At 40.9% G+C, this 144,179-nt stretch overlaps 1 protein-coding gene and 1 long non-coding RNA gene across 4 annotated transcripts; one reads left to right on the top strand and one right to left on the bottom strand.

Moving 5' to 3' along the window:
- Nucleotides 1–51,268: 51,268 nt before the first annotated feature.
- LOC127584583 (uncharacterized) lies at nt 51,269–57,080 on the bottom strand. The gene is made up of 3 exons (XR_007958404.1): nt 56,896–57,080; nt 53,320–53,508; nt 51,269–51,366 (listed from the first exon to the last, which is right to left on the bottom strand). It is a non-coding gene; the product is annotated as an uncharacterized LOC127584583 (long non-coding RNA).
- Nucleotides 57,081–58,582: 1,502 nt separating this feature from the next.
- Nucleotides 58,583–124,921, top strand: LOC127584560 (mast/stem cell growth factor receptor Kit-like). 3 transcript variants are annotated; one of them, XM_052041336.1, is made up of 21 exons: nt 58,583–58,731; nt 76,186–76,425; nt 82,864–83,154; nt 88,471–88,607; nt 93,790–93,952; nt 96,634–96,820; nt 97,735–97,850; nt 99,279–99,393; nt 103,295–103,482; nt 104,108–104,214; nt 104,311–104,437; nt 105,411–105,515; nt 105,599–105,709; nt 108,431–108,584; nt 110,511–110,599; nt 111,478–111,605; nt 111,731–111,853; nt 112,696–112,807; nt 112,890–112,989; nt 115,689–115,794; nt 122,179–124,921. In XM_052041336.1, exons 1-21 carry the CDS (start codon nt 58,686–58,688, stop codon nt 122,335–122,337), a joined length of 2,904 nt encoding a protein of 967 aa, XP_051897296.1. In that variant the 5' UTR covers nt 58,583–58,685; the 3' UTR covers nt 122,338–124,921. The 3 variants fall into 3 exon arrangements, with proteins under 3 accessions (XP_051897296.1, XP_051897311.1, XP_051897303.1); XM_052041351.1 differs by lacking the exon at nt 58,583–58,731 and adding an exon at nt 59,306–59,339; XM_052041343.1 differs by lacking the exon at nt 58,583–58,731 and adding an exon at nt 71,592–71,746.
- Nucleotides 124,922–144,179: the final 19,258 nt, after the last annotated feature.

Here is a 144,179-nt window from a genome sequence, read left to right as displayed (position 1 = left end):
CTGCATTCTTCCTTCAGGCATACAGCAGTTCTTAACGTGACAGCAGATGTTCACACCCTACAAATGCTATGAGCACTTCTGATGCATATAGTAAGTGAACTGGCTCTTACCAATTCATTTACTGTAGAGGTTTTCCGCAGCGAATTTTGCAGTCCATCGGTTGATCTGGATAAAATTATGCCACATCATTCCAGTTCTACATTGGCTGTGGTGCAACTGTTGAAAGTGAAAAATGTAGCTCATCAAGGTGAGATAGGAGTGAGGGATGACAATGCTGGAGATTCAGAATACTTGCCGTTTCATTCTCAGTGTCAGTACCAAACAGTCCCAGATTAAACCTGCCATTACTCACCTGACAATATGCCACAGTCTAAACTTGAGAAAACTTCTTGGCACCAGTTCTACCGCTTCCTGCACCAACTGCATCAGCCTGTGTGAATAGCAATACCAATCATTAGGTGTGGAAATGTTTGTATCCCAAACAGTGTTACAGCTTAACCGATTTCTTGCAAGGGCCTGACACCAGACTACATTAATAATTCATGGCTTTGTGACATATGCCTTGAAAGTATCTTCCATTATTCATGAACATTGGTGAGGTGCTGGCACCTTGTCCTGCAGAGAAGGGTCAACAGTAAGCAGCTGTTTTATGTACTGTGAAAATAGCTTCTTCAGAGAGTTTCTCACATCTTCACTGAAAGCTGATAACACAGCATGTAGCGCCAATGCTATGCATTGAGTCAGATATTTAAACACTTAAACAAATGTTTGAAAGCAATAATCAATTAAAAGATTATGGTGGGGTAAAGTGAATCATCCAGTATGTGCTTAACAGGAAGGCAAATCAAATTTTATGGGAACTGCCATCCAGATAGCTTTTGGCGACATCTGTTGTCAAAACTCATAAGGATTTAAAAATTAAATGTCATAACTTGAACACTTCTGGCAAGCCCTGTGTTTAATTCTGCATCCACACCTTGAAAAGGTGATGCTATGTCCTTTATTTATTTATTTTCCAGCACTTAGGTGTCTCCAGCAAGACCAACATTTGCTGCTGCCCTTGACAAGGTGGTGGTCAGCCGCTTTCTTGAACCGCTGCAGTGTGTGTGGTGAAGCTAATCCTGCAGTGGTGTTGGGCTAGAGTTCTAGGATATAGTCCCAGTGAAGGTGAAGGACTGACTGGCAATAGATTTGCAATTTAAAATGGTGTGTGACTTGGAGGGGAATCTGCAGCAGGTGGTGCACCTGCACCATTATCCTTCTTGCGAGTGGAGGTCATAAGTTTGTCAGGTGCTGTCAGAGTAGCCTGGATGAGTAACTGCAGTGCTATTTATAAATGGTACACATTGCAGCTATGGTGCGTTGGGGATAGAGGGAATGTATGTTTTGGGTGGCATCTCCTTTATTCATTTATTTTTCAGCAGGTGTGGTATGTTAGGGCTGGAGGGAATGTATGTTTGAGGTGGGTGATGCTGGATGCGGTTGAATTTTTTAAGTGTTCTTGGAGCTGTTGTCATCCAGGCAGGTGGAAGGTATTTCATCACACTCCTGCGCTGTGCCTTGTAAATGGTGAAAGGGCTCTGGGGTGTTGGGAGGTGAGCCACTTCTCTGACCTCGTCTTGAAGCCATGGTATTTATATGGTTGGAGCAGTTGAGCTTCTGGTGAGTGAAAACCCCCAGGACGTTGATGGCAGGGTACCCAGCGGTGGTAATGCCATAGAATGTCAAGAGGAGGTAGTTAGACTCGTTCTTGTCGGAGATGGTCATTGACAGGCACTTTTGTGGCATGAATGTTTCTTGTCATTTCTCAGCCCATGCCTGAATATTGCCCAGCTCTTGCTACATGCAGGCATGGGCTCCTTCATTTGCTGAGTAGCAAATAGAATTGAACATTGTGCAATGGTCAGCAAACATACCCACTTCTGACCTTACGTTGGAAGGAAGGTGACTGATAAAGCAGTTCAAGGTGATGGGCCTAGGACTTTGCTCAAATAAACTCCCGCAGTGATGCCCTGGGGCTGGGATGATTGATGTCCAACATCCACACCCAATTTCCTTGTGCAAGGTATAACTCCAATCTTTGGAGTGTTTTCCTTGATTCCCTTTGACTTCACTTTTACTGAAGATCCATGATGTCACACTCAGTTAAACTTTGCCTTGATGATAAGGGTAGCCACTCTCACTTCACTCCTGGTATTCAGCACTTTTGTCCATGTTTGAAGCATGGCTGTGATGAGGTTTGGAGCCGAGTGGTCCAAGCTGGGCATCAGTGAGCTGGTTCTTGTTGATTACATGCTGCATTCTAGCACTGTTGATGATACCTCCCAGTGCTTTGCTGAGGACTGAGAAGAGTTTGACTGGGTGGTAATTAGTCAGATTGGATTTGTCCTGCAGGTTTGTCATTTTGTTGGATTGGATCGTATTGGCTGGAGACTGGCTTCGTTGAGAATGGGCAACTCAGGAGGAAGCCAAGATGGATCATTTATCCAGCACTTCTGTCTGAACTTGCTCCAGCCTTGACTTTGGCTGGGCTCTGTCATCATTATGGATGGGGATGTTCTTGGACATGAGTAAATGTGGCAGAACAACAGAGGTTCGAGATTGTTTAACTCAGTCTACTGTATGCTGCTTTTGATGTTTAACACGCTAGTAGTTCTGTATTGCACTTCAATTTTAGATATGCCTCATACTGCTCATGTCATGCCCCACTGTGAATCCTTATTGAACTAGGGTTTATCCTAGAATCCCAGCTGTTTCAGACTGTGAGCAAAGCTGGAATCCAGACCTTCAGGATTTGCTTCCAGAAAAAAACAGCTCTACTTCCTCCTAAGCTTGGACGGCACACTCAAATGGAGGAACTCTGCTGATTTTTAGGAGCATATTTTCTATGATGAAACCTGTAAGGATTTGTGCTAGGATTGGATACCAAAAGCTGAAATAATCAAAATATTGCAGTGACTAGTTGAGGTTTACAAGGATGTTGCCAGGACGAGGGCCTGAGAGGTTGACCAGGCTAGGACTTTATTCCTTGGAGCGTAGGAGACTGATCATTTAGAAGTGTATAAAGTCAGAAGGGCATAGATAGGGTAAATGCACACAGTCTTTTTTCCAGGGAAAGGGAATCAAAAACTAGAGGGCATAAGTTTGTGAGAGGGGAAAGACTTAAAAGGGACCTGAGGGGCAACTTCTTCATGCAGAGTCTGATTGGGAGGAGCTGGCATGGCTTTGTGCTTGGGAAGTCGTGTTTGACGAATCTTTTAGAGTTCTTTGAAGAGGTAGCCAAAAGGTTAGATGAGGGTAGGGCAGTGGATGTTGTCTATTTGGACTTTAGCAAGGCCTTCAACAAGGGGAGGCTGGGAGGCTGGTCTGGAAGGTTAGGTCTCATGGAATCCAGGGAGAGCTAGTTAGGTGGATTCAAAATTGGCTCAGAAGTAGGAAGCAAAGGGTGGTGGTTGAAGGTTGTTTCTTGGAATGGAGGCCGGTGACTAGTGGTGTGCCGCAGGAGTTGGTTTTGAGGCCCTTGCTATTCATTATTTATATAAACGATTTGAATATGAATGCACAAGGCTTGATCAGTAAACTTGCAGATGACATGAAATTAGGAAGTGTTGTTGATAGTGAAAAAGGTTGTCGTAGATTACAGGGGGATCTTGATCAGTTAGGGAAGTGGGTCGAGGAGTGGCAAATGGATTGCAATACAGATAAGTGTGAGGTGATGCATTTTGGAAAGTCAAACCAGAACAGACTTTGTACTTTGAATGATAGGGTACTAGGGCGTGTAATGGAACAAAGGGACCTTTGTTCACAGTTCATTGAATGCATAGTTCATTGAAAGCGGCATCACAGATAGACAGGGTGGTGAAAAAGACATTTAGCATGCTGGCCTTCATCAGTCAGGGCATTGAGTATAGGAGTTGGGACATTATGTTGCAGTTGTATAAGTAGTTGGTGAGGTTGCACTTGGAGTACTGTGTACTGTTTTGGTCACTCTGTTATAGGAAAGAAGTGGTTAAACTGGAAAAAGTGCAGAAAAGATCACAAGATCACAAGACAAGGGAGCAGAAGCAGGCCATTCGGCCCATCGAGTCTGCTCCAAGGAAAGGGAAATAGAAATGAGAAATGGGGAATGGGGGAAGAAGAAAAGAAAAAAAAACTATTCTAATCCCAATTACCGGCCTTATCCCCATATCCCTTGATATCCTGACTATTTAGTTATCTATCTATCTCCTCCTTGAATACCCCCACTGATCTGGCCTCCACTGCTGTACGTGGCAAGGAGTTCCACAAATTCACCACCCTCTGGCTAAAGAAATTTTTCCTCATCTCTGTTTTGAAACTGTACCCTCTAATTCTAAGATTGTGCCCTCTGGTCCTGGACTCACCCACCAAGGGAAACAGCCTAGCCACATTTACTCTGTCCTTTCCTATCAATATTTTAAATGTCGCTATGAGGTCCCCTCTCATTCTTCTGTACTCCAGTGAGTACAGTCCAAGAGCCGACAAACGCTCCTCATACGTAAGCCCTTTCATTCCTGGAATCATCCTTGTAAATCTCCTCTGAACCCTCTCCAACGTCAACACATCCTTCCTAAGATGTGGGGCCCAAAACTGCGCACAATATTCCAAATGAGGCCTCACTAGTGCCCCGTAGAGCCTCATCAACACTTCCTTACTTTTATACACTATACCTCTCGAAATGAATGCCAACATAGCATTCGCTTTCTTTACCACCGATCCGACCTGGTGGTTAACCTTTAAGGTATCCTGCACAAGTACCCCCAAGTCCCTTTGTACTTCCGTGCTTTGGATTTTCTCTCCTCCTAGATGATAATCTGCCCGCTTATTTCTGCTTCCAAAGTGTACAACTGCACATTTCCCTACATTGAATCTCATCTGCCATTTCCTTGCCCATTCTCCTAAACTGTCTAGGTCCCTCTGCAACCTTCCTATCTCTTCAATACTCCCTACTCCTCCCCCTATCTTGGTGTCATCCGCAAACTTAGCCACGAAACCATTTATTCCATCATCCAAACCGTTAATGTACAAGGTAAAAAGGAACGGCCCCAACACCGACCCCTGCGGAACACCACTAGTAACCGGTAGCCAACCAGAACAAGATACTTTTATTTCAACCCTTTGCTTCCTGCCAACCAGCCAATGCTCCACCCATTCTGTTATCCTACCCGTAATTCCATGACCTCTCATCTTATTAATCAGTCTCTTGTGAGGCACCTTATCAAAGGCCTTTTGAAAGTCTAAATACACAACATCTACTGCCTCTCCCTTATCCACCTTACCTGTGATTTCTTCAAAAAACTCCAATAGGTTGGTCAGGCAGGATCTTCCCTTCACAAAACCATGTTGGCTAGGACCTATCCTGCCCTGTGCCTCTAGGTATTCCGTAACCCCGTCTTTGAGGATAGATTCCAATAACTTTCCCACCACTGACGTCAGACTAATAGGTCTGTAATTTCCTTTATGCTGCCTCCCACCTTTCTTATACAACGGAACTACATTTGCGACCCTCCAGTCCTCCGGAACCATGCCGGAATCTATCAATTTCTGGAAAATTATCGCCAATGCCTCCGCTATCTCTAAAGCCACCTCCTTCAGAACCCGGGGATGCACCTTATCCGGTCCGGGAGACTTATCAGTCTTTAGTCCATTTAGTTTTCCTAGCACCTTCTCCCTAGTAATCTTAACTGAACTCAATTCCATTTCGTGAGACTCCTGACTAACCGGCACATTGCTGATGTCCTCCACGGTGAAGACCGATGCAAAATATTCATTCAATTCCTCTGCCATCTCTCTATCGTCCATTATAATAGCTCCTGCACCTTTATCAATTGGTCCTATATCAACCCGTGTCTCTCTTTTACACCTTATGTATTTAAAAAAAAACTCTTAGCTTCCTTTCGAATGTTATCCGCCAACTTCCTTTCATAATTCATCTTTTCTTTCCTAATGACCTTCTTAGTTTCTCTCTGCAGGTTTTTAAAAGTTTCCCAGTCTTCTGTTTTCCCACTAATTTTTGCTTCTTTGTACGCCGCCCCTTTTGCTTTTATTTTAGCCTTCACCTCTCTCGTTATCCACATTTGTGCCTTTTTTCCATTAAAAACCTTTTTTCTTGGAATATATCTATCTTGCAATTTCCTTATTTCCTGTAGAAATTCCTTCCATTTCTCCTCTGCCGTCCCTCCAGCCAGCTTACTCTTCCAATCAATTAGGGCCAACTCCTCTCTCATACCATTGTAATTTCCTTTGTTCCACTGAAATACTGATACACCAGTTATCAGTTTCTCCTTCTCAAACTTGAAACTGAACTCAATCATATTGTGATCACTGGTTCCCAGTGGTTCCTTTACCTTTAGTTCCCTAATCACCTCTGGTTCATTACACAGCACCCAATCCAAAACAGCCGATCCCCTGGTGGGCTCTTCAACAAGTTGCTCTAGAAAAACGTCCCTTAGACATTCCACAAACTCCCTCTCCTGAGTACTACCGCCATTCTGGATTTCCCAGTCCACCTTCATGTTAAAATCCCCCATAATTATCTTCACATTGTCACTCTGGCATGCTTTTTCTATCTCAAACTGCAACTTATCGTCCACTTGTTGACTGCTATTAGGGGGCCTATATATGACTGCTACATGATTTATGAGGATGTTGCCAGGACTGGAGGGCCTAAGTTATAGTGAGAGGTTGGACAGGCTAAGTCTTTATTCCTTGGAGGGGCAACCTTATAGAAGTGTTTAAAATTATGAGAGGCATAGATAAGGTGGATAGTAACAGTATTTTCCCCAGGGTAGGGGAGTCCAAAACTAGGGACTAGGCATAGATTTAGGGTGAGAGGGGAAAGATTTCAAAGGGACCTGAGGGGCAACTTTTTCACACAGAAGGTGGTGAGCATATGGAATGAGCTGCCAGAGGAAGTGGTTGAGGCAGGTACAATAGTATCACTTAAGAAGTACTTGGACTTCTTATGGATGTGGGTCAAACGCGGGCAAATGGGACTGGCTTAGATGGCATCTCAGTAGGTAATGCTGTATTATTCTATGACTATGATTTAATGACTAATTTTTTTAAAAACGCTGGTCACCATGGCTACATTTAAATTTTCCAACTTTAAAATTTTATTTATGGTAACAGGCCCTACTGGCCTAACAAGCCTGCGCCACCAATTTCACCCATGTTGAACTACTAACCTGTACGTCTTTAGAATGTGGGAGGAAACCCAGATGAATCCCACACAGTCACAGGGAGAACGTACAAACTCCTTACAGACGGCGGCAGGAACTGAACCCCGATCTCTGGTGCTGTGATAGTGTTACGCTAACCGCTACGCTACTGTGAGGCAGAATGATGACAGGGTTATAAAGAACATCAAAACATTCTCAGGTACAGCTGCGATAGTCCATGGGATGATGTTCACTTAGCATTAGACTTGGGATGGGGAGTAAGGATGAAGGAAGTTATAATATGTTGGCTGAGTTTGAATCATTTTTGTGGCTTTTCAAAGTGTTTAAGCCATAACATTTGAATTGTTGATTTTGTTGAGCTGTTCAAACAGGGTACAGAGTCCTAAATCTCAGTAGGGGCAACGTGGAAAAGCTTGGTTTGAAATATGTGGGTGGTTGGTCTGCATCAAATATTTCTGTAATTGATTCATTCATTGAGTTTTTGAAGACATTGCCATGGCACAACACTGCCATCTATAGGCTAGGAAGCCAATTGCTATGGAGAATTTGAACACACCAAGCAACATGTCAAAGAAGAAATGGACTACATTAAATTACCTCTCGAAATTCAAAGCAGGATCAGCATTTACTTATTTGATTTTGCATCATTTTAGGGATTTAGCTACAGTTTAATAGCTTTTCTGAAACATCATAGCTATAAGTAAGTCAAGTTGCATCTGTGGGAGGAGAAACAGTTAATGCTTCAGGTCAAGGACCCTTTGTCAGAAGATCTTTGACCTGAAACATTAGCCCTGTTTCCCTTCCCACAGCTGCTGCCTCACCTGCTGAATATTTCCAGCATTTTCTGTTCCTATTTCAGATTTCCAGCATCTATAGTTTTCTGTTTGATTTTCATTTATTTAAGATAAGTTAAGATAAAATATCTTTATTAGTCACATGTACATCGAAGCACGCAGTGAAATGCATCTTTTGTGTAGTGTTCCGGGGGCAGCCCGCAAGTGTTGCCACACTTCCATAGCATGCCCACAACTTCCATACGTCTTTGGAATGTGGGAGGAAACCAGAGCACCCAGAAGAAACCCACGCAGTCACGGGGAGAATGTACAAAGTCCTTACACACAACAGCCGGAATTGAACCCAGGTCGCTGGTGCTGTAATGGAATTACTCTAACCACTACACTACCATGCCAGTGGGCATTGTTTAGTGGGCATTGCTGTATTTTTCTCAGGATTGAGAAGTACGTTCCATTTGCTAGGATTCACCTGATTATACCTGTTCATTCATTTTGAAAGTCGAATGGGAAAATAGTCTTCACATTTCATCCTACCAGCCTACATGAGATGTCCAACTTTTTTTCTAACCGGGGCTTCCCCCCGGCTGTGGTCGAGAGAGCTCGCACCCATATCTCTGCCATTTCCCACACCTCCGCTCTCACCCCCACCCCTCCCAGACCCAAAAGGGATAGGGTCCCCCTTGTCCACACGTTTCATCCCATCAGCCTACATTCCTATCTTCAGTCCCGAAGAAGCGTCCTGACCTGAAACATTGACCGCCTGCTTTTCTCCGCTGATGCTGCCTGGCCTGCTGAGTTCCTCCAGCATCATTGTGTTTTTCATCTCGATTCCAGCATCTGCAGTCCTTTGTTTCTCTGGGAAAATAGTAGCTAATAAGTTTCTTATTTCACTAGTTATAACTTAGAAACAATTCCAATGATTTTTTGAAGTAATAGTATTTCAGAATTATCAATTTTCCTTAAACAAATAGCAGGAGAAGAGGAAACATAACGTTCAGCATGCTCTGCCATTTAAAACCATAGCTAAAACAATGCCTTCCATGCAACTTCCCACCCAGTTCCTACACCTCTAGTAACCTTAGTCTCCAAAAATCTATTGATCACAGCCCTGGATACACTCACTGTCTAAGCATCCCTAGTCCTCTGAGGTACAGAATTCCACAAGTGTTCAACCCCCTGCATTAAGAAATTATTCTTCATTTCAGTCTTAAATACTGGGTGCTTAACCTGAGGCTGTGTTCCGGAGTTCTAGATTCTCTGTTAAGCATTCTGAGAATTGAAAAGTTCTCACTGAGATCATCCTTTGTTTTGTAAGTCATTCCTCTCTAACGCCTCTTCATAGGAATGGTCGGTCATCCTAGGAAACAGTCTAGTGAATCTATCCTGCATTGACTGCAAGATGGGCATACAGAACATGTCTGCACTCCAAAGGTGGTCTTACTAAAACCTTGTGCAACCTCAGCAATAAAATCATACAGTGCTGGAAACAGTAGATAACTATGGAGAGCAAAGTAGAGTTAATGTTTCAGATGGAAGACCTTGCATCAGATCAAGCTCATCAAGACTTCAAGACCCTTAGCAATAAAGGCCAACACATATTTGCCTTCATTATTGTCTGCTGTATCTGTTTAACTTCTGTGTCTCATAAACCAATATTTACTACTTCTCACTATCCAGAAAGTAATTTGCTTCTGTTTTCCTGACTGAAATGAATAACCTCATAATTTCTCACCTTGCACTCCATCTGCCATCTTCTTTTGCATTTCCTTCGGTGCTGTCTACATCTGATCTCAATGGTTGCTGCTCTTTGCAGAATCTCTGCACCCTTCACATAACTCATATCCCCATTTAGCTTATTTTTCAGCAACCTACCTATTAATCTTTTTTGCTCAAATCCCTCTTCTGAAGATACTGAAAGCCTGTGGGATAATGATTCCGTAACTTGTAGATACCTTATTTTTTAAGGACTTACAATAAACATTGGAAGCCAGATCTACAGTTCTGACAAATGGTCTGAGATATGAACCATTAACTTTGTTTCTCTTTCCACAGTTGCTTCCTGACCTGTTGAGTGTTTCTTGTCAATTTAATGGAATCCAGTCAGCTACTTAGACATAAAGCATCAAAGACAAGTCAATTGTGCCCTTTGCCAGAGTTCCCACACAAAAACACACACACACACACACACACACACACACACACACACACACACACACACACACACACACACACACACAAATAAATATGCATATGAATGCACACATGCACAAACATACAGATACAGACCATATCTGGACAAACTCATACATGGAAACATGCTCACAGGAACATGAGATACAGCATAGAGAAGGGTTATGCACTTTTGTAGGAAGAGTAAAGACATATATTGTTTTCCAAGTGGGGAGAGAATTCATAAATCAGAGGTGCAAAGGAACTTGGGAGCCCTAGTTCAGGATTTCATTTAGGTTAACTTGCAGTTTGAGTTGGTAATAAAGAAGGCAAATGCAATGTTAGCATTCATTTCGAGAGGATTAGAACATAAAAACAAGGATTTACTGCTGAGGCTTTATAAGGTATTGGTCAGACTGCACTTGGAATATTGTGAGCAATTTTGGGCCTCGTATCTAAGGAAAGATGTGCTGACCCTGCAGACGGTCCAGAGAAGGTTCACAAGAATGATCCCAGGAATGAAAGGCTTAAAATATGAGGAGCATTTAGTCTCTGGGCCTCTACTCATTGGAGTTCAAAGGATGAGGGAGGGATCTTATTGAAACCTGCTGGATACTGAAAGGCCTGGATAGAGTGGATGTGGAGAGGATATTTCCATTAGTAGGAGAGAGTAGGATCTGAGGGCACAGTCTCACAATAAAGGCTCGTCCTTTTAAAACTGAGATGAGGAGGAATCTCTTCAGCTGGAGGGTGGTGAATCTGTGAAATGCTACAGAGGGCAGTGGAAGCCAAGTCAATGGGTGTATTTAAGGCAGAGCTTGATAGGTTCTTGATTGGTAAGGGGGTTAAGTGTTACGGGGAGAAGGCGGGAGAATGGGGTTGAAAAAAAATCAGCCATGACTGGATGGCGGAGCAGACTTGAGGTGCTGAATGGCCTAATTCTGCTTTTATAACTTATGGTCTTATGGTCATGCACACATGTACGCAGACTGTAAACACATGAACATTCAAGTACATTCATGCATGTAAACACATGAGCATGCAAGTACATGCACATATCCAGAAATGTGCACAGACACACATGAAAACACAAATATGCACAGCATATATGCACATGCATACATACACACATGCAGAGCATGGAGAAATATGCACATAGACATGAGCTTACACATACACACACATGTACAGAAACACATGCCAACCACAGCAACCACAGAGATCAGAAGCAGGAATTGTGAATGGCTTTCCTTTTCTTGATCCAGAGACAATAAGACTAATTTTAGTTGCTTATTACTGCTGATATGATCAGCTATTTTAGTGTAGACCAGATGTGGAGTTTAGTGCTCTCAGACCTTAGAATAGGGTCAAAACCTAATGCATGCTCAAGAGTTCTGTGGGAATTCCTTTAGGGTTTTAGGATAAATCCTAAAATCCTGCATGGTCAAATTTCTCTTCCAGGAAAAAAAGCAGTGTAGTATAAACAGTACAATTGCAATTGGCAGTAAAAGGAGCAGTGAAAAGAGGAGGCATATCTGTGAAGTGGAAAATGTCTGTGATAGGGTGTTGACCTAAAGAATCCTGATGACACAGAGTCTATTGATGCTTTCTAAGAAGGATGGTACTGATAATCCCAAGGAGAGTACAGGACTTCACAGTTGCCTGGTGAGAGAATTAACTATGTGTGACCCATATAAGTTATAGTGTGTTGACTTGAATTAATCTCGCAGTGACAGAGTTAACATTTCATTAGAATTTAATGTTCTGATAAAAAAAGTTATTGACCTGAAATGCTAATCCAGTTTTCCTCTCCACAGATACTGTTGGACCTGCTGAGTATTTCCAGCATTTTCAGTTTTTATTTTTGATGAAAAGTCATTAATGTGAAGCATTAATTCAGTTTATCTCTTCATAGATGTTCAGTATTTCCAGTATTTTTTTTATTGTTTTCTCAGATCCCCAGCATCTGCAGTATTTTTCATTTGTTGGGAGTTAAACTATTTTCCAAAACTTCACCTGGATGTTGCCTGGAAGGGAACGCTTCTGATGTGAGCAGGGACTGGATAGGCTGGGTTTGTTTTATCTGGAGTAGAGAAGGAGGCTGGGGGAGGAGGGGAAGGGAAGTGGGACCTGACAGAGGTATACAAAATTATGACGAGCACAGATAGGGTAAATGGTAGGAAACTTTTCGCTATAGCAGAAGGGGCAAAGGTTTCAGGCAGGAGGTAAAAAGTTGAGATGGGATCTGAGAAATCGTTTTTTTCAGACAGAGGATGGTTGAAATTTGGACTCACTGCTTGAGTGGATGGTGGAGGCAAGTGCCCCCACAACATTGAAAATGTATCTAGATAAGCACTTGAAATTTCAGTGCAGAAAAGGCTACACATCTGGTAAATGGGAAACACATAGATAGGTACTTGACAGTCATCATGAATGTGGTGGGCTGAAAGGCCACTTTCTGTGCTGTTATGACTCAATCACTAAAAATCTAACATGCTGGAGTAATGGCATATTTGCACAGAAATACTCTGAGATTTGAAAATATTTTTATTGCACAATTTTAGAAGCCATTAACCACCTCTGGAATTCCTTATTGTTGAACTCTTAACAGAAATGTATGTGCACAAAGCACATGCTGCAGTCAGATTGTCTTGTCCCATTTTATGTTTAACTCATAAAGGTATAAATGGCACAAGAGGCAAATTTATAACCAACGCTGCCTGAGAAACCTGCATTGTTACCAGAAGCGGGATTTGAGGGTTGCATTAAGTCACCAGTGTGAATACAGGATGATAGATGCCAGAGAGAACTGGAAAAATCAAGAAGTCAAATAGTCATCCAGCAATGAGTGGTGCCACCCATTACAACAGCTGAAGGTATATAGATCGGTAGATGTCTAATTTCCTCATAAGCTTTAGCTTAAAGTTGTAGAATGCTGGGCTGGTGGTGTCTGAATTAGCCAGGCCACTATAGTATTAGATCTCTTCAGATGGTTAAATGATTTAGAAGTTCAATGGCCTCTGCTTCTCTATTGGAAATCAACTGTAGGGAAATCCTCACAGTTTGAAAGTTAGCTCACTCAGAGAATAGTTAAGTCTTATCTTTTGAAGCTTTGGCTTTGGGGGCCTGGACAGCTCACATCTACTGCAGCCTATTCTACAAAAGGCAGTTGCTTTGGCTGTGCTGTAAACACTAAGGGTGCCTGGCAGCAATATGCCCATGGCCCACAGCAGCACTGTGTACTGCAGATAGAATGCAGAGCACACAGAGGTGACAACTTTAGGACTTTAGGATGAGGCAATACTGATCTGTCTTCTCTCTCAGGCATTGCTAAAAATCCTAGGATCCATTTTTAAGGGATTCAAGGGAGTGATTGCCAGTGTCCTGATAAATATTTATCTCTCATCCAGCATCACATGTCATAGATGACCTGGTTATTTATACGTTGCTCTGTGTTCGATCTTGCTGTGTGAAAATTGACAGACACATTGTCTACATTATATCAAACATTTCAAGAGCATTATGTTGCTTTTAAAGAGCTTTGAAATGTCCTTACATGATGAAAGATACCATATGATCGCAAATTTTTGTGACATGAAATTTGAGATGAGATCAGGTTCTTGAGACAGATGAAAATTTAGCTCTCTAACAGGAACTGCACATATATGCAAGACTTCATGCATTACTATATATGTACTTCTCATATTTCTGTTGAAAAATACAACATATTTCCTTGACACATGGTGCGTGATAGGATTTTCTAGTCTTCTGCAATCTTATCTCTGTGATTCGTTTGAACAACCATGATGCAGAGGAGTGCCTGAATACTGCTTTCAGGATTACCTTGATATGACTCTGGAATGAAGTCTCACATACTGCCAACATCTGACAAAAACTGCAGTGAAGATAAAGCACAGTATTGACTTAATCTACATATTATCAATAACCAGCTGCGATGCATATGCTCACACCCTGCTGACTGTCACTGTTGCCTCTATGTTCCCTGTTACTGAATGTGCCATGTCAGCATGGGCAAGAACCACACAAACAAATTTCTTTTATTCATAATTTTGGATCTGGGCATCATTGGCATGACCAGCGTTTATTGCTCATTGCTAATTGCTCCTGAGAATGTGGTGGTGAGTCACTTTCTTGAACCACTGTTCTTTTGGTGGATGTACTCCAGAGAATGTGTTTCAGGAATTAGGAATGATGAAGAAACAGCAAGAGCAATGTATTTCCAATTCAGGCAGTGGTGTTCCCAGGTGTTTGCTGTCCATGTTCTTCTTGGTGTTAGAGGAAGAGCTACTGGAGTAACCTACGCATTTTGTAGGTGGTACATACTGCAGCCAGAATGAACCATTGATGGAGGGAATGAATGTTTAGGCTGCTGGATGGGGTACCAATCAAGTAGTCCTCCTCATGATTGCCTGGGGACCAGTGACTTGTAAGCCCGGAGAACAGTACCCTGACACTACAGTCTTCTGGACTATGGTGTATCAGATAGTTGGCATTCCAGCCTTGTTCTGCCTGTTTCCAGGATTCAGAGTTTTTTCCAAATTCTTGTAATTTAAGACTTTATTTGTCTCCTCCTAATCACACCACCTGCAGACACATCTTTGTTCCTCACTAGCCTTTAATATTCTGCTTCAGGTGGCTCTAATCCAATCCTCTCATTCATTCTCTCCTGATATTCACATTATCACAGACCTTCCATTTCGCTCTCTCCTCCACTCCTCCCTATCTGAGCATTCCCAGAATATTCTGGGAATGCTCAGCCAATCAGGCAGCATCTGTGGAGAGAGAAACAGATTTAAAATTTTATTTCAGACTTCCTGCGTCTGAGTACTTTGATGTAAGCTTCTAAATAGGAAGAGCAGTCCCAGAGACTAGTCAAAAAATCATCTGACATAGTCATAATCACAGAATCATACTTTACAGACAATGTGCCAGACTCCTCCATCACAGTCTCTGGGTATGTCCTGTCCCATACAAAGATGGACTTGATAAGGGTGGCAGTGCTGTGATATAAAGGCTGTGGAGATTGACCCCAGAGCTCATAAAGCTTCACTGTAACACTTATTATCCTGTCTCAAATGATGAATTAATGCTCTTAAATGTTGAATGACATTTGAAGAAGAACTGAGAGTAGCAAAGGCTCAGAATACATTCTAAATGGGGACTTCAACGTAGCTTGGCAGCTCCACAATTGACTGAGCTGGCTGAGTCTTGAAGGACATAGCTGCCAGATTGGATCCGTTGTTAGTGAACAAACCAACATGAGGGATAAACTGACTTCACCTTGTCCTCGCCTATCGACCTGCTGCATCTATCTGTTCATGACAATGTTGGAATGAGGTACCACTGAACAGTCCTTCTGGAGACAAATCCTGCCTTTGCAAGGAGGACATTGTGCTGTGTGACCCTACAAACATACTCAATGTGATACATTCAGAATGGATCTGGCAGATCAAAAACAGGACATCCATGAAGTGCTACAGACCAGCAGAATGTACTCCACAAAATCTGTAATCTCATAGCCCAGCATGCTCCCAACTGTTGGAATCAATCCAGGGGACCAACTCTGATTGAACTACAAGTGCCCGATAGTTGATCCATCTTGGTTTTCTTCTGAGCTCTCCATCACTACAGAAACCAGTCTTCAGAAAATTAATCTCATAACACATTATATCAATAAGCAACTGAGAGTTATGGATATGAACTCAAAGACTACATGTCCAGAAAATCTCCTGGCTATAGTACTGAAGTTTACACAACAGAACTAGCCCTGGCTCCAGCCAAAATGTTCCATTAGAGCTGCAACTCTGGCATCCACCCAACAACATTGAATATTCCTGTTTTGTTCTGCCCGCAAAATGAATGGCAGATCCAAGCCTAACTAATCACAGCCAGTCAGTTAACTCTCAATCATCAACAAATTATTATCATTGACAGCACTTTAGCCCCCATAACCTGCTCACTAATGCTCAGTTTGATTTTGTCAGGATCACTCAGCTGGAGCTCTCGTCACAGACTTGGTCCAAACATGGACTAACGTGCTGAATTTCAGAAATTTCATTAAGGTAACATTTGACCAAATGTGGCATCAAGGAGACTTGGTAAAAGTAACCAGGTAAGCTCAGTGGTTGTAGGGAATCAGAAGGTTTTTACAATGATCCAGTAGTTTCTTGGTCACCATCACTGATGGTACCTTTTCCTCATTTAAGGAAAATTTACTTAACTGAATTTCAGTTGCTGTCTGCCAAGTTGGGATTTGAACTCCGGCTTATTCGTACAGTAACTTAACCACTACACCAGCACCCCTGTGTTGGAGCAAAACCCCTTCTTTGTATTATAGGTGATATATCTGAAATTGTCTCAAGGCAGTTTGTCTACCTGCAGTCAATGTTGCTTTTCAAGCTGCATCACATGAGGAGCATTTTCAGTCTGCATGTACTTCTGGATTCTGGCCACAAGATGGTGCTACAGTGCAGATTTAAAATTCTTCGAAGGGACTCATTTGACTTTCAGGTTTCTCCCCATAAATGCTGTATATTTCGTTACTAATTAGTAAATTGCCAAATTTTTTTGCATTTGTTTTTATCCTCACGGGGCTTTTTCAGTTGTCCTCTCTTAAAGCCTCCGGCACCCACTTGGATGCATAGGTCATACAGAGTGATCTCCTCCTCCAACACTCCTTCTCACTTGAGTTTAGGCTTTCTTTCGGTTAGCTTGAGATAATCTAAAGAGAGGTTGAGATAACCTTCCAAATTAAGTGGCAATCATAACCGGTAAAACTTCTCGACACACTCTGGAAACATCCCCAAGATTTATCATTGCCCCCTTCCTGTGTCTCACTTACTTGCTGCCACTTGGTGAGTCACAGAGTCATACTGTGCACAAACAGGCTCTTTGGCCCACTGAGTCTGCACCAACCATCAGGCACCCATTTACGCTAGTCCCATTTTATTCTCCCCGCATTCCCATTTACCAGGGTGAAGGACATGGAGGATAGTGAGATCTGTGTGGTGTCCTAATATGCTAGGGCATTTTGAGATAAAAACAGAGGTAGTGTTGGGTCTCTTGGAGAATGTTAAGGTGGATAAGTCCCTAGGGCCTGATGGGATATACCCCAAGTTATTGACAGAGGCAAGAAATGAGACTGCTGGGGACTTGACCAAAATCTTTCACAGGAGAGGTCCTGGAGGACGGGCGAGTAGCTAATGTTGTTCTGTTGCTCAAGAAGGGAAATAGGGATAGTCCTGGAAACTATAGACTGGTGAGTCTCACATCAGTGGTAGGGAAGCTATTAGGGAAGGCTCTTAGGTATAGGATTTATGAGCATTCGGAAAACCATGGCCTAATTAGGGACAGTCAGCATGGCTTTGTGTAAGGGAAGTTATACCTTACTAACTTGATTGAGTTTTTCGAGGAGGTAGAGCTGTGGATGTGCACTACATGGGTTTTAGTAAGGCTTTTGACAAGGTCCCACATGGTAGGCTCATCTCAGAAGATTAAGATGCATGGGATCCATGGTGACTTGGCCACATGGATTCTGAATTGGCTTGCCCATAAAAGACAGAGGGTAGTAGTTGATGGGACTTATTCTGGTTGGAGGTCCATAACGAGTGGTGTTCCGCAGAGATCTGTACTGGGTCCTCTGCTGTTTGTAATATATATAAATGACTTGGATGAAAACATGGATAGATGGGTTAGTAAGCTAGCAGATGATACAAAGATTGGTGATGTTTTAAATAGCATAGAAGATTGTCAAAGGATACAGCAGGATATAGATCAGTTGTAGTTATGGGTGGTGAAATGGCAGGTCGAGTTTAATCTGGCCAGGTGTGAGGTGTTGCACTTTGGGAGATCAAATGTAAAGGGACAGTACACTGTTAATGGCAGGGCCCTTAACAACACTGATGTACAGAGGGATCTTGGGGTCCAAGTCCATAGTTCTCTGAAAGTGGCTGCACAGGTTGATAGGCGGTAAAGAAGGCATATAGCATGCTTGCCTTTATTAGTCGAGACACTGAGTTCAAGAATCAGGAAATTATGTTGCAGCTTTCTAAAACTCTGGTTAGGCCACATCTGGAATATTGCATTCAATTCCGGTTGCCCCATGATAGGAAGGAAGTGGAGGCTTGGAGAGGGTGCGGAAGAAGTTTACCAGGATGCTGCCTGGACTAGAGGGCATGTGCTATAAAGAGAGGTTGGACAAACTTCGGTTGTTTTCTCTGGAGCGGGAGAGGCTGAGGGGAGACCTGAAAGAAGTTTATAAGATTATGAGAGGCTTAGGTAGAGTAGACAGCCCGTATCCTTTTCCCAGGGTTGAAATGTTCAACACTAGAGGGCATGTATTTAAGGTGAGAGAGGATACGTTCAAAGGAGATGTGTGGGACAAGTTTTTCCACAGAAAGAGTGGTGGGTGCCTGGAATGCCCTGCCAGGGTGGTACTGGAGGCAAATACATAGAGGCATTTAAGAGGCTCGTAGACAGGCACATGAATGTGCAGAGAATGGATGGATATGGATATTGTGTAGGCAGAAGGGATTAGTTTAGTTAGGCATTTAATTAGTTTGGCACAACACTGTGGGCTGAGGAGGCTGTTCTTGAGCTGTACTGCTCTATGTTCTATGTACAGGGCCAGTTAATGTATCAGCCTGCATGTCTTTGGTATGTGGGAAGGAACTGGAGCACCTGGGAGAAACTCCCATGGTCACAGGGAGAACATGCAGACTCCAACAAACTACACTGAGGTCAGAACTGAACCTGTCTAACTGCCTTGCTGGAGTTGTGAGACAGAAGCTCTACTCGCTGCACCACTGTGCCATTATATTGGGATAATCAACTCCCTCAACCTCCTGCTGACTCTTTTTCACACTGTTTTACAGACCTCACCGGATAAGTAGAGATTTCCTCCTACTTATTGAAAAGATTGAGGCCATTGCCTCTGGAAATGATCACGGGCCCTGTTTCCTTGCCTTGACTCCATTCCTCCCTCCAACTGCATCCTGAGGCTGAACCAGACCCTGAGCCGACCTGATGTTGTATTTGAAGCTGAGATGAACTTCTGATCACATAACAGATCGTCACCAACCACATATCACCGTCCGTGCACCAGCTTAACTACTGCTGACACCCTTACTTATCTGTTCCTTTCATACTTGACTATTCGTGTTTTCTCCTGGCCAGTCAACCATGTTCCATTCTGCATAAATGAGCTCATCTTCGTGTGATAACATGCATCAAATCCTTTGAACTTTCAGCCCTGTGCTCACTGACCTGCTTAGGCTTCTGGTCTGCTAACATATCAGGTTTAAAATTCCTAGCCTATCTAGTTATCAAATCTCTCCGTTAGTATCTGCTGCTGTCATCTTCTTTAGTCATATAAGCTATCCATATGTCTATGTAGTTCTATGTTGGTTCCTTGATTGTTATTCATCTAAAATTAGTGGTTGTTCTCTTATTTCCCTCCCTAAACTACCCTTTAATGCGTATCACTACTTTAAAGAAAACCCACCTTTTTTCCCCAACATTTTGGACAACTGTCTCAACATTTCTTTAGAGAAATAAAGGACTGCAGATGCTGGAATCCAGATGAAAAACACGATGATGCTGGAGGAACTCAGCAGGTCAGGCAGCATCCGTGGAGAAAAGCAGGTGGTCAACGTTTTGGGTCAAGATCCTTCTTCAGGACTGAAGATAGGAAAAGGGGAAGCCCAATATATAGGAGGGAAAAGCAGAGCAGTGATAGGTGGACAAAAGAGGGGAGGTGGGGTGGGCACAAGGTGGTAATAGGTAGATGCAGGTAAGAGATAGTGATAGGCAGGTATGGGAGAGGAGGGGAGAGCAGATCCACCGGGGGATGGGTGAAAGGTAAGCAGAGAAAGGAAAAAAAGGTTGAAAGAAAGAGCTAGGAAAGGGAAGAAGAGAAGGGGGGGGTGGTGTTGTGGGGAAGTGGGGTGGGGATTACTTAAAGTGGGAGAATTCAATGTTCATGCCATCAGGCTGCAAGGTTCCAAAATGGAAAATGAGGTGCTGTTCCTCCAGTTTGCACTTGGAACTCTCCTGGCAGTGGAGGAGGCTGAGGACTGACATATCAGTGATAGTGTGGGAGGGGGAGTTGAAGTGACTGGCAACTGGTCCCCACAACACCCCCTCCCCCACCACGCTTCTTCTCTTCTTCCCCTTCCTAGCTTTTTTTCAACCTTTTTTTTTATTTCTCTCATTCCCTTTGACGCATTCCCCAACGGATCTGCTCTCCCCTCCTCCCCCTCACCTGCAGGCAGGCAGGTAGTGTTGAGGAAGCAGGGAGCCTGCAGAAGGACTTGGACAGGTTGGGAGAATCAACAAAGAACTGGCAGAAGGAATACAGCGTAGGGAAGTATATGGTCATGCACTTTGGTAGAAGGAATAAAGGCGTAGACTATTTTCTAAACATGGAGTGAATTCAGAAATTGGAGGTGCAAAGGGACTTGGGAGTCCTAGCGCAGGATTCCTTCAAGGTTAACTTACAGGTTGAGTTGGTAGTAAGGAAGGCAAATACAATGTTAGCATTCATTTCAAGAGGACTAGAATATAAAAGCAAGGATGTAATACTGAGGCTTTCTAAGGTTTGGTCAGACCACATTTATTGTGAGCAGTTTTGGGCCCCATATCTGAGGAAGGATGTGCTGGCATTGGAGAGGGTCCAGAGGAGGTTTACGAGAATGACCCCAGGAATGAAAGGGTTAATGTATGAGGAATGTTTGATGGTTCTGGGCCTCTGCTCACTGGAGTTTAGAAGGATGAGAGGGAACTCATTGAAACCTACTGAATATTGAAAGGCCTGAAAAGAATGGACATGAAGAGACGTTTCCAGTAATGGGAGAGTCTAGGACCAGAGGGCACAGCCTCAGAATAGAAGGACGTCCCTTTAGAAGAGAGATGAGGAGGAATTTCTTTTGCCAGTGAGTGGTGAATCTGTGGAATTCACTGCCACAGACAGCTGTGGAGGCCAAGTCACTGGATATATTTAAAGTGGAAGTTGACAGGTTCTTGATTAATAAGGGTGTCAAAGGTTATGGGGAGAAGGCAGGAGAAAGAGGTCGAGAGGGAAAAATAAATCAGCCATGATTGAATAGTGGAGCTGACTCAAAGGGCCGAATAGCCTTATTCTGCTCCTATGTCTTATGGTCTTATGGTCACCCCTCAGCCTCCGGTGCTCTAGAGAAAACAATTCAAGTTTGTCCATCTTCTCCCTACAGCTAATACTCTAATCCACACAGCATCCTGGTAAACCTCTTCTGCACCCTCTCCAAAGCCTTCACTTCCTTCCTGTAATGCAGTGACTTAGAACTGTACACAGTACTCCAAATGTGGCCTAATCAAAGTTGAAATATGACTTACCAATGCTTTATATGCAACACCCGGACCAATAAAGGCATGCATGTCATACTCCTTCTTTACCATCCTATTTACTTGTGTTGCCACTTTCAGGGAGCTATGAACTTGTACCACAAGATCCCTCTGTACATCAATGCTCCTAAGGGTCCTGCCATTTAAGGGCGGCACGGTAGCGTAGCGGTTAGCGTGACGCTATTACAGCGCCAGCGATCGGGGTTCGATTCCTGTCGCTCTCTGTAAGGAGTTTGTACATCCTTCCGTGTCTGCGCGGGTTTCCGCTGGGTGCTCCAGTTTCCTCCCACATTCTAAAGACGTACGGGTAGGTTAATTTGGGGTTTAAAATGGGCAGCGTGGACTCGTTGGGCCGGAAGGGCCTGTTACCACGCTGTAAATGAAATTAATTAAATTATAAAATTATAATTATAATTTACTGTATACTTGCCTCTTACATTTGATCTTCCAAAGTGCAGCACCTCTCTTGTCTGGATTAAACTCCATCTGTGATTTCTCAGCTCATATTTCTAACTGGTCAATATCCTGCTAAATCCTTTGACAATCTTACTCACTATTTACAACTCCACCAATTTTTGTGTCATCTGAAAACTTACGAATCATCCCAACTACATTTGCATCCAAATCATTTATACATATCACAAATAATTGTGGTCCCAGCACTGAACTTTGCAGAACACCACTGGTCACAGACCTCCAGTAAGAATAATGCTATACCACTGCTACCCTCTGTCTTCTATGTCCGAGCTAATTTTGAATCCAATCTATCAAGTCTCCATGGATCCTACTTTCTTTAATCTTCTGGATCAGCCTGCATGAAGCTTTACTGAAGTCCGTGTAGACAACATCTACTGTCCTACCCTCATCAGTCATCTTTGTCACCTTCTCAGAAAGCTCAATCAAGTTTGTAAGGCATGATCTCCCCTGCACAAAGCCATGCTGGCTATCCCTAATAAGTCTATGCTTTTCTAGAAGCGAATAGATCTTATCCCTAAGAATCTTTTCCAATAATTTCCCTACCACTGATGCAAGGCTCACTGGCCTATAATTTCCTGTTTTGTCTCTATGGCTATTCTCCAGTCCTTTTGTACCTTGCCTGTGGCTAAAAAGAAGATGAAGATCACTGTCAGGGCCTCAGAAATCTCCTTTCTTGCTTCTCTCAATAACCTGGGATAGATTCCAAAAGGCCCTGGGGTTATATCCATCTTAATGTTTTCCAAGAGACTCAACATCTCCTCCTTCTTTTTCTCAACCTACCCTAGAATATTAGTATACCCCTCCCTGATCTCACTATCCTCCATGACCTTGTCCTTGGTGAATACCAATGCGAAGTACATGTTTAGTACCTTGCCACTTCTTCTGGCTCCAAACACAAATTCCCTCCTCTGTTGAGTAGTCCTACCCTCTCCCTAGTTACCCTCTTTTTTTAGTGTATGTATAAAATGCCTTGGGATTCTCTTTAATCCAACTCATCCAGGACATTGTTTGGTCCCTTTTTGCTCTCATGATTTCCTGTCCTTAACCTGGGGTTTGATGTCGGGCTGTGTTTTGATCTAAGATTTGATTTTGGGGTGGGTTTTAGACCTTTATCTGGGGTATGATGTCAGGGTGAGTTTTAGTCTTTGATCTGTGGTTAAGTGTCGGGTTGGGTTTTACTCCTTGATCTGGGGTCTGATTCACGAACAGGGGGGATGGGTGAGGTTAGGTGTGTGGGTGATTCAGTCCTGATAATAGAACCTTTTTAATAGGGGACCTGATTGGATGTGTTGTCCAATCGGAAGGAAAAGCTGAGGGGTGGAGAGATGGGAAGCACCTCTGGTCTTTGTTACCCACAGGTAGTACTGGCAAGACACTTACATCGCAAGTCATCTGCTATTGTTTTCCAAGAACTACTGAGCTTTCTAAGGCTTGTGAAGCCCAGCTAGCAAGAGTTAAACCCATAAACTATGCTCAATTTCAGTGCAATATCTATGCTGCCAACACACCTCCTGAAAATGGTTGGATGCTTCCCCTTCTCTCCCACCCCTTTCCAATCAGAAGTGGGCATACTGGGCTCAAGTGTAACATTAAAGTGTTAGCATTTCACCAGATCCCAACCCACTCATCTCTGAGGTTGAAGTCAAAGTCGAGTTTATTGTCATCTGCACAAGTACACGTATGCACAGGTTCAATGAAAACTTACTTACAGCGGCATCATAGTTACAAAGCATCAGATACACCATATACACAAGAAAAACATAACTTAATACAAATTATGCAAATTTATACCAAGAAGAGCACAATTAGAACAAAAAAGAAACAAAGTCCATTGAGGTGCAAAGTGGTCATAGTATTGCTATACTGAGTTAGTGATTAGAGTTGTGCAGGTTGGTTCAAGAACCGAATGGTCGAAGGAAAGTAGCTGTTCTTGAACCTGGTAGTATGGGACTTCAGGCTTCTGTACCTCATGCCAAATGGTAGCTGCGAGAAGATGGCATGGCCCAGATGGTGGGGATCTTTGATGATAGAGGTTGCCTTCTTGAGGCAGCGCCTCCTGTAGATACTACCAGTGATGTGGAGGGATGTGCCCGTGATGTATTGGGCTCAGTCCAGTACTCTCTGCAGCTTCTTACATTCCTGCACATTCAAATTGCCGTATCAGACCATGATGCGACCAGTCAGGATACTTTCAACACACTTCTTCAATTTACAACCACTGGGTTGTCAGAAGGGAACCTTAACATCCTAAACAAGTGGGTCTGGGTCAGGTAGGAAGTTAACATTTTAATAATCTAAAACTGGAACCCAACCAGAATTGGACTATCTGCCCCCACTCCTCCCAATTTTAACAGACGTCATATGGTGTGACAGCCAATCCTCTGGCCAATCACTCTTAGCACAACAACCACTGTAAACCCATTCTCTTACAGAATAATATGTTTCTGGCTGAACAAAAAAATTAGACAATCCGAAGTCATATGCCAAGTTACTGAAACAATAGCTTCCGCCAGTGTGTCTCTGGCTGAAGTCCATCAAAAATATCCCAGTGCGTTAATATAAAAATACATATTACACTGAGACACCTGTAAACTGAAATAATAGATTCTTTGCATCTGTTAGGTTTTACATTTATGAATACAGTACAAACAAGGTATCAAAGAATAAAGCAGTCAACAATATGAAGTCTGGGATTAAATAAAATTTAATCCTTTACAATGTGCAAAAAGCAACAGGGTGGTAATATGCTGCAGTGGAGTAAAGTTAATTGTTTTCAAAAGCTAATTTTTCTATTAGGTTCAGATTTTTGTTAAACTCAGGGGAAATAATCCCTTCAAAATAATCATACCACCAAGGCCTCGAATGTCACTTCTGAGTGGTACTGAAGGAATTAGTACAAGGCCATCTTGTGATTTCACTAACAGTACTGGAAGGGTTACTATAAAAATAGTTTGGTTCTGGTGTGTGGCAGTAGTTTCTTGATGGTATTTTTAAAAAATAATTACCAGAGCAGCCAATGATTTGATTAAAGAAAGCTTTCAATGTTAGCAATTGTACACTTGTACCTGCTGCTCCAGATTCTCTTTTAGCTCTTTGTACAGACCATTTGGTCTTAAAAGTTGATTAGATGATGCTAGAAGGTGGAATCAGTAAAACAAAGACAAGGTAGAGTCCATAGAATAAAGAAACAGGGCATTTGGCCCACCAAGTCCATACGACCATTAACCACCACCCCCCCTCCCCCACCACTTCATTTACATTTATGCCTCATTAATCCCATTTATTCCATTAACTCCCCCAGATCCTACCATCCATCTGCACTAGGGACAACTTACAGTGGCCAATTAACCTACCAACCAGCACATCTTTGGAATGCAGGGGGCAACCTGAAGGAAGGGAGAATGTGTAAACTCTACAGGGAGAATGTGCAAACTTCACACAAATAGGACTGGAGGTCAAGATTGAACCTGGGTTGCTGGAGCTCTGAGGTCTCAGCTCCACCAGCTGCACCGCAGTGCTATCCTCAGATCTTATAAACTGTCTTATATGTGCATCATGCACTGAGGAAATCTTCTTGTCATATTTCCATCTGTACATGAGATTTTCCTGCGTCCTAGATACAGTTTGTTATCTTCTAGATCAACAAGGCCAGCTATTATTCTGGTGAAGTGCCCTGCCAGGTTCCTCTTCCATCCATTTAGTTTGATATGGAAGTCCTGGACACAATGGCTCAGAGAGCAGCCCACTGCCGAAGAATAGACAGCCTTGGTGCTACAAAGTATCATCAGCTGGTAAGGTCTCATTCATTTCTGTTACCTTCCATCATTACTGGAACTTCTTCAATGTGTCTTTCCACAACTAATTTGGCTTGTCCTGCCACTTCCCCAGTGAGAACTGCACATATCCTCCCCAGGTTATGAACGCCCAACTTGTGAACACCCCTGTATATATGAAAAAGCGTTGGGGAGACCAGTGGGATTGATGGGAATGGATTGGCCAGCTGTTGTGGGGCTGTAGGCATCTTCTGCCTGGTAGTGATGAGGCATTTCCGCTTGCCTTCTCTCTCTACCCCTCCTCTCTCCCCCCCTCCCCGAGCCACAACGAGTGGGGTCTGGGTCGAGCCAAGCAGTTCTGGGAGGGCTGAGCGGATTCACTTACTCGCTCACACACTGAGTCAGTGGGGCTGGCTGGTGACGGTCTTCCCATGCCTGCTCGTTCTCCTGTCACTGTTGTTTCTGTTCATTTCTGACATACGGGTTGTGAACAGTTCTCAGGAATGGAACCTGTCATAACCTGGAGGCTGCCTGTATTGGTTCCACTGCCTCTCACAGACTCAGTTGGAATGCCACTTTGTATATACATCATCAGCATTCTCTCTGAAAGACCTTCCCAACCATGATGCAGTCAGCTGGGGCAGTATGATGCAGATAGGTTAGCTCTGTAGATGTTCTGATGGTGAGTTGTGGCTCCTTTGTTCCTGAGGTACTGACGTTTTGTTATTCTCTTTTTCGGATGCCGATCTTGCTGGCAGTGTCAGCATTTACTTCCCTTTCTGAAATGTTCTTGACAAGGCAGTGGTGAGTGACTTTATTGAACTGCTGCAATCCTTTTGAAGGAGGTATACCCACAATACAGTTGCATATGAGGCTCCAGTTCTTAGGGCTGGCAACAATGAAGTAATCACAAGTCAGGAGCCTACATATGGCCTGCTCCCATGCACCCACTGCCCTTTTCCTTGATAGTAAAGGCTGTGGGTTTAGGAGGGGTTCTCAGAGCTGCCAATGCAGTTTGTAGAATGTACATGCAGCAGCCACGGGATAATGACTCTCTGACCTGCTCTTGTAGCAGTATCAGTATGGCTGGTCCAGTTAAGTGCTTGGCTAATGGCAACCAAGCCGGATGCAGCCAGGATGTTGATCGTGGAGTCTCAGTGGTAGTAATACCATTGAGTGAAAAAGGTAGGTGGTTAGAGTCTCTCTTATTGGGGACGGTTATTACCTGGCCTTACTATGGTTTGAATATTACTTATCAAAGTCTGTGGCATGCAGGCATGGACTGGTTCATTTCCTGGGGAGCAGCAAATGGAATTGAATGTCATGCAATCATCAGTGAACCTCCCCATTTTTGACTTTAGGATGGAAGGAAGGTCATTGATGAAATAGCTGAAGTGGTTGACCGAGAACGTGCCCTGCACAAATACTGTAATTAGTCCCTGTAATTAACCATCACTTGCGGATTATCTGAGGGCAACAGACATCATTCAATCATAATCCCAAAAAGGATTCAATAGCTTCTGAAGATAAGAAAATGTGGGTAAATAAAGTTCAAATCCTGTATCCTAGGACTGGGATGATTGACTTGCAGCAACCAGAATCATCTTCCATTTGCAGGTAGCCAGTGCTGTTGGATATTTCTTGATATCATTTGGAGTACAATTGACTTCTCTGCTGCTGGTGATCTGAGGAGGAAGCAGATATGGAGATTCACTTGGTATTTCTGGCTGAACATGGCTGAGACTGCTTCAGCCCCTCCTTAATACTCATTTGCTGGACCTGAGGATGAAGTTGCTCTTGGACTCCCTTCTTTCTGTTAACTGTTTAATTGTCCCCCACCATTCACAACTCCATGATCTGATCTGTTGTTTAGTAGACTATGTAGCTTTTTTTGCTGTTTAGCATGCAAATACTCCTACCTTTCACCATCAGGTTGGTACCTCATTTTGCTCACAGCAGGCCTTCTGTGTTCCTCATCGATCCAGGATTGATCCTCGAGCTTGATATTAGAGAGAGAGGAATATGCTGGGCCACTACTTTACAGATTGTGGTGGTGGACATTTCTGCAGCTACTGAACCATAGTTGCAGCTTTAAACTGCCAGATCCATTCAGACCTTTCCCATTTAGCGTAACTGCAGTGACACAAAATGCACTGGAGGGTGCCCTTGGTGTGAAGGTGGGACTTTGGTCCCACCAGGACTACTTAGCGGTCTCTTCTACCAATGGTGCCATGGACAGCTGCATCTGCAACAAGTTGATTATTTCAGATAAGGGCAAATAGCTCACCCCTCAGATTAGTTCAATCACCAAGTGCCACAGACACCTGCCTAGCAGCTATGTCCTTCAGGACTCAACAAGTTCTGTCATTATTGGTCCTAACAGGCTACTTGATGATTGACACCAAACTCCCCGATCTAGAATACATTTTGTGCCCTTGATACCTTCAGTGTTTCACCTATGGGTTATTTCAACATAGAGGAACAAAGATTCATAAGCTGAGGGAGGATGGTAGATGGTGATCAGGAGGAGGTGTCCTTGACCAAGTTTGATTTGATGTCATCATGAGACCTCATGGAGTGTGGGGAGAATTTTACAACAGTGACTGGACTGGGAAGAAAGTTGCCTTATCCAGATTTAGTGCCCAGGTTGATGTTGGGTGGTCTAATGGGTTTTATCACTTTTTCTGTTTTAGTGTAGTAATTATAATGCCAGTGAGTAGCTTGTTTAGTCAGTTAAGAGTCAAACAATTGCATTGAACCAGGCCCAGTGAGAACATCATACTGTGCCAGTGTCACATTATTCTAAGATAACTAACGGCTAAGTAATGTTAATAAATGTGCTGCTCCATGGGCACAGGGGCTTATCCAGTGAGTGGACATGCTATACTGGCCAGGAAGGTGCTGGGTTTGAACCTTAGTTTGGACTCAGCTATTTTAGGCAGGGTGGTGAAAATCCAGTAAAATTGTAAATGTTGAAAATCTGAAATAAAAACAGAAAATGCCAGAAACAGCGCACTCGGCTTCTCTGACCTACTGAGCTTTTACAGCAATTTCTGTTTTTATTTAAGGTGGGGTGTTGCTGGTGGGGCTGAAACTGCCCTCTGTTCCTCTGTTTTGGGCAAAATGCAGAAAGGTTCCTAGTCAAGATTTAATGATTCTCTTTGGAGATGTGTTAAGCACTGAGTGAGGATAGGATTAGATTAACAATAATAAATCAGCAAGTCAATGTTCACTGTGCAGGTGAATGAATGAATAACCATCATTTGTGGATTATCTGAGGGCAACAGACATCGTTCATCCATAATTCCAAAAAGGATTCAATAGCTTCTGAAGAGAAGAAAATGTGGGTAAATAAAGTTCAAACTCAAGTGGGAACACTTACTGCTTTGGAAAGTATTGTGATAGCTTTACCTCTTTAAAGCTGCAGCCAAAATGACAGGAAATCAAAGAAAAGCGTACTTAGGCTTCAATGAGGCCTACAAACTTGTGATTTCTTCATTGCGTAGACGATAGGTTATTGTGTTACCTTGAATGAGTTTTGTATATAATAACTTCCCTGTGTATTAATAGTATTCGACAATTTATCTTTGTGGACTGATGTTTATGGACAATCCCTTTTGCAAAATATTATCCCTATTCTGCTTAAAGGAGCCAAGTAAGTTGAACATTTGAATTTATTGCATGAAATTCACAATTGGCTTCTGTGTTACTGTGCAGTCAAATGAAAAACAGTTTTTTAAGAAAGTGAAAATTATTTGCATATTTTTCCAGGAAACGGAAATAACAAGAAATATTACCTATTTTAAATCAGATCTTAAAGTTACAGAAGCTTGCTTCATGCTCATCACCATAGACATGAATTATTTTACCATATGTTTTCAGGGCTTGCAGTGCTATTTCTCTGTTTATATTTTTCAGTTAGAGCATTGATGTAATCTATATTTGCATCATGTTACTATGCCTCCCCCTTCGTTTTGCAAGTCAAAATATGACTCTTCATTCAAAAACATCTTATTTGCATACAGGAAAGTAACTCTGATGGTATAAAGCATATGAATTGAATAAAAAATACAGCTACCATGAAAGGCTTGTGAGTTACCTCATGGCCTCCTGTTCAGAATTTCTTTTTCCAGGACTTTAAAACTGTGGAATTCCTCATTTTTTTCCACCTTCCTTTCCTCCTACATCCTTAGGCTTATAAAACCCAAGCACAGAATGAACCAATCATAACATTTTGATATACCTTGGCTTTACTTGTAGGTGTTTAATTTTCTCTGTGCATTAGTGCTAATTTCATATCAAACGGTAGGGCTTTTGCACACTGATTACAATGGGCTTCATGACATTTTTATTTACACATCTCAGTATAGTGCTGAACTAAATGTACTTATGGGCAGAACAGCATCCTGGAATAGGATGCAATAATTTACTGAAAGTACAAGCTTAAAACAGTAGAAATTGATTTAGCATTTAGGAATTAAAGTTATTTGGTAATGCAGATTTTATCATGATTAACCAGTTTCTTGTAGATCTTTGTAAATATTCATGCTGTGACATTTTAAGTGGATGACATGAATTTCCAATCTATTGATTTAGAAACTTGTTTATGTCAGAATGGATAGATCAAATTCACACACAGAATTGGTCCTTAAGCTAACCAAAGCTGGTGAGCCTCCTGGAGTGCTTGCTGGGATTCCCTGGTGGAGCTCACTGGTTTGAATTTTAGGTCATACTGCCATGGCCTAAGGACTTCAGGTAGGTCTTGGCAGAGGAGTTGAGGTGGAGGTAGAGAAAGGGAGCTGGGGAAGAAATGGATGATTAAGAAAGGAGTTGTCATGCAGCATCTGTGATAGAAGATTGTTTTCTTAAAGCAGCATCCTTTGAGTGCAGCATTGTTTACTTGGGAGATAAATGAGTGACTTGATTCTCCCTTTGAAAATATTTTTGTTTGATTTAATTATATTGTAAAATTCTCTTGTAGTTTTAAACTGCAGTGATATTAAGAAGCCTTTAGTCTCCTTGGTAATTGGGTTACCAGCTGGAATTGTTTAAATGAATTAGGTGACTCAAGTACTGTTATAAATCATAGACCCACTTAAAACCACAGTGCAATTATACCACAGGGTCCTCTGAATGCAGCATTTATAGACTGTGACTTTGCTGAGTACGGGGTTTTGGTGAGGTAAGGGCAATAGTGACAGAGTTAAGTACTGATTGAGTTAAAGATGGGCATGGAAGATGATGAAACCTCTGTGATTCATGGCAACTACACCTGCAGTAACTTTTGCTCAGAGTTTATGAGCTGGAGTCTGAGGTTTGGACACCATGATGCATCAGGAAGGAGGAAGTTTGCCTGGATACTTTGTTCCAGGAGGACGGCATGAGTTCTAAAGGCTCTGTAGCCTGTCTGGTGCATTGGGAAAATTAATGGGACTGAAAGATAATAGGACCTGATAACCTACATCCTAGGGCTCTGAAGGAGGTGGTCATGGAGATAATGGGTATACTGTTGCCATCTTCTAAAATTTCACCCAACACAGACATGGCCAGCAGTAGCACATCACAAGAATTAGTAGCTGGTAAGTAAACTATACCTTCGTTGCATCTTCTTCAGAAACCTGTAACACCCTCTCTATAAGGTAAGGGATAAGATTTGTTTATTAGTCACTTCTACATCGAAACGCACAGTGAAGTGCATCTTTTGCAAAGAGTGTTCTGGGCCAGCCTGCAAGTGTCGCCATGCTTCTGGCGCCAACATAGCATGCCCACAACCTCCTAACCCATACATCTTTGGAATGTGGGAGGAAACTGGAGCACTCAGAGGAAACCCATGCAGACACAGGGAGAACGTACAAACTCCTTACAGACAGTGGCTGGAATTGAACCTGGGTCGCTGGCGCTGTGATAGCGTTATGCTAACTGCTACACTACTGTATTTCCCAGCTCCCTTCACATAAATTATGAATGTCACCAAAATAGTCATCCAATGATGGAAGAATGTTCAAGCACAAGACCTCGTGGGAAAATGATAGTTACATGCCTTACGGTCCACCTCATTATCATTCCCATTGGTTCTTTAAACACCCATCAGTCTAAACTGGTTTATTATTGTCACATGTACCTAGGTACAGTGAAAAACTTTGTCATCCATACAGAGCATTTCATCATATCAGTGTGTTGAGGCAGTACAAGAGAAAAACAATAACAGAGTGCAGAATAAAGTGTTTATAGTTACAGAGAAAGTGCTGTGTAGGCAGACAATAAGGTGCAAGACCATAACGAGGTGGATTGTGAGGTCAAGAGTCTATCTTATTGTACCAGGGGACTGTTCAATACAAAATGTCTAGAGAATTATGTATAGTTGGCAAGAAAGTATGAAGATGAAATTTATCACTATTGTTTAGAAGAAGCCATACCTAGTGGAATCGAATGATGACACATTAATCATTAGAAAATGGTGTAACACAACAATGGAGGGGTGGATACAATGATTTTCTCTGAGTCTGTATTAAGAGCACTATCTTTTATTATCTACCTGTAGCAGCTACTACCGCGATGTGAAAGTAAGACACTGGTCAATGAGTTGCAGGACAAAACTGATTTATCTTCCTGCCTTGCGTGGGCCTTTTAAGAGGAACGGTTCCCGCCCACCGAAAACGGAAATGACATATGCGCTATGTCATCAAACTTTTCCTGCACGCGTGTTCTCCCCGTTGTTCAGGGAAGATGAAGGCCCAGCGCCATCTTGGGCCTCACTGCTCTGACAATGCGCGACCCGACCGCCAAGCCGGTTCGCTTGCTTGGATGGTGAGTCACTACAAAACACTCCCCTCCCTCCACTCCAGAACTGGCGATACGGTCCCCAAGGTTCACGGGCTGTGCTAGCCGTTGCTTAGGAGGTCGGCCTCTGCGTCGTGGTGTTGGGACCTCGACCAGTTGTTGTAGATCTAAATGGGCCGGTTTGAGGCGGTCCATTGTGAAGACTTCTTCCTTGCCCCCATGTCCAAAATAAAGGTGGACTCATTATTCCTGATGACCTGGAACAGCCCCTCGTCTGGTCGTTGCAATAGTGCCCGGGGTGTGCCCCTGTGAACGAAAATGAACTTACAGTCCCGTAGTTCCTTGGGCTCACAGGATGGGGCTTGACCATGCCGTGAAGTGGGAATCGGTGCCAAGCTGCCGAGCCTCTTGCGCAGTCTTTCCAGGACTGCCGCAGGTTGTCCCTCTTGCCCCCGAATGGCAGGTATGAACTCCCCTGGGACGACCCGTACACGAGTTCAGCTGATGAAGCATGGAGATCTTCCTTGGGGGCAGTGCGTATGCCGAGCAGGACCCAAGGCAGTTCGTCGACCCAGTTAGGACCTTTCAGGAGGGCCATCAGATGGTGGTGGAAACGTTCTACCAACCTGTTGGATTGAGGGTGGTAGGCTGTGGTGGTGTGCAGCTGCATCCCTAGCATGTTTGCTAACGCAGACCATAGGCTGGAGGTAAACTGGGCGCCCCTGTCTGAAGTGATGTGGGCCGGAACACCAGAACGCGAGATCCAAGTTGTGAGCAGTGCCCGGGCGCAGGAATCAGTTGTGATGTTGGATAGAGGGGTTGCCTCTGGCCACCTCGTGAACCGGTCCACGATGGTAAGGAGGTACCGGGCTCCTCTTGAAACTGGCAGGGGACCAATGAGGTCGACGTAGATGTGGCCGAACCTTCTACGGGTAGGCTTGAACTGCTGTGGTGGGACCTTGGTGTGTCGTTGGATTTTTGATGTCTGGCAGTGTGGACAAGTCCTGGCCCACTCACTGACCTGTTTGTGCAGGCCGTGCCAGATGAACTTGCTGGCTACCAGTCAGACAGTTGATCGGATGGACGGGTGCGCCAACCCGTGTACCGAGTCGAAAACGTGTTTCCACCAGGCCACAGGAACTATTGGGTGGGGCTGACCTGTTGCGACATCACACAGGAGGGTCTGCTGACCTGGACTGACTAAGAAATCTTGGAGCTGCAGGCCTGAGACTGCGGTTCTGTAGCTGGGCAGCTCATTGTCGGCTTGCTGTGCATCAGCCAGGGCAGTGTAGTCTACACCCAGGGACAGGCTGTGGATGGTCGGTCTGGAGAGCGTGTCAGCAATGACATTGTCCTTTCTGGAGACATGTTGGATATCCATTGTGAATTCGGAAATGTAGGACAAATGTTGCTGCTGACGAGCTGACCAGGGGTCGGAGACCTTGGAAAAGATGAAAGACAAAGGCTTATGGTCAGTGAAAGCGGTGAAAGGCCTGCCTTCTAAAAACTACCGGAAATGCCGGACTGCCAGGTACAGTGCTAAAGGTTCCAGATCAAAAGCACTGTATTTCAGTTCGGGTGGTCTAAAGTGCCTGCTGAAAAATGCCAAGGGTTGCCAGCGGCCTTCGATTAGTTGTTCCAGTACCCCACCGACTGCAGTGTTGGATGCGTCCACCGTGAGGGCAGTTGGGACATCTGTCCTAGGGTGTACCAGCATCGCGGCATCTGCCAGGGTGTCCTTGGCCTTAACGAAGGCAGCCGCAGCCTCATCGTTCCAGGCAATGTCCTTGCCCTTACCAGACATCAGCGAGAACAAAGGGCGCATGATACGGGCTGTTGCAGGGATGAAGCGATGGTAAAAGTTGACCATCCCCAGCAGGCCTTTGACTGTGTTGGGACGGGCAAAATGGCAGATAGTGTCTACCTTGGCGGGTAGGGGTGTTGCTTCTTCACTGGTGATTCTGTGGCCGAGGAAATCGATAGAGTTGAGTCCGAATTGGCACTTGGCTGGGTTGATAGTGTGGCTGAAATCACTGCGATGGGAGTACAGTTGGCGGAGGTGGAAAAGGTGTTCATGGCGGTCATGGCTGGCAATTAGTATGTCATCTAAATAAATGAACATGAAGTCCAGGTTGCGGCCTACCGCATCCGTCAGCTGCTGGAAGGTCTGCGCGACGTTCTTAAGGCTGAATGGCATTCGAAGAGGCTGAATGCAGTGATGAGTGCAGTTTTGGGGACATTGTCAGGTGGACCGGGATTTGGCAGTAACCCCGGACGAGGTCCACCTTGGAGAAGATGTGGGCCCTGTGTAGGTTCGCCGCGAAGTCCTGGATGTGAGGGACAGGGTAGCGGTCTGGGGTGATGGCATCATTTAGCCTGTGGTAGTCACCGCAGGGCCTCCACCCGCCGGTGGCTTTGGGGACCATGTGCAGGGGGGAGGCCCAGGGGCTGTCTGACCTGCGAACGATTGCCAGCTCCTCCATGCGGCGGGACTCTTCCTTTGCCAGGCGGAGCTTGTCTGGAGGTAGTCGTCGTGCTCGGGCATGAAGAGGTGGCCCTGTGGTAATGATGTGATGCCGCACCCCGTGTTTGGGAATCGAATTTGTAAACTGAGGTGCCAAAACCGATGGGAACTTGGCTAGGAGCTTGGTGAACTTGTTGCCAGACAGGGAAATGGAGTCCAGGCGCAAGGCTGGTAGGCTGAGTTCTCCCAGGGAGTAGGTTTGGAAAGTTCTGGAGTGCACTAGCCACTTCCCTCGCAGGTCAATTAACAGGCTGTGGGCCCGAAGGAAATCGGCTCCCAGGAGTGGCTGGGCGACGGCAGCAAGGGTAAAGTTCCAGGTAAAATGGCGTCGCCGAATTGTAATTGAACTGTACGGGTATCGAAAGTTCGTATCGTTGTGCCGTTTGTGGCTTTGAGTGCGGGACGTTGTTGCCTGCTACAAGTGTTGCGGCCAGTCGGGGGCAAAACACTGACCTCTGCTCCAGTATCGACGAGGAAACGACGCCCAGACTGCTTTTCCTGAACGAATAGGAGGCTGTGTTGGCGGCCAGCCGCTGTACCCATCAGTGGCAGCTGGCCCTAGCGTTTCCCTGAAACTTGAAGGGTGGGTGGCATCGATGGGCCTCCGCGCCCTACCTCTGATGGTAGAAACACAGCTGGTTGCCAGTGTCATCATTTGTGTTTCTGGGGTGTGGTCGCTCGGTTGCTGGGATTGTTTTAGGTAGGCGTTGGGCTCGCGGGCTGGCGATTTGGCCGACGGACAACCCGCTCTCGCGTTTGGCCTTCCACAGGACATCTGCCCAGGTGGTTATCTCACGTGGGTTGCTGAAATTGGCGTCGGCCAACAGCAGGTGAATGTCATCGGGTTGTTGTTCGAGGAAGGCCTGTTCGAACATCAGGCAGGGCTTGTGTCCCTCAGCCAAGGTCAGCATCTCATTCATCAGGGCCAATGGGGATCTGCCCCCAGGCCGTCGAGATGAAGCGGGCGGCGCGCTCGCGATGGGAGAGGCCGAAGGTCCGAATAAGAAGGTCTTTGAAAGCCGGGTACTTGCCTTCCTCCGGAGGAGACTGGATGAAGTCTCCGACCTGGGCGCCTGTCTCCTAGTCCAGGGAGCTGACCACATGGTAGTACCATGTGGAGTCGGAGGTGATCTGCCAAAGTTGGTATTGTGCTTTGGCCTGGTCGAACCAGACGCAGGGCCGAAGCGTCCAAAAGGTGGGCAGCTTGAGTGCCACTGCGTTGGCTGCTGCATTGTTGTCCACTGTGTGGGTCCAAAATCCGTTTGGACCATCAGGGTCACCAATGTAGCGGCTGCTGCCGCGATGCGAAAGTAAGACACTAGTCGATGAGTTGCAGAACAAAACCGATTTATCGGTTTAACGGAAATGATGTATGCGCTATATCATCAAACTTCTCCCGCGCACGGGTTCTCCCCATCACTCGGGGAAGACGAAGGTCCAGCGCCACCTTGGGCCTCGCTGCTCTGATGATGCGCGACCCGACCGCTGAGCCGGTTCACTTGCTCAGATGGTGCATATTCAACCACAGACAAATGATCTGTGGTTGAATATGCAGAGCACCTTTTGAAGGTCTGCAGAAGACATACCTCTCAGAAATATAGGAAGCAATGAGCAGAAGAAACATAGACTTTGGAAGGACAAAGGCATACTGGAAAATGGGCAAACACAAGGCAAATTAAATTTAATGGAATGAAGCATAATGTGGTACATTTTGCTTAGAAGTGAGGTGTGGGAACAAAGAAACCCGGAAAAGTTGAGAAGACCTTTGAAACCAGCATGTGCAATCCTTGCTTTATTAATGGTGATGAAATTACCTCGGGATATGTGGGGGGAAGGGGTTAGATAGTTTTTTAGGCAAGGTTTAAAGGTCGGCACAACATTGTGGGCCGAAGGGCCTGTATTGTGCTCTATTTTCTATGGTTCTATGAAATAGAAAATAAAAAAAATATAATTTTTATAAAGCCTCACCTAGAATATTGTGTTCAATTTTGGACACTACTATCTAGGAAGGATGTAAAAGGTGATGCGGATGTCCCTAGCAAGGCCAGTGTTTATTGCTAATCTTCAATTACCCCTGAAGTGAATGGGTTGCTAGGGTATTTGAGTGCAGTTAAAAGTCAACCACAGTGGAGATGAGGTTTACTAGAATGGTGGCTTGGAATGAGTAAATTCAAATATGTGAAGAGAATGAAGAACCTATGGTTATTCTCCTTGGAGAAGAGAAGGTGGAGAAGATTTGGTAGACTTGTTCAAAATGATGGACAATTTTAATAGAATAAGTAATGAGAAACAGTGTCTAGGGCAGAACGATCTATTGCATATGTTCACAGACCTATGGGAGTAAGAACAAAGCTAATTTTTGATGCTATGTAGTCTGGAATGCAGTTCCTGAAGGGTAGTGAAGCTAGAGTTACTTTTAAAATAGAATTGCATGAATACTTGAAAGGAAAACAAATTGCATCCTTGCTGCAATTTAAAACTAACTTGTTTTCTCTTTTTCCCAGTTCTGACAAAGGGTCTTCATCCTGAAACTTCATCCTTCTCTGTTTCTCTTTCCACAGATGCTGCCTAGCTTGCTGAGTGTTTCCAGCATTTTCAGTTTTAATTAAATCTGGTAGTAACGTTGCTTTTCTCATGTTAAAAATATACCTACAGCCTAATTTACTTTTCACATATCATGGTATCAAGTTCCTTTACCTGCTAAGTATTCAGGTCATAAATCCAGTGCTTCCAGTATGGGAGGACCATAGAGTGGAGAATTGGCACTGCTCCGTTAAGTAATAAATAAAGTGATACATGATATTGCAGAAGGATTTAATTAACTCCTGTATTGTATTCTCCATCTCAATTATACATTGTGTTATGTTCTGGCGTGGAACAGTTGCATTCGAACTGCACAGCAAATAATGTTGCCCAAAAAACAACACTTACATCGATCTCTGTACATCAGCTACAGTATATCTTCAGATTTGTAATGCTGGGTACTTTGGATAACAAAGAAAACCAGGAAGAGATTATGAAACAAGATGTTCAAAACAATAAGATTGTAAGAAGTGAACAGATAAGTCAACGGCCATGACTTGAACTCTGTCTTCAATTACAGTATGATATATGGAAACAGTCCTATATGAAAATTTTTCCCATCCTCAGTTTCTTCACCAAATATTTCCAGTTCATCACAGCAACACTGATGCTATAACAACCTTATTCTGCTACAGTTCAGTACATGTCCAGTACAACAATGGTCATTACAGTAAGCAGAACTTGAAGAGTGACATGAAATTCTCTGGCTACAAGTTATCACTGAATGCACTCACATAACTGCCTACACTCTGAAAAGGTTTACTATTAACTTCATGATTTGTATTCATTTTTATGTCCCGATCTGGTTCCGACCAGACAATTTTCTGGATTGAGTTAATTATTGCAGCATTAACATATTTAGTTGTGATACTTTTCCACAATTGTTTCTTTGTGAGAGAAAAATTGCTCTTAGTTTCAAATCTTTCTCGAGTAACATTAAACAGGACTTATGATTCTGCTTTACAGTCCAAATCAAATGTAGAAGGTTATGGGTAAAGCTGGAATGAAAAAAAATTAATTTCTCCTGTTTTCCAATACATTAAATTATATTTGTTAGTTCCAACTTTCTACTAGTTAATTGTTGCTTTTGTAGATATTTACTTTCTTTTTCCATGGCTAAAGATAAAATGACTCCAGGAATGAAAGGCCAAAAGAGAAATTAATTTGAAATGCAAAATAGAATTACTTTTGAATACTGGCTTGCTTAACGCTCAATTTGGAATAATGCTGTCATAAATTTGGCAAGTGTATGATTTAAAGATTAATGCACTTAAGTAAGTAGATTTAATGAATTTGTGCACTGGTACTAGTTTGGCACAGAGATCAGTGTACCTGCACGATGCTCCTTTCATTAAAATTACTAAATGGAAGATTGTCCTGTGAATCAGAATCAGATTTATTATCACGAACTTAGATGACGTGGAACTTGTTGTTTTGCAGCAGCAGCCCAGTGCAAAAACATAAAATTACCATAACTTACAAAACCAAACAGTGCACAAAAAAGGAATAACAAGGTAGCGTTCATGGGTTCATGGATCATTCATAAATCTGATAGCGGAGGGGAAAAAGATGTTTCTGAACCATTTGAGTTTAGGTCTTCAGACTCCTGTACCTCCTCCCTGATGGTAATAACGAGAAGAGGGCATGTCCCAGATGGTGAGGGTCTTTAGTGATGGATGCTGCTTACTTGAGGCACCACCTCTTGAAGATGTCCTCAATGGTGGGGAGGGTTGTGCCCATGAATGAGCTGGCTGAGTCTACAACCCTCTTCAGCTTCTTGGGATCCTGTGCATTGCAGCCTCCACACCAGGCTGTGATGCAACCAGTCAGAATGCTCTCCACTGTTCATCTATAGAAATTTGTAGGAGTCTTTGGTGACATACTGAATCTCCTCAAACTCCTAATGAAGTAGAGCCGCTGGCACCCCTCCCTTTCTCTAGACAGGTTTTCAGTAACCGGCCAGGTACACTGTTGGGGCGTGATGCCTTCCGAGGGTTCTTCCTCTTGAAGGATGTTCTGACATTGGCCTTTGAGACAGAGATCACAGGGTCACCAGATGCTGTGGGGATTCTCCCTTTCAAAGCATGCATAAAAGGCATTGAACTCATCAGCGAGTGAAGCATCACTGCCGTTAAACACCTTATAGGAAGGAATGGCATGCAAACCCTGCCACAGCTGTCGTGCATCCGATTATGCCTCTAGCTTCACTTGGACTTGCCTTTTCACTCTCATGATGGCCTTCTGTAGATCGTACCTGGACTTCTTGTAGGATTCTGGATCGTCGGTCTTGAACGCCACAGACTTAGCCCTTAGCAGACGGCGAATCTCCTGGTTCATCCAGGGCTTCTGGTTTGAGAAGACTCAGCGTGTTCTAGAAGGCACACACTTGTCCACGCAGGTCTTGATGAAATCAGTGACGGCCGTGGCATATTCATTCAGATCCAAAGGTGAATCCCTGAATATGGTCCTGTCCATCAATTTAAAGCAGTCCTATAAACGCTCCTCTGCCTCCCTTGACCATACCTTTGTGGTCCGCATCAGTGGTGCTGTGGTCCTCAGTCTCTGCCTATATGCCAGGAGTAGAAGTACAGCCAGGTGATCGGACTTGCCAAAGTGCAGGTGCTGGACGGCACAGTAAGCGCTCTAGATGGTGGTTTAACAGGTGGTCTAGCCTGATCTTTATGCTTTAATTCCTGATATCCCCTTTTCCTTCCCAAAGTTTTTATGGCAATGCTAATGCAAACATTCTATTTGCCATCCAGGATCAGCAACAGACTTGATTTAAACCCCATCCACCACATGAAGCAAACAGTGGCTACAGTTTGTATGATGCGCAAAATTTATTGTAATAACTTTTTGAAGTTTCTTCAACAGCACCTGCTAAATCCCCAACCTCTATCATCAAGGAAGACTAGGCCGGCAAATGAAAGGGAATGCCACTGCTCGCAAACTCTTCTGCAAGTCATGCTGACTTGGAGATTTGTTGCCGATCCTTCATTCCTACTGGGACACATTACTGATGCACAAATCAGCACTGTGGCAGTACCTTTACTACATGGATTGTAACAGTCCAAGACAATGATTCACCTTCTCAAAGGCAATGAGGGAGAAATACTAAATGCTGACCTTACCAATGGTGCCCCCAATCATTGAATGATTTAAAAAGAAATCAAAAGAACACTAGAATGACATATTTGAAGAAGAAGGTATTTATCAAACTTCAGTAGACTAGGAAAGGAAGAAGATCCTTTTACCAGCTGGCAAATAAATTGCATACTAGTGATTGGAATTATTTTGAATGTACTGTATACCATGGATAGGAGAGAAGGTAGAAGTATTCATACCATGGAGATCAATAGGCATGAGAGCCAGGCTGTGCTTACTTTCCATTATATTACTACTTCTATCTTCAGACCTACTCATTACAATAACTTTCTCACACTTCCAATGCTGTTCTTTGACATTTCCTCAGGAGGTGGCCCGATTTAGTCTATGGTGAACACCAGTTAAACCTGTTCTGTGCCATTTAAAGCTGGTGTGCATCTATTTAAAGGGAGGTGCATGTGGTTCAAGTAGATGCTGACATACATCATATGAAGGCAGTGCCTGGGTTCCGTAAGGGTTCCATTCCTGAGAACTGGTTGTAAGCTGATTTCTCCATAAACCAGAAACATACGTTCTCTATACTACCTTCTTTCATTTTATTGAATAATAACACTACCCATAATTAAGCTAATGGAATATATACTGTATCCAGTCATTAATGAATACTATGAAACATTATTACTACTAACTTGAAAAAAGCTTCAAAAATGCATGGGAGGATTTGTGTAAAGTCGTATTTCCATAATGAAATTCACACACTTGGGCAAGGTCAGTGAAAACATTTCAAATGGCAAACCTATCAATTGTGCCATTGGCTATACAACACTGATCACATCCCTTCAATCACTTACTAACAATTTTTATTGAGAATTAATCAGATTTAATCATATATTTCACTGTAACCTCACATGAGGCACAGCCGAAAGTTTCACAGACACATCTCACTGCTTGCACAACCCTGCCAGATATTCATGTGAAAAAGCACATCAGTTAAGGGCACTGCACAACACGCAACAATGTGCTTCCATTACTTTTGTCGGACAAATCCACACACAGCCGGGCTCAACATCAGGTAAGCTGCAGGAAACAATTACTGCTTCAACACTTTTTTTTCATGAAGGAAATGGTGCTTGCCACCACATCAGTGGAGAAGGTATTACTGAGCCTGTGTCAGTGGCAGGGTGGAAACTATAGTTGATGGGATGAATCTCACTGAATCTGCCTGTTGTCTGGATTCACCACTACTGGTGGCTGTGGAATGTCACCTGGATTTGCGAATCAGATATAAGCAGAATTAGAAGTGTGTGTGAATATAATGCTTGATGACCCAAGTATTTGATTTCAGTCTAGTTTTAATATAGTGGGTGAGTCCAATCACAGAAAATGGCTGCATTTGGATTATCCTGAAATAGCAAATGGAAGTCTGTGTACTACTGTGAGAAACTCATACATAACACATGTAAACTCTTTGAGTCTACTTCTATTATTGGGGAAAGGATAAGACCCAGTATAAGGAGGCTGTAACTGAGTGTCCAACAATATATGGTTGAAATGATGGTATTATCTTCATATATATGGCAACCTAGACAGATGATAATGTAAGATAAGAGACATCTTTATTAGTCACATGTACATTGAAACAAAAAGTGAAATGCATCTTTTTTGTATGGAGTGTTCTGGGGACAGCCCGCAAGTGTCGCCACGCTTCCGGCGCCAACATTGTATGCCCACAACTTCCTAACCTGTATGACTGGAATGTGAGAGGAAACCGGAGCACCCGGAGGAAACCCACGCAGACACACGGGGAGAACGTACAAGCTCCTTACAGACAGTGGCCGGATTTGAACCTGGGTCGCTGGCGCTGTAAAGCGTTACCCTAACCGCTACACTTCCGTGCCTGCCCATGTCTGGCTTATGGTCCAAATACAGACAGGGACAGCAATAGTAAGAAGGAGAGACGTTTTTGAAGAACTTGCTTGATAGATGTGCTTCTGGACCAAAAAGGAAGCCTGTATTGCTGGGTTTGGTTCTGTGAAAATAGCCAGGCCAAGCGGAGCAATTTCATGTGGGGAAAACTAAACTTAATACCATATGGTAGGGAATAGCTGTGGAAAAGGGTATAAACCAGTCTAAGGTAAAAATAGGTACTTGGAGAAAGACCAGGTTCAATGGGATGAGAACAGGTCTGGCCTGGGACAATTGGAATCAAAGCTTGGTAGGCAAAACTGTATTTATACAATGTGAGATCTTTAAGACCTGGGTTGTTCCCATTGCTCAATTACAGTTTTGCCTTGACATAAGCACTTTACACCCACCTTTGTCAAAGAAGAACATGCTGCTGGAGTCTCAGCCATTAGTCAACTCTTCAAAAGAGTCATAGTCATAGAGAGATCCAGCATGGAAACAGGCCCTTCAGCTCTCTGAGTCTATGCCGACCACCAGCCACCCATTTACACTAATCCTGCGTTAATTCTATTTTTTATTCTCCCCACATTTTCATCAGCTTGCCCAGATTCTACCACTCAACTACATTCTGGGGCAGTTAACACTGGCTGATTAATGTACCAACCTGTAGACCTATGGGATATGAGAAGAAACCAGAGCACCCAGAGGAAATCCACACAGTCACAGAGAAAATATGCAAACTGCACACAGACAGCACGGAAGACCTGGATCTCTTGCGCTGTGAGGCAGTGGCTCAACTAGCTACATCACTGTACCACTAGCTTGAAATGATAAAGACAAGTTCCAGAGAGACTAGCTGCCCTTAAAGAGGCTAAATAACATAGTTCAGATGGGATGTATCCAAGCTTGCGGGGGGAAGTAAGGAAAGAAATTACAGAGGCTCTGACGGTGGTCTTCCAAACATCTATACACATCAATCAGGAACAGAACTGGTAGTCACTTGAACAAGTGTGGATTCATTAGAAAAAATGCACGGATTTTTGAAGGATAAATTGTGCCTAACTTGATAGAATTTTTTGATGAAGTAACAGAGGATCAATGAAGGAAATGCAGGTGATATGATATATATGGATGTATGAATATGCCACATAACTGCCTGTTATCAAAACTGAAGTCCATGGAAGACAATATATGCCTTTACTGGCAACTATCATGAGCTCTCTATTCTGGTCTATCTTATTCTCTATCCTTTTGGTCATCCAGAAAACTCCAGATTTAATTCTGCTAACCTTCTCACCTTTGGGGGCTCCCTTGGTTCAATTACAGTTCTGCTTGCAGCAGTATGGATAAGTAACAGGAAACAGACTTACATGGGGATAGTGACAAGTTTTCCTTCAGACTTGGAGGTAAAAGTATGGCGGAGTTGCCCAAGGATTTGCACCAGGATATTGCACATTTAAAACACTGTATATATTTATGATTTGAAATTCAGTGCAAAGGGAACAATTTCTAAATGTGCAGACAAACTTGGAGGCCCAGTAAACTATGAAAGGGGTAGAAATAGACCAAGAAGATACAGACAAGTTGGTGGAATGGAAAGATCAGTGACAGATGAAATTTAATGCTGAGTAATGCAAGGTGTTACATTTTGGTAGGAAGAATGAGAAAGGTCATTATAAACTATTAGGCATACTTCTAAAAGATGTACAAGAACAGAGACATTTGGGGGCATTTGTGCATGATTCATTGAAAATCAGAAGGTCGATTGAGTAAGTGGTTCAAGAAGATCACTTGGGGGTCCTAGAATTTATAAGTACAGACATAAAGTACAAGAATAAGGAAATCTTGATAAACCTTCATAAAATACTGGTTTGGCCTAAATTGCACAACTGCAGTATTGTGTCCAGTTCTGGACATACATTTTCTGTTGCACTCTGGGGTACACACAGAAATAAGATTATGATTTTTGACGCTTGGTTTGGTACATCTTCTAGATTTTCAAGCAAATTTTATTTGCATATGAAACAAGCAACCTTTATTTTGAAATAGCTTCGGGGATATTGTTGAAAGAAAACTTTTTTACCTTCTGATGTGAGGAAGGTTAACACCCAAGCATTAATCAGGCTTTCCTCCTTTAGATATAGCTCAATGTACTGCTTTTGCTAAGCAGTCTTATTTTTAAAACCTTAATATAATCAAGGCTAGAAATTGTGGGCAATCACAGAAAATGCTCGACACATTCTTTTTGGACTGTTATTTTAATTAATCCACTTTTAAAAGAACCCTGCTAGGCTGATTGATTCTGATAGCCTTCAGTCCTGTCCTCCCACTGATCTGATCAAAAGCTCTAAGTCCATTGAGTAAATCTGATTTCTCTTCTGAAGTACTACAGTGGTGGTACTAAGGTTAAATAGCTGGTTGCCAGCTTATGTAATTAATGTTGAGGTGCACACCTTCTCTGTAAATAAAAATGATCAGAATGAAAAGGACTGGTGGAAGAGAGATGGAGTACACAAAAATAAAAACAAATTAAATAGAAACACGTGAGGCACCATTCAGGTTTTGCTGCAGAGGATTCAGATGAGGAATTTATAAAGCACCATACAGAGAAAAAAATGGTAGTATTCAATTACCAACTTTCTGCTTCCTTTGAAGCACAAGGAGAAGGCACCAGATATGTGATGGCCACACTGGAAATTTCAGTCATGTAAGCTCAGCTTGCCACATGTAAGTGCAAAGTGCTGAAATCAAGGGGCAGCAAACCAGAGGACTTCAGGATTCTTTCCTACAAAGGACTACCAGGGTTGTTGTGATGCCTTACAGGTGTGTGGCAGTGGGTTGTGAAGCACTGTTCAACTTCCCTCCCAGCAGTCATGTTCCCAGCACTGCCACTCCCCCATGCCCCTTCTTATCTTTTTCCCCTGAACCCATGCAACTTATTCTCTCCCACACATGCCCATTAACTTCCCTTTTTGCTGTTATCCAACAAGAAGGCATAAGTTACTGTGGCTGATTAACCTACCTGTATGCCTTTGGAATCTGGGAAGAAATTGGAACACCTGGAGGAAGTTCATGCTGTTACAGAGAGAATGTGCAGACAGCACATGAGGTCAGGATCAAACTCATGTTCCTGGAGCTGTGAGGCAGCTGCACTAACAAGGGAATACCATTTCTCCTCCATTGCAAAGAAATAGCTTGACTGCAGCCTCTGGGAAGCATTATGTGGAAGCATTTGGCTTAGCAAAGGAAAAGAGAAGACAGGCAGTGAGATTGTGCATGAGGAGGATTAAATGATGATCTTTTTTTTGTTTTCGTTGAAAGTATTCAAACAGTTTGAAGTGTTGAGGTGGGTCTTACCTTCATGGGTGGTGGTCATGCAGATGTTGTAATAGAACATAGAACATAGAACACTACAGCAGAGTACAGGCTCTTCGGCCCACAATGTTGTGCTGACATTTTATCCTGCCCTAAGATCTATCGAACCCTTCCCTCCCACATCGACCCCTATTTTTCTATCATTCATGTGTGATTCATGCTTGTGATTATGCAGGATTTCAATTCAATGACAAGGAAGATGCACTGATGTAATTCCAAGTAAGTGAGCTGTTTGACTTGGAGATGAACCCATGTAATTATCATCTACCCCTTCCAGAACACAGGATGTGCAACAAGAAATCTTAAGGAGCAGGTGCAATGCACTTTGATGATTTTGCCCACTGTAAACACACTGTGCTGGTGTTAGAGGGAGTGAATGCTCAAAGTAGTTGAAGAGAATATCATTCGAGTGAGCTACTTTGTCCTGTACAATGGCAGTCTTCTTCAGCTGGAGCAATAGTTTTCCGGGCAAGTGATTTTGGAGCTGCATTTGGCCAGCGAATGGAAAGTATTGTTTTGGATTCTTGAATATGACTTGTAGATGGTGGAAAGGCTTTGGGAGTCAATAGGAAAATCATTCATGTCAGATACCCAGCTTTTGACCTGCTGTTGTAATTATATGTCTCATCCAGGACTCATGGTGACATCCCCCAGATGTTGGGGGATATGTGATGGTAATTCTGTTGAATATCAAGGGTCTCTTTTTGGAGATGATCATTGTCTGGGACTTGTATGGCACGGAAATTACTTTCTCCTTATCAGCCTTAGCCTGAATGTTGTTGAGGTCTAGCTACATGTGAGCACAGGATACCTCATTCTCTTAAATCTGTTGACGCTATTCAAGTTTGGAAGTCACAGGAGTTGTCATTCAATATAAAGCTTTTGTTAACAAGCCTGATCACAATCTAGATAATCTAAAAGGTTGTTTGGCTTGAGGCTAAATACTATGACTCAAAACAATAAGAAGTGCAAGATGAATGGAATAGGTTGAATAAGGCTTTTTCGTAAGGAGGGCATTGAACCCCACCTATCTAATCTCTAACCACTGCATATAAAAATATACAGTAAGACTCTCTGATTGTTCAGAAATCCTGATGGTTCAGTATCTGGCTCACTGGGTACTGATTCCCAGGAACCAGAACCTCATTTCCCATAGACCTATTAACACACCTGGGCCTCGGTTCCCACACTCCAATTGACACATCAGGTCCACAGTTCCCACACCCACTTTGTCACACTGGGGCCCCCTTCCCCCACACTGTCCTGAAACTCAGCTGATTCTGATTCCATGCTCCCTTGAAACTGACTGGGTTCTGTTTCCTGCACTCCTTTTAAACTTACTAGGTTCACTAGAAAATTTATTACATGACTGTGCAACATTTATAAAAACAGTGTATTAAAAATGTGTTGGAGTGTTCACTGAAATAAAATCCAATAGTCTGGAAAATCTGCCAGTGTAGTACCACCAAAGTCTTAAGAATGCAGGATTACTGGAGTTCTACTGTATATTTGGCATCTGCTGATAATGCATGATGCTTTATAAGAGCTTGATTTGGTATCTGGTAGACAGTTTGATTGCAAGGTGATCGTAAAAGTAGTATAAACAAAATAAAATCATAACGATCACAAAAGCAGAATAAACTCAGCCGTATTTAGACCACTTTGATATAAAGGTAGAAGTCAAGAAGGAAGAATTAAGTGACACAGTTGATAAGCAAATGTAAAGCCGGGGTGGAGATGGTAAACATTTCATGTCAAATTCTTCAGGTCAAGTCATGAAGGAAAACAGAAATCAATGAAAAGGTGCAAAGGGAAAACTCTTTTGGAGAGAAAATCAAAACTTCAGGATGGGCATTCGGGAAGAAAAATGGCAATGAATCAAATAGCCACTTCATCAGGAACATATTGCACAACATATGACATCTTCAAGAGGCGGTGCGGTGCCTCAAGAAGGCGGCATCCATCACTAAGGATCCTCACCACCTGGGACATGCCCTCTTTTCGTTACTACCATCGGGGAGGAGGTACAGGATCCTGAAGACCCACAGTCAATGATTTAGGAACAGCTTCTTCCCCTCCCTACCCCACCACCCCCCCCCCCCCCACCATTCCCAGCATCAGATTTCTGAGTGGTCCATGAACCCATGAACATTACCTCATTATTCCTTTTTTCTGCTCTATTTATTTTTGTATTGTAATTTATAGTAATTTTTATAGCCTTTGCACTGTACTGCTGCTGCAAAACAACAAATTTCACATCATGGTGATAATAAATCTGATTCTGTTTCAGGAATTTGTTGTGAGCACTGATTGAATGAGTCTGATTGCCATGTTATAAGAAAATACAAAACTAAAGTGCTTAGTATATTGGTGAAAGTATTGTTTTGTATTGCATTTTCTCCAAGCTTCAGTGAACATTAACACACACTAACACTAACACACACTAACGCTAACACACATTACACTGACACTAACAATAACGCACTCTAACACTAACACACACTAAGACTAACGCACACTAACTCTAACACCACAACACACTAACACTAACACACAATAACACATGCAAACACTAGCATTCCACGTGAACCCTTACATTAACACACACTAACACTGCCACTATCTCTAAGTAATGAATAGGTGAATGGAAAATGATACAGATTCTCTAAACACTTGTGTTAGTTAAAGTCAAATTATTTACTTTCTGCAGCACGATTTGCTTGGCAACTGAATTTGTATTTACTGGTCTTTTTTTCATGAGGTAACCAAGTACTGTCAGCTGTTTTCCTGGAGCATACACTTGTCCACATTGTTTTAAAAAGTATAAGGCAGCGGGGGTGGACATTTGAATTGCCATTACTAAAACTAAAGGACTAAGCATTAATCTTCAATGTTAATCATTCTTTGGTAAGAAAGCAAATTCTGAGAGATTTTACAAGGAGTATTTGTGCTTTGTCAGATATTAATGCACCTTGAGTAATTTAAGGCTCTGTTTAAAAAAAGGTAAGGAAATTTCCAGAAATTCTGGACAAGTTAGCCCAAGTTACAGGAAGATTGTTGGAATAAACAATTAAAGATATCATTACTGAGTTGATTAGTGAGGGTGGTCCAGACTTGTAATAAATTAGATTGTCTCTAACATATCTACACAAGTAGTTAAAAAGGAAATATTTATGGATGTAGTTTACATTGATTTCTTCAATGTATTCGATATGGGTTTCATATAGGAGACTGTTAGCTAAAATTAAGTTCCATGGAATTTAAGGCTGATCATTGAAGTGTTAAAAAACTAATAGGGGAATGGAAGTTAGAATAAGGAAAATGGCCACTCTACTTGAATTGGAAGAAAATGACTAGTTGGGTCCCACAAGACAGCCAAATAGCCAAATATCTCAAAGATTAATGGCAAAGTACAAATAGGAGCACAAAATTACAAAGAAAAATTGAAAGAGCAATACCAGGGCAAACAGTTTTCCATAAGGAAAATTGCAAGATCAGAGACACAAGAGATTCTGCAGATGCTGGAATCTGGAGCAACACGCACAAAATGCTGGAGGAACTCAGCAAGTCAGACTGCATCTATGGAAGGAAATAAACAGTTGACGTTTCGAGTTGAGACCCTTCATCAGGACTCAGCCATCTTATGTTGAAAGGAAATGTTGAGAGGAGATCTCACATACATAGATCGTAAAAGCCTAGTGGTCAAGTACAAAAAAATAATTAGCAAGTCTAGTGGAACGTTAACTTTTATAATTTGAGGGCTAGAATACAAAGTGAAGTAAGTTTTGTGACAACAATAAAACTCTTTAGATCAACTATGAAAGGATCATTAAAAGGAGTGTAGCACTGATTCACCAGGACTCCAAGGATTAGGTTATGAGAAGGGATTACCCGAACCAGATGTGTTTCCTGAAATGTAGAAGAATAAGAAGTGACTTAAGTGAGGTTGGTAGAGCTTTAGAAAAACTCAAGATGGTATGCCATTCAGGGAAGAGGAATCTAGGATAAAACAAAGAGAGCACATCAGAACTAGGCCACACAGAAAAGAAGCTAGGGAACCGTTTACCCAGATAGTGGTAAATATGTTGAACTCTGTCTCCTTTAAAAAGGGACAGAAAGCTATTTCAATTAATACACTTAACTCTGGCAAGGCTTATAAGTCTTGGCAAATTGCCGAGGTTATATGGGATGCAGAGCTCTAGTGAGTGAATTGGAATAAAGATCAAGTAAGACCTCAATGAAACGGCATGACGATCTAAATTTTCTGAGGATTTGGCTGAATTGCCGTGGCAGACAATTGAGTCCTAGAGTTGTACAGAACCGAAATGGGCCCTTCAGCGCAGTGTGTTCATGCTGACCTTTTTTTTCCAACTAAGCTAATCCCAGTTGCCCACATTAGGAATGTATCCTTAGTCTCCAACCTGTTGTCATGAATATCGATTTCTCTAACTTCCTGTAACCACTCCCCTCTGTCCCTTCCTTTTTTTTCCCCCTTATCCATCCGGCTCCCATCACCCTCTCTTTCCCCTCCCCCACCCTCTCCATCAGCCCATCACCCACACATTCCTCCCCATCTCCTTCACTTTACTCCATGGTCCACTGTCCTCTCCTATCAGATTCCATCTACTTCAGCCCTTTGTCAATTCCACCTATCACCTCCCAGCTTCTTGCATCATTCCCACTCTCTCCCCTCCCTCACCTGCCTATCACCCCCCTCATCTGGATCTACCTGTCAGTTCTTTCTCCATCCTTTCTCCCCCATCTTTTTATACTATTGCTCCAGATTTCTAGCATCTGCAGTCTCTTGTGTCTCCTTCTGTGCCTTGCCTATTTAAGCATCTGTCTAAATGCCTCTCAAACATAGTGATTGTATCTGATTCCACCACCTCCAGTGTGTTCCAGATGTCAACCACTCTTTTAAAAAAGAACTTACCCCTCGAGTCCCCTTTAAAATATTCTCCTCTCACTTTAAACTCAAGTCCTCTTGTCACCAGCACATTCAAACAAGACTTTGAACGGAATCAAGCAGTCTGGCACCAAATTCCTCTACACAAGGATATGTCTAATATAAAAGATTTGCAGTCAACTGCATTGATTTGTGTGAAATAAATCTTACCAGGACTCTCCACCCTGAGGTATCCTGCATCAGACAAAACGACCTTCACTTTACTGCTGGAGACTGCCATTTCCTGTTTCATTCAGGCCTTTGTAGCTGCAAAATGGCCCTTTGGTGCTGCCTTGGCTTTTATTACAAGGCCTTCTACTGGTCTTGGCCTGGCAACCTATTTCAAAGTGAGAAACTTTTATTTAGAAAACACAGACAAAACTTCACTAACTAAGTGCATCATGGACACCAGCCTCCCCTCCTTGGACTCTGTATTTACCTCTCGTTGTCTTGGTGAAGCAGCCAGCATAAACAAAGACCCCACTCACCCGGAACATTCTCTCTTCTCTCCTCTTCCATCGGGGAGAAGATACAGGAGCCTGAGGGCACGTACCACCAGACTTAAGGACAGCTTCTACCCCACTGTGATAAGACTATTGAACGGTTCCCTTATACAATGAGATGGCTATGACCTCATGATCTACCTTGTTGTGACCTTGCACCTTATTGCACTGCACTTTCTCTGTAGCTGTGTCACTTTACTCTGTACTGTTATTGTTCTTACCTGTACTATATCAATGCACTCTGTACTAACTCAATGTAACTGCATTGAGTAATGAATTGACCTGTACAATCGGTATGCAAGACAAGTTTTTCACTGTACCTCAGTACAAGTGACAATAATAAACCAGTACCAATACCAAGTTCACAAACTAATGATATTTACTGGTGGCAGTTGATGTTCCAATCTTCAGAAAATTGTAATATTTTTGAACTTGTGTTACCCAATAAAACTACCCATTAAAAAAAATAGGGATTAACACAGCAATCGCAAAACAGATCTTAAAGGTTAATACGTACATTAAAGCATTAAAGGAGGAATATGTCTTTGGGGGAGAGGATGGAGGGAGAATTTGATTAATTTACGCATGTGGCTGGTGACCCAATTCTTTCAACTTAGCTCTAACCCTTGTAGGATGAAGGGTTTTACTGGGTTTTACTGCTTGATTGTTATAATAAGCTGATATTAAAAAATATTTCAGTAGAAAAAATTAAAATGTGTTGGTTTTGTAGTTAGAATCAATACAATCACCTAAAAATAGAAGTTTCTCTGGGGCTTCTTTTGGACTTACAACAGAAGTAAAGGAGGACCGAGTAGAAGTATCACAGTTCTGGCATGGAAGTACTTGCTGTCACTTTGCATCAGCAGGGGTGGGGTGGACATTCCATATTAAGAAAACAAAAGCAACACACTGAGAATCTGTGCACCAGGAAGCTGGTAGCAAGTGTGGGGTCAATGACCTTTCATCGGATATGGGAGAAGTCAGAGGTAAAGGCAAGATTTAAGATCCAGAGAAAGGGAGGGATGGAGAAGGGAAGAAAAAGGAAGATCTGCAATAGAGTGGAAGATGGGAGAGATTAAATGCAAAGGAAGAAAGTACAAGGCAAAAGGGAATGGTAAAGCAAGAAGTAAAGAATTCAAAGATCTGTCTGGAAAAGGTGAAATTTTGATTCCTGGGATTGTTATGTAAAATTGATGAGCTCAGTGTTAACTTGGGAAGGATGTAATGTGCCTGGTCCAGTGGTTCTGCACCTGAGATCCAAAGGATGCATGCAGTTCAGTTGGCATACTGCTGAGACCCATGTAAGGTCCTATTGAAAATGCTATTTAAATGAATGCTCAGAAAGTAAGTTGCGAGGGTGCAGACATTATAAGATATTGAGAGCTGAAAGTGAGGTGCACTATAGCAAGCAGATTAAGAGCCACTGGTTTAGTTAAAAAATGAAGCATTCTTCCTTGCGTTTACAATGAACTTTATTGGAAGTTTATAGGAGGCTAAGGACAGGGAAATCAGAGTGCAAAACTGGAAAGAGAATGAAGGTACTCAGTGGTCAGGATAATTCATGCTGATCACAAAGCAACAGTCCAACCTGCCTTTGTTCTTCCCAAATGCATTGTAAATATGAAATTGAATGAAGTACAAATACATTGTTGTTCACCTGGACATAATCTTTGGTGTCCTGGCCTGTAGGAAAGGAAGGTGCTGCATTTCCTGGGCTTGCACAGGAAGATGGGTTAAAAAGATCATGACTGTAGGGTAGGTTAGGGGCCACTCATCTTCCACCCTACCTGCCACATTTACCACTTTATCCTTTGCCTTTTCCAGCATGTCTACTGTCAGGCCATCATCATATTAAGCATCGTCCCTCCTTTCTGCTTTCAGCATTGCATAGAGACTGTTTCCTCGTGACATCCTTGTCCAGCAACTGCCTCTTTAGTTCTTCCCTTCCCATCTGGGTGTTGGATCAGCATCCTGGACTAAAAAAATGGAAATACTTACCATCAATTCATATAATAATAATAAAAACATAAAATGAGCAATGTTTGTGAAATGTGGGAAAGATTACAGAATTGAGAAGGGAGGCTAATTTCATAATTGAGATCTCATAAAGGTGTGTGAGAAAGCAAATAAATGCGAAAGGCAAATACAGAATATGACTTTAAACCAAATTATGAAATTATGTGAGGATATAGTTTCAAATTATTAGGCAACAAATTTAAGAAATGTAGCTGTAGGTCTAGCTGAAGCCTTCTAGACATGCACTCCTGACTATGGCTCCTTTGCCTCTCCACCTCCCACTTCTAGAATGTTGATTAAATACTGATCTTCAGTAATGTTCACATCACGTAAGTAAATACATTTTTTTAAGAAGTCCGTATTCTTTGTTCCATTATGATTCTAATCTCACCTTTCCTCCCTTGCTGATCAGCTCAGCACTTGGCTGAACACAATTAACTTCATGACCCAACAAAATCCTGATTTCAAACCGTATTCATACATCCAATTACAACAAAACGCATACAAACTTAATCACCCTTGTGCAGACCCTTGGTGTTTGTCTTCTGCATGTCATTGGTTTCCCACTGCTCCCTCAGTGGTGCAGCAAAGCCAGTGATAAACTGCTTGCTTGCAGTGGAAGAGGCTGACAATGGCCCTGAATGATGACATGGAGCATTGTTGGCCTAGGTGGCCCAGCCTTAGGCTATGAATGTTGTCATAGAAAGCTGCAGTCTGCATGGAGGACAATAGTTGTGGCAAGAACGCTGGTAGTCCTTTGTGTTCCTGCTTATCAGCCTCCAGCAGCTATCTCCACTCTTAAATCTCCCCACCCCCACCTCACTCCATCTGCCTCATTTTTTTCTTTATCCGTCTCCATCTACATACCCACCATCTTTCACCCCTCCTCAGTCCACCAATCACCTCACGTTCCAGCCTCACCACTCCACCTCTCCTCTTTTTACTGGCCATCTCCCCTCTTAGTCCTGATGCAAGGTTTCGACCCAGAATGTCAACAATTCCTTTCCTCCTACAGATGCTGATTGACCCGTTGAGTTCCTTCAGCAGATAGTTTGCTGCTGCAGTCTGCGTGAGTTGGGGGACAGAGAACAGTAAGGCCACTGGTACATTGCTAGTGATGGGTTTCTGAAAATGGTCATAAAACCATAAGACATAGGAGCAGAATTAGGCCATTTGGCCCATTGAGTCTGCTCTGCTGATCATGGCTGATTTATTTTTCTCTGTCAAGCCCTTTCTCCTGCCTTCTCCCCATAACCTTTGACATCCTTATTAATCAAGAACCTATCAACCTTCGCTTTAAATATATCTAATGACTTGGTCTCCACAGCAGTCTGTGGCAATGAATTCCACAGATTCACCACCCTTTGGCAAAAGAAATTCCTCCTCATCTCTCTTCTAAAGGGACGTCCTTCTATTCTTGAGGCTGTGCCCTCTGGTCCTAGACTATCCCATTACTGGAAACATCCTTCCCTCATCCACTCTATCCAGGCCTTTCAATGTTCAGTAGGTTTCATTGAGATTCCCCCCCTCATCCTTCTAATCTCCAGCGAGTACAGGCCCAGAGTCATCAAACGCTCCTCATATATTAACCCTTTCATTCCTGGGATCATTCACATAAACCTCCTCTGGACCCTCTCCAATGCAGCACATCCTTCCTTGGATATGGGGCCCAAAACTGCTCACAATACTCCACATGTGGTCTGACCAGCACCTTACAAAGCCTCAGCATTACATCCTTGCTTTTATATTCTAGTCTTCTCGAAATGAATGCTAACATTGTATTTGCCTTTCTTACAATCGACTCAACCTGCAAGTTAACCTTTAGGGAATCCTGCACTAGGACTCCCAAGCCCCTTTTCACCTCCAATTTCTGAATTTGCTCCCCATTTAGAAAATAGTCTGCACCTTTATTCCTTCTACCAAAGTGCACGACCATACACTTCCCTACGCTGTATTCCATTTGTCACTTCTTTGCCCATTCTCCCAATCTGTCCAAGTCCTTCTGCAGACTCCCTGCTTCCTCAACAATACCTGCCCCTCCACCTATCTTTGTATCATCTGCAAGTTTGGCCACAAAGCCATCAATTCCGTCATCCAGATCATTGACATATAATGTGAAAAGTCGCTGACCCAAAACCAACCCCTGCAGAACACCACTAGTCACTGGCAGCCAACCAGAAAAGGCTCCCTTTTTTCCCAGTCTTTGCCTTCTGCAGTCAGCCAATCTTCTATCCATGCTAGTACCGCTCCTGTAATACCATGGGCTCCTATCTTGTTCAGCAGCCTCATGTGTGGCACCTTGTCAAAGGCCTTCTGAAAATCCAAGTAAACAACATACACTGACTAATCCAAGTAAACAACATCTTGAGAGTCATCTTGAAAGGATAATCCCTTCATACTTCATAAAAGCAATGCTATTCTCCTGGCCAACAATCCAAGTTAATTGCTGAAGGATGAATTGTCATAATGCTGGCAGTAACCACAGCCATGACTTGCAGTACACTGCAGCACTCAGGTTTTCCTTGTGCTGCAACTGGAACTGGGACATTGTCAGGCATTGTGCGTGTCAGGTCAATGTGGTATCGGCTTTGTCATTGTTCTCATGTTTAGCTGCCGTGTCTGGCAAGCTGGGAGTTCCTAGGTATCTGATAGTAGAAGGGCACAAGGAGAGGTGATGAGGGGACTAGGTGGGAACATCATGCACTAACTGTAGCTTAAAAATCTGAAAAGATTGTGGGATGAGGAGGATTTGAGAGGGTTAAGTATGAACATGATCTGTGTTGCTGTGGCCATGGACACCAGAGCCTCTGCAAGAATCATTTCCAGTATTCTCTCCTCAAGGTCAGTAGTGCTGAATGTGTACTTGTCCACCAGTGGTCTGCTGTTATCTGCCATCTCCTACAAAATAGAGGGTGGGGTGTTAGTGAATCAGTTGCAATGTATCTGGGAGATGTATTGAGTCATACAGCACAGAAACAGGCCCTTTGGCCCAACTGGTTCATGCTGACCAAGATGCCCACCCAAGCTCATCCCATTTGCAGGTGTTTGGTCATAACCTTCTGAACCTTTCCTATCCATATTGCATCTGATTCTATATTTCAAAGTTTGTAGAAGCTATGAGATGTGAGCATGAAATTGGGAGTTGTTAAAATCTGCCAGGGTGTGGTGGAGCATATAAATAGGAGATCGAAATCTTGATCAAGGAGATGATCGCTAGGTGAGGATTGGGACTGTTTCACACAATGTAGCTTGTGAAACCAGTGTGCAGTTGATAGGAGCTGGAGTTTGATGAGGTTCTCACTGATCTTGATCAGCCTTGTGAGGGCATTAAACTTTGGCAGCCTTACATTTGTGATCTTCTGGCATTGACTTTAAATCCAAGTTTTTCTCACTGTTGGGTCCCAGTGCACAGAAGACATTAATGCTTCTTCTATTTCACAAAGGATGTTCAGAGCCATTTCTGAATCTATAGGTGTCCACTTGGAGAAGCACTGGGATAGCTTCCCAAATCTGTCTAATGAATTCCACTGGATTTTGCTTAGGAGGTTCATTTATAGGTTCAATCAGCAGCAGCTAACTCCAACCTATAAAAACAAAAAGAAAGTTCAAAATAATACCAATGAAATGTCACCTAGCTGATATATTAACTCTTCTGATGCAGGCCATTGATCTGAAATATTAACTCTGTTTCTCTTTCCACAGTTGTTGGAAATCTAAAATAAAAATAGACAATGAACATTCACCTTAACCTGTTTATTGTCTGTTTTTATTGTAGATTTCCAGCATCTGCAATTTTCATTCTTAGTTTTCACTCTTGTGCAGTTGGCTTCAGTGGGTAGGCACGAAGCCAATAAACAGTGTGGTTAGCGCGGCAGGGATGCTAAACTCAGGAAGATGGAATGAAAATACACATTTTGTGTGCACACGTAGCGATACAATGGGCGCGGGTTCACCGACCATTGCGATCCCAGCAGACGTTTTCCAGACCGAACCTATTCTCCAGCAACACACACACAATACTGGAGGAACTCAGCAGGTCAGGCAGCATCCGTGGAGGGAAGTAAACAGTCGACGTTTAGGTTTCTCCAGTTTCTCCAGTGTTTGGCCACGGTTGGGAACGTTAACACTAGGGCGCGCGCTTTGCATCGTCTCCAATGTTTAAATGACTATTTTTCCAGTGGCCAACATTGGAGATGCAGGTGTGATCACATGGAGCACTAAGTAATTTGATCATGACTTCCCCCGATGTATGCTTCAACGCTAGATCACTATGGATCAACACTGTTGGCGTGTTGACTGCCGGTGTTTATTACATAGCAGATATAATCAAAGGTTAGAACCGGAGGAGTGGGTTGAGAAACACACATGTTCTTTGATTGTTAAATACAAAGGGCAAGTTTTAACTGTTGCGTTTATGCACGTGGAACATTCCCTCTGCATTTTCTTGAAGGGTTGTTGAAAAATTTGTCTTTTTTTCCCCTGTATGGCTACTGCACATCATCACTTCTAAGCATCAATTCCAGCCGTCTTTGACAATATGTAAGGGATACCCATTTCCTTCCCTAATCAAAATAATCGTAGGGCAACTGTCCAAACGTTTTGAAGTGCAATGTCGGCTGCACACCAGACATCCGAATATCCCGATATGACCCGTTGGACAAAATTAAGCTAATAAAAAACAACGTGCCAAAATGTTGGAAATCAGAAGTACAATCAGCAACTTATACAAACATACTGATACGCAAAGTGAAGACTGGTTGAAACTATGTTTCAGCTTTATACAGATGCTGACTGATGCTTTATATTTTCATCGTTTTCCTTTTATTAACATATTCAACAGCGGATGTAATTCACCGATTAGTTTATTTAAAAATCCACCTTCAAAACAAGGCATTTGCTTTGCGAGTGGCGGTTATTCAAATACACCCACAACAACAAAAGCAATAGTATAATGCGAGGGCAAACCAATCTTCGGGAGAAAAGGGGAAACGCGTCAGAGCCGTCATTCTGTAAAACTGGTGGGAAGAGGACGGAGCGGATTAGAGCCGTGTGAGGCTGGGACATGCAAGTTCAGCGCTAAGAGTTTAACTCCGGCAGGTGATTCAATCGAATAAACACTCACTACGCTCCTGCCATCATGCGCTGGGCTCCTGCTCTGCTGCTCACGCTGATTGTTCATCAAGGCAAGGGAACGACCGTTTCTTTACTTTTGGAATATTGGTGTGTCTGTGTGTGGTGTTCCCACTGAAAAGCACGGTTTTGCGTTGGTTGTCAGTGAGAGTGATTTGGTACACTTTAAATGTAGTCGAACTGTAAAAGTTAAATAAAGTAACCAGTGTCCAGAGGAGCAGCCTCCACCTGTGGATCACAGTCCGCTGGGGATTGTTGCTTCAGAGTTTGAAAAGTTAAGAATTAAACATTTGGATGAGATTTGTTATTTACTTTTAGATAACACAGAGCAGTAAGAAACATAGGACTATTTTATTTCAGAAATACCTTCAGTCAGCTCCTGTCCCAGACCATCTCTGATTATTTCTGATTGCCTCACGCTGTATCTCTGTATTTTCATCTCTGCTTCTCACTTGGATTCGTGACACCATTCGCTCTTCGCCGTGGCTTTGTCCTGAATGCGTCTCGTAAGCCTCAGCATTTTGGCCTTTCTTTACAAAAAAGAATGTTGTATATTATTGGAGATCCTCTGCTTCCTTGCATATTTTCTTTTCATGAAACCGCCCATACAAACAGGGCGGGGTGCTCTTCGAATCTAACTCCGGTTAGTCTGGTGCGGCAGGTATGTTATTTCCATCTGAAACGAACTAGCTTTGGAAATGAAGGGAAAGCATCCGAGGTGAAAATAAACGTAGAATGAATGATTTGGAAAACGGATGCGACTAACACGCAGAGGCAGCGGAGTTTATTGCAGTAATAGGTTTTATCCGTTCAAAATTTGCTGTCGTTCGGGATTATAAAGGAGAATTTTGTTCTCAGCGCCGTTCTTGCCGGCTCAGTTGGAAGGTTTTGGGTTAGTGGGTTAACCCTTTGGAAGCACGTGTGTCTGCTTTTAGTTTGAACGGTAAATTCCTTTAGACTATTCATTGAGATTGCAAGCGTTTTATCTTCATGGTCATCAATCGTAGTAGGAGGATGAGATTGCCTTTGAAGATCGCGCCGTCATAATTTATAGGCTGGAGGCGCTAGTTTTGCCTGTACCGACGCCAACGATTTAGGGGAACCTCTAACCACAAGGCTCCGTCATAGCCGAGGTTTCACTGATGCCAGCTCAGGTTTAGGTAAATAACTTTGAATGATATAGAAAATAAAGCACAGATTCCGTCCATTTATTTCCAGCGGTGTTTACAAAATACCGTGGTTGCTGGAAATGCGAAATAAAAACTGAACAAAGAAATACTCAGCAAATCGGGCAGCCTCTGTGGAGAGAGAAACATAATTAGCGTTTCAGGTCAATGACCTTACAGCAGACTTGGCGGTTATCTTCTATTGACTTCTTATGTTTTTAGCTTATTAAGGGACTTAAGGGATATGGTACAGAGAGTGGCACAGTGACACATCAGCCCTGATATTGTTGATCAGCAAAACAAGAATAGGGCCCCAACAGCCCATCCTTGCTCCTAGTTCCAAAGTTCTCATTCTGAGCCATCCCCAATTCTTCAAACTACATCAAAGGATGCTCACCATCTGGGACATGCCACCTTCTCCTTACCTCATCGGGGAGGAGGTACAGGAGCCTGAGGACCCATACTCAATGATTCAGAAACAGCTTCTTCTCCTCCGCCATCAGATTTCTGAATGGTCCATGAACCCATGAGCACTACCTTATTGTTCTGTTTTTCTGCACTATTTATTTATTTGTACTGCTGCCACAAAACAACAAATTTTATGTCATATATGTCAGTGATAATAAATTTGAGACTGATTCTGGTCCCTTTCCACATATTTGTCGAGCTTCACTTTGAATTTGTCTATACAATGCTTTGGTGAGCTATTATTATAGATCGTTACATTGTAAGTGATGGCACTTTCTATTGTGATGGTTCACTTATATTTAATTTATAATCTTTCGATGTTTTCAGCTGAATAGGAATAAGTAGACAAAAATATATTCATGTTAAGAATGTGAGAGACAAAATTAACATCTCAGATTGATGAAACACTTGCAAACTCCCGACTTTAATCTGCCCACCACTGGCAGTGATTCTTTCAGGTGCATTTGTCCTAATGTCTCGAATTCCCTTTCTCGACTTCTATCCCCCTCTCCATCTCTCACCCCTTGTAGGATGCTCCTGAAGGTGTATCTTTCTGACAAATATTTAGTCATCACTCTTGAAATAACATGGCATGGTTGGTACTTGATAATACTTTTGTCAAACAACTTGAAATATTTAATTATAGTAGGTTGATATAAATAGAGGTTGTTATTTTTCAGTTCAAAGAAGCTGTTCTTTTATTCTTCTGTGGTATATGTTGGTGAGACCAGTATTTATTACCCATCCCTATTTGCATTTACTAAGGTGAACTGTCCTCGTGAACTGATTCAGTCCATGTAATCCCATTATGCTATTGGAGTGGTGTTCAAGGAGGTTGACTAAATGATGAATGAAAGAATTATAATATATTTCCAAGTTAATGTGTTGTATGACTTGGACGGAAGTTTACCTTTAGTGGTGGTTCCATGTGCCTGCACATCCTTGTCCTTTTGACCAGTAGAAATAGTGGATTGGGAAGGTCTGTTGAAGAAGTCTGGGTGAATTGTTAGCATGCATTTTATAGACAGCACACACTACTGCCACTGAGGCCCGGTGAAGGAAGGAAAGAATATTTAAGATAGTGGAAAAGAAGTCAGTCAAGTGGATTGTTTTGTACTGGATAGTGTTGAAGTTCTTGAGTGTTATTGAACCTGTAGTTATGCAGAGTTTTCTACTACATGCTGAGCTTATGCTTTTTGGATGGTAGAACAGCTTTGGGGAATTGGAAAGTGAGACACTTGCCACTGACTACCTTCCTCTGGCTGGTCCTTGTTGCAACAGTATTTTCCTGATCAACAAGGACTTCTTCCCACTCTTCCGCCAGGATGTTGCTGATGGGCGATCTGGTGATGGTTGTGACAGTGAGTGCCAAGACAGGTGCTTAGGCTTTCTTATGTTGGAGGTGATAATTGTCTGGTGCTTGTACAGCACAAAGTGTTACATGTCAACCCATGCCTGAATGTTGTTCAGGTGTTGTTCCATGTGTCATGCTCTGAATTGTCACAAATGAAGATGAACACCGTGAAATCCTTACAAAACATCCCTAAACCTAAAATAAAAGCAGAAAATGCTGGGGATACTCAGCAATTCACACATCATCTGTGGAGAGCAAAATAAAATCAGCATTTCAGGTCTTTGACACACCTTTCCCGCATGTGATGGAGAGATTTCCATACATGAACCAGCTGTAGATGGTGTAGGCTAGATTGCTGCCCCGAAAATCTTTCAGAAAGATCTCTTGGGACTGAAACATTCACTCTCCAACCAAACCACCTTTCAAACTATCTATTTTTTAGACTGTGTTACAGTCCATTCAGTACAAACTTTCCTCCGATTCCAACTGAGTTTAGTTTTACTGGCACTTCTTGATGCACTCTAAGGCAAATGCTGCCAGAGATCAAGAATGCTGCCTTGTTGTTAACAATGTTTACTAGCACTTTCTGTTTTCACTCTTGATTTAGAGCAACCACAATAGTTTGTTGTGTTGGATACTGTGGGTAAAAACTTTTCGTCTTTGGACTCCAGTTCAGTGACATCGATGGAATATAAGCCTAGTTTCTGATCTCTGTCGAGAGACGGAAAAATACTTCATGTCACAGAGTTAGTTAAAGGGGAACCTTGTACAGCAGTTCAAAATTATAAAAGTTAAATAGTCACAGATTTTTTTCCACTTGCCAAACAAATGGCAACATATAGACATAAATTTAGGAGTGGAAATGGAAATAGAAGAGTGAATATTTGAAGATATTCTTTCAATGAGAAGTTTTAGAATGTGAAATACTTATCAGAATGACCATTGAAAGAAAATTAATAAAAATATTTGCCAAAAATCAGACAAACAGACAAACGAGAAAATCTTTAATGAATAGGAAAAAAAAGAGAAGTATATTATGGGGGATAGGTCCTGCAGGGGAGCAAACTTGATGGGAACATACCTTGGGTGATTGGTCTTTTTCTGCATGAAATTTCTGCCATTTTTCATCATTAACATCTACTTTTGTAAAAATCACACATTCTCCCTGTCCCCGTTAAAAAGTCCAGTCAACTGGTGTTTAGTTCCATGGTCACAGATATGTTCATTTTTGAGGAGAAAAAATCCAAGGCCACAAATGCTCTTTCTGGGTGGACACTTAGAAGAAGTTCCTTGAATAAGCATCTTTAACTTAGTTCCTCTCTAACTCTAACTCAACTTTTGTATCCAGGATTGCCTGGGTCAACTTCATTCCCCATAAATAATTTTATTAATATTACTTCGGCTGGCACAGTGCTGCAGCTATTAGAACTGCAGCCTCGCAGCCCCAATAACTCTAGTTTAATCCCGACCCCCAGTGCTGTCTGTGTGGAGTTTGCATGTTCTCCCTGTGACTGTGTGGGTTTCCTCTGAGTGCTGCGATTCCTCCCACATCTGAAACTGTACAGGTTGGTAGGTTAGTTGGCCACTGCAAATTGCTCCTCATGTAGGTGAGTGGTAGATTCTGGGGCAGTTGATTGCTGTGTCGGAAGAATAGTGTAGGATTGATGTAAATGAATTCATGATGGTTAGCATGGTCCCACTGGGCCTGCTACCATGCTTTGTGTCTTTATGAGCTATAGCGTATATTCCTAATGTAGCAGAAGTAATACAGAAAATATTCTGCCTGTCTTTACCAAGCATGTGCCTAGATTTAGAAGATCAGGAAAGCAGCAAAAAGATGTAGCATTGGAATCCATGAAGGCAGGATGAGTAGGTTCAAGTTTGTTTTACTAGGTAACCAGGAGCTACTGTAGACCAGCTGGGCAAGGGAAAATTGACAAACAGAACTTAATGCAGACAAGGATATTGGTGACAGAACTTTAGAGTATTTTAGGGGTGGAAAAGTAAAGAGAGAATTGGAGAGGAGGAATCTAGAGGTTTTGAAATCACAGGCAAGGGTTAAGATAGAGATTGCTTATGAACAAGATAGGGTTGAAGTTAGAAGTAAACAAATCCAATTGGATATATGGAGCATGTTTGAAGATTCACAGTTCTTGAACATTCACCCTTAACCTAGGGAGCAAGTGGAATATTGGTTTTAATGGTGACTGATAAATTCTGGCCTCAATTATCTTAATGTCTGATGTAAGAAATTCTGGCTCATTCATGTCTTAGTGTCAGACAGACAGACTAGGCACACAAAGGTGGCCATGGAAAGATAGAACATTTTATGACCAGCAAAAATGTGAAGGGAATGTTCAATAAATATTGTCAGATTGAAGTACTGGATTTCACTTATTGAAACAATAGTTTTATCAAAGCCTTGGATTTATCAGAAGGACAGGTTTATCTGGAGGACTTGTATATAATCCCTGGCTGATCAATGGTACTTTCTGCCTTTCAAGAATTTGGTGTCTGTGTCGATGGAAGATGAACGCATACATAATATAATTTCAATAAAAACTGGACAAATGCTTCCATTTGGGAAGGTACTTTGCATGCCACAAGTATGTAACTTTCTGACGTGCATTTGGATTCAATGACAGCTCTCTTGAGTGAAAAGCTTTTTTCAAGCGGAAGTCAATTAATGCATAAAGTATTAAATAATTCCTGTACTTGGCAGAAATTGCACATAATTTCTGAGTATTCTGCTGCAGAGGTGTTGAACAGAGTTGTGTTGAACCAGTAGTGATGTTGAAGCGTCTCCTCCTGGGTGCACACATGGAGTTGTTTCTCTGTAGGTAATCCAAAGACAGTGTGGGAAATTGTTTACTAATGCGAGGTATAAATTTAGAGTAACAGAGAGGTGAAAGAGAGTTGTGCTAAGAAATAGCCATTTTCATACCAAAATGTTTTCTGTTATCAGCAAGATTGAGGGAAGTGAAGGGAAATCAAGGACATTGTTAAATTTCTGAGCAGAAATAAATTATAATTATGTGAGGTTAAGAAACATCCTTCACAACACACCTCATCTATTTTAATTTTCTGGCTTATTCCTAAACAAATATCAGATCTGAGTTGATTTTCTGTGCATTGCAATGCTCCAACACATTCTTGTTATGGGATATCCTATTTTAAATTTCAACATGAATTATATGTGAACTACCTCACCAGTGCCATGTGCAGGAGGTACAGCCTCTTACCCAACCTTTTAGTGTATTGACAGTTATGTTCATGTTGAACTACCAACATCATAATATGCAATGATTCTGTGCAGATGCTTTAAATGAGTTTTTGAATGACTTTCCACGGTTTTAGTTTCAGAGTTAATTAGAAGGAAACTTTATAGAAGCACATACAAAGATACCATGTGTAAACAGACTGTTCCATTCAGTCGGTTCACAGGTATGTTTAATAAGACCGGATAGCTGTAATTACATTTGCCAATGTCTCTTTAATTATTTTCCCTTTTTCCACACATCTAATCTTGAAAGTTGATGCAACTTTTGACTTGGCTCCTAATCATGGAAACAAATTCCACAGTTTTATAACTCTGTGTGATAGAGATTTTCTTCCCTTTATTTTTAAACATCCTTTATCAATCTTGTATTCATGGTATTTTATTCTTCATTCTTCATCCTTCAGCTGCGTAGAATAGTCAGCTTCTAGATATCCTGTTCCAATATTTTCTTTTTATAACCACCATTGTGATAGTTTGTTGAGAACAAGATTGCTTTAATGAAAGGAGAAAAGCAATTCTACTTCTTTTTATCACTACTTCTTCAAACAAGATAGAATCCCAGTGAATCTGTGTTGTACTTACAATTTTCCAGAAGTAGATAAGATTATTAGTTTTGTATTAGTGTGACTAATCAGAGTGTATCTATCAGGAATGTTAAATTGTGGATTTTTCCAAAGTGAAATTTGGAATAAACCTTCCATGGTAGCATTGAGGAGTAGAATTAGTATTTCAACCAAAACAAAAATAGTTAGACTGGTACCAGGTCTTAGATCTTACATAAGAAAACAAAGTGAGATGATTGTATTTTTTTGATGAGATAAAAAGTGGAATAGTATTGCAGAACAGTTGGCTCCATGCAGCAGTTTATTTTGGAATTTAATTCAATGACTCATGAGATTAAATCTGTGGCCTACAGCTGAATGTTTCTGTTCAATTACAAACAAGCTTTGTTGTATTTGCTTGTTGAACTACCAGCAAATTATTATCTTTTTTAAATTGTCAGCTAAGATTGGGTGCATCATTGGCAATAACAGCTGTTAGATTATCGTTTAGATATTTCAGGTTTCAGTCAGGTTTATCTCAGTACTTTACTCTGGTGTTGAATTGGGTCCATGCCTGTAGGACTTGGAAATAGTAACCTAACTAAACCTTTTTCTATACTGTTTGTTATGATCATATGTGATCCAGTTGTCCTTTGGTTGAATCAGCCTTTCACGTGCCTTATGTATACACTTATGCATATATCAAATGTATGAAGAAAAGTACTATTTATTTGACCTGATGAATAATACACCTGACAATAATGAGCCATGGATCATAGGTAGCATCAAAATGGAACCCATGAATTAATTATCCCTACAAATCTTACAATGCAATGTTTGCCAATCTCTTTGACTATATGCAATAACACATTCTACTGGCTAGTCTCATTATCATAAACATGCTAATGGAAGGGATCTATTTTCTTATTGCAAATATTTATCATCTAGTTACTTTGTTTTGTGATTTAATACAGCTGTGGAATGGCATCTGTGGGTTTTGGAGAGCTGAATTATGAACATATGAGTTAGGAGAAGGAGCAGGCCACTTGGTGTCTTAAGCCTGCCCGATATTCAGTAAGATCATAGCTGGTCACAGAGTGTAACTTCAACTCCACATATCCACCTACCCTTGGTTGTTTTTCAAGAATCTATTTACAAATATATTCACTTTGCTCCCATGCCCCTTTTGAAGAAGTGTTCCAAAGGCTTGCAACTCACTGAGGGGAAAAACGCAGTCCTCATCTCTGTCTTAAATGGGTAACCCCTTTTCAACAGTGAGTCCTATTTCTAGATATTTATATATCTAATCACAGAAACAACATTCTGCACATCAATGGTCTTTACTCAGGAGAGTCATAATCTCTGTGCCACAGAGCAGCAATAATGAAAAAAGTCTAACTGAGTGAGACATACCCATACAGAGTTCCTTTCTGCATCCATAGTTGCTGACCCCATTGAGAACTCCATCAATATCAAAGGTCAGCCTGAATACATGAGCACCTGCTTCTTGTTTCTCTTTGCTGCTCCACTTAAAAATAATATGTGTTATTGCTTAGGCAAGATGGGTACAATGGCTATGCACAGTACTCCAAATGGTCAATAAATCAACTGCATATGTAAAGAGAGAAACATGGGTTATGTTTCATCTCAATAACTAAGCCTTGTCAGCATTTTCTGTTATTATTTCAGACTTTCAGGATCAGCTTCAGACCTTCAACTTCTTCCCAACACTAGCAATACACTTTGTCAATTGGATGATTGTAATGACTTAATTCATAACCACTCTCAATGCAGCTTGTACACGTGCTTTGCTTGAAAAACGGTCTTTAGCCCAAGTAGAAAGTATTGTCTTGTACATCTCATGTAACAACCATCCCAACCCTTCAGCATCAAAATAATCGGAGTTGCCAGATATCTTCGTTGTACCAGTGTGATAAATTGGTCAAGTTCTTTTTTAAAACCAGTACAATTTCATGTTTAATGATAAGTTGCAGATTTTATCTTATCAGATTTTATCTTATCAGATTTTCCATTCAAAGCCAGAAATACTACCGGCAAAACTGTTCATTTTGTAGTAGTTATTTCAAAGTAGAAGAGGCCCTTTCAGAAAATTCAGCACTACTCATTCTTAGAGTGGATCAGCTCAATTCCCACTTTTGCCATCATTAAAAATTAGGACTAAAATGCTTTTAGCTCATTATATAAAACTTTATGAAATTGATTATCGCACCCAGAGACTTGGGTAAGCAAAATAAAAAAGAAAGTAAGAATGCAGTAAGAATGTTTGTTTGGGTTGTGGATAAGATACGACCGTGGCACATAGTAAACATATGGAAAACTGGGCTTCCAAGGTTAAGAATTAAACCATAATTATACTATGTTTTCATGAACAGTATCAAAAAGCTGTTCCAAAGTGGCCAGATAAAACGTAGATGGAGTTGTTGCTAATAGATAACAAAAGGTGTGCCTTTGTAAATTACTTCAACTGACAATAGCTCACAGCATATTTTTTAAAAAACACTCATTTTTCAAGATCTGGGTCTTGTTGACAAAGTTGGCTTTTATTGCCCATCCATAATTGCCCTGAGAAGGTAGTGGTGAGTTGCCTTATTAAACTGCTGCTGTACTTCAGGTGAAGGTATTCCCACAATAAAACAGGTTCTGAATTTTAGGGCAAGATTAACTTTGTATTTGATCTTTTAGCTTTACACCAGCCACAGCTGCCACATCCAGCACCAGTCCATCCATTGTTCTTCATTAAGAAGTTTTATCTTATTGTAATTGATTTATGTAAGTATAATATTATTATAAATGGATGTATTATTTTTAATTTTTTTTCTCAATTTTTAAAACTTTTTGAACTACTTAAATATTCTTCAATGATGACAAGAAGCTGAGGGCCCACTCTGCCTCACAAATTGACCACAACAGCAAAGCTGGCAGGATGTTTAGAGTCATGTAGCTGCAGGAACTATGCACTCTTGAGCGTCTTGCAAGATACACCTATGAGACAAGGGGCAGGTTTGAGAGAGATCCAACATTTTCATCACATGTGCCTAGGACATTGTGTTTGACAGTAATGCAAACCTGCACAAAGATCAGGTAGGTCGTAGATCATGATGGAGGAAGGATGGGCTTCAGAGTCAAGGGGAAACAAGTAAAGGGGCAACATTGGGGAAGGGACATCAGGGAGCAAAACTGCTGGAAATACTCAGCAGGTCTGGCAGCATCTGTGGAGAGAGAAAAACAGAGTTTCAGGATGAAGAGCTTTTGTCAGAAACGGGAAAAGAGAAAAAACAGATGTGTCTTAATTTGTAGGGAAGAGGAAGGTTTGGAGAAAACTAAGGCAATACCTATGATAAAATGGAGTCCAAGTGACATAAAAGCTGTTGGTGCCTACTGAGAGAGGGTGGTGAAGGCTGTCAATCATAACTGATCTGTTGCAAGAAGTGTAAATAGAAGGGAGATGAATGAGGATAGAAGAGAGAAGGAAAGCAATTGCAGGAACTACAAAATATATAAGATATATTGTGCTGTTGCAGAGAGGAGTTAAGAGCATGCATGTGCCAACACATGGCATTAAGCATGGTTCTCATGATGCAATGAGAAGCGTGAATCAAGAAATGCTGAGTAGCTTAAACCTGCCTGTAAATACAGATGGATCCAAGATAAGAAGGTGGAATTTCAGTTGGAATCCATGTAAGATAAATTTGCTCAGGAGAGATATTCAACTGTGAATGTGAGTATAACGCAATAACTTATCAAAGACAAGTATGAAAACACAAATCATTTTGGTGAGCAAGGTGAAAAACAAAGGGAGTTTCTGTTGGAGAGAGAAGCCGAGCTTCTTCAAGGTATGCATTCCTGAAAGGCAAGTGGCAGTGAATTCAACATAACTGAAGGAAAAAATGAAATACTAAGTAGAAAATGCAGGGGATATTCTGAAGGTCAGACAGCATCTGAGGAGAGAGGGTTAATGGTTCAGATCAATGACCTTTCATCAGAAATAGTGAGAAAATAACCTTCTGTTCTCTTTGCCATTTTCCCTTCACTGCACCTTAAAACATACTTTACCCAGTTCTGATGAAAGGTCATTGACCTGAAATGTTAACTCTTTTTCCCTCTCTCCACAGGTGCTGCCTGACCTGCTGAGTATCCCAGCATTTTCTGTTTTTATTTCATATTTTCATCATATCCAGTTTTGTTGCTTTAAACAGGCGCAACAGGGATTGGTGGTAGGGTGGTGGGGACAGGGAGCGGTTTGGAGACACATTTGGGCTGGGATTCAAACGGGCAGTGGTAGGAGAATGGAATAACATTAAATGTCAGGAATGTGAAGTGAATGATAAGAGGTGGCTTTGTGCAAATACCAAGCAAAATTCTAAAACAGTCCTACCTACCAAAAGATAAGCAGACAAGAGATGGCTTCAAGTAACATTTTTGATACCTGCCTTAGATGTACAAATGAGCTTTGTACAATTCACATCAAAATGTGTGTAGCAGCTGTTGCCTGTGCCTGCAGCCACCACGCTTACAAGGGTCATACACATGAAAATACAGAACAGATTTTCTTGATCAGTAAATAGTGCACAAAGTATCCAGTCACATTTGGCAATCAGATTATTTCAAATTAATCAAATTAACAAAATTGTGATGCTTTGCAAATGAATCCTGCCAGAATATCTATAGTAGCAGGATTAAAGGCTTTGGAGATAAGTATAGCAAACATTGATGCATAGTGTATTTAGTGTTGACCTAAGAAAATGCTCATTTGAACCATTCTGCTTTAATAATGCAGAATTGCCATTTCAGATAGCTTCCACCATAACCATGACTAGTGATGGACTTGCAACCATTGTTACTTGCATTACATTTCTTAAAATAATCTCCATAAATGCTTTCTATTTTTTGGGAAAGAACATTAAATTTTATTTTGTTGGATATCATTCATAATCTAATTTCGCACAGTAAGCCAACATCATACTCATTGTCTTTAACAAATGCAATAATACCAGTGATACCAGTCTCAGGGATACATTATAGACTAAAATGAATTGAGGACAGTGAAGGTGTCAAACAAATAGTTTAGGGTTCACCTTTGGAGTTTTGGAAGCACTTATATAAAACCTTTCTCCAGAAAACTAAGTACTTACATTCAGGTTCATGATAAGTTGGATTTCAATTTATTTATGGATTAATGACGTTTGAATACCAAGTCACCATTTTTCATTCTATGTTGCTGATGTCCAATTCACTTTTATTTATTAACAATGAATGTGGGATTCATTTTAATTGAAGGATCTTGATATCAGAACAATATCTATACAGGGAAGGGATAATATTAAAGAGATTAAGAAACCTTATGCCATCACCACAATGCTAATAAACTGATGATGAAAGTCAACACAGAGAAAATCACCAGTCATGGCTACTCACAAGTGTCTACAATTACAAGGAACCGGCAACTGGGTAGTCAGCAGTAGGTGGTCTGGAGATTAGTGAGCGACTCTGTGGTCTGCCCACCTTCTGACCAGAAAGAAAGTTATGTGGGTAGATACCTGTAGTTAAAGCAGTAACTTCTGATCCAAACTGCTGAATTGCCAGAAGCTGCAAACTCCTCTAAGAAACAATGCTTTTTGTTTACGAATTCTAATTCCAGGTAAAATCAGCCAGAACATCAATGCAACTGTTGCTGGGGCCCCAGTCTTTCAATCTGAGCAAAGCATTTATTTTGCACAGAGAGGGACTCAGATCCTCACATCTTGCAACAGGTAATGGGTTAAAGTCTGAAAGTGGGTGTGACTGTGGCAAAGACTGACCTGAGTAATTGAGAAACCTCTGTCAACGTTACCAGTTCTTATTTCACTGTGGAAACTATCCCCATGTTCCAGGATCTCTCCTGGGCTCTCTGTCAGTATGTGGAGTGTTATGGCTTGGATTATTCTCTGCTCCGTGCTTGCTGCTATCAACTGCAATCCATGGCTCTCTGCACTTTCTGCTCCAAGTATACTGTAAGGCTTGAGATACCTTAGTACTAACTTACCTCTGAATTTCCCTGTCTACACAACTACAGAGAAAAGTACTGGAAGAGGTTGTTGTTTTTAAGGGGCTCACCATTCAGTAGTCCAGGTGCCCTGAAAAATCTTGGTGGATCCTGGATCTCTGGTAGAAGAGCCACCCACTGATCGAAAGAATGGGAGATTCTACACACACTGCGATGTTGCAAGAAATCTGTCACTGGCAACTGGGTAGTCAGCGGTAGGTGGTTTAGAGATTGGTGAGCGACTCTGCGGTCTGTCCACCTTCTGACCAGAAACAAAGTTATGTGGGTAAATATTTGTAGTTAAAGCAGTAACTTCCGGTCATCGGGTTGGTCGTTCAGGCCCACTGGGTCTGAAATTCCAGAACTGAGATCGCATGCAACATGTTTGCCAAGCAACTTTAAGTATAAATACTGTGGCTGCAGTACTGTACACTGATATAAGCAGCAGTTATTGCTCTGAAGGAATATTTAGGGGTAAACATGATTTCACTGAAAATACAAAACATAAGAGAGAATTGGCAGACAGTTTTATGTGGCAATCATTTTTTTTCTGTTGATTTCAATTGGCTAAATTGTAAGGGAATCAAGCAATATGGGATCACAACAGGAATGTGGCACTGAGGTAAAAGATCAGGAGCTGAATGGCCTCCTCCTGCCTTTATTTCTTACGTTCATGTGTTCTAAAATGACGTGCTGATTCACTATCAGCCCTCTTCAGTATTATGTTATCCACCCACAGTTTTAGAAAGAATTCAGATGAATCCCAGTTGTCAGAAGTGTAAATATTCATTCAAGTTGAAATTATATTAATCCTAGTAAAAGTTTGCATGATTTAGGCCCTGGAAACAAATTCTTTGGAAATAGACTCCTGATACAGAGAATTTTATCTGGCTGGGTCTTTAAACATCAATGTTGGATCTTTGATTGTGTCCCTGCTATCAGTATTTTTGCTCTGATAAGTGCAAATTTCACAATGGGAAATCCATCCAGCAGTCTTTTCAAAGCATTAGTCTAGACGTAGGCCCTCGAGACATGCACTTTAGCAATAGACATTTTTTGGGTAGAGTATTATGTTGCTCGAAGGTACTTCACCAAGCTGGGAAAACAGGGGTGTTTATTGGTAGAGGATTATTGACTGACAGATTGGTTTAACTTTGAACTCAGATCCATTAAAGCTCTGTTGGGTTGAATGCCTGCATGGGTTTGTCTAATCATTTGAAAGAGCCATGGGAAAAGACCAAATAAAATCTTATTTTAATGTTTCTGTCATAGGTGTCATGTACATCCTTTGTTAAAATAGAAATCAAAACCCGCATAAAAGTCTATAATATTCATCACTCCACAACTGGGCAAGTAAATGCTCCTCTTGAATTAAGCAGACAATTTTTAACCTTGTCCCTACACTCATTTGGAAGGAATGGTGTGAATGGTGGGGCAGAGGTAAGGTGGTTGGAGGTTAACCTTGCAATCCCATGTCCCACTGTTTTCACACCTTATCTTCACCACAGAGGAGAGTGAATTCATTAATGATGTTGTTGAATTGCAATGACATTACTGGGCCATGTGTTGTGGCTGACTGAACTGAGCCACACAGAAGCTGTAACTGGGAGATATAAAAGTCTTTATTCAACACAGCAGATCTTCTGGAGAGAATCTAGTTCTCCTCTCCCGACATAATGTTTTATAGTTTTTAAACGCAAAGACAACAATAAATGATTAAATACAGTTTCAATGGCTATAGTTACCTACTTAGCTTTAACATTTTGAATATAGACAAGTAACTTTGCGGAATTACATATTTACAATGGGAGTACATCCCAACTAGCAGAACCTGTTTGAATATTCAAGAATGGTGGCTGGTGCAAAAGCTCCAGACACCCAAAATATACCTCTTTTGTTACAGTATTGAGGGATGGCTCCTTGAATATACAACCAGTAGAATATTAAGTAACAAAACAGACCTGTCCTGAACTGTGCATTAACTGGCAGCGATACACCTTTAACAATGCGTTAATCCAGGAGATGGCCACTTAATGCCTTCCTGATCTCATCCTGAAGTTTTCAATGACCACTAATTAGCATGAACATTCATATACTGTCTTCCCCTGTGTAGTTTCAAAGGTACACAATCAGAATGTCCCACGCCCAATGATTGGTTTCAATAGCCTTAACGTAACCGCCTCTCCTTTCTCCCAGTTACTCCGTCTCTGCCGCATCTGCTCTCAAGATGAGGCTCTCTCTTCCAGAACATCTTAAACTTGCTCCTTTTTCAGGGAGCGTGGCTTCCCTTCTGCTGTGGTTGATGAAGCCCGATCTTGCAGCTCCTGTGTTTCTCGTACTCCTGCTCCCACCCCGCCTCCTCCCAGACAGAACACAGGTAGAGTTTCCCTGGTCCTTCCCTTTTACCCGGTGAGCCTCCACATCCAGCATATCATCCTTCGTCATTTCCGCCAGCTCCAACGAGATCCCACCGCCAGCAACATCTTCCCCTCCCCACCCCTTTCTGCCTTCTGCATGGACCACTCCCTTCGTGACTCCCTGGATCACTCATCCCTCCACACCCACCCCTCCCTGACCCCTGACACTTTCCCCTGCTCTCGCAGTAGATGTTACACTTGTCCTCATACCTCCGCCCTCACCACCATGCAGGGACCTAAACAGTCCTTCCAGGTGAGGCAAAGGTTCACATGCATCTCCTCCAACCTCGTCTACTGCATTCAGTGCTCCCCATGTGGCCTCCTCTACATCAGCGAGACCAATTGCAGACTGGGCGACCGTTTTGCAGAACACCTACGTTCAGTCCGCAATGGACCTCCCGAGCTCCCAGTTGCAGATCACTTCAACTACCCTTCTCATTCCCACACTGACCTGACCATCCTTGGTCTTCTCTACTGCCAGGATGAAGCCCAACGTAAACAGGAGGAGCAACACCTTATATTCCGCCTGAGTAGCCTCCAACCCAATGGCATGAATATTGACTTTTCCAATTTTAGGTGACCTCCCTTTTCCTTTTTTCCCTCTCTAACACCCCTTCCTTCCCCTCAACTTTTGATCCTCCGGTCCTCCCCTTTTTTTGTCACCTGCCCCACCCTCCCCTCAGCTCCCCTTCACCCATCTTCATTCCCTTCCCCCTCCTGGCTCCATCCACCCACTTCACACACAGGTTTCCATTCCACCAACCCCAATCTGATTCCAACTGTCATTTACCTCTCCCTTCTCCTCTAATGGTTCCCATTCTCACCTCCTTTACTTACTGCAATCCAGCTCTAGTTGCGCTTTGTATTCCTGTTTATCTTACTCCAGCAGCTGACTCCCGTCTTCATACTTCACCTCCCCGTCTGGCACAACCTGCCTGTCATTTTACACCTCTCCTCAGTTCACCAATCGCCTCGACCCCTCAGTCCACCAGTCGCCTCGGGACTCCTTTCTCACCACTCCTCTCTAAGCTGGTCATCTTGCCTCTCCACTCTCAGGCCTGATGCAGGGTTTCGAATGAAATGTTGACAATTTCTTTCACTCCACAGATGCTGCCCGACCCGCTGAGTTCCTCCAGCAGATTGCTTGTTGCCTTAACATGTCAGTTGAAGTTAAATTGTGAACAGGTTTTATTTCCTGAAGACTGGTTGTCATTTTAATTAATATCTGCTATCCATAATTTCATAACTCCAGAATAATCCCTAACACCATGCATGCCATATTAACTATAGGCCTGACCATAGCCCCCTTGGTTTTTGTCAGATTTTTGTGTCAACAAGGATCTGGGCCAAGGTAAGCCCTTTTTATTGTAACGTTTTGCTGTGTCTTTGGCTGGGAAGATCAGGTGTGCTGCTTCTACCTTCATCATGACATCTTGAGCCTCCCCTGCACCAGACTACTTAGACCCCCATCTCCCAACCTATATTCATCTTTCAGCTTCTCTCCCAGACTTTACTAATCTTGCTAAGGCCCTTTTCTGCCAGAGCAGCTGCCTGATATTACACCAATTTTGACAGATATACATTGGCATTGGCATCAATTCTGCTGCCTTTGGGCAGGCGTGAAGGTCAGGGTGCACAATAGAGACTTGGAAGTTGAACAGTTTACCGCTTTGATTCCCACCTCAACTTAAAATCATCCCTCTTTCATCACAGGAATCAGAATAGAATGGTAGCTAAGCTTGAGCTATTTCTAATCTTGCTGCCAATTACATGTTGCACAAAATAACCACATGAAGTTTTAGTCTAGAACAGGCTTTGAAATTGTTGTGCACAAAACTTTTGTAATGAATTGTATTATGTTTATATAAACCAATGGAAAAGCAGGCAGTGATCCTAAACTCTGCATCATGATGCCAAAAAAAACTTGTGGTAAGGCACCCATAATGAAATGTAAAAACTAAATATTACATGAAAAAGAAAACATTTATCTGCAAAATTTGCTTAATGCCGGTTCCAACCATATATTGCTTAGTATAATAAGAAACATATCTGGGAATTGGACGTGAAGTCAAATCCAAACATATTCTTTTATGGAAAGGGGTTACTTTACTATAAATGTGTACCTATACAGTACCTTTATATCTGTCCATCAATGTAACTTTTTCTGTTCATAAGTAAGAAAGTTAGAATACTGAATTGTCACTGCAAGTTAAATAATTCTTATGTTTCTTGTGCAGGTGTGACTATCACTTTGATTAATCAGAAAAATGACCCTTTGATCAAGAAGAGTGGTGATCGGATTAATCTTGAATGTAAAGACTGGAATGAAGTACAATGGGTAACTCCACCGAGTGCAAAAAAGAACATCGTTCGCAATAGAGTTAGCATCAAGTCAGCAGAGCCAAGACATACTGGCCAATACACATGTGTTAATCCCACTTCTTCTGAGAACCGGTCTCTTTACTTGTTTGTGGAAGGTAATTGTTCTATTGTTCTAGTGACTTCTGAAAGCTAAAAAACGACATGCTTCAGACTTCGTTGGGCAGACTTCCATCTCCCAGTGAGGATGAGCTGTAGTTGGTGACAAATTTGTCCAAATCTCAGATGGACACGTTCATTAATCCCAGTTCTTCTGAGAAATGCTGTCGTTGTTTGTTCTATTGTCAAATTGCTTGTCTATATATGAAAATTTGGGTCCTGATGTGGCCAGGTAAAGGGAGCAAATTGTAGGTAAGTGACATTTAATGGAGTGCTGACAATCAAAGAAATGGTCACAATTATCTTAAAAATGTTGAAAAGTTTTGGAAAGCCTCAAAATCTATCAATTTCTTTAGATATGGCTCAATATGTAGACAGCTAAGATGCAGAACATCAGCATAAGGTGCTTAACAGCTTGAGAATACGTACCACCAGGCTCAAGGACAGCTTCTATCCCACAGTTATCAGACTCTTGAACGGACCTCTGAGATATCAAGAGTTCATCTTTATCATATAAATCTACCTCATCATGCTCCTTGCCCTGTGACTGCCTGCACTGCAGTTTCTCTGTTACTGTAACACTATGTTCTGCATTCTGCATTATTTTCCTTTTGTACTACCTCAGCGTACTAATGTTTGGAATGATCTGTCTGGATGGCATGCAAAACAAAGTTTTTCATTATATCTCAGTACATGTGACAGTAATAATTCAATTACCAATTACCCATTACCAATAACGTAGTGGTTAAATTACTATTCAGAGACCTGGGCTGCTGCAGATGTGAAATGTGAGTTTAAATGCCACACACACACACACACACACACACACAAAAGATCTTTACTTACTTTTGATGCAGCTGGTGATTTCTTCCTGCTGGATTAACCTGGCATGCATTCCATGGGCAGATTTCCCAGTAGAAGATTTGCCCTGTAGGCACAGTTACTTGATTTCACATTTTTAAAATTGTTTTAGTTTATTTAAGTAGGCAGGTCATGTTACCTTAACTTCAAGTTGTGAGCCACTTAAAAAAAAATAAATTGTGACATCCTGGCTTTAAGAAATTGGTATCATGTTTTTTTATTTCATTTCCACATGCATTCACAGACTGCTGCCTGAGCTCACAGTCTGGTGTTGCCCATGGGAAAGCCATGTAGAGATGAGGGAAAATGGAGGGGGAGGCAGGGTGGGGGGATAGATCATGAGTAACAGGAAGGAGGAGACATCGACAGAGGGATGGGGGAGATTGGGTGGGGTAAGGGTGAAAAGTTGAGGTATTGGGTGATAGTGCTCCTACACTATGGATCAGGCCACATGTTGTTATTACACTGCCACCACACCAATCATTGAGCCCAGTGATTGCAGATCTGGTGCACCGATGCTCCGAACTACGTCAGTGCTGCCTGACTGCTAGCAAGCAGCACTTGTAAATCAATGGGGGGAGCTATATGAAAGTAAAATCTACTACTCAGTGAGAACTCTTTAATCCAAGTGCAGTTCCTGATTTTTCTTGTGATGTACTCCTTGTTTCACTCTGAATGAGCAGTAACCCAGATATGTGAGTCGTGCACATTCAGGCTGTTTATTACATGCATAAAATATGGGTTGGAGTGGAGTGGGGGGTGGGGAAATGACACTAGTATTAGGGTGAACAGAGATAGGAATCTGTCTGCTCCATTTTTCTAATGGCGGGACTTCAGAATGGATGCAAACATGTCAAATCACATGCAAAATGCTTTTTATGTGTAATTTGGACATAAAAACATGCATAAATATTTCATCTCTAATCTAATTTCTAGATTATGGAGTTCTCCTTACATATAAAAGGTTTGAATGATGTTCCTTTGTTTGAAATTTGACTTACTTTATGCAATTGTACATATTCTCTGAAAATACTTCATATCTGTTGGTCAGGCATTTGGTGTTGGATGAGAGAATTAACATCCATACTATCCTATACCATCACTGACCTCATCACCTCGAGAGATCTCCCACCCACAGCTACCAACATGATAGCCCCACAACCTAGGACTGCCTGCTTCTATCTCCTCCCCAAAATCCACAAGAATGACTGTCCTGGCAGACCTATTGTCTCCGCATGCTCTTGCCCCACGGAGCCCGTATCCTTGTACCTGGACACTATCCTGTCCCCTCTGGTCCAATCCCTTCCCGCCTATGTCCGTTACACATCACACACTCTCCAGCTCTTCCATAGCCTTTAGTTCTCCGGCACACAAAATGTCATCTTCACCATGGACATCCAGTCCCTATATACCTCCATTCCCCATCATAATGGCCTCACTGCCTTCCGCTTCTTTCTTGACCAGAGACAGAACCAGTCCCCTTCCACTAACACTCTCCTCCGCCTGGCTGAAATTGTCCTCACCCTAAACAACTTCACTTTCGATTCCTCTCACTTTCTACAGACCAAGGCCCTAGCTATGGGCACTAGCATGGGCCCCAGCTATGCCTGCCTCTTCATTGGCCACAGTGAACAGTCTCTGTTTCAAGCCTACTCTGGCCCCCTTCATCAACTATTTCTCTGCTATATTGATGACTGCATTGGTGCCACCTCTTGTACCCGTGCGGAACTTGACAGTTTCATAAATTTCGCCACTAATTTTCACCCAGCTCTCCAATTCACTTGGACTATCTCTGACACCTCTCTCTCCTTCCTTGATCTTTCCGTCTCCATCTCAGGGGATTCCTTATCCACTGACATCTTCTACAAACCCACTGATGCCCACAGCTACCTCGATTACATCTCCTCCCACTCTGTCTCTTGCAAGGATGCTATCCCTTTTTCTCAATTTCTCTGCCTCTGCTGCATCTGCTCCCATGATGAGGCTTTCCACTCCAGGACATCCGAGATGTCCAACTTCTTTTCCAGCCAGGGCTTCCCCCTGACTGTGGTCGAGAATGCTCGCACCTGTATCTCTCCCATTTCCTGCAGCTCTGCTCTCACCCCCACCCGTCCCAGGCCCAACAGGGAGAGGATCCCCCTTGTCCTCACATTTCATCCCACCAGTCTATATATCCAACACATCATTCTCTGTCACTTCCGCCATCTCCAACGGGACCCCACCACCAAGCAGATCTTCCCCTCCCACCCCTTTCTGCCTTTTGCAGGGACTGCTCTCTCCTTGACTCCCTAGTTTACTCCTCCCACCCCTCCCCCACCCATCCTGTTCCCACCCCGGGAACTTTCCACTGCCCCCGCCATAGGTGCAACACCTGCCCCTACATCACCTCCATCCAGGGACCCAAACAGTCCTTTCAGGTAAGAACAGAGATTCACTTGCACCTTCCTTAATACCATCTACTACATTCTGTGCTCCAAGTGTGGCTTCCTCTACATTGGCGAGACCAGGTGACCATTTTGCAGAACACCTGCGCTCTGTCCGTAACCGCAACGTGCATCTCCCCATTGCCAGTCACTTCAACTCCCCCTCCCACACTATCACTGATATGTCAGTCCTCGGCCTCCTCCACTGCCAGGAGAGTTCTAAGCGCAAACTGGAGGAACAGCACCTAATTTTCTGTCTTGGAACCTTGCAGACTAACAGCATGAACATTGAATTCTCCCACTTTAGGTAATCCCCACCCCCCTTCCCCACAAACCCCACCTCCCCCACTACCATGCTTCTTCTCTTCTTCCCTTTCCTAGCCTTTTTTTTTCAACCTTTTTTTCCTCTCTCTTCTTACCTTTAACCCATTCCTCCATGGATCTGCTCTCCCCTCCTCCCCTGTACCTGACTATCATTATCTCTTATCTGCATCTACCTATCAGCACCTTGTGCCCACCCCGCCTCCCCTCTTTTGTCCACCTATCACTGCGCTGCTTTTCCCTCCTATATATTGGGCTTCCCCTTTTCCTGTCTTCAGTCCTGAAAAAGGGTCCTGACCTGAAACATTGACCACCTGCTTTTCTCCATGGATGCTGCCTGGCCTGCTGAGTCCCTCCAGCATCATCGTGTTTTTCATCTAGATTCCAGCATCTGCAGTCCTTTGTTTCTCTAGCATCTATACTTGTCACTTCTGCACCCCTGACACATAATCGACAACAACTCAAAGAATGTGCCAGTGTGATTCTTTTTCTTCATGTGAACTCTCAAAGAATATGGGAGCCCAAATGCTTAATATGTGCCCTTAGAATTCTCTTGCAACAGGAGTTCTCCTCTGTATTTAAATAAATTATCAGTCAAGTGATACTATCATTGAAAGATTTAGTATAAACCTGCATGCTGTGGTCATTGTTAACAAAACCAATTACCTTTATTTCTTTTAACTATATTAGCAGAGTGCTAATTTAGAGTGATTAACAGTTTTATTTTCTTCCCCAGTATAAAGTGCATTGAAAATCCTTTTGCATTTGAAAGCTTTATTTCTTCATATCAATTCTATTTGCATTAAAATGTATTTAAATAACTTGGCATATTAAAAGTAAGTCTACTTTTAACATGCCAAATTATTTAAATACATTTTTGGTCATTGTTTGCCCTATGTTCACTTTGTATTAGTCCAGGTTTAGTGTGGAAATGTCAGCAGTTCCATTTAAAACGATATGCCTTCCCACATATGTGCAGGTGACTTTGTTAGCATCTAATTGCCAGCATTTTCCTGTGCTCCAGCATTGGACTCCTCATGTGGCCCAGTGGCAGAGCGCAAAGCTGTGGCAAATGCCCAGCATTTATGCTGGAAGATCCACTTGAATCACCAGCATCAGGTTGGACCTAACGCAGGAACATTGTTGTTGCTCAACTGAATGAAGGGAAATAGCTGTGAGGAAGTCAAGAGGGTTAGTTGTTTTTATATAAAAAATAATTGTTTTAGTTTATTTAACTGCTTTTAATTGTTTTTGACAGTCGTTGTACACAGTTGGTACTTCAATTGTTAACTTCTTAAAAAATTATTTTTAAAATATTGTTGAAGTGTTTTTCAATGTTTCCGAATGTCAGGAACATGTAAAAAGCATTCACTGTGTGTTGACAGCTGGTGAGACCAAGGCGCATGGCTTGGCCACCTATCAAAGTTTATTCTTTTTGTCTTGGATGGGGTTTGTTCTGCCCCTCTCCATGTGACAGGACACATCCCGGAAGTGACCACTGCCATGAAAGGTTTGTTACTAAGAATGAAATGGCATGTTTGTGTATCAAATTGGCCTTGAGAGTGCTGGTCTAGGTAAATACAGATTTGTTTGGTGGACCAGATATTAGTAGAATTAGTGGGGTCAAATAAAACAGAAATTTAATTAAAATTTATTAAACAAGTTTTGGTCATGCAGCATAAATCCAATCTCATTTGCATTATATGTTTGTAAGGAAATTGGAGTTATAATGATAATGTTTGCATGTAATACCTAATGTTTTCATGATTGATACCAGAAGGAAGAAGTTGGAATATCAGAAAAGAATGAACAGGAAGGAAGGGTCATTATAATGCTGAAGTGGGTGGTTAGAATGTGGAAGAATAGGTTTTGATTTGTGCATAGGGCCAGGACAGGTGCCCGTAAAAAATAAGACAGATACCAGCAGATCCAAAAAGAAGCATTTCAGAAGTTTTTCTTTACGTGGAGTGTGGCGAGGCTGATGGAACTTGAGTAGCCTGTTTAAAGCAGATAGCATTATTCATATAGGGGAGAGTTGAGGCATCTGTCACGGGGTCATAATAGTATGGAACCTGAGACTATTTTGCACTTGAGTTTGCTTGGGCTTTTCAAGGAGCAATACAGCTGGTCCCTCTGCTGAACTTTTCCTTCTTACTTCTACAATGTTTTTTCTCCTTTAGGTATTTATCCAGTTCCCACAAGAAGGCTATACCTGAATCTACATCCACCACCCTATCATGCAATTTGTTGTGAATCTGACCAAAATGTTTTTTGCTATGTTTTCTCTAGTTGTTTTGCCAATCACCTTAAATCTGTGAACCTTTGGTATTTGCCTCTTCAAAAACTGGAAATAATGAAGGAAATTCTTTGATTTCAAATACTTCGATTGGGAGAAGGATTTAGAAAGTCACTGGGGAAGATTGAAAAATGTAATTAGAGTATGAAGAGACTTGGCATAAACCATTTGGGCTAAGTGTCCTGCTTGTGGGCTGTAGACTCTGCACAATGCATTTCAAAGTGCATTAGATACATAAGGAAATCAAAATTCCCATGAATAAGTTGTTCCTTTTTGAAGATGTCCTGACTCAGCACAATGAAAAATACACACTTGTACGATTTCATTATTTTCTGCAGAAAAATAATGAGTATGTTGTGCAGCTAACATTATAACAGAAGTTCAAACACTGTACTTTCAAATATCACTTCACTTAATGCTTTAGACAAAGCCTTTACATTCCATACAGCATATGGCAGAAAAGGTTTATTCACTGTATACATTTGGGTTTGAAACCATTTTTGTTTCAACTTTAACATTTTTCTTTTTTTTTTAAGACTCCAAGAATTTGTTTGTGACTCCATCAATTCGGCAGATGTTCATTAGTGGATATGAAGGAGCTGAGGCAGTTATACCTTGTCGAGTAACATCTCCTACCATTGAAGACCTCAGGCTGGAGAAAAGTAAGGGAGCCACCATGCCCAAAAACCTATCCTATACAGCTGACATCTACACTGGAATAAGTATCACAAATCTGAAGAGGAGTTTTGATGGGTATTATGTGTGCACTGCCATAAAGAATGGAACACTGAAGAAATCAAAAGATTTTAAATTACAGATAGTACCAGGTAATGATGTCTTTTGAATCGCTATAGTTTTGTTAAAAAAGCTGGCTATCAATATTCATTATGGCATAAAATAGCTTATAATTGTCCTTATCAATGTTTCCTCCCTATTTCTTTCCACCCTTAAACCCACTGCCAAAGGTTGAGTTGTGTTTAGTGTTGTTTAATGAGTGGAAGACACTCTATAATGCCTCGGCAAGTAGTTATTGCCCATCAAAAGCAAGAAAACCACAGATGCTGGAAATCTGAACTAAAACCATGAAATGCTGGAAATACTTAGCAAGTCAGGCAGCATATGTGGAGAGAGAAACTGAGCTAGTGTTTCATGTTGATGACCTTTGTCTGCTGAGTCCTGCTGAGTATTTCCAGCATTTTCTGTTTTTGTATTAGCTACCCTTCATGTCTGAAGCTAGACAGGCAATTCATTATTGTTTCAGTTTTAGAATGCTCACTTTTGTGTTTAAATACCTCCATTGTCATGGCCCTCCCTGGTGCTGTAATCCCTTCCCTATTACTCTAAAGACATCTGGTCTCCTCCAATTCTGACCTGTTGATCATTCTTGAATTTAATTGCTCTCGCACTGCTGATTGAAGCTTCTGTTTTTAAGACTAAGCTCTGGAATTTGCTTCCTAAATCTTTCCATCTCTCTATATTGATTTCTTTCTTTAGGACTGAAGGACAGTCCTAAAACCTACAGCCTTGACTAAGTGCTCTGTCAACTGCTCTAATATCTCTTATTTGGCCTTGTCTCAAATTTTGTTTGATAACTCTCCTTTGAAGCACCAGGGGACAATTCTCTTTGTGCCAGAGAAAGAGAAGTAATAGTTGTTGTTGATGTCAAGGTGAATGTGGTTCTGCAACAAGCAGTTTATAAAACTGCTGCGTACATTTTCTTAGCAGTCTTGCTCTGTCCAGTTATATTCGCCACTCCATTGAGCAAAGATGTCTGTAGCATTTGACATAACAGAAATATTTAAAACAAACTTTCATTTTCTGCCTCAGAATGTTTTGCTCTCAGAGTACAGTGGTATAGTAATTAAGTTACTGGCCTGGCATCCAGAGATTTGGACCACAGATCCAGAGTTAATAGCCTGATCTCCACTACAACAGCAGGCAATTTGCACTCTAGTTATTAAATGAATTTTGCATAAAAAGTAACAGTAACTGTGAAGCTAATCGATTATTGCAAAAACCTATATGGTTCACCAATATACTTCAGGGATGGAAATATGCTCTCCTCACCTGGTGTGGCTTGTATGTGACTCCAAATGCATCAATTAATTGGCTTCTCAGTTTGGGAGTAATTAGGGATCAACATTAAAAGCCAACCACTCCACTGACATTCACATCCTTTATGAACATATTAAGATAATTGACCTTGACCCATGTGAGAAGTATAACAAAATCAATCCTCTGACACCAGGATATGATATATGGGGAATGGGTTCATGGGTTGGAGGGGAGGTGGGATAATTATGGATTAAATCTGCTTTTATCTCCTCCTCCTCCACCATTCTCTCAACCCATATTCACCACTCCAGGCAATTGCCATTATAGATCGTACAGCTGTATAGCTGGTCAGTGTTAAGCTGCTGCTTTTTCTTTACCTTTCATTGACAGATCTTGTTGGAGAGAAATGGATTATGTCTTAAGCATAAGGACTGTTAGGATAGGTTTAATTCCTTCGAATCCAGAAGGCAAGAATATAAACAGAAAACTGCAAACATTAAGCAGATTAAGCACTATCTGTGGAAGGAGAACCAGAGTTGATATTTCAGGTCGAAGATCTATCGTCTAAGACTGTATGATGCTATCCTTTATCAATTTCGATGAAGGGCTTTGGACCTGAAATATTAACTCTGTTTCTCCTTCCACAGATGCTGCTTGATTAGCTGAGTATTTGCAGCATGTTCTATTATTATTTCAGATTTCCAGCATTTGTAGTTTTTTGATTTTCAGTAAAAGACAGAAAGTCAGGTTCAGTTTAAGGGCTGGAACAATGGCTGTTGAGGGCTGCAGTTTGCCCTTCGGATGTATATTGCCTGTTTTCCCCGAAATGGAAGGACTTGTTAAAGGGTATGGTGAGAAAGATTTATAGGATTTAGTCTATTATCTCATGCTGTTGTCACGAACCAGCAACAAAAGAAACACACCGAGTCATGTATAAGTGTTAAAAACCATTTTATTAATAACTACTTATGATAATAAGAAAAATAAAAATAAAAATGTTAGAAGTAAAAATGTTAGATCTTAAACATTAACACCAAAAACTAAACTCGAAGTGTGTGTGTTGGCAAATTCCCAAACTCCAAGCTCAGGAAAGCATAAGTGAATGATTTTAATGGAATTAAACATCATATAGGTCAGTGATAATAAACCTGATTCTGAACATCAATAGTTGAGTACAGTCAGCAGCTGGTATTCTTATCTCCCCATATGCTAGAATTGGTTAACAGTTGTGGTTTAGAATTATATGCTTTGGCCTAATTCCAATTTGCTGCAAAATTCTACTGATCCTCACGATTGTCTTTTGAGATGTGCAAAACATTAAGACTTGGTATCTTTTAGAATGTTATATACATTTGCTAGGTCTGTGATTAAAAATTGTTTTTTTTAATAAGTATATTAAATTTTTTTCGAATAGGTGTCAATTTACTGTTGTCATAGAGTGATACAGCACAGAAACAGGCCCTTCAGCCCAACTCATCGATGCCTGGCTAGTCCCATTTGCCTATGTTTAGTCCATATCCCTCTAAACCTTCCCTATCCACCTACCTGTCCAACTGTCTTTTAAATGCTGTAGTTGTACCTGCCTCCACCATTTCCTCCTGGCAGCTCATTCCATAAACTCACTACACTCTGTGTGATAAAGTTGCCCCTCAGGTCCCCTTTAAGTCTTTCTCCTCTCACCTTAACCTATGCCCTCTAGTTTTAGACTCCCCTAGCCTGGGGAAAAAAACTATGACCACTCACCTTATCTATGCCCCTCATGATTTTATAAACCTCTGTAAGGCCACCCCTCAGACTCATTTGGTCCAGGGAAAACAGTCCAGTCTCTCCTTATAACTCAAGCCCTTGAGTTCCGGCAAAATCCTTGTGAATCTTTTCTGCACCCTCTCTAGCTCAACCACGTCCTTCCTATGTCAATAATTCTTTCCTGAAGCTGAGGAATAGAAACAGTGGTGCATCTTTTCTTTCTTTTTCAATCTTTTTATTAGTTTTCAAATTAATACAGATTAATATATCAATGTTTATACATGTAATACAAAGAGATCAGGAGAACAATCATGACATGGATAATCGCAAAGAACAATAAAGTATAAAAAAAATCTGTAGATCCAACGATTCATTACTGAATGAATATAATATAAAAGAAAAAGATAGAAAAAAATCCCCAAAATGATAAGAAAAATTATAAACAATATATCAAACCAAACTAAGCTAAAGAAAAAAAAACTTTAAAAAAACAAAAAAAAACTGGACTAAAATTTCTCAATAGAAACAGAGCAATATTATGTTATCAACTGCGTTCCTCTAAATTGAAAGGTTATTATAAGGGGATCTATATCATGTGAAAATATTGAATAAATTGACTCCAAACTTCCTCAAATTTAAGCGAAGGATCAACAGTACCACTCCTAATTTTTTCCAAGTTTAATAGAAACAGTGGTGCATCTTGTGGAGGCGCTGCCTCACAGTGCCAGAGACCTGGGTTCAATGCTGACCTCAAGTGCTGTTGGTGTGGAGTTTTCACATTCTCTCTTTGACTGTGTGGGTTTCCTCTAATTTCCTCCCATGTTCCAAAGATGTGCAGGTTGGTAGATTAATTGGCCATTGTAAATTGCCCTTAGTGTGTAGGTGAGTGGTAAAATCGAGAGAAAATTGATAAGGATCTGGGAAGAACAAAAAATGACTGTCGGATTGATGTAAAAATGGGTGTTGGACTCAGAGGGCTGAAGGCCCTTTTTCCACATTGTATCTCTCCATGACTATGACTCTAAATAGGCAAGTGACATGAAAGGTGAGACCAGCCTGGCTGTTCACAATTCACAGTCATAGCACATGTGGTCTTTGTCGTTGCAGTTCAACCACAACTTTGCATACCTTGGAAAAAATCCAATTTTTATTTGCCTTTTCTTTCTGCCTCTTTTATGCCATTGGATCAGTTGAAGGGAAGAGTGCATCATCAATCAAAGCCCAGGGATGAGATGAGCATTCAGTCATCTCCACTGTACAGACTTTTAAATATATGACATTAAAGTTATTGCCTCTCAGTGAGCATAATTTGCAAAGGTTCCAGTTTTATTTAGTTAGAAATTACAGCAATACTTTTCTTGCTGCCTAAAAGTTCACAACCTGGAGTTTTAACAATCTTGCTTTTGTGACTCTGATCCACCTTAAAACAACTGCTGAATATTCGCCTCTAGAATAGATCATTTTTAGATTCAGAGTGAAAAGGCAGTACATCTGAAAGCCAGTGCCCCTACCTGAGCTACACTCCCCTATTATTGGAGCAGTGTATTAGCCTAGATACACTTAACTCCACACTGAGACTTCATGACACAACCTGCTACCTCAATGGACAGGCTGCTGCTTGCAACTAAGCCAAGCCATCAATACACTATTAAACAGACATTTCATCTATTTTTTTTATTTCTTGAGCATTGTTGGTAGTAAATATATTTTAGAGAAGAAACATATGTTGAAGAAAAGTGTGTGTTCTTCAACATATGTTTCTTCTCTAACATATATTTACTATGTTTGCTCTGTTGGTTCTGATACTACGGTCCTATGTGCAAAAAAAGTTTGTATCTTGCGGTAAAGAAAGAAAAGAATTGATTTACTTAAAGAACTGAGATATATCTCAGCATTTTCCTTATGAAAAAGTCTGTGAAGCTTTACACAAACCCTATCAGAAGGAAACAGTTTCTGTCATATGTGACTGAACAATGCTAAGTAAGGAAGTTTGCTCTCATGTGAATTTTTCAGTAAAATTGGTAAAAAATAATATACTAACATTCTAGATTTTTAGCATTATTTCTGGCTTCTGTGTTTTGAGAAAAAGACACGAAATTTCCTGCAAATGTTGGCATTTTTTTCTAATATCAGAAAAGAAATATTTATTTCTATTAGTTAAATAAATATTTAATTATGAGTCAAAATTAAGGAATGGCATTGCTTTGCAAATTCAAGTTTAGTGCTATCTGTCAGTTTACAAGGGGATAAATATTAAGTGATTTGAATCAGAAAGAGGCAGTTGTTGGTAGCAAATGTCAGCAATAACAGCTCATAAATAAATTATTCATGCAATGTTTCAGTCCCCAAAAGTCCACCAGAAATCACTTTGGAAATAAATAAGGAATTGCTGAAGAAAGGAGAGAAGTTTCAGATGTCTTGTGTAATAAAAAATGTAAACCATGAAGTAACTGTGAACTGGAACCATCCACAAAGTACAGTGAGTACAATAACATTTTGCTGTGTTTTCATAACCAATGTTTCTAGCTCAATGAATACCATTCTGCCAATAAGAACATAACTACGGGAAGACTATATACTATATCTCATATTCTTTTAACCAGTGGCATAACAATTCATTCACTCTTACCAGCTCCTTTTAGTCTCGTGAGGATAGTTCTGAAAAAATATCTTTCATTTCTCTCCCTTAAGTATAACAGACCTAACCTTATAAAATATTAAATATTCCAACTGAAACTATTTGTCTAAAGTGTTACAACTACAGTGTGGATAGTTTGGTCATTGGCAAGCACTATTGGCTTGCTGCTAGCCTTATTAAAAATAAGGCACATGCCTAGCAATACTCATTGTGGTAACCCGTGGAAGCTGCTGGGTGGGTATTCCAAGGTGAGGCTCTGCATGTCCAATGGGTCTTCTGAGTTTTAAGGAGCGTAAAATGGAGAGGAAGTTACTAAATATATTAATTTAGATATCAGAGAAGCTGGTAACAGAAGTAACAGAGATTTAATACAGGAAGATTGGCAAGAATATAGTAGCTCAGATTAGAAAGGTAGTTCATTTCAAGTCCATTGAATAGAAATTCCTAGAGCAGTAGGATTTTGAACCAAAATGATATTAAGGCTTATTAGATTAGGCAAAGGATAGTAAGACAGACTTAGATAATAATCTAATAGTGTGAGTGCATTCATTTTAGTATATTTGTAATCTTTGAAATGACATCGCAGGATCTTTTACATCCAGCTGAGAGGGCAGTGTCTTTGCAATACTGCCAGGGAGTGTCAGCCTAAATTTTAGTGCTCATATCTCCAGAGCAGGATTCGAACTCTCCTTTCTAACCGAGAGGTGATAGTTGTATTTACTGGGCTATATCTGACATAATTGAACTTGTATGAACTTTTTGAGGAAGCAACTAAAGTAACAGATGGGGCAAGTCAATGTATGGACCCCTCTATGGTACTTGAGGAGGTTACATATAAATTATCGTTCACTAAAATTGAAGCCCATCTGCAGACTTGATTAGGAGATTGGTTAGATGGTAGAAGACAGAGGATTAGTGATGCCTATGATCATAAATTACAAGGAAGTGGCTGGTGGTATTAATATGAATTTATGCATCTACTCACTATATTTCTTAGATTTTGTAATTAAGAGCCTAATATCCAAGCAACAAGATAGTGAAAACGACTGCAGTTTTTTGAGTTTCAATCATGCCAGCTTTGCCCAGCCAATACTACTGTCCCCTCTAGATCAGAAGATTGAGTTCAAATCCTGCTCTGGAGATTACGGCATAAAGTTTACGCTGGTACTCCGAGCCATCTTTCATGTGAATACAATACATCATCATGATAATACAGTAAATTGGTGTGCAAAAGAATTGATATGTAGGAGGAGAGGAGGGCACAATTGCTGGAAATCAATCTAATTGAAGGCAAATTAAATATTCTCTATGTTAAAACAAAAAAAGGTAGTAGGTTCCATTTAAATAGTGATCAGCTATGAAGTTTGAGAATCCAAGAGGTTAATTTGTCTGTGCAGATATGGCACTTAAACCATTTCATCAAGTTGTTATGATCCATCATACACTGCCTGAATGGATGATGGAAACCGATTCAACCAATGCTTTCCAAAGTAAACTGGATGGATACTGAGGAAAGAAAAATGCAGGTATACATGGAAAGAGATGGGGAATAGGTCTGACTGGATGGACCTTTCACAGATTCACCAGAGACCTCCTTATACCTTTCTGCGATTCTGTGACTTGGTAATAAAATGATGCAGAGTTGAGTACTGTCGCCACAAGTTTTTTTATCTATCTTATACGATGTGCAATGCTAGAAATTGGTATTGGTATTGGTTTATTATTGTCGCTTGTACTGAGGTATAGTGAAAAACTTGTCTTGCATACCGATCATACAGGTCAATTTAATACACAGTGCAGTTACATTGAGTTAGTACATGGTGCATTGAGGTACATAGAATTTAAATTTAAAAGTATAGAACGATTATAGTAAGGGTAATGAGTAGATCTGTAGAGAGCAGCTTGCAACGACAGTCCAACATTTTTATCCACTATTCAGTTTCTTCCCAAATACCATCACTAAAAGCAATTAACAACTTGTATGCACATAACACATTCCTGTTATCTATAATGCAGTCTCTTGTGTGTAATATATATGCATACACAGGCTGGTGGGCACGAAGCAGTGACATCAGTCAGTGCAGTCAGTGCACAATGCATGACTGATGCTGTTGCAGCAGTATACCAGTGCAGAAATGCATTTAAGGAAAAGGCATCAAACTTAACTGGAGAAAGAAGTCCTGTTGCAATTTAAGTTAATGGATCCATTCCTTGTCTGTTGGGGAGTCAGCCAGTAAAGCTTGGAATCTTTGAAGGTAGTTCTGTTATCTTCCACCTCAAACATAAATCCATCTTTCTATGCGGGGTGCCTCAAATATAAGACTTCTTGTTTTAGTTTCTAGCCATTAGCTTTTGGAGACTTGTGAATCCCACATCCATTGCCACCACCATTGCCCCTCCACTTGAGGGCAAATCTCTCCTTCATTGGCTCCAGTACTTGAAGCGATGGGAAATAATAGCAAAAGTTGTACATAATGTGCCACTTTTGACCTAACAGGGACATAATTGCACAAAGATTCTGAAATTCATGTTTAAATTGAGCATGGTGCATTGCATGTTGTACAAGTTAAAAGACTGCTGCCTTCTGGCTGAGCACACTCCTGGCACAAATTCCCTGTCCAGCATCATCTTAAGGATGTCGTTAAGAACAGAACTGCTAGTTCATATTCTCTAAGCTGTTGTGAAATTATTTTCTTTCACATTAACCTGGAGGAGTGAAAGCAACAATCTTGTTTTAAATAGAATTTATTATGCAGATGAATACTTAGCCATTGCAAATGCAGGGAAGGGAATTATCGAGGAGCAATGGTACATAGGAAAAGACAAAGATCAAAACCTAGTTTGGAGAGGGGACAGAGGGACCATTTCAAGTGAGATGCATTTGCATCATTATTACCTCAACTATATTTCTTTCATTTTACTGCACAGTTACAAATGACACCCTGCTTTTAAGAAAGTAAAGTGACAGGATGTTAAACCTAAGGAGAAAAGCCAATAAAATCTTTGAATCATATCTTCTAGTTCATCGGGATTCTGATTGAATGATTTTTTTACAAACAGCCTGCCGTTATGTGGGCTTCAACACTATTTGTCCAACTCTTTAAATAGTTTTCCATTGTTAAGAACTTCCTCCTTCTGTCTACTATGTAAGTAGGAATTACCTATCATCAAAAGCAGTGTTGCTGAACTATATTATAAAGCAGTTCTATGATATAAAGTCTTTTGGTGACATATGTTGTTCTTTTAATATCCATGCGTTGCTCCTCATTTCATTGCTATATCACCCTTGTCCATGGCACTTGTTCAGGCCATTGTTCCTATTATTATTCTACCATTAGTTTAAATTTATTATGTATGGTGCCATCGTTATTGGTATTGTTATTGGTTTATTATTGTCACTTGTACCGAGGTACAGTGAAAAACTTGTCTTACAAACTGATCTTACAGGTCAATTCATTACACAGTTATTGTTTCACTGTAGACTAGTCCTATAATTGTCTCAAATTTCTGGAACAGTTATGATTTCACATTCTCATGTGATGGTGCAGCTTAGTTAACCAAACGTCCGTAAGCTAGTAGAGCTTAGGGTGCTCTTCTAAAGATGTTCTTAGGAACGGAGTAATGTGGAAATTATAAAACAATAGCTGAGAAAGTAATTTGATGACAGTTGAGCTTGATTATAGTCCTGTAGCTCACTTTGTAAACTAGATATGGTAGTCTGTAGGTTATTGAGAACAAAGCTAAAGTATCAAGTCACTTCATCGATAGCATCATTGTTAACGATGGATGAAGCACTGGAAGACTGGAGGGTGGCTAATGTTGTGCCTTTATTTAAGAAGGGCTGCAAAGAAAATCCTGGGAATTATAGACCAGCAAGCCTAACATTATGTGGTAGGTAAGTTACTAGAAGGGATTCTGAGGATAAGATATACAAGCATTTGGAAAGACACTGGTTGATTAGGGATAGTCAACACAGCTTTGTGCATGGGAGATCATGTCTCACAAATTAGATTGAGTATTTTGAAGAAGTAAGATGATCGATGAGGGTAGGGCAGAAGACGTATTCATATGGACTTCAGTAAGGACTTTCATAAGGTTCTGCATGGTGGGCTGCTATGGTAAGTTATATTGCATGGGACCCAGGGAGAGATAGCTAATTGGATACACAATTGGCTTGATGGTAGGAAGAAGAGGGTGATGGTGGAAGGTTGTTTTTCAGACTGTAGGCCCACAACTAGTGGTGTTCCCTAGGGGTTGGTGTTCGGCTCATTGCTACTTGTCATCTATATAAATTATCTGGATAAGAATGTACAAGGCATGGTTAGTAAGTTTGCAAATGACACTAAAAAAGGTGGTATAGTGGACAATGAAGAAGGTTATCAGGATATTAAGTGACAAAGCAGACCTGTCCTGAACTGCGCATTAAGTGCCAGGGATGTGCCTTTAATGATGCATTAATACAGGAGATGGCCACATAATGCCTTTCGTGATCTCATCCTGAGGTTTTCAATGACTACCAATTAACATGAACATTCATCTATTGTCTTACCCAGTGTAGTTTCAATGGTACAGAATCAGAATGTCCCAAACCCAATGATTTGGTTTCAATAGCCTTAAAGTATCAGTTGAAGTTAAATTGTGAACAGGCTTTATTTCCTGAAGACTCATTCTCATTTTAATTAATATCCACTGTCCATAATTTCGTACTTCCAGAATAATCCCTAACAATGACCAGTAATGGAAAAGGTTTATATTAGATCTTCAGATTAAAGCTTTGTGCTTGAAGATTGTTAACAATTTTGGTTAGGTGCCATAGATGGAATTCTGTGATTTATCGCAGTGAGGATCTACTGGATTTATGAACATAAGACATCTATTAAGGCAAATAAATTCAGCAGAACGGAAGAGGAATTGTGGTGCTGAGAATATGTACAAGCTTTGTGTTGTCTTGCCTAGTCAAGCTAAGGTAGAAAATAACTAATAGAATGAAATAAGATTGTTTTCTCTTGCACATTACTTCCAGGCAACCACCAAGATGAAGTTGTCCAACAACTTTCCAAACCACTATAAAGCCACAGAGAGATTGACCATTGATTCAGTGAATGTGAATGACACTGGAAATTTCACCTGCTTTGCCAAGAACCGGTTTGGCATGTCAAACGCTACAGTGTTCCTACAGGTTGTAGGTAAAATACTTTGTTATATTTCAACAGAAGATGATACCATTTGAATTCCCAGGACATTTTTAAATAAGATCTATAGAAGGACCTTATTCTAAGGTCTAAGCTTTTCTCATTAACACAGTTTTTTACATGTATTTTAGGTATGAAGTCAACCAAAGCTTATTTGAGAAATTATTTTGTCCATTGTTATCTCTAAGTTCAGAGTCACAACTTAATCTTGTATGTTTGACCCAGAATAAGATTCTGTTTTGTAAAAGTTAATGCAGATTGAACACTTATGTGGTTGATTTAATATATCATCCAATTGCACTGTAGAGAAATGCCATTTACATCAACTGGTCTCTGCCTTTGTTGGTACTTCACATGAGTCTCCTCCCAGTTTTCTTCATTAACTCTCTCTCTTCCCCTTTTATGTGCATTTCCATCTTCCCTTCAACTATGTACCTTGCTGTAAACATCAAAAATTTAGCATTAAATGTGTTAAAATTTTAACAATTTAAAGTTTACGCTTCTCTCTGGAATATGTCAGAGGCATAAAATGACTCAATAATAATTTTAAAATAATAGAATGAGAAAATTGATATCAGTCCATTAAATGTCTGTATAATGTTAGGTATCGTAGTAATTTTTAGCTTGTATTTCTTACCAACTTTTTAAATAACATTTTCTTTTAAATATTACAATCTAGATTATTTTAATACAGCAGAAGTTACTCTTAAGATTGTATTTTAACTGTGAGAGCAGAGCCTTGAAATCACTAGAAATCCGATGCAGTTTTGGCAGGAGTGGCTGTTAAGGCAAGCTCAGAGTCAACTCTCGAGATGTTACAGCTAATGCTATACACAAAGATGAATTGCATCACAAAATTCCTGATAAGTCCACTTCAAACAGCTGGACTTTGGAAAACCTTTGTCAGTAGCCAGTGCGATTCTAACTTCCCTGTTCTGTGCTGCATGTAGCAAGTGTTAATTGCTAACACTTGCTACATGTAGCACAGAATATATTATATGTGATTGTATAATAAATATTTACCAGTAACTATTTATTATACAATCACAGTCAGTTTTCACCTTTGTGTATGGTGACCACAGTAACGTATAGGGAGTTGCCTCTTACCTTTGATAACAGTCACTCTTGCCAAAACAGTTTTGATTTCACAGTGGAAAGTCAGTTTCCAACATGTATTGGTTTCTTATTGAAACCTAAACTGTATTTTGACAATGACATTTAGAGAAGGAATAATTGCTATCTTTCTGCTGGTACACTACATCTCTAAAAATGAATCTATTGTTAAGACATTAAAAGGTTATCAGTGGAAATCAGACTGGTTTTTCAAACCTGATCAGTTCAGATCAGTCCAATTGTCTCTAGAAATCAGAGTTCATCAGTACATAGAGATACAAAAATAATTGTCTTGAAGTTTGATTGCATAGCAGTGGTACTTCACCGGGTATTTCCTGTCCTGAGTTAATCATGTGAATCCATGTGATTTCTACATCAGGGTGCACAGAATGATGTCATTTAACATTAAATGATCCTTTGGGATCATTCCTAGGATACTTAGACCATGTTTTCCTGCGGGATCCTGCATTGGGCATTCCTAAGCTAAAAGGGTCTTAAAAATATAATAGCAGATTGGAATGCCTGCATGTAAGTAAAATTCTTGCACAACTCCTTTCCTCCTGCACCAAAACATCCATTCTGACAACCAAAACCCCTCCCTTACCTCACATCATATCTCCAGCCTACGACCCAACCTCCTGACCTGTGCCCATCCAACTTTGTGATCCATCCCACCTTTTCTGTCACTGACTCAATTCCCAAACTCCATTTCTACATTCTGGACCTGATCCAAACACACTGCCATAACATGGCAGCCTCTTTGTTCTCCCACCCCTCCAAAATGCCATGGTGATCTCCTTTTACTCCTTCCCAGTGGTGGACTGAACTAGCTCACTCATTCCCGAATACTGGGCTGATTACCCCAAACTGCTGATCACAAGGGGAATCAAAGGCTTAGATAGGCACAGATCTGGGCTTGGGAGGCAATAGCACAGTTAGTAGAGCTGCTACCTTACAGCACCCACGATCCTGACCTCTGGTTCTGCCTGGGTTGAGTTTACATGTTCTCCCTGTGACTTTGTCGATCTTCTTCATGAGCTCCAGTTTCCTTCCACTGTGCAAAGACATGCAGGTTGGTAAGTTAATTGTAAATAGCCCCAACTCTGTAGGTGAGTGGTAGAATCTGTGGGGAGTTGATGAGAGCATGGGCAGAATAAAGTGGGTTTAGTGTAGGATCAGTGAAAATGGGTAGTTGATGGCTGGCACAGACTTGGTGAGCTGAAGGACGTGTTCGGCTTGAAGAAATAGTGCAACAAAAAAGTTTACTATGTTTCAATGTGACTCCTGAGTTCCTTACCATCTCGGAAACTTTTGACAACAATTTGTGTTGCATTAGGCATACTAATTAAATAGAAACAGAAAATAAATGAATTTCATTCCAGTGTCATTAGCTAATACTCTATAAAACAATGCACATGCACAGTTCTTCTGCATTTTCCTAATTTAAAAATAGTATTTATTTATTTCCCACAATTTTTGCAGAAGGATTTTCAGGAGATACTTTTAAGATTGCTATTAAATGGTCTGACATGAACTTTTCCCTTTATTTTCTCCTTAACTAGCTGAAGGATATGTAAAATTTTCAACTCCAGAGAACAATACTTTTCATGTAGATATTGGAGAAAATCTTGTGTTAAAAGTGGAGTTTGATGCTTACCCTGCTCCTGATCAACAGTACTGGATTCACATGAAGGAGACATTACTTAACACATCAGACCACTACATAAAATCTGCTGAAAATGGGAACAGGTATATCATACCCAAATTAGATTTAACACATAAGTAAGATGCATGTCGAATATTTCATGACAATAGTTGTTTCATCTTTATGCCAGATCATGATTAATGTGCTCCCAGCCCTATCATTCAAACTTTTTGGGCCGGACTTTTTGGTCAGCTGCACAAACTGTTTGTTAAATTTGTAGATGCCGTAGACTTCTGTACTGGGATTTCTTTTGATCCATAATGTGCAGTGCCCTTTAAACAACTACTGAATCTTTCCTTAAATGATCCATTTGAAGAATCCCTCATGAGTAATGAATATTAGAGCCTGAAGCAGGATGTGTCAGCTGCACTATTTAATCAATGTCAAAGCAGGTTCAGAATGTGAAATAAAGAAGAGAGAAAATAAAATGTAAAGGAAGCACAATTTACACCTATTAAATAATTTCTAGAAATAATTAAAACGTGTAGGAGCCTGAAACTTTGTGAAAGTTTTTGGTGGCAGAGGGGTGGTTTGTTATCACAACATCATTAAAGGGAAACTTGCATTTGAATGGACAAAGGTTAACTTTTTTGATGTCCAATTTTTACCCATGGGGAAAGTACATTATTTCAAGCAGTTGCGAGTACTTTAATGGTGAATTTCTTGGCAAGATTCCATTGTCAGGCAGCTTTTGAAGGGGCGGGGTTTCTTATACAACAAGTTCCTGATTCCTACAGTTCACTGCCCATGAATGATTCCTGAAGTTCCTATTTGATTAACTTTTGAAAAGCAGTGATTGCTGATAAGCCTAACTACAAATTCCAGCCTAATAGCCCACCATCATGGATGTTATTGAGAGAACTTTGTGTAGTGCCCATTATAAATATGAAGTTGTTGCTTTCTTCAAGTTTTGATCTAAAAGTCATTGTTTTATAAGCACCATTTCTTTTATTCATAGATACATGAGTGAACTTCATCTGGTCCGAGTAAAGGGAACAGAAGGTGGAACTTATACATTTTTTGCTTCAAATTCTGATTCCAGCTCATCGGTTGCATTTGATGTATACATAAATAGTAAGTTGCAAAACTCACCTATGTCACAGGACTAATTCATGTGTTGGACAGGGGGAGATAATTGGTTCATTTAATCTTCAGTTCTAAACATTTATTTTGCTATTGCCATATGCTATAATTTTAATCTAATTAGGTAATGATATTGGAAGAGATTATAGGGATTAGTACATCAAATTTCCCCTTTTGATAATAATCTGTATAGGACTGAAGTTGAGTTCAAAGATATTTTTTCACCAGGTCTCAGCTTGATATGCTTCATATGCCTTTGTATTTTTAGAACAGCTTGGTTCTTCCCACTCATTTTGAATTGTACTTAATTAAACATGTTGACTTTCAGTCATGGTTTTTCCAGTTCTTTGGTGAGCATTTCAACAATTTCTTTGTAATATGTTCAAGAGATTATGTGTTTTGGTAGTCTCCTGCTTCTCCTACGTGTTTTGATGATCAGGTTGGATGGATATGGCAGACAAACAGAAGTTTTTCAGCTGATTGAAGCAATTCTGATTGTGGAAAAACATCAAATATTATTTTCTTTACTGTACAATGTTATTCTTAGACTATCTGATGTGTTCTAATTAAGGATTTATTACCTGACAAATTTATGTTAACTCTGATCTCGAACATTTTATTCACAATTGAGGTAAGGGTCAAAAGTCTTGAATTTGAAGGTCCATCTCTTTCCCAATTTGAAAATATGGAGATCTTACTTGTCACTTTTCAAACCATTCTGAAATTATCTGATTCCATTTGGGCATTGGAAGATAACAAAGAGAGCATTTGAAATACTTCAACCACTTCCACTTGCAAGCTACAAATATTTTTTTCAAAGTTGGGAATCTTGTTTACTATCACTTTTTAAACTTTTATGCTATACATTCCTATCTGGCACTAAATATTTAGTGACATGTCCTTTAGTGACCTTTTATTAGATGATGGATATTATGTTATTATTGTAACTCCCATTGTTATAGAACTTAAAATGAAGCTGATCATGTGAAACATTTGTGACTCGTGCAATTCTTTTAGTAACTCAACTGCAGATACCTCTATGAAAATCAAAATAAAACTGCAGATGCTGGAAATCTGTAATAAAAGCAGAAAATGCTGAAAAAAAGTCTCAGCAAGTCAGGCAGCATCTGTAGAAAGCAACATGTTTATGTCTAGGATCCCTCTTTAGAACTTGGCTCTGTTCTGGGGAAGGGTCTCAGACCTGAAATAGTAACTATTTCTCTTTGCACAGATGATGTCTGACCTGCTGACATTTTCCAGCATTCTCTATAAATACTATTATTTCTATCTTTACGATTATTTATGAAATATTTCAGTAAACATAAAATATAAATGAATGTACTTAGCAACATGGACTCTCAGAAAGGTTTGAAGTGCTGTAAAGGACATGAGGATTGCTTTTCCTTTGTTACATTACAGGCAAACCACAGATTCTTGTTCTTGAAGAATATGGGCAAAGTAAAATTCGGTGTGTAGTTGCGGGATACCCAGACCCAAAAATAAAATGGATTCACTGTCCTGGACAGCAGAAACGGTGAGAAAATGAGCTGTGATTTGCCTTTTTTTGGTCAGAATTTTTAAAAATTATAATGAGAATTTATAATAAAGTTCTAGTAAAAATACCCAAAGTGTTAGTGGTTATTATCAGAATATTCAGAAGGTTATTCAGAAGAATATTATCAGAAGGTTCAGTGTTGTTATAACTCTAGAGATTTACGCACTGATCTAAATTGGATAATCAGGAAGAACAGAATCAAACAAAATAAATTAAAGTTTTAGAACTGAGAAGCATAAATTTTAAATCATAATCACCTGGATGTTGTGATTGAAGTGATGGTGGAACTCTGAGAGTTTTCTGCCATTATACTGTAAAACTGATACCAAGTTTCAAAGTATGTAACACTTATATACAGGAGTCTAGTAGTTACTGTCAGTGATTTCCTGCTTCTCCAACTTCCAGCATAACCTGCAGAAATATTCAGTGATCTGGTGAGAGTTTAAGATATTTATGTACTGTAAAAAGTTCTGAAAATGTTCTTTATTGCTTAAGTTGTGAAGTTTTAATTGTAATTATTGCTAAGTAGCCTTTTGGGTAGTTAAGTAGAAAGAGGAAACATATACAAAGTGAAGCTGAAATTGGACAGAGCCCTTGAGGAATAGCAGGAAAGAACTTAAACAGGGAATCCGGAGGGCAAAAAGGGGACATGAAATGTCCTTGGTAAACAGGATTAGGGAAAATCCCAAGGCATTTTATACATACATATAAAAACAAGAGGGTATCCAGGGAGAGGGTAAGACCACCCAAGGACAAAGGAGGGAATTTTTGCCTAGAGCCAGAGGAAGTGCGTGAGGTACTAAATGAGAAGAACATGGAAGATAGTGAGATCGGGGAGGGCTATGATGTTATTCTAGGGCATGGTGATATTAAGAAGGAGGAATTGTTGGGTCCCTTGAAGAATATTAAGGTGGATAAGTCCCCAGGCCCTGATGAGATCTATCGAGGTTGTTGAGAGAGGCATGAGAAGAGATTGCTGGGGCTTTGACAGAGGATTTTTGTATTCTCTTTAGCTACAGGTGCGTTTCCATAGGACTGGAGAATAGCCAGTGTTGTTCCTTTTTTTTTAAGAAGGGGAATGGGTACAAAACAGGAAATTAGGCCAGTGAGACATCAGTGGTAGGGAAGTTATTGGGGAAGATTCTTCGGGATAAGATCAACACCCATCTGGAAAAAGATAGAATTATTAGGGATAGTCAGCATGGTTTTGTGTGGGGGACAGCAAACTCTTACAAACTCAATTGAGTTTTTTGAGGAATTGACAAAAATGATTGAGGTAGGACAGTGGATACTGTATACATGGACTGTATACAAGCATTCAACAACATCCCTCATGATAGGCTGTTCCAAAAGATTAAGGCACATGGGATCCATGGAGACTTGGTAGATTGGATTCAAAATTGTCTTGGCCATAGGAGACAGAGGGTTGTAGTGGAGGGGCATTATTCTGACTGGAGATCCATGACCTGTGGAGCTCCAAAAGGATCAGTGCTGGGCTCTGTTGTTTGTGTTATATGCAGACAAAAATGTAGATGGACTGATTAGTAAGTTTGCAGATGATCAAAAAATTGTCGGAATTGTGGGTAGTGAGGGAAGTTGTTGAAGTATACAGCAGGATATAAACCAGTTGGAAATATGGGCAGAGAAATGGCAGATGGAGTTTAGTTCAGACAGTGTGAGGTGTTGCACTTTGAGAGGTCAAATGTGAGTGGAAAATATACAGAAAATGGCAGGACCACAGGCATCTTGTGGTGCAAGCTCATAGCTCCTTGAAAATGGCAGCACAAGTAGATAGGGTGATAACGAAGGTGTATGGCATACTTGCCTTAATCAGTTGTGGCACACTGAGTATAAAAGTCAGTAAGTTATGATGCAGCTGTATAAAGTTTTGTTCAGGTCACACTTTGAATACTGTGTGCTGTTCTGATCTCCACACCAGAAAGGATGTGAAGCCTCTGGAGAGGGTGCAGAAGAGGTTCACTAGAATATTGCCTGGATTAAACAGAATTAGCTATAAGGATAGGTTAGACAAACTTGGATTTTTTTTCTCTGGAGTGTCAGAAGTTGATGGGTGACCTGATAAAAGATTACAAAAATTATGAGAGGCGTCAATAGGGTAGGTAGTCAGAGCGTTTTTTCCCAGGGTGGAAATATCAAATACTGGAGGGCATAGGTTTAAGGTGAGAGGGGGGAAATTTAAAGGACATTTACAAGGCAAGTATTTTTGCAGTGGTAGGTGCCTGGAATATGCTGGTGGAAGCAGATACGTTAGCAATGTTTGAGAGGCATTTAGACAGGCAGATGAGAATGCAGGGAAAGGTGGGGTGGAGATCATGTGCAGGCAGTTGTGCAATTTAGATTGACATAATGGTCGGCACAGACATCATGAGCTGAAAAGCCTTTTCCTGTGCTGTACTGTTCTATGTTCAATGTCCTATGACCCAACAAAATATTATTTTATAGAACTACATTGCAATTCTTTTTTAAAAGTTCCTTTCATTTTCTACCCTGACTTCATGAGTTAGTCATAGTCGTAGTCTTTATTTCACACTACGTAAAAAGTTTAGCTAAAAATTGGCATTTTACTTCCAGGTTTGCTGTCTGTGATAATACTTCAATCTGACTGGTTACTCAGCCAACTGGTGCTATTAATATTATTGGATGTCTGGGATGCCCTACAACTGATGCCCGACAAGAACTATCTTTGGTAAATGTGAAGACCATGTCAGCTAAATTACTAGATCTTCGTGGTCTTCCTTTTTCAAAGGCAGCATCAAGGGCTAGTAATTCAAAAATCCAGGCCAATAACAAATGTTAATGACATGCAAGAGGATATTAATTATATTTTCCTGCTGTAATTTTGCATTGGGTGATTTATAAACAAATTGAAAGCTGATTGATTATTTTCTGGTGGTAACAAACTGACATGGAACAATAGATAGTATTGAATATGCGACTTGATAAAAATCTGCTTAATTATTCTGATAAACATTTGATTGTAAACATGTAAGTGGCTCTGAGACATAGATGTTGTTGTCTAGGGATATTATTTTTGTGACATTTTTGGGCTTGTTCCTCATGACAATGCCTTCATTTCCTTAGATACTTAAATATCCAAATAATGAAGAGTGAACCATTTGCTGTGCTTCCACAATATCTTTCTCTCATCTCCAAATTCATCAGTGCGTCACAGCATCAAATCTTACTTAAAGCTTTGATTGTTAAGAGAATTTATTGAACAATAGAGAAAGAAGTAAATAAGTGATGGGGTGTAATATATGAATATTTTTGGTAAATATCTTCCTCTTTTTCTTGGAAAGCAAAATAATAAATGACCCAGTCTCTATCCAGCAGTTATCATAGTTTCACCAGTTTGGCAATTTAACTGGTCTAACCTATCTACATTGAACATTCTGGACTCAGTGATCTCAATCGTCCACAATCGCAAACATCAACCCAATAGTTGTGCTTTGGGATTTCTGGCAGTTAAATGGGAAAGTATATGCCAATCATACATGAAGTTGAACAAATCATATTTTAGGTTTTTGTTTGAATTGCCCTCAACTTTGGTCTCCAGCTGGGTAGCTATGAATGCACCTGAACACATCTTTGTAGCACTTGTGTCAGATGGTGGGTTTTATTTTGATTGCTGCTTGAATTCTTCCAGTGTCAGTTCTTCAGTAGGAGATCAATAGAATCCCTGCAGAAGCAACACAAAAAGTCACCATTACTCTGTCCTTCCACTGATCTTAACTTCAAATTATAAGATGGAGTGAGAAGATTGTAAAATGATGCAAATTCTCCTCTCTTATGACTATTAATGTACTAAAACCAGATGATAGTACTTTTTATCCTGTTGTGTTTGGTTATTTGATTTCAGGTGCTCAGAGGCAGCCACAGCACCAGCAGAAAGACACTGGACAAACAGGATAATAGGTCAGCCCCGTTTTGGAAGGGTTGAAGTGGAAAGCATTCTTAACACCAATGAACTGAAGAATAACATTACTGTAGAGTGTCTGGCATACAACAGTGTTGGCAAGGATCAAGTAACCTATCAGATAAAAGGAGGTAAAATTCTAACTGCATGTACAAATCCAACCACGATAACCAAACTAAATGCTTTAATATCAAAATACCAAGTATGGGTTAAAGGTTAATGAAAGGTTACCAAGTTGCTATGTAGCATGCTTCGGAGATTCCTTGTTGAAATTAGACTGTATGATATTAGCAACAAGATGGATAAAATCTTTCTGTGTATTAATTTAACATAATGCAATTTGGCAAATATCCAGAAACGGCCTGAACAATTTACTGCCTTGCATCACCCTGGCTCTTCAGTCTGTTGCTGTGTGTACTTCCTATACTTTAGCCCTTCCCTTTGGAGTATTGTTGGAGCCCCACATCAGCAGCACAGCCTGCTGGATTTTTCCCATCCTAGCCGTCTCCCATGAGCACCATGATTAATACCGGCAGCCCACCCTTTTAATTCAATGAGTCCTGCTGTTGACATCATTGGGTCTGTAGGCAGCTGGAGTGTTCAGTCTATCCAATAGTTTAATCCTGGATTCCAACTCAAAAGTTGAGATGGACTTTCGGCAGCTTTACAGTCAAATAACTTTGCCTGTAGGTATTTTGGAAACAGCATGTCTACCCATGTTCATAACAAATAACATTATTTTGTTTCTTCTTACAGAAATAACAAAGACTCATCAACTCTTTACTCCACTCTTATCCCTGTTTGCTGCAGCAGCAGGCATACTGTGTGTAATTTTAGTAATTCTGTTTTACAAATATCAACAGGTACAGTGCAGTAATGTTTAAGACTTTTTTTTACTCACTTAGTTGCTTTGTATTATAAAATGAGTATTATCAAAACTGTGATTATTTGTTTTTTAGAAACCCAGGTACCAGATACAGTGGAAGGTAGTTGAAGGAATACATGGAAATAACTACACGTACATCGACCCGACACAGTTACCTTATGATGATAAGTGGGAATTCCCCAGAGATAAGCTGCGTTTTGGTTGGTAATATTTTGTTTGGTCCATTTGAAATGTAATGAGTATAGCTAACTTGAACTGTCTTCGCAACAAATTCATCTTAATGAAAAAGTTAAAATATGGGAAATAAAACTATCAGTTATACTACCGCTTTCAAATTCAGTCAAAACATTCTGAGTGAATTATCAAATCTTTAAACTGATTTAAATAAGACAATCATTAGGACTGAGTGTAGGGAATGGGTAATCAGGTTTGAGTATGGAAAAGGTGTTATCAACATAGTGTGCATAGAAAGGGTTACGAGGAAACAGTGTACAAGGTAACAAGGCAGAGCAGCAGGAGAGTGTGGTTAAAATCTTTAAGTAGTAAGATGTGGAGAGAATTATCAGCACAAACTGAGTGATGGGAAGTGGGGTGGGTGGGTAGAGGTGGAAGCCCGGGTCACGTCGGAACAGCATGGATGGATGGGCTGTCGATGTAGAGTGAGAGGAGATAAATGGCCAGGAGGGGTGGTGGGAATTACCAGGGCAATGTGGGCAATTATCAGGACAGAATTCACATGAGATGTATAGAATGAACATACAAAAGCAGTGACCACAGGATAATAGGTCAGGATGGAACAGGTAGAAGATACATTATCAAGAGAGCTGGTAGGAGACTGGTAGTAGGATAATCACAAGAGTGATTATCCTTCCAAATAAAGAAAATATCTATTGGGTGCTCGAGTGCAGCTTTGCATTGCTCAGTTCATCTCTAATGTAGCTCAGTCAAATTTCTTGGAAATGAGACCGAATAGGCAATTCCTTATATATTAATATATTTTTGATGTTTATTATCTATTTGATAATTTGAATACTTCATTGCCATAATATCCCCTTATCCTATTAATAAGAATAATGTTTTGCAACTGAAACAATGCACTTTATGTTTTTATACAATTTTGGTTAATGCACATGCTGTTAATTCAGTTATGAAGTGAATGTTACTTATTCTAAGGTAAAACACTTGGTGCTGGAGCCTTTGGGAAGGTTGTGGAGGCTGCAGCTTATGGATTGACTAAAGCTGACTCCATTATGACTGTTGCAGTAAAGATGCTTAAACGTAAGTATACATGTTAAATGTTCTGTGTATTGTAGATTGATGGACTATGATGTGAACTGACAACTGTAAATCTGGCTTTGCAGCAAGTGCGCACTCCACAGAGAAGGAAGCTCTGATGTCGGAACTGAAAGTATTGAGTCATCTGGGGCAGCATATCAACATTGTCAACCTGCTGGGAGCATGCACTGTGGGAGGTCAGTTCATATAACTTGAGTCTGAGCCTTACTTACACATTTTAACTGAGTGCAGTTACCTTTCAAGGTAGAGATATAGTCAGTGGTGGCACTGTTGTAACCACTTAGGAGGTTGCAGATTCAGGTTCCACTTCAAGACTTGCACTTGTAATCTTAGTTGACATTTCAGTGCAGTGCCTAGGAAGTACTGCACCATTGGAAGTGCTGTCTTTTACAAGAGGCATTAAGTTCATTGTCCATTCCGTTGGAAAGAAAAGATTCCATGGTACTATTCGAGAAGACCAAGAAGATTTCCCTGATCAGTATTTATCTCAAACATAAAATGACTGTCCAGAATGATGGTGTTTGTGAAAGTGTGCACTGCTTCATTGTCTGCCATATTTCCTGAGGTGCTACACTGCCCATTTTTCAAAAAATATCTGAATTGGCTATAAAGCACTTTAGGATGTCTTGAGGTTGTGGGAGGCACTATATAAGTGCAAGTTATTTCAGGAATTCTGCTCCATGTTCTTTGATGCCTAACAAAATATTAGCATTCTGAATCTTGAAAATTAAGAATACCCATAAAGAGTAAAATGTGCCTATTTCACTCAAAAATGTAGGAATGCAAAATTCAGCTTTGCCAGGCCATACATCCACACTGTGTATGCTACCGGGCATCATTTTAGTAAGTGTGTTAATGCATGCGCCAAGTTTGTCACTGCAATTATCCAGAGTAGGCAGATCAGTCTGTAGTGCTGGTTTGATGCCAGGACTGCAAACATGAAGCTCCACACACCAGCTACTCCCCTTTCTGAAGCTTCACGCAGCTGAACAAATGCTTAGGAGAAGGAAGGTCGCACACCAGCTCGATTTTGCTGAATAATTTCAAATGGATGTTGTATGATTCTGCAGGGCTTTGGAAGCAGAATGTTGAGTGCTTGAAGGACTTTGGTCCCGATCTCCTTCAAAAACATAATGCCAGTTTTATTCCTGATCCCTTCCTACCCCTTACAACAATGATGCTCCAATTTCTCAGTGGTCAAATGCCCATGTGCCAAGCTTCAGGAAGAAAAATAGTTCCCAGTTATTTTCGATGGGCTCTTCCTGGAATGGTTCATCCCTGCATGTCTGATGTGATTTTTCAGGATGATGTCACTCTTCATGGAAAATTCTTTATGGAACATTGCAAGGGAAACTAGACTGTGTTGCCTGGGAGAAACCATTGTTGGGTACTTGCAAGTCAGCCATATGTTAATAATACCATGGAGACGTGAGTGACTGCAGATGTTGGAATCTGAAGCAAAAAATAAACTGCCAAAAGAACCATCCCCTTCCCCACCTGGATCCATCTGACCATCATTCTTCCCTCACCCTCCCACCCCCCCCCGCCCCACCCCACCCCAATTTGGTTCCACTTATCAGCCTCTCTCTCACTCCTCCCTCTCACTTCTATACATGTACTACCTTCCCTCAACACTGCCAGTCCTGATGTATGGTCTTGACCAGAAATGTCAGATGTCTCTTTGCTTCCACAGATGCTGCACAACCTGCTGAGTTTTTCCAGCAGTTTATTTTTGTATTAAATGACACCATGCTCCATTTGGAATCTTGCAGAACTTCTACCCATTCAGCACCATCCCTCAGGATTCCCCCCACCCCTTATCTCACTCTCTCCATAAGTTCAGGCACCTACTCCCTGAACCTCTGATTCTCCTGAAGGTTGCGGTTTCCTCAGCCAGACCTGATACCTGACCTTTCAATCCCCAATGGTCCTTGCTATCCTGGGCCCTGTGCATGATCATCTGCCAAGTGCCTACCCTTAAGCATTTTGGCCACATACACAAACCACACCCCTGATCCTTGGTTCACCACCCTCCTCCCTGGGCTCTCAGTCTTGGCCTGTTGTACCCCTGCATCCTGAACCTGGTCTCTGTCCTAGGTGGCACACTTTCAACTGTGGCAAAAGTGCCCAAGGCCTGGTGTGCCTTGACTGAATCAGTCATTGGAAGTGGTCAGCCACTGTTTCTAATGATGGCAATGGGAACAATCAATTCTTGCTGAATAACAGCAATCATGGATATCTCTGAAGTATTACTTGTAGCCATTGCTTCTCCTTTTAAATCCAAGCATTAATGAACAAACTGAGTTGGACAAATCTTGGTGCTCAATAGTCCAGGTTATCTGATGTTCCAAAAGCAGCATCTACAGGGTGCACTGCAGCAACACCACTAAGATTCCTTAAACAGCACCTTCCAAGCCCATGACCTCCATCTGCTAGAAGGACAAGGGCAGCAAAAACACCACTTGGAATTTGCCTTCCAAGCCACACATGATCCTGATTGGAAATACATGAATGTTCCTTCACTGTCCTTGCATCAAAACCTGGTACTCCCTCCCAAACAGCATGTGGGTATGCTCACACAAGGATTGCAGCAGTTCAAGAAGGCAGCTGACCAACTCCTCAAGGGCAATTAGGGATGGGCAATTAAACAATGGCTCAGCCTGCGAAGGCCACATCCCTTGAATGAAAGTGTTAATGGGTGGTTGATGAGCACAGATTTGGTAGACCAAAGGACCTGTTTCTGTGCTGAATTTCCTTTTAAATCCATGACTCATTTTCAGAACAGATAAACCATTACTATAGACCTTGATTTTGATGAAAAAGTGTTACACAAATTCCAAGAATGTCAGCTGATCTTGAAAATGTCTGTGAATTTTAATGAATTGACTGTGTTTCAGGTCCAGTTCTGGTAATCACTGAATACTGTTGTTTTGGTGACCTTCTAAACTTTCTGAGAAGGAAACGAGACTCATTTATTTGGCCAGAAACTAAAGAACAGGATCTGCAGAAGACACAATATAAGAATATTCCGAATCTGAGGGATCCAGACAAGTAAGAAAACCAATGGAATGAATTTTTATTAGCAAATGAAGTTTTATTTGTAGATGCTGATGTTAAAAAGCACCTTTATAATCAAGTTTGTTGATCATAAGATCTGTGCTTTTTTTCAAGTTTTCAACCGGTCCTGCATCAAAATGTAAAATAAATCTTTTGCCTTTTCACATGCTCATCAATATTTCATACTCAGCACCTCAAATTCATTCTGATGATTTAAACGGACTGAATTTCAGAGGCAGGGTATAATGTGCTGATGTCACTATATACCACATGTTGTGCTATTAGCTACATCTGAATTTCTAGGTACTTGAATCTCCATATACTGATATAACTTTTTGGGGATCAATCAGTAGCAGGAACTCAGCGTAACAGTTGATGTGGCAAATAGAATTATTTGTATAGGACACTAAGTAAACTTGGTATTGGTTTATTATTGTCACTTGTACCGAGGTACAGTGAAAAACTTGTCTTGCATACCGATCGTACAAGTCAATTCATTACACAGTGCAGTTACATTGAGTTAGTACAGAGTGCATTGAGGTAGTACAGGTAAATACAATAACAGTACAGAGTAAAGTGTCACAGCTACAGAGAAAGTGCAGTACAATGTGGTGCAAGTTCACAACAAGGTAGATTGTGAAGTCATAGTCCATCTCATTGTATAAGGGAACTGTTCAATAGTCTTATCACAGTGGGGTAGAAGCTGTCCTTAAGTCTGGTGGTACATGCCCTTAGGCTCCTGTATCTTCTACCCGATGGAAGAGGAGAGAAGAGAGAATGTCCTGGGTGGGTCGGGTCTTTGATTATGCTGGCTGCTTCGCCAAGACAACGAAAGGTAAAGACAGAGTCCAAGGAGGGGAGGCTGGTGTCTGTGATGCGCTGGGCTGTGTTCACAACTCTGCAGTTTCTTGCGGTCCTGGGCAGAGCAGTTGCCGTACCAAGCCATGATACATCCAGATAGGATGCTTTCTATGGTGTATTGGTAAAAGTTGGTGAGAGTCAAAGGGAACAAACCAAATTTCTGTAGCCTCCTGAGGAAGTAGAGGCGCTGGTGAACTTTCTTGGTCGTGGCATCTATGTGATTTGACCAGGACATTCCGTTGGTGATGTTCACTCTCAGGAACTTGAAGATCTCAACCCTCTCGACCTCAGCACCATTGATGTAGACAGGTGCATGTACACTGCCCCCTTTCCTGAAGTCAGTGACCAGCTCTTCTGTTTTATTGATATTGAGGGAAAGGTTGTTGTCATGACACCATTCCACTAAGCTCTCTATCTCCTTCCTGTACTCCGACTCATTGCTGTTTGAGATATGGCCTACAACAGTGGTATCATCTGCAAACTTGTAGATGGAGTTAGAGCAGAATCTGGCCACGCAGTCATGAGTGTATAGCATGGAGTGTTCATATCCCAGGATTATTCCTCGGAATGGAGCCCTTGAACCAAAGATATGCTGAGTGATAAACACAAATAGAACCTGACTTCTTGGGTAGAGGGTGCCTGGGAGTCAGAGTTCCTCCTTGTACAATGTTCCCCATCCTCTTCCATCTCCCAAAGCAGTTTCATGGAAATGTTAGCAAAGTTTTAATCAAATTCACTTTTCAAATATTTTTAATCAAAACCATGTTATTTTGTCAGCTGTAAAAATAAACAATTTGACACGACCTTCATACGCATTTTAGACTAATTCTTTACTTCATCATCAAATCATGCATTCTAGTGTACTAAAAATACTCACAATTCATCATGCTACTTACAGACTTTGCAGATAGGTTTGCATACGCATTTAGATCCAAGGCAAACTGTTTGGAAAAGGTGCCAAAAGATGAGAGATTCCATTTACCTGAAAGTACATTATTATTTTTATATTTATCAAATCCTAATATTATTTTGATTCAATGTATCTTTTACTTATGACAGCAATAGTTCTGGATCATATATGGAAATGAAACCAAGCAGAACAACATCTCCTCAAACCACCCAGGACAAAATCAGACTGCCAAGCAAGGGTAAGATGTCTGTGGTGATCTGGGTAGCACTGTAATCATGTCTTTGTTAAAATGAATAACAAACATTTACAATTTACTTTATCTAAACTGGGGGCAAGTTATATAGCAAAGTCAAAGGGGTGGCACAGTGGCACAGCTACTGGAAGCTGCTGCCTCACAGCTTCAGTGACTGGGGTTTAATTCTGACTTCTGGTGCTGTTTGTATGGAATTTGCATGTTCTTCCTGTGACTGCATTGGTTTTCTCCAAGTGCTCTGGTTTCTTCTCACATCCCTAAAACATGCATGATTTGTAGATTAATTAGCCACTGTAAATTGCCCCTTGTGTGCAGATGAGTGATAGAACTTGGAGAGGAGTTGATGGGAGTGTGAGGAGAATAAAATAAATTACAGTGGGATTATACTGAGTTGGACGGCACGATGTAATGGTGCATTTGATAGAAAGGAGGAGGGAATAGAGGAATTAGGAGAGTCAGGAAGGGAAGAATTAGTTTGAATTAGGAGAGATGCTTGTGGAAGCATTGTATAAACTTGTTTCTTTGCCGTGGATTTTGTGAAGTAATCACAATTTAAGGTAGAATATAAAGTTATCTTGCATGTCCTGTTTGCTCCTTTACTAAATAATTTGTTTAAAGCTAATGGCTGGAGCTGGATTTGTAGGCAGTGACATCTCTATCTCACCATTCTGAGTTCATCAGAAAAACTGGATTGGTAGAGACAACCTTTGTTAATGATGAATAGACTTTGCATTCTGTATATCATTGTGCAAGTACTTCCTATTATCTTGCTATATGATAAAAATCTGCATCACAGATAACATTATGAACAGGAGAAAATGTTAGATACTGCCTGTTCAAACATCAGATACTTTATTGTTTAGAATCATACGGTGATAAGGAAAACAACAATGAGGACACTGAAGACTATAACCTGGCCCTGGAGGTTGAAGATCTTCTCATCTTTTCCTATCAGGTGGCAAAAGGAATGAGCTTTCTCTCGTCTAAGAATGTAAGCTTAAAATTGCTAGTAAATTGCCATTTCAGATTTATTTTTGTTGATAATATTGTAACTAAATTATAAAATAAATTGTGCTTATTGTAAAATGTTTAAAATATATGTTTCATTTATTGCAGTGCATTCACAGAGACCTGGCAGCAAGAAATATTCTTCTAACAAATGGACGGATTGCAAAAATATGTGATTTTGGGCTGGCTAGAGACATTAGGAATGATTCCAACTACGTGGTGAAAGGCAATGTAAGTGATTCAGGAGCATTGACAGTTGGTGTCCACTCTACTGCCATTGGTCTGGTTCCTGCACTGCCTTTTCCTTAAATAGCTCCCAAAATTGAGGAAGCATTGTTTAAATCAGGGCCATGCAATGGAATCCATCTGCAATGGAAAACTGCAAAAATAACAACCGTCTACTGAAGAAGACATTTTGTCTGTTTTTACATCAAACATTACTTGCCAGTTGCTAGATTTATATTGTGAGTTGTGAACATGCACAGTAAAACAAGAAGTCAGCAGCCAGGCATTAAATTTACAGTAAAAATATGGCCAACAATTAATGACAAATACATGATCTCTGAAACAGAGAAGTTAGGGATGTCAAATAAAATCACATATCAATACTGGATCATCAGAGTTGCAGATGCATAGCGAATTCTGACTATCTAAGATTTAAACTCGCATCAACTCCTGACCAGTAAAGAGTTACATCTGCACTGGATCATCGGAGACTCAAATGCAAAATACCATTTTTTTCCACAAAGGCAATCAAATAATATTGTAATTGTACTTTTTCCATTTTATCGACCATTTGTTAGAAGCTGCATGCAAATAATCTCAGTCAGCCTGTCCTCCCATCCTTCTCACAGAAAGCTCTCTGCCTTATTCCAGACAGAGAAAACTTCTTTTAGATGTTCAGCATATCCAGAGCTCACGGAATAATTTGCACACACACATTTAACAGTGTACTAATTGATGGATGATTTGACAGTTGTTGTTTCATTACATTTTCTGCTGATAATCTTGGAAAAAGTGATTCCATACTCAGATTGACTAAATGAGGTGTATGATCATTGTTTTAATCCTAGGCTCGTCTTCCTGTGAAATGGATGGCGCCAGAGAGTATTTTTGACTGTGTCTACACCTTTGAGAGTGACGTCTGGTCTTATGGTATTTTGTTGTGGGAAATTTTCTCATTAGGTAATAGTTCTACCTTTTTAAAATAATGGTGATTACCTTAATTACATATGTCTGTACAAGCTTTAACATCATTTCATTTTAGGGAGCAGCCCTTACCCTGGCATTCCTGTGGACAGCAAGTACTACAAGATGATCAAGGAAGGTTACAGGATGCTCAGTCCTGAACTTGCATCTGCTGAGCTGTAAGTACAATGACTGGATTTTTTTTAAACTCGTTTTTTTTCTAACTGTTTTAGTTCCTATCCTTTTTTTTTGAGTGTAATGACTTACTCAGCCAATTGTTTAGAAACTGGCAAACATGTAACAGTAACTGTTATCCAGTCTTGAAAGAAAGCCAAAGTAAGTACATCTGTGATATGTAATTAGTTATTGTCAAGAATTTGTGTATTTGTTTGGGGAAAGGGAAGTTATGGGATTACGCATGACTTTTCACAAGTGAGAAGGATGTTCGTGATGACTTTTCTTGTGCCAAACAGTAGAGAGACTCTTCTCTAATTACTGCTATTGGACTTGTCTCTTTTCTTGAAGATAGCCACAATTACACTGGGTCTGCATTCTCTCCTTTTCCCAGATGAGGGAGAAGAGATCATAAATTCACAGCAGAAGGACTTCACCACCATGTTTTAGTACTTCAACAGGACCACCCAAGGACCCACCCTGTTGTGAGCCAAGGACAGAGAGAACTCATCAAGGGCAGTTTAAATTCATTGCAAAGGGCTTGGAATTTAAAAATAGCGAGGTTTTGTGGCAATTGTGGAGGGTGTTTGCGAGGCCTCACTCTGAATACTGTGTACAGTTTTGGTCCCTTTCCTAAAAAAAAGATATAGTAACATAGGAGGCAGTGCAAAGGAGATTCACTAGGGATGAGAGTGTTGTCATACCAAGAGAGACTAAATAGTCTGGGCCTATATTCCTTGGAGTTTAGAAGAATGAAGGGTGGCCTAATTCAAGCATATGATGCTGAAGGTAAAGGGGCTTGGCAGGGTAGAGATTGGGATGCTTTTATTAGTGGGAAAGTCTCGAACAAGGAACATAATGAAAAGATAGGAGACTGGTCATTTTGAACTGAGGTATGTAGAAATTTCTTTTCTCAAAGAGTGGTGAACCTCTGGAATTCTCTGCCCTGGTGGGAAGCTGGATCTTCAGAGGTATTTTAAGTGGAAGTGGATACATATTTGGCAGATTGCAGAATAGAGATGTATGGAGAAATCACACAGAAGAGAAACTGAGGCCAGCATAGATCAGCCATGATCATATTAAATGGTGGGGCAAGCTTGAAGGGCCTAATGGTGTTTTCTTGGGTTCACCTGTTCCTAAGGAACTTGTTTATCAGCTGATGGGTGACATTTTAAACCTCTTACTGGATTAGGGTAGTGCCAAGATTGTGATGGAAAGTGTGCTGCGAGAGTTGGACCATTCACATCAAAGACCAAGTTAATTTTGAGGAGATCCTTGATGTGCTCTTTCCAATGGGTGCTGACAGCCTCTCTGTTATTGGCTTTCAACAGGGTGGGTTGTTGGTTGCTTAGGTTGCAGATGGTCTGGAGAGTGCTGAAGAATCTAGATGTTGCTGGAGTCTTTCCATTCACCATCCATTCTTTAGGTCACAATTTATTTGTTGGACTTCAGCCTTCAGATGCTTATAAATCTGTTGATTTTCTCCCTTAAGTTCTGTTGGTGCTTCCTGTCTAAGAACACTTTGTGTTTATAATATGCTAGTACTTGGATCTCCTAGTCATTCTTATAAACAAGTCTTGGTAGTTTTTGGTGGAGAAACCAAGAATTTCTTAAGTGATGCTAATTACGTGTGTTAACTTCTGGTGGGGAGTTTGAATGTTATTGAGATTGATGGTAGGCAAGCGATCATAGAGTCATAGAATTATACGTTACAGAAATAGGTCCTTAGGCCCAACTCGTCCATGACAATCAAGGTGCCTTCTTAAGCTAGTACCATTTGCCTGCATTTATTCTTCTAAACCTTTTCTATCCATGAACCTCTCTGAATGTCTTTTAAATGTCTTATTTGTATTGACCTCTACTACTTCCTTTGGCAGCTTGTTCCATATACTCATCACCCTCTGTGTGAAAAACTTGCCCCTTAGGTCCCCTTTAAAATCTTTCTCCTCTCACCTTAAATGTATGCCCTCTAGGGGCAAGAGACTTGCATGAGTGGTGCATGAGACTTGATGTGCACTTGGTGAAGAGTGGGATTTGAGGTATATTTACTGACCTTGACCACGGTGTGGACGTTAACTTTATTGCAGTGCCATGGAACTTGACTTCTCACGTTCACCTCTGTTACCTCCTACTATTGATGCTTCACTGTGTTCCTGGAGAGCAGCTGCTCTCTGTGGGTAGATGACTTCTTTCTTTCTCACCACTTTGTTTAACTAAGCATCCAGGGCTATCAGAAAATGAGGTGTCCCTTCTTGTCCTTGTTTCCTTATGTCTTTTAGCAAGTTGCAAATAACTGTTGTGTGACTCCCACCACCACTTCCTCTTGAAGAGGTGCAGGTTGGCTTTAAGGTGAATTAGCCCAGCCATTCATGAAATTGAGCCCCTGGGTGGTAATCTAGCTGGTTGCTGAAATCATTATTAACAAGGTCACAGCTCAAATTTTCTTCCTTCCTACTCCAGGTCCACATGGTGGGGGTCAATTGTGCAAGGCCATCCCACCCTGATTTTCTTACCCCTGGATCCCTGTAGCTTTTGCATTTTCTTGGAAACCTTTTCATTGTTTGTTTCAAAGATCTTTTATAGAATGCAGGAAATTAAACATGAATGAAAAATTATGTTCTGTGCAAACAGTTATGTTTGATAAAATTGCTGTCTTTTATGTTTTTTTTCTTTTTCATATTGTTAATTGAGTAATATCTCATAGGTATGAAGTCATGAAAGCTTGCTGGGACTCTGACGCTTTAAGAAGACCTACGTTTGAACAAATAGTGGAAATGATTGAAGAGCAGCTCTCAGACACCTCTAAACATGTAAGCAGCTGAGTGAGTGGCCATGGCGGGTTGTGGCTACAATATGTGTGGGCAGATATGACCCAGAGTGGTTGGTTATTTCCTGAGTGTGGTAGCTGCTGGAATAGTTATATCTACCCACAGCCTGTTTGTGGATCTCTGCCATAAGCAGTAAACTAAAGTTACAATTTTAATTACTTAACCAAAAGCACCAATTCAAAGGGGAATTAAAAAAAGGAGTGAAAATTCACAGTCAACAAACAATTCCAAATTGCTACCACATAAAAAATGGTCTGAGTTCAAAGCCTCTGACAATAATAGTCCTTTCTAGACTCATGAATTACAAATGTATTAAAATTCATCTTGCTTTCAGTCAGTGCTTTCTGGATGAAGTCATGTAAATGTTGGCCCTGTAATAAATCTTGGCCTTACTGTTACATCACTTGTAGCACTTGAGACAAAGGCCCCAATCTGAATCTGAAGGTGGCTTCCGGAGGGTGTGGGAGAGGTGGGCTTGAATTCAAATGTCAATTTCCCAGGTCCAGTTTGGCAATCACATTTTAATTGGAGCAATTAACTTTTGAGTGTGCACTGAACATGGTGCATTCTAGTATAACATATATTCCCAGTTAAATTTCAAGTAACAATGTGCACATGGAAACTGGAGGTATTTGAAGTGACAGGTGATTGTGAAGCAAGGTTTCACTGGAATTGCTGCCAGGCATACACAGGAGGATGATGGAGGTGCTTTACCTCAGCAATCAGAGGAAGAAACCTAGGGTTCTTGCCAAGAAAATGTGGTTGGAGGTAGCAGGAGAGGAGAGCAACTGGAGCACTGGCCACAGGTGTTGGATGCAATGGAGGAAGAAACTGTGGACCAAGCCAATCAGGAAGAGTATGTATATTTGCTGAGGACTGCATCTTAAGAGTTCCCCTCACCACCCTTTGACTTTATGCCACATACTCTTCACTGCCACTCAGCTTTGAGAAGCAATTCTCTTCATTTATTGGTCACATGTACATTGAAACACAGTGAAATGCTTGTTTTTGCGTTACTGAGAATGTTCTGGGTGCGGCCCGCAGGTGTCACCACTCTTCTGGCCAACATAGCATGCCCACAACTTCCCAATCTGTATGTCTTTGGAATGTGGGAGGAAACCGGAGCACCTGGAGGAAACCCACGCAGTCACGGGGAGAATGTACAAACTCCTTACAGACAGTGGCAGAATTGAACCCTGGTCGCTGGCGCTGTAATAGCGTTATGCTAACCACTACATCACCTACTCACTTATGTATCCACTTTCGATGAACATAACAGTTCTTGTAGAATACACTGGATTTGTCTCCCGGTCTCCTTTCGTAAATGCACAGTCTCCACTGGGCAAAGGCCCGAACTTCACTCGGTTATGAGTCTGTTTTCCAACCACTGGAGGGAAAGAGAGCAGAACGCACAAGGGAGAAGGCATGGAGCTAGCATACCATACATAGGCTACCCAACAGATGCAGATCCTCTGGAGAAAAGGGCATATTTGGATCCACTCAGTCAGAGGTGAAAAGACAGGGAATTTGTGAAGCGACTGACAGTATTACCAATATCTGTGTCACTGATTCCCTGACTTTATTTCTCAAATGATTGAACCATGAGAACTATTCTTGGGGAATCTTTCCTTTAGAGACTACTCTTTAATGGGGCAAACACCTGCACTTTGATGGGTTCAGAGGAAGTTATCATTCAATGACTCACACCTTGGAAGTGAGCACAAGCAGATGGTGATAGCAGAAATGACAGAGGAGAGTTCATGTTGGGAGCCAGATAGGTGTAGGCTGGTGCACAAATATTTCTAGGCTCCGTTCAAAGGGTCACAGATGCTGGACACCGGTGACTGTTTTTGAGATTAAACTGATGGAGAAACATCAATGATTTGACAGCTACAGCAGTTATACCATGCACAATGTCCACAATAGCAGAGCACCTGAAGAATCCATTTCGATTGCTAGTGGATTGGTGCTGTTGGTAATTGCGAGAGCATCTGCTGTGGAAATGGCCACTTCAATGAAGCATCAAGTAAAGACTGTGATTGCCTTAACTGTTCAGGAGTATTCTGCCTCCTTAAGTAGGATGGCTGACACCTCACTCACAGTTTTTTTTATTGCATCATTCATCACTGGTTTGAATTGAGTGCTGGGAGTGATATGACAATAGTCCAGGAGAGCAGTAACATAGTAAAAGGGGAGATGAAAGTGGAGACTCCATTCAAAGCACTCCCACTTCTGAACTAGTGCACAGCATGCAATCTCATCTCCTGCTGTCAATGCACAGGTGGGGCAGTATTTTACACTGAGCCCATTGCTGTTCCAAAATCCACTGGCTGAAGACTGAAATCATTTTAGCAGTTATGGGTAGGAATCAGAGATGCTTGTCTCTACCTGAGCTGAGATCACACAGGATGCACTCCTATAGGAAGCTCCTGTGTATCACAGGCTGCCATGGAGTTGCTGCTGGAGGAAGGGGGAGTGGATTGGAGAGGGAGGGAGGAAATTGAAGGGGAAACAATTCTAGTTCACATTTACATCAATATTGGAGATCAGTCAAGATAAATAAAGTCATGTCCCAGTGGTAACACTTTAAATCAGCCTTCTGTGTGAAGGAGACAAATGTTTTTATTACAACTAATTTGTTTAATTGTAAGTTAACAATAAAGGTTGGGAACTTTTCATTCTTTTGTCAGTAAATCATAATGAGTGCCAAGTATGAGAATGAAGTAACACCAACCTTAGAATGAATTGTGACAAGACATGTTGGGTCCAGTTTCCTGGTGGGTGGACTGTCAGCAGGAACTGTCACACATACCTGAAATCACGCAGAATGCTTTCTTTGTGAAAATTATGCATAAAAAGGTACACATGTTTTATTGCAATCCAATTTCTAGAAAATAGTAATTCTCCAAGGATATCAACTAGAATTTTTTAACAAAAATGTTTTATTGTTAAACTTTCATTTTTTCTAATGCCACAGACATTGGTAAGACATTTCGATGTCTTGCTTATTATTGCGTCCCAAAGGCCAGCTCACCCTTTGATAGCTTAATGATGAATGTTGTTACATTGTGGAAGGTGGATGAGTGGTGGAAGAATTGTTTAGTGCAGATAAGGATAAGATATCTTTATTAGTCACATGTACATTGAAACACACAGTTAAATACATCTTTTCTTGCGTAGAGTGTTCTGGGGGCAGCCCCCAAGTGTCGACGACAGGAGAGGTTGGGTACTTTCAGCAATGGGAGCAGACTACAGGAATTTATTTATTATCTTGGGGAAACCTTTGCAAAAATTAAAACTTGCATCCCAGAGGCAGGTGATGGGTGCCGAAAATTTGCCCGTTTCTCTCATTTATGTTCAACTCATTCAAAAATGAGAATTGGGCTCCATGTTCCTCTTTCAGTTTCAATCCGCTCTGTTCTGCAATGTTTTGTGGGACACAAGAACATTAATATTATTTTGGATGAGTAGAAAAGGGTTGAGACCCTTCTTGAAAGGTCGAATGTCTGTGTCCCTCCATAGATGCTGCCTGACCTGCTGAGTTCCTCCAGTGCTTTGTGTGTTGCTTCAGATTCCAACATCTGCAGTCTCTTGTGTCTCCATTGTCCACAATTTTTTCCCTTGTTTCCCACAAACCATCCCTTGGGTCTGCTTCCTGGTATTAAAAGGTCTGGAATGATAGACTGCCACTGTACTAATGCATCATAAAACTGTCTGGAAATCTGATGTAGGGATCTGTGGGAACCTCTTCTGGTGATTGCATACTGCTGCATGATAATGATAGAATATCCCTTGTGGCTTTAAAAAAAAAGTCCCTCTTGAACTGGTTTCCCTTGGATTGCCACGTGTGTGCAGGAACCACAGACTCTTCCACAGATGCGAAAGCAGGTGCCTGACCGGGCAGATGGGTGGGTGGTTTGTCAGAGGGTGTGTCAGATTCGAGGTTCTCATTACCATCCCAAATGCTCTTTCTTGACTTTGAGAGGTCATGGATCAGGAATCACCAAGAGTTAGTGGGAATATTGCAATGTTTTAAGAAGGCTTTAAGAACATCCTTGAATATTTTCCTTTGTTCACTTGGTAATATCTTCCCATGACATAGCTTGGAATAGAGCGTCTGTGTTGGGAATCTGTCACTGGGCAGTGAATTACATGGTCTGCTCCAAATAGCCAACTGAGTCTAACTGGGGCCTCCAATACGAGGATGTTGGCCTGGGACACATCACTGATGTTGGTTCATTTGTCCTTCTAGTAAATTTGCAGGCTTTTGCAGTGATAACATTAATGGTATTTCTCTATTGCCATGAGGTGTCTGTTGTAGGCAGTCTAGGTGTCAGAAGCATATGGGGGGGCAAAAATCATTGCTTCCCAGTAGACCATGATTTTTTTTTTGGCCAAATCTAAGGTCTTGATCTTCAAACACCCTTTTACTTAATTGACAGGAGCTATGCTGGCGCATTAAAGGCAATGATGAATTTTGTCACTGATATCAGTCTTTACAAGAGATGGGAGCTGGTCCATATATTCCATTCTATTACTTATTTATAATTGAAGGGTGGTGTTGTACAACAGGGGCAATTGGTAGCACCTGGCCTTTCAGGTGTTTTGTGTAAGGCCCAGCCCCTCGCATCTTTGAGCATGTTCAGTGCAAGCATTGTCTCCACGTTGCAGCTTGACTACTGAGGTTGAGGTGATCTTCATTCTGGAGTGTGGTTATCATTAGTTGAATGGTTTCCCATTAGTTCTGGAGATTATCAAATTCTGCAGGAAGGCTGTTGGAGGTGAGGTGCAGCATTCTGCTGAGAAAGTTTGAGAAAACTTTTGGGGTTTCTCTGATGCTTCAGCGAGATAGGCCCTGTTGTGCCCGTTCAGTCAGGATCCCGACTTGCATGCCATCAAGAAGTAAATGTAAAATGGAGGCAGATTACTGTGGACAGGCTAATTTGAAGGAAGTGCTTCATAGTCCCTCCATGTTGATGGAAACAAAGGCTTTACTGAAGTTGAGAAATGCCGTGGTGCTCACTACATTTCTCTTGGAGATGTTGTGCAGTGAAGATCCCTGTGCCCCTAGATGAATGGAGTCCACACTGATTCGTGCAGCAGCTCTTCGGTCACTTGGTAGAAGTGATTGAGGAGAACCCTGGCAATGACTTTCCCTGCGGCAAATAGTAGGAAGATTCTTTTGTGGTTGCCAAATTACAATATGATTAGACAACCTAATCATTCTCTATTTACAAGGTCCTCAAGTAAACAATCACCAGTAACCATATATTCCACTACAAAATGCTGATAATTTGGGAATGGCACATAATTAACAATACCATTCAAACAAACCATAAGGATGCCTGATGTAGGGTAGAGGAACAAAGTGATTTTGGAGTACAAATGCATCCATCACTAAAAGTTCCTTTGCTGGTTAAAAGGAAGCAAACCAAGCACCAAGGTTTACTTCCAGAGGGATAACATTGAAAAGAGTGGAAGTTATGCTAAACATCTATCATGTCTTGATTAGACCACACTTAGAATAATGTGCACAGTTCTACTCATCTTGTTATATAAATGATATTAAGGCACTGGAAAGGGTCTTGCAAGAATGATACTAGAAAAGTTAGTGTACATATCCGATAAAAATGAACAGACTGTGTTTTATTTCTCTGAGGGATGATCTAATAGAGCCCCTTAAAATTATGAAAGGTTTTGATAGAGTGGATACAGAGAGAATGTTCCACAACTAAATCACCATGAAATCCAGTTGGGAATCTGAACGAATCTTCTTGAACCAAAGAGTAATAAGAATGCAGAACTCACTATCACAAGCCGTGGTTCAAACAAAAAGTACCATGCTACTTAAGAGGAAAGTGGAGAAGTATATGAGTGAGAAGGGACCAGAGGGTCATGTCAATGGATTTAAATGAGAAAAGAACAGAGGAAGCTTGAGTGGAGCATGGACTTCTTAGGATGTTAGAATGAATGGCCTGTTTTTGTGCTGTGCATCCTATGTAAATCTTTCATTATATTTAGCTGTTTTTATTCATGGAGATATTACATTCTGCTGCTTTGTGATTCTGATCAATAAGTACCCACTGGATTATTGGGGTATGAAATTCAGTACCTGTAATGAATAGAGAAAGACAGGTGAATTAAAATGTTAGCTCTTTGGCTCTCTTCCATTGCTTTCTGATGTAGATGTGAAGGGTGGAGGTCTCTGTAGTCCCTACAATTATATCTGCAGTCAAAGCAACAAGACTTGAACAAAGTATGCAATCTGAATTATCCATGTTTCAAATGTTTAAAAAAAGTCACATGCAGAAGTTATGCAAGTGGACTCTACAGGCTGATGATCCATGTCCATCCTTATTTTTACAGAAGTATTCCAACCTGGAGTCAAATTTCACCACTAGGCTTAAGTTGTCCAGCCACTCCTCGCGCCTTAATTCAGCTGGCAGCAGCAATGCATCGGACCAACCGCTACTTGTGAATGATGACGTGTTCTTCGAAGAGGAAAACAAACGAATGGGAATTTGACATTAAGCAAAGTCCAAATTACACATGTCCCGCTGAGACTAATATACAGAAAAAAAATGACAATGTATATTTTGCTAACACTTACACATAATTCATGTTGGAATCATAAATCTACTTGGAAACTACTATACTGTAGCCCTCCGTGTCAAAGTTACATGCATCAGAGTGATTGTTCATTGCAAGACTGCTTGCAGGGTGCTTTACAGACATGTTATGCAGCCTGATATTAAAAAGAAATGCCATGTCTTTTTTTGTTTTGAACTATATGCAATTATGTTTATCATTTATTTTGCTGCGACAAACACTTACAGCAAATCAAGATTCTGCTGAACTAGCTAATTTACCCAGCAAATAAAAAATAATCAGACTGAAATTATAAGAAGTGTGAAGGAACCAGCTTGCTCTTTAAGGGAGATCTGCACCAGCGATGGAATGGAACCCAAATGTCTCTTCCAGCCTTTCTTTTCTGCATGATATACAACTCTTTTGCTGAGTTGATTCCAGATGCAATAGTAGCATCATTTCAGCACTCAGTGTAACCATGTGTGTGGGAAAAAAAGCATGTGCCAAACTTCAGAAATGGCTTTTAATCCATATAATATTCAGAAGTAATCTTCATCAGTATTTTTGTTCTGCAGATGCAACCACATGTATATAGCATTGCTGTGAGTCCAACCTTCTTTTAGTTCATTGATAATATGCTGTTTTACTAAGCTGTCTAGATCCAGCACTGCTGTGTGAATATAATGTTCACACAACACATCTATTAAAAGGAAAGGCAAACAAGCTAAGTAAATAGAAATTAAGTACATTGGTTATTCTGTTACCTACTTACAGTCCTGCCTAGATAAGCACAAGTTGACACACAGGATATCCCACACCATCAAAACTTCATAATAAGCATGTTTGCTGATGTCCACAAAGGGTATTTGTATGAACAGCAGAAATTGCATTCTGAAGCACCTTTTATCAACTTTTCTGAAGCTAGTGTTGCTATGTTGACTGTCTTCCATTATGTTGTTATTGGTTAGTGAAGTTAGCTTGAATTCTAGTTAGCCAAACTTTTGTTTGGAATCAGTTATAAGTAATTAATTGGCTTGATTTTTGTTTATTCAGTAAGCTCTGTTGACTGTACAAAAAACTGTAACTAAATTTCAATAAGCTAAACTAAATGCAATAATTGCTCAAAAGGAAATTAACCAAAATACTTGCAAGTAGTGAAAAACTATGTTTGAAAATATTAATGTCATTGTATTATTTGTATTTGTTTAATGCATTACTAAATTCTAAATAGTGCGTTTTATTTACCCCTTGAGGTAAACTGCACCATAGAGTTGTAAACATTAGTCACATGAAAGGTCATTGCACTGATGCCTGACATACTTGAGTGTCATATTTCTATTTTTGGAAGAAAATAACAGTTAATCGACAACCTGATAAAATGAGATGTTATCCAAAATAATAGAAAAGATGTAATCACTTTTGTTTCTTGCTATTTAAATAAGTGGAAGTAAATGGACCTTGTAGAATTCTCTATCCATGTCCACGGTACCAGTTCTTGGATTAAATATGGTCAGTGTTTGGCATCCTTATTCCCTTGCACTTGCTTGAGATGCAAGAGAATTTTTGATGGCATGTTAAGTCTTAATTATTGCCTAGGAAACTGACCTGAAAAATCGAATAGATGCTCTGGTTTTGTTTAGGAGTCTGTTTAATGTTTAAAATGCTAACTAAAAATGCTTCCTGGTTTCTTTGTGAAATTTTTTTTAATGTCATTGGCTGCTCAGCCAGCTTGTTGACATCACTGGGCACCAGCACATGTTGGAAAAAGGAATCTTTCACCCTGTGGGAACTAGATTTCCTTGAGGCATGGTTTTCCTTCTCAGCTGGATGTGCCAATACTTTGTTGCCAATGCCAAATTCTATATCTTTATTCTAATCTTGATACTTATGGACGCAAGGGTAAAATGTCAGTGATGTTTATATTTACTGTTTATTGGACCTTCTTCAAGTAGAAGTGATGGTCGCCTACTTAAAAGATGCAAGACCACATGACAATAATGTTTGGAAAGCTGTGTTTTTGCTATGTATGTAGATTATTGTAAGTTGTACTTGTTGCAAGTATGCAAGTTGTCAGTGTAACGAAGAATAGCCCAGCAGTTTGGGCATACTAATGCCTGAAATGTCCCAGAAATATAAACCATGAGGCAACCCTGTTATTGGTCCTCAGGCCTCAATTCCACATAGCCAGCCAAGTGCTGGTGGTTACCAGGCAAAGTTCGACCAAAAGTTGGTCAGTGTTTATTTTTATTGTCATGTTACTGGAATATAGACATTTTATACAAGTTTCATTTTATTTTTTTTACAATACGACATTAATTGGGTGGTGTACAATGTTTAAATTTTCAGACAGCCTATGTTTCCAGAACATAGTCATAGTCCTTTTTTGTTGAACTTGTATCCCAGATCTGCTCCATTAGAGTTTTTTATTATGTTAATGAGACCTCAATATATTGTAAGTCCAGGAATTGTTTGTGAGGCAGTGATCGTTATTCTTTATGCTTACACTTGAAAATAAACTATTTTGCAGGACCTTGTTGTGTGAAATTCCTTATTTAAAATATAAAAGAATCCTGGTTATTTGTCCATATTATTGTATGTGATGGTTATTAGTTTATTGCAGCCCATTAGCTGTCAGAGTTCCCAGGTTATGAACCATGTTGGTTAATTTATTGCTGCATAAAGTTGAAATCTAATATCTTAATAGGTTTGCAGTTCAAGTTTTCTTTTCATTCATGAATTTGCATAAGAAATATTAGCTCCCATTTTAACAATGATGCTCAGGTAAAAGGCAGATGACTATAAAATGTAACATTGCACAGTCCTATTTTTTTCCATATGAATTCTTTGAGGAAGTTGGAAATAAAAATATGGGAAATGTTGCCTGAGATGAATGATGTCAATGACACGTTTTGAAATCTAGCTTAGGCACTAATGCAAAACAGGCAATAGTGAGTTGTTTGACAATCAAAATCAAAACACTGCTGACACTGAGAGTGCTGGAAACACTCAACAGGCAGCATCTGTGGAAACAGAAACAGAGTTAAATTTCAGGCCAAGGACCTATCATCAGAACTGGAAAAGAGAGATAACAAGTTAGCTTTAGGTTGCAGAGAATGTGAGGAAGGGGTGCATAGGACAAAGGACTATCTCTGATAGGGTGAGGTGAGGTTGCTGTCAGGATAAGTTGTGGTGATCATCCAGTCAATTTGTCAATGAGGTCATTTAGAAAGAGATACAATGAGGGCTATTAGAGAGTGAAAACACAAATCGAGGAATGTGAAAATCTGGAAAGACACAGCTGGTGGGACATGTCCACCAGGTCAGACTGTGCTATTAGAGAGAGAAAAAACTGAGTTAGTTTCACAGATGGATGACTTACAGGAGAGATGGCTGACCCAGGCAGAGAAAACAAGTTAGCTGATGTTGTAGATTTTGATATTGAATCCAAGAGGCTCCAATGTGCCCATATGGAAGATGAGGTGCTGTTATTCATAGTGAACTGCAGTGCACACAACATACTGCATGATTTTCCACTCCACTCCACTGATTTCATAGGAAGTGCAAAACAAACTGCTGATTGAATAGGCCAAGACAGTTCTTACCATTTGTATCTTCTGTAATCTGACGACTGTGTTACTAAACTTACTGTGTCACTGCTGAGGTGATCTTATAATGCCCCATAATAGTAAAGGATCTTGTGTGACTGCTTAGCTGATCTTACAATGCCCTACAATAGTAAGGGATCCTCTGTCACTGCTGAGGTGATCTTATAATGCCCTACGATAGTGAAGGATCCTGATTATTTTGAGCAATTTTATCAGAACAGTGTAACAGACTTCCAATTGGTAGTTCCGGTTGAAAATAAATTGTCCAAAATTAATATTGCCTTTAGTGTCATATTAAATATCCATGTGGTTGCTGGTCATTGACAGTATAGAAATTTTGCTTTTTTTGGTTTTACTATTTATTGCTGATAGACATAGGCATGGACCTGCTGAGAACCTATGATGTCTATTGAAACTGAATGATGTGCATAGTCTGTTAACAAACAACAGTGTGAGGGAAAATTGCAGGCGGATGATCTAAACCTCCACTGCCAGCTTTAGTGCCCCATTACAAGCATGCAGTCAACAAATTATCATGCCAACTGGCACTTTTTCTGCCAGGTCACCCTTTTCTGGAGCCCAAGAGGCAGTTTCAGACTATAGGAGTTAGAGGCAGGAGTAACCCTCATGAGAACCTCCTTCACTGCTGCTCCTAGGTGGACAATCCTGACCAAAATGATTATTATTGGTTACTGCCAGTAATAAACCATGGCTAATGAGCACACACAGTGCCTTGTTCATGCGAGTCTCTGTTAACAGAAATAAAAGTGTGCCTGATTCTATTAGCTGGAAATATTTGCTTTTAATGGATAGCCTGACCTTTGTGTATATATTGTTATATTGCATTTTTAAAATTTAGGCATCTACTCTACATTTTTACACAATTTAACATGGTGTATTCTTTTCACAGAAATGTTTAAATAAAGAATTCTGTTATTGTGAAGGAAGTACGTTGTATTCATTAAGCATGCAGCTTTTGTTGGATTGGTGCACCACAGCTTTATTACTATCACAGTATCCAGTGTTATTTCATTCAGGTGTAGAAGCTGAAATCAGCACGGCTGGCCCTCTGAAACCTTGGCAAGGTCCCCAGAATCTGCAGCCACTGAGGAACAAACAGATGGTTTGTGTATTGACCGGAGGCTTATTTGCAGCCGCCGATCACTGTGACAATCACATGAGCTTGGGCCACTTCACCACTGCAGTTAACTATGTCCATTCAGAATTGTTTAAAAGAAAATTCCTGTTCCAGACATCACTTCTTACCACAAAGAGCCAACGTGCATTCTAGTGCCATGATTTTGCTGAGACTGCTATTGAACATGATGCTGGCAAGCACACAAGAGTAATCATTTTCCCATTTGTCCTATTTATCCCAGTGCATTAGTGACTAGCCACTGCTTGCTGAGTTCATTTGACAACTCTATAGAAAACCTAGAACTTGTCATGAGCAAACTACTTATTTGAAGGCATTTTCTGCCTCTGTTGGAGAGCTGAGCTTTATTTTACTTTGATAAGTGTAAATACTTCAGTAAAGGATATAAAATTACATGGGAAATGTGAATAATTTCCTGTCAGTAGAATTTCATTTTCCAGTGCTTACTATAAATTTGGATTTCATACACACCTCAACGTGAGCAATTGTGATATTCTGCAGACTTGAAGAAATCAGAGTCAAATCAAATTCACCTCAGGTTGGTTCGGTATCACAACGGGACACTTCAAACTTTTAATTTTTGTTGAAAACAGGTAATAGTGAATTTCTTTCCCATTGATGTCAAATTGCAAGATCATCCCAGGTAGAGGCATCAGATATAGTTTGGGGCCCATAGATTGTAACATTTAAGAAGGCCCACCAACAAATAAAGCATTGAGGGATAGCAATAAATGTCAGACTGACTAGTGCTGTTGCAACAAGAATGAAGAAATTTTAATCCATCAAATGTTCCACTACTTAGTCACCATTCATATCCATGCCTGGTTATCTGGCAGCAAGCATGATCCTTTCCTACTGCACTAATCCTCAAGCGCTGCTCCTTTCCAGCCAGAACATTGGGTGACAGTCTGGCTGCTGGGACCAAGGGCTTATCCCAATAGCATTTGCTAAGTAGTCCCATCAGGAAGCCAGGACAGATAACTGCATGGGCATCTAACAAATATTCTAATTTATTAATTTAGTCAGGAATACTGGTTTGGGGCATTAAATTCATGTGATCTATTTTTCAGCCAGTTCATTCAATAACACCCTTATTTACTTCATTGTCCAGTGCAAGGATTTCATCTTTCATTAGAGTTTTAACTATTCTGCTCAATCAAAGTCACTTAACAATTTAATCTTTTTCCTACTCTGCACTATCCGTAGTATCCTTTAATATTGAATGTGCACATAATTCAATGTTCCCTTGGTAAAGACTCCAAGTTAAGTAGATAACTTAAAGAAGAATGAACAAGCCTCAATTCAGATCTGTGCCAGCACAACCTGAACTGCTCCCAACTCTTTTAACTCAACCTTGCTTTGTATTATTCAGCAGTACAGGTTGGAACTTGCCCTTTTGTTCTTTTGTTACAACTGAAATGAAAAGTTGAAAAACCTTGAAGCTTGGAGAATTGATTTAGTGGCATAAAGTAATGCATTCAGTTGTGGATGGTTAAGAAAGAGACTGAGACACCTTAGAAGACTTGATACTAAACAATGCCAATCAATGTAGAACATCAATCAACACAGCTATTGATGAATTATATAATGAAGGCTGTGGAAAAAGCTTTATAGGGTCATGCTCAAAGGTCATGCTTATAGTGATCTAACTAGACAACAACTTGTATATACTGTTGAATTCTGACTACTGACAATGCTTTAAATTATTTGCCATCGAACAATGGCCCCAGATTTTCACAAACTTCATCTTTGTGGGACTTAGAGTTGGCTCCAAAAGAATATTGTGAACACTACTGCCCCAGGGCCCAGTGCCTTCTATGAGCAGTGCCCCCTCTGGATTACACCTGGCCAACTGAGTACCAGTGCCAGCTTGGATTCTTCCTTCTGCTGGCCAACCAGGGGTATATAGTGTACGGCTCATTCAAGATGTGTTGCTCACAGGGAGCCCAGTCAATGAGGCTTCTCAGTTGGCTCAATGGGCGGGTGAACAGAGTACTCTGTCTAAGACAGGTGTGCATCCTGTATCACAAATGATTCTTCCTGCCTGTCATACCCAATATTACCGTAGGTGCACCATCGAGTTTTTTTGTTTCTGAAGTAAGTTGGGGTCCTATAAGTGCCAGGGGTCACCAGTTGTGTATTTAAATGGAGCTTCCTGCTGCTTCTGTTTGGTGCCTTCATGAGGCATGGTACAAGCAGATTATGATCAGGAAAATGATAGTTGCTCAGGACTGCAAGTAGCAGGCTACTCTTGCTCCTTGAGGTGCGCCTTGCCTGGATTAATTTGCCTTTTCTAGTAGAATAATGACATAGTGAAGTTTTATTTTGTAAATAGCAGGTGCTCCTGATGTATGCAGTACTTGATGGAGAAATGTGCCTCCTTTTCCCTAGGATTAGCTGTCTCAGTTCTAACTGTGATTGAATAACTATAGCCACAATTAGGAAACTAAATTATTTCAACAGATCTGACCAATACACCACTGCACCACCAAATACTGCATAATAAAAAGAAAGCTAAATGATGTTATAGGACATTCAAGAAGAACAGTTAGGAAAGGCATTGAATTTAGCAATAAAAAATGGCTAAGGGTATCTGGGTCATTGTACCCAAGGTCACTGAGAAACCTAGACACAGGAGATTCTGCAGATGCTGGAATCTGGAGCAACACACAAAATGCTGGAGGAACTCAGCAGGTCAGGCAGCATCTATGGAGGGAAAGAAACAGTCGATGTTTCGGGTTGAGACCTTTCATCAGGACAGATGAAAGGTCTGGATCTGGAACGTTTCCTGGTTATTTCCCTTCATAGATGCTGCCTGACCTGCTGAGTTCCTCTAGCACTTTGTGTGTATTGCTCATTGAGAAACCTGAGGCCCAATTTCCAACCTCGCACCACCAACAAATTGGTAACTTGGTAAATTGGTTTATTATTGTCACATGTACTGAGGTACAGTGAGAAATTTTGTTTTGCATGCCATTCATACAGATAATTTCATTACAACAGTGCATTGAGGTAGTACAAGGGAAAACAAGACAGAATACAGAATGCAGAATAAAGTGTTATAGTTACAGAGAAAGTGCAGTGTAGGCAGACAATAAGGTGCAAGGCTGTAACAAGGTAGACTGTGAGGTCAAGAGTCCATCTTATTGTACTAGGGGACCATTCAATAGTCTTATAACAGCAGGATAGAAGCTGTCCTTGAGCCTGGGTGGTATGTGCTTTTAGGCTTTTGTATCTTCTGCCCAATGGGAAGGGGGAGAAGAGAGAATGTACGGGGAAGATGGGGTCTCTGATTATGTTGGCTGCTTTACCCAGTCAGTGAGAAGTGTAGACAGAGTCCATGGAGGGGAGGTTGGTTTCCATGATGTGCTGAGCTCTGTCCACAACTCTCTGCATTTTATTGTAGTCACGGGCAGAACAGTTGCCATACCAAGCTGTGATGCATCTGGATAGGATGCTTTCTATGCTGCGTTGATAAAAATTGGTGAGGGGTAAAGGGGACCTGCCAAATTTCTTTAGCCTCCTGAAGAAGTAGAGGCCCTGACTGAACAAGCTAGCTGTTGAGCTCCACAAATTGCTTGGTTGAAAGAAGTGAGGACTGAGGCTTAGAATCAAGGCTGCAATAGGCTTCTTCATTCAGCCACTGGGGTTGGTCCCAACAAGTGCACGTACCAAATCATGGGCTCAGCCAAATGTTTAGGTCAGCATCTTCTCTCTCTGTTGGTAATATGCATATGGTAATGTAGTCAGGGAAATGGTTTACAAAGAAGTAGATCATTCGAATATGAGATGTAGGTTGTTAACAAGGGCAAAATTTTATCCTCAATATTAGCATGTGAGGAATTGTGTGTGCAGTTAATGAGCCCCCTTCCCTTCCAGCAGAAGGCTAGCAGAATTTTAAAATTTGTTCTCAGGTTAGTTTCCTCTGCCCAATCATCTTCATCTGCTTCATCAATGACCTCCCGTCTATTGTAAGGTCAAAAGTGGGGATATAACCTGACGAATGCAGTTTGTTCAATTCCATTCACAACTCCTCAGCAAGTGGAGGAGCCCATACCTGCATGCAGCAAGACCCAGACAACATTCAGGTATGGGGTGATACACACTAAGTGACGTTCATGCCAGGAAATCACCATTTGTAACTAGAGAGAGTCTAACCATCAACCCTTAACATCCAAAGGCATTACCATTGCCGAGTCCTCTACCAACAATAACATGAAGGTTATCATTGACCAATAACTCAACTGGGCCAGCCACAAGAATGCTGTACCTTCAAGAGAAGGACATAAGCTGGGTATCCTGTTGTGAGTGACCCACCTCCTGATGCCTCAAAGTCTCTCCCTGATCTACAAGGCTCAAGTCAGGAATCCTCTGCCCTTGCATGAATGGGGGCAGCTCCACAAACCTTAAGAAACTTGACACCATTCAAGACACTGCAGCCCGCTGGATTGGCATCCCATCAACCAACCTAAATATTCATTCCCTCCACCGCTTGTGCATAAGTGCTGCAGTGTGCAACATCTACAACATGTACTCTAGTTACAGGTGACCTCCACATTGTGGCTGTTTGGTGAATGGAAATTTGCCCTCACAGAATTCACAAATCACTACCTAAAAATTTGAGAAATGCTACAAGATTCATTTTCACAGAATTTATGTGAAAAAAGTAAATAAATAAACAAAAAGTTATTTATTTTTCAACTTGCCTTCATTACTCATGCCCAGATGACGTGATTTTGCATGAAGGAAAATCACGATATGGACCACAACCCCCCTCCCCTCTGTAATGCAGGGGTTGGCTGTACTTGCCTAGTTTACTATGGCAGAACATCCCAAACCAGCAACCTCCAGCAGCAAAAGGAAACATGGGTTTTAGTCACATGGAAACACCAACACTTACAGGTTCACTTCCAAGTCATGCACCATCCTGATCTGGGTCATCACTGGATCTAAATCTTGGAACTCCCTACCCTGCAGAGAGAACCTTCACCAGAATGACTGCAGGAGTTGTGGTCTGTATCGCAATTTTCCTTAATTCAAAGTCATGGCATCTGGGCATATACAATGAAGGTGAGTTGAAAAAAAATAATTTTGTGTTTATTTATTTACTTTTTTTTCACTTAAATTCCTCAAGGGCAGTTAGGATGGGCAATGCTCAGATCCTAAAAAATGAATAGACAGCAAGTTGACTATTTTCGATGCTGTAGTTAGTTAATCAGTAACCAATTGTTCCATGTTAGTGAGCCTGGAACATTTATATGGTGTTGGCTTGGCCCATGACAAGGCCTAGCAACTGCAGGAGAAGAAGGAAGTTTGAGATAAGTTGAAGGCCTCTTAGCATCCAGAAAGTCTTGTCTGGATCATCTCTAAAGTTCCCTGGGGAGGCAGAACATAACAAAATCAAGATATATTCTGACTTTTGTGATGTTGGCATACTCTGCCAAGGTCTGTAGACCCTTCTTCATTTTCAGGCACATTCACAATGAAACATGCTTTTCCTTTAACTGGTGATGCAAGAACAGAGGCAAATTCCAAGGTACTGAAGCACGCAGCCACAAATCTCCCCAAAATATTAGACCAGAGACCAGAATGATCATCCTAATCTGATTGTCATGTCATTCCAAAACATGTTTTGATCTTAGGGGAGTTGAGAGGTCAGTCCATACCTCTTGGGAATTCCCATACTTCATGTTCTCCCCAAACTCATATGAGGAAGGATAGAAATGTCAAGTGAAGAAGAAGATGTAGGAATACTGCTGAGTTAAGGAGGTAAAAAACTGAGCCGAGAGGCAGATGGCCAGGACAATGGTCACCATCACTGAACCTGGATGAGTTGAATGACAAGATGTCAATTTGTTTGCTGTCAGAGTGAGTATATATTGGCAGGACTTTCAGGGCAGAGAGGCTGAGTGAACTGGGCCTATGTGTGAGGTTGTTCTTGGATGTGGACATGGAAGAGAGATCAAACAAATGAACAGCAACAAGCTACATATGAGAAATTAAACATGAACAAATAGAGATTAGTATTAAAACTGGAAGACTAAAATTACATATGGAGGACACATAAAATAACTGCCTTATGCATTCTGGTAATGATTAGCTTGCTCATGTTTGGCACAGAGTAATCTGTCATTGGTCGTTATAATAGAGATCACTTGGATGTATATGTTCAATTTTGGGATCCTCATATCTGTGATTCACAGTCTCACACTATAGTTACCCACTCTATCTTGAAAGGAGTTCTTACATTAGGTTTTATAATGTTTCTGCTACTGAATTATAATGTAACTCTAGAGAAGGCCTCAAGAAGATTTACCAGAATGGTCTAGTATAGCTACAATGTTAGAATGGAGAAGCTGGAGCTGTCCGCTTGGAACAAAAGATGAAAGGAGATTTGACAAGATCATGATGGGTTTAGGTGGGACAAATAGAGGGAACTGTTTCCATGAGTTGATGGTCTAAGGGTCTGGGAACAAAGATTTAAAAGTTTGGGTAATGAAGCAGAAGCAATTGGTGCCTTCAAGAAGGTTTAGGATATTCAATTGAAAAAGAACAATTTGCAGAGCTATGGGGAACATTAAAAACATAAGTGGGAGCAAGAGAAGGCCATATCATTCCTCAAGACTGCTCTAACATTTAAGATCATGGCCAACTTGATCTTGCCTTAGATTTGCTTTCCTGCCTTTCCCCCATAATCTTTAACTCATTTATAGATCAAATACCTGCCTCTCTTGGCCTTGAATATATTCAATGATTTATCCTCCACAGCTCTCTGGAATAAAAAAAAATTCCAAGGATTCACCGCTTCCAGAAGGGAAAAAGATCCTCGTCATCTCTGTTTTAAATAGCTGATCCCTTAATTTGAAACTGTGCTCCCCAGTTCTAGATTTCTTCAACAAGAGGAAGTACCCTCTTAGTATAAACACTTTTAATAAGGTCACCTGTCATTTTTCTTAATTCCAATGAGTGTAGACTTAATGTGTGCAACTGTTTTCATAAGGTAACCTTTCATCCTAGGATTGCACTCCCTTCAATGAAAGCATACTCTTCATTAAGTAAGGAGACCAAATCAATTTGGAATACTCCAGCTCTGGTCTTACCAATGTTCTATACAGTTGTAGAAAGGCTCCTTTACTTTTATACTCTATCCTCTTGCAATACAAGCTGATGTTCCACTTGCCTCTCTAATTACTTGCTGTACCTGCTGTTAGCTTTCTATGTTTCATGTACAAGGACATTCAAGTTCCTCTGTGCAGCAATCTTTTGTAGTTTCTGCTTTTCTGTTCTTCCAATCAAAGTGGATACACACTAGAGCTACCTACCTCCACTAGCAGGCTCTCTGTGTCCTCTTCACAACTTTTCTTGGCAATCTTTGTATAATCAGCAAATTTGGCGACAAAGTTGGTAAGTGTGGGGTAATGTAACCAATTCCTCCATTGGGAGCTGGCACAGATGCAATGGGCAAAATGGCTTCCTGCTGTGTTGTAACAAATCTTAAAGTCTATGTTTCCATAAACTCGAAAGTCCATGATTCCATAATAGAGAAGACAGGAGAGGTGAAAGTAAGCCCATATGGGCAGGCACACAGTAAGAAGAGTACAGCACAGGAACAGGCCCTTTGGCCTACAATGTTGTGCCGAATTAATTAAACTAGTAATTAAATGCCTAATTAAACTAATCCCTTCTGCCTACACAATTCCTCCATTCCTCCATTCTTGACACTCATGTGCCTATCTAAGAGTCTCTTAAATGCCTTTATTGTATTTACCTCCACCACCATCCCTGGCAGCGCATTATAGGCACCCATTAGTCTCTGTGTAAAAAATTTGCCCGGCACATCTCCTTTGAACTTACCCCTGCTCACCTTAAGTGCATGCCTTCTGGTATTTGACACTGGGAAAAAGATACCAGCTGTCTACTCTATCTATGTCTTTCATAATCTTACAAACCTCTATGAGGTGTCCCCTCAGCCTCTGCCGCTCCAGAGAAAACAACACAAGTTTGTCTAATCTCTCCTTATAGCACATGCCCTCTAACCCAGACAGCATCCTGGTAAATCTCTTCTGCACCCTCTGCAAAGCCTCCATATCTTTCCTATAATGGGGTGACTAGAATTGAATGTAATACTCCAGATGTTGCCTAACTGGAGTTTTATAAAACTGCATCAAAACTTCCTGACTCTTGAACTCAGTTCAACTAATAAAAGCAAGCATTCCATATGCCTTCTTTATCACCCTATCAACCTGTGCAACCACCTTCGGGACATGATGGACTTGAACCCCAAGATCCCTCTGTACATCAACACTGTTAAGAGTCTTGCCATTAACAGCATACTGTCCCTTTACATTTGATCTTCTGAAGTTCAACACCTCACATTCAGCCGGATTAAACTCCATCTGCCATTTCTCTACCCATATCTGCAACTGATCTATATCCCGCTGTATCCTTTGGCAATCTTCAACACTATCCACAACACTACTAATCTTCGTATTGTCTGCGAACTTACTAACTCACCCATCTACATTTTCATCCAGGTCATTTATACATATCACAAACAGCAGAGGTCCACGTATGGATCCCTGCAGTCAAGGACCTCCAGCCAGAACAAGTCCTATTGACCACTACCCTCTGAATTCCATGAGCAAGCCAATTCTGAATCCAACTGTCTAAATCACCATGGATCCCATGCACCGTAATCTTTTGGATGAGCTTCCCATGAGGGACATGGTCAAAAAAAGTGGCTGCAGTTGTTTCCAATATAATTGTCCTGGCAAGAAGTTTACATGACTGTACCATAAGATATTTAAGCTACCTTCACCCTTTCTTGCCAAGCAACGTGTTTTATGTTTAAAAGCCTGTTAAAGACAGCACACGAACATGTACTAAATTGAGATCGACTCAAAAGTATAGGCATGACATTTTCTCCTGTAATATGAATTACAGATGACAGTCACAGTTCCTTCTGTTCATTGAAGAGGAGATGGCTTACAAGCTGCCTGCATCCAAGTCAAACAGAATAGTGAGATAAGGGTTATCAAAGACTGAGCAAACTTGCTTTTGAGCAAAGACCAATTTAGACACTTAATATTAAATGGTTTTGCAATCTGAAAGCTCAGTTGATTAAAAGAAATTGTATCCTTTTCATAAAATCAACAAGAAAGTCTACTGTTATAAATGGACCCACATTGCGACGATCAACTGGATATTGTGAAACAGGGAGCTTCGTTTTCAGTTATGATTTATTAGTTTACTGCTTTTCACTGTGGCAGTTTCTGGTTTGTGGTTTTATAAACATTACACCCCCAGTTCTGGCCAAGGGAAAAAGCAAGAGAGGCTGACCATAACATGGAACAGAGACTGTTTACTACTTCCTAATGTGGTTAAGGCTTTGGAAAAGAGGGAACTAAAATTGACTGGCTGGTTACGTTTAGAAACAGAACTCCACACAGTTGCATTATAACTATAGGCACTAATTTTATCCTGCAAGTGAAATTAAAGGGAATATAGTTCAAAATGAAAATATAAACAATCATTTCAAGGCTTTCAAAGTAAATGGGTTCATGCCCCTGTAATATTTAATTTGTTTACAAATCTAGATGTCAATTTATTAAATGTTAGGCTTCCTTTATAATTGTTTTTACTGACGAAAGTGATGCAAGCTTTATAATTTTTTAATAGATTTATTTGCAATTGATTGGCAGTTTGCAGTGCAGTCTGGAAATATATTAAATTGTGGCCACTGTAAAATATGTATGCAGTAAATTAGTTAGTCTTTTCAAGTCAGATTTTTGTTTAGCATAGAGGTATTCCAGTATGACAAGAGATTTCTTGATCATAAGCAACAAAGTTATCTCATTTGGATTTAGACTGTTAGACGCTGCAGTAAGCAAACAAGGGTTCTTTCGATACTGCTGCATGTATTTGATTTTATACCCACTGCAAAAGAAATTCAGTTGCTTGCCAATAATCAAAGGCCAGGAAATACAAAAGCCTGAAGGCCCGTACCATCAGGCTCAAGGACAGCTTCTATCCTGCTGTTATAAGACTGTTGAACTGTTCCCTAGTACGATAAGGAGGACTCTTCACCTCAAAATCTACCTTGTTATGGACTTGCATCTTATTGTCTGCCTGCATTGTACTTTCTCTGTAACTATAATGCTTTATTCTGCATTCTGTTATTGTTTTTCCCTTGTACTACCTCAATGCACAGGTGTGATGAAATGATCTGTATGGATGACATGCAAAACAAAGTATTTCACTGTACCTTGGTGCATGTGACAGTAATAAACCAATTTGCCAAGTTAATATTCACTGCAGTGAAGTCAATCTTGTTTTCTAGAGGCTAAATAACACAGGTTTTTAATAATAATCATAACAAGTTTAATTTGCATATTATTATACTTCTGCCAGATGTGAAAATCACTTGCCTTGATTGCCTTGGTAAAAATGTAATGCTTTTGTATTAATAATATTGATTTTATCTGCTCCTAGGTACATTTTATTAAAATTCCTGCAGTAATATGACATGAAAAAATATCCCATTTTGGTCTAAAAGCAATGCATTATTACCATTAATAACCAAAACTATGGGCTATTGATCAATGGTTCTAATTCTTTTCTATTGATAGCTACCAAGTTGAAATTTTGACCAGAATCTTGTGAAATGATCTTACTTCTTCCATAAATAGGCATTTTAGATAACCTAAACTATTGGACCATAGCATACACCATGCTTGAACAACAGCTTTGAGACCAAGGTACCTGCCCATTTGACTCAATAGCCAACAAATCCCAGTGTGCTCGGCCGCAAATCCTGGTGTGTTGATGTATGTTGATTAGGAGTTGGCTTTGGACATTTATTGAATAAATGGACGAGTGGGGCCTATTAAAAACAAAATTGGGAAACTGAACATGGATGCTGAGGGCTAGGGTGCTAAATGTGTAATTTGCATCACTCTTCACCAGGGAAGAGGGTACTTCCAAAGTAACAGTGAAGGAGGAGATAGTAGATATGTGATCAGATTCTGAGAAAAGTTTGGGAGGAAGTCTCAGTGATCTAACCATAATCTTCTGATGCTCTTTTGATATAGGAGTGGTGGCAGAGGACTGGTGAGTAATAAATGTTATTTCCTTATTCCAAAAAGGGAGTGAGAATAATCTCAGCAACAGCAGACTAGTCAGTCTAACCAGGGGTGGGGTGGGGAGAGGGGAGGTGGAAGCTTTTAGGTATATTGACCCAAGACGTGGTTAATAGTCACCTGGGGTAAAATTGATTAATTAAGGCAAGTCAGCGTGGATTTGTTAAGAGCAAATCATGTTTATCAAGTTTCATAGATATTTTTGATGAGTAGAGTTTATGAGGGTAATGAAATTGATGTGGTGTATATGGGCTTCCAGATGGTTTTTGATAAGGTGTCCAAAACAGATTTATCAGCAAAGTGGAAGCACCTGGCATAAAATAGATATTGTTAGCATGCCATGAAGTTGGATAAGTAACAGGCTGAAGAAGAATTATTATTTTTCAGGCTGGAGAAAGGTGAATAGTGGCATTCCCCTGGAACTGGTGTTGGGGTCATTGCTTTTTAGATCTATATTAATAACCTAGACTTGAGGATGCAAGTTACAATTTCTAAATTTATAGATGACACAAAACTTTGCAATATCATGAACTGTAAAGAGTATAGAGATAGAATGTGGCAGGAAGTAAACACGTTGGTAGAAAGGACAGATACATGGCCATTGAAGTTAAATGAGGTAAAATATGAGTTGATTGCATTTTGGTAGGAAAAATGAGGAGAAGCAAAATAAAATACAAGATAGTGTTTTAAAAGATCTAAAGGACCTGGAGTAAGTGTGCACAAATAATGAGAAGTGGCGGGAAATGTTGATAGAGTGATTAATAAAGTACATGCAATCCTGCGCTTTATCAATAGAGGCATACAGTATAAAAACTGGGAAGTGATACTGAGCCTTTATGAAACACTAGTCCCACCTCAGCTGGAGTATTGTGTTACATTCTGGTTGTCATATTATTGGAAGGATGTGAAAGCAGTAGAAAGGGTCCAGAAAAGATTTATGAGAATGAGGAGCGACAAGCGATCTGCTGGAAGAACTCATCAGGTTTTGACCTGAAACGGCGATGATTCCTTTCCTCCCACTGATGCTGCTTGACCCACTGGAGTCCTTCCAGCAGATTGTTTGTTGCTCCAGATTCCAGCATCTGCAGTCTCTTGCGTATCTTTTATGAGAATGAGTCTGAGAAAAGGCAACTACAGAACTACAGTTACAAGGGTAGAAAGCAAGGGTGGTACTGTTTTCTTCGGAGAAGGGAAAGCTGAGGGGAGATTTGATGGAAACATGTAAGATGAGGGATCTGGACAGAGTGGATAATGGGATATTGTTACCTATTGTGGAAGGATTGAGGACTAGAGGCCACAGGTATAAAATAAAGGGGAAGAAAATAACGAGTGACATGAGGAGAACTCTTTACTCAGCATGTAGTTGGAATCTGGACAGCACTAACTGCATATGTGGTGGAGACAGGTTCCATTGTGGCCTTCAAGAGGGAACTGGATAAATATATGGTAAAGAAAAATTTACAAAGCGACAGAGAACATGTATTGGTCTAGTACAGAGCTGACACAGACATGATGGGCAAGGCAGCCTCCTTCTGTGCTGTAGCCATTCTATAATTCTGATGAGCAGACAAATATGTTGCTTTTCAGATCTCTGTTTTGCTTATTGCTGTGTTCAGCTGTTATGACTCATTTTCATGGCCTAAAGTTTCAGGCCACTTTAAGTGCAAAGATAGGGACTGTGCCAGAACATCAATGTGTACATCTCAAGGGGCTAAATTTAGGTAGATTTCCAGCACATTTTCTATTACTAGTTTGTGAACAAAGTAGAAAAACATCATATACCTTATATTGTATTCCCAAGAACACAAGTTGTGTCTAAATTACAGATCTGACTAATCAGAGAAATGAATTATTTCCACTGGTGTTATTACATTAATCTATTAATTCTTAGATAATAAAATGAGGGAATTTGATATGTTTCTTTGCTAGTACCATTACTTTTCAGCAGCTGATTATCACCTTACACGTTGGTGCATGGCCAGGGTAATGAGATACTTGCCAAATCATTCTTTTGTGGAGGCCAGTACAAGAAACTTCTTTTTTCTTGTTGCGACCTTCCATTTTGCTGTAGCAATATGAGTTAGGTGATCTATTAGTTTGCACTGTGAAATTATATTTTTCTGCAGTTAAGTACAAAGATAAACAGACCAAATATCACCAAATATAAAAAAGAAAATGCTATAGTTTCAATGATATGGCATTTGGCTTGTCAGCTGTGCCCACATCCCTATAAATTAAATAATAAAATAAATTCATTACAAATTTAAATTTAATGACACCTTTATCTTTCATTTCTTTCAATGAATCCACAACTATTCTATGGGTTAAAAGTTGTGCATTCCATGAAGTCGTGATGTGTAGGTAACCCGTATTTGTTTTCCTCATTGACATGTGTTTTTTTTTCCCGCACCTTGTTCAAAAGCACAAGTGATAAGAAAATGCAAATCCCCAGCTTTCCCCTGACAGAGTTTGGTAAGTGCATTGGGATGGCTGTGGAACTGAATTCCTCGGGGCTGTAGAGGCAGGTATGGGTGCGAGAAGTTACTATGGCTCTGGGGCCTGTGTGTGCTGTGGGCGAGCTGGATCCAGTGTGATCTGGCCCAGTGTTAAACTATTTGCATATGGACATTGTTTATTTAAGGTTATGATCATGAAGCTTCTAAATTAAAATTAGATCAGTGATATATTTGTTTTCAAGTTATTCTTTTGAAGGCTTACATTTTACTTTTAAATCATGTAAAGCTGATGATTCATTTATTTGTTCCTGTTTCTTTCCTTGTGCTGGAGGGACTATTGACATGGTCAGTAATAGGGAAAGGAAGAGGGAGACAGTTAGTGTGGGGATTTATGTCCTTCTGTACTTATTGCAAGTGCTGGCTTTTGGTTGTTGCACAGAGCTGATCATTTGGTAATTATGGCTCTTTTCCTATGAAATTTAAGGTACAGAAGGAAAACATTTGGTGCATTGTGTCCATGTCAGTCAAAATGGAGCTATTTAGATTATGGCTGATTTGTGGCACTTTTTGGATATGAGTGTTGAAGAGCTCATCAATTTATTGTTTAAACATGATGAATCCACTCTTTCAGACAGTACATTCCAAATCCCCATAACCCTCTGGATGAATTTTTATTTTCTCAGTTCCCCTCTAATCCCTTCACATTCCTGATGGCTGGTTCATTCACTGATGTGATGCAGGCCCCGTACTATGAGATGAACAGTCTGATGTTTTGTTATATGATTAAAAACATCAACATGGTCCTGCCATTCAATTCTAAACCAGCAGTGCAGGCACTGTATAGCTCAGGGTGGTTCAAAGGGTAAACGTTGTGACATCATTGTCCCTGAGGTGGACTGTTGTTTGTTGGAGTTGGACCAGCGCTCACAGAGGTAGCTTGATCCTTCATTACCTGTGGTAAGGGGCTGTTTTCCTAGAATTGGCTTCATGACAGGAAGATTGTAAATAGATTGTATCAATACCAATGAAGTTTTCCAGGACTTTGGCCAGAACCCAGATATCAATCACATTGCTGGAGTGACAGACTAGCAGATCATAAGCTAATTCCAGCCATTATCGTATTGACAGTCTTCAGTATTTATCAGCACAATCATTCAGTCAGTGCCTGTTTGATGTTCTGTCCTGATCATAAGTGATCCTTTTCTTGGGGGTAATGGCCAATAGTAATGATGTTGAGTCTTAAGGACACCTGCTATGACTTTCACTGGCAGTCAATAGTCTCTGATAGATAGTAATCTAGTGTCATGATAACTTGGTACTTGGACTTTCAAAGCCACAGGAAGAAAAGGCTTGTCAATGTGGACCAGGGAATGTGTGACTGCTTGAGTTCACGTTGTTGAAATGGGGTCCTCAACTGGATCTTAGGGCTATGAACTCACCTTGGCCACTCATCCAGAAAATGACTTTTGCTGTTGGCTTCCATCTTTCTTCTCTTCCTCCTTCTGCTGTGGCAGGCAAGATCATGTAGCATGAACAGACAACTGAGAGCTTGAGACACTCTCTCTGGTGAGTGCAACAGGGTTCCCCTAGGTTAATCTGAGCACAACAATCTTATCTTTAGGACTCCATTGCCACTCTCCATTACGCACCTAGTGTCCCTGTGGTTCTAATTGTGGTTAGCAGAAGGGCCAGGAGCATAACTCAGGGTGAAAAGCAAAGGAAGGAGAGAAAAGCCCTAATTCCCTACGGGCCAGCTCCTAGTCCATGTAGGACTGCTAAAAGATAGGCACCAAGGACTGCATCTAGATGAAAGAATTATGTGACCTTCCTGGATACACGTCATTCACCATCAGGATTTACTGTTGGATAATGTACAAGCTGAACTTCCAGACAATTCACATAGGGACAATGAACATCACACTAATGTAGGCAGTCTCTGCTCGAACCTTCAAATCCATGTGTCCATGACAACTGGATGCATCTACATGGGTGAAAAAGTTCCCCTTGTTAGTATGCATCAATGATACATCAGAAACAGTAGTGAACTTTGAGCTGCACCTCTAGCAACCTGAAAGGATTGGGAGTTTGGGATGATCAGGCTGACAGTGGGCGACACTTCTATAGGCAGACCAGCCCAGGAATGAGGGCACAAATGAAGTTTAGCCTATCTTTCACTGCTGACAAGGGAAATGTTAGGCTCTAGATCCATTGCTCTTCAAGAAGGTGTAGGTAAGGGTGAGTTCTCTACAGGTTCCTGAGGGAATATCTGTTTTGGAGTAAGTTCTTCCCCTCCTCCTCTAGGTTCCTCTACCAAGGTGAATAACATTAGCAAGTTTGCTGATGATACAAAGTTGGGTGGCAGTGCGACATGTGTAGAGGAAGTTAGGAGAATTCAAGGTGATTTGAATAGGTTGGGTAAGTGGGCAGATACTTGGCAGATGAAGTTTAATGTGGATAAGTGTGAGGTTATCCACTTTGGGAGCAGGAACAGGGAGGCGGATTATTATCTGAATGGTGTGGAGTTAGGTAAGGGGGAAATACAAAGGGATTTAGGAGTCCTTGTTCATCAGTCACTGAAAGTGAATGAGCAAGTGCAGCAGGCAGTGATGAAGGCTAATGGAATGTTGGCCTGTATTACAAGGGGAATTGAGTACAAAAGCAAAGAGATTCTTTTGCATTTGTACAGGGCCGTGGTGAGACCACTCCTGGAGTATTGTGTACAGTTTTGGTCTCCAGGGTTAAGGAAGGATATCCTGGCTATAGAGGGCGTGCAGCGTAGGTTTACGAGGTTAATTCCGGGGATGTCAGGACTGTCTTATGCTGAGAGGTTGGAGAGACTGGGATTGTACACGCTGGAATTGAGAAGATTGAGAGGGGATCTGATTGAAACATACAGGATTATTAAGGGATTGGACAAGATAGAGACAGGAAATATGTTCCAGATGTTGGGGAAGTCCAGGACCAGGGGGCATGATTTAAGAATAAGGGCTAGGCCATTTAGGACAAAGGTGAGGAAAAACTTCTTCTCCCAGAGGGTTGTGAATTTGTGGAATGCACTGCCTCAGAGGGCAGTGGAGGCCAATTCTCTGGGCACTTTCAAGAAGGAGCTAGATAGGTTTCTTATAGATAGGGGAATCAAGGGATATGGGGACAAGGCAGGAACAGGATTTTGATTGTTGAGGATCAGCCATGATCTCAAAATGGCGGTGCAGACTCGAAGGGCCGAATGGTCTACTTCTGCTCCTATTGTCTATTATCTACTGAATTTGCCGTCTGGCCCATGCTTGCGGCTACTGGCCATGTTGTGGGCCCCCAGTAGACCAGTCCCCTCCCACCACTCCATGTTCGTTGACAATATTCACCTCCGAAACATTGTCTAAATTCTCAAGCAGCAAACAACTTCCCAACAAACCTGCAAGTGACT

This window comes from Pristis pectinata, chromosome 2, assembly GCF_009764475.1.
Source record: "Pristis pectinata isolate sPriPec2 chromosome 2, sPriPec2.1.pri, whole genome shotgun sequence".
Lineage (NCBI taxonomy): Eukaryota > Metazoa > Chordata > Chondrichthyes > Rhinopristiformes > Pristidae > Pristis > Pristis pectinata.
The sequence above is the reverse complement of the archived record's forward strand: the minus strand, read 5'-3'. Positions and strand labels throughout refer to the sequence as shown.

Bases quoted from the DNA above. Each gene is read 5' to 3' on its own strand.
- LOC127584560 (XM_052041336.1), top strand. From the start codon at position 58,686: ATGCGCTGGGCTCCTGCTCTGCTGCTCACGCTGATTGTTCATCAAG. The intron at 93,953-96,633 runs GTAAAATACTTT...CTCCTTAACTAG, and splicing joins AGTGTTCCTACAGGTTGTAG to CTGAAGGATATGTAAAATTT. The intron at 105,710-108,430 runs GTCAGTTCATAT...ACTGTGTTTCAG, and splicing joins GGGAGCATGCACTGTGGGAG to GTCCAGTTCTGGTAATCACT.